Below are 143881 nucleotides of genomic sequence, written 5' to 3'. Positions count from 1 at the left end.
CATCCAGTGAAAAGAAAACACCTTGCTGCCTTTTTTAGCCTTATGACGGACAGGATACTGATAGAGCTGTGCAGAAGGAGCTCAAGGCCACCAAGGCGGGGAAACCTTCTGCTTCTGCAGCACCTACAAGTCGCTGTGGGGTTTTGCATTCATTAGCTCTCCAGAGTCCCCATGGGGCACCAGGGCTTTTCATATTCACCTGTTACCAAAGAGAAGAGGTGCTCATTTCCCTCATGTGCATTTGTGTACCATACATTTATCCCCTCTGCCTCTATTGGAGAAGATGTTAGGAAGGAAAAACCTGATAATCCTCAAGGGACAGGTCAGTAATAGATGACACACACACACTCGTTTCGAGATTCTTCCATTCTAAGCAGTATTAATAACTTTTACCCGAGTTATTTTGCCGCTCAGCATCTTTCTTTAGGCAAATGCTTGTTTCCAAAGGAGGAAAATGAGTTCTGTGAAGGGTTTTCCCTTCACAAAGCACATTTCCACCCCAGGGATTGCTCCAACAAATTCTGTCGTGCCAGTCTGTGATTTCTAACACGTTCTTCAGGAGCGAGAGGCTGCTATAGCTGCCATCCCGAAGCTGTGAGCAGAGATCACTGGTGGTCTGTAGGACCAATATGGAACTGCTAATTTTAGCCAGGAGTGGAGCCTCAAATAAAATGTTCTTACTCAATCTCATGGAAAAAAGTTTATTAAGCAGAATTATTTCACTTAAATGTGGCTGTAACTTTCTAGTCTGAGCAGTAAGATGTGTGGGTTGAAAAGCAGCCCTGAAGGCACTGCTTGCTCTATTAGGCTAGTTTTTATCTTAAGTAAACCTATAGAGAGAATTTACTCCTTCAGCGTGTGGTACATCAGTGTGAGGTTGTTTGGGCATCTCATACTCAATGTGATGAGTATGCTTAGAGAAGATGCACATTTATCTCTCCAGCAATTGCTTCATAAATCAGTTGGATCTGAGGATAACTGATGGTTGGTGTTAGCTATAGTTGGATTTGGGCATTTTAGGACTTTTAGTTTGTTAAAGTTTTTGTAAATGGGTGGTGAAAGCATTGGGATGGTGATGCTGGTGTTTGTAGTGTAGGAAAGGGAACAGATGCTTCAGCAGTGATTCAGTGAGCACTGCTATGAGGAATCACTCTGTGCCTTTGGTAGTTCGTGCTGAGCTGCTTCCCCATGCAGCAGAGGAGCCGGGGAGCTCCTCAGTTCATCTATCAAAGCACTTGCAATTCAAAGCAGGTGAAGCACTAAAAGAGTACCAAGAGCGAGAGATCATTCTCTGCTGTGTGCAGGTGCTTTCGTGCAGTCGATGGGGACAGGGGTTGAGGCTTATCTCTGCCATTACTTCTGTGCTGGCATTCCAAAGGAAGACAATTCATTTAGGGGGGTTTAAAACAACAGCTTTGGCCTTCAGTGGTGTGAGAAGGGTCATCTGAAACCACTCTGGTGTTGAATTAACCCCCAGTGGGGTCATCCCCTTTGAATCGATGATTTCCACACACCAGGAGCTCCCTGTGCTAGACCAAATTGTGGAGTAAGACCCTTTGTAACACCAGAGCAACCACAGTGGAGGAGGCAGAGCAGTAGGATTGCTGTGATGTTCATCTTAAGCCAGTGCAGGTTACAACCCGTATCGATGGCAATCCGTGTTTGTAATACCAGCATCACATGGAAAACCAAGTGATTCCCTTTATCTAGTTGTCCTAGAAATTCCTCCGTAGCTTGTTTCATCCCTTGGGAATCACATCTGAGAAGTCTTTCCTCAGCAAGAGAAACAGGTCAGTATCGAGCGCCTTGTAACCATCGTTTCATAGCACATGGCTTTTCTGCTTGGCTTGAATGTTATTTTCTCTCTTTTATCATTCATGTCTTTGTCATTAGGTACAATTGGTTTGATTTTGGTTTCCCATTTCATGGCTGGGTTTGATTTAAGGGCGCTATGAAGGGATGCTGAATGCATCTGCAGGACAAGCGCTCTCCTTCCCTCCACCCCAGCCCTGCTCTACTGTCCCTTCAGCCCTGTTTTGTTTGACTGGTTCTTGCTTTGAAGAACTTAAAATCTCTGTCTTTACGAGGCCTATCTATTGTAATGCATAAAAAAGATGTCAGGCTTTCATTTTCAGTGTTAATGCAAAGAGTAATGGGGTTGCAGCAGTGAGAATGAGGGTTTTTCTCTGTTGTAAAGTGAGGCCATGGAAATGGGGAGGGTTTTATCCCCAGCAGAGTGCAGTGGCTGTGAAGCAGCAGAGCAGCAGCAGCACTCTGAAGCTGTTTTAATTAAGTAAACGCAAATGAAGCCGGAATGATCTCACTTGTGCAACTTCCTGTCAAGATGCAGAATTACTTTTGGCTTCAGGTCAATGTGTGTTCATTGTGGTTACTCCCACAGCCCAACGCCCATGCGAGCTCTACAACCCGAGCTCCATGCACCTTGCACAAGTGAGTGCCCATCCTTTCTGCAGCCCTACGCTGCCTCCTTGCTGGTGGCTTTTCACTGGACCAGCCTCTTGACCTTACAAACAGGGATCTGTTACCAGCTCTCTGTACTTTGAAGGAAACCCCAAAGAAGCTGCTGAACTAAAAGTGTTTTTTCAAGCTTAACCTAATCCTTTCTAAAGCTTTTTTAATACTGAATTCATTTCAAGCAAATCACCCCAGTCTCTCCTTGCTGCACGCAGCCTTGCCACGTTCTTATCATAGGATCCCAGGCTGGTTTGTGTTGGAAGGGACCTTAAAGCTCCTCCAGCTCCAACCCCTGCCACAGGCAGGGACACCTTCCACTGGAGCAGCTTGCTCCAAGCCCCTGTGTCCAACCTGGCCTTGAACACTGCCAGGGATGGGGCAGCCACAGCTTCTCTGGGCACCCTGTGCCAGCGCCTCAGCACCCTCACAGGGAAGAGCTTCTGCCTAAGAGCTCATCTCAGTCTCCCCTCTGGCAGGTTCAAGCCATTCCCCTTGGCCTGTCCCTACAGGCCCTTGTCCCAAGCCCCTCTCCAGGTTTCCTGCAGCCCCTTTAGGCACTGGAGCTGCTCTAAGGTCTCCCCTTCAGGAGCCTTCTCTTCTCCAGGCTGACCCAGCCCAGCTGTCTCAGCCTCTCTGTTCATCTTTGTGGCCTCCTCTGGACTTACTCAAGCAGCTCCACATCCCTCTTGTGTTGGGATCCAGTTTGGGGAGCAAGGCCATGGAAGGGTAATTCCCCACCGTGGATGCTGAGCACTGATGGAGCATTGCAATAAAGCTGTTTGCAAAAATCCTGGATCAGCTCCATCCCTTTTCTGCACAGTTCTTTCCCCCCCCTGAGTTTTCCCTGTCGGAAAGGGGAGCAGGAGCAGGGCTAGCATTGCTTGGCCATCAGGGAATCACGAGCTTCACCTTACACCATGGACCAGGATGGGACAGTTTGTGTACTTGAGGGCAGGCATGTGTTGTAGTGTCTTGCTGAATCGGGGCCTATATTTGGAGATCAACTGCAAGAGGCTGCAAATAGCTTGCATGCTTTGAACAAGGGCTTGGGATAAGGCGCTCCTTCCCTTGGGTGACCCCAGCGCTGCTCTGTCTCGCAATTCCTGCTGCTGGAGGGGGTTCAAGGAAGATTTCTCTTTCCAAAACAAAGCCTGTGCCAGGCTCCACTACAAGAGCAGAGCAACGTGCTCATGGAGCAGGAGGAAGCAGTGCATGTTCATTCCCAGCATGGTTTTGAGAGAGTGGTTTCCAGGCAGAGCTCAAAGGGTTTGTGGGGATCATCTTCAGACAGTGGGAGAAGAAAGCCCTGCAGTGGGGAGGCGCAGGTCCAGAGGTGTCTGTGGTTCTTCATGGGAGACCTTTGGCGTGTGACAGTGAGCTGTGTCCATGGACCTCGGTTGCTCTCACAACAGATGGAGGTTGCATTGCAAACTGACTCCACTCGTACCAGGGTGAGCACCCAAATTGCACCACAGCGATGGGACTGGACAAAGGTGGTTTGTGAGCTGGGCAGAGCAGCTGCTCTCAATGTCCTGTTCATCACAGACTGTCTCAGGAGGGATGGAAAGAGCAGATATTTAGGGGCATCTCTGCATCTGCAACCCCTTTTTTATTGCACTGGCTTTGGGTTATAATTGTGCCTTTTTTCCTTTAAACCAGGAGATTTCATTTCTAAAGAAATCCCATGCAAAGGATTGGACTAGGTGATCATTATAGGGCCCTTCTAACTGGAAATATTCTATTGTAAAGAAAGGGGGAGCTTTGCCATAAGCCACTGACCAGCAGCAATCATTGCACTGCACTTTAGCAGAGCACCGCCGAGTGAAAGAGAGGCTTTAGCTTCTGGAAGAGGAGCCCAAAGACAGAGAACCCTTCATGTTCTCTGGGCAAAAAGCATAGAAACACTTTAAAGTGAATGTCCAACAGTGGCAGACTCCAGCCACACTCATGGGTTGGTTATGTACAGCAGGTCACGAATAGAACATGATTCCCTTGTGGAGGCGGCTCAGTACCCAGCCTGACAGAAGGTGCTGATGTGCATTATGACATTGCCTTTATTTCTATCTTTCTTTTGCAATGATCGCTTTTAATACTGATGAATAATTCTCAGCTGTAACTGCACAGTCATCGTGGGGGGGAACGATCAGCAAACTGTCTCTGCTGTGAATGCTCTGTGCTCTTCCCTTCCCCACAAACCCTCTCACAGGCTGACACCTGCTATTGTGCTGATGCTCTTTTTGCTCCATCAAACCTCTCCATCTACTCGTGTTCTTTAGTTAGTTACAAAAGGCACTGAGTCAAGTCTTTCAGAGTTGTCATTTCAAACACGGATTCAGCATAAGAACCATAAAACAAGTGGGTTTTGGGGCAAGGCGAGAGAACCCACGAAGTACTAAATAGGATAAAGTACTAAATAGGATGAAGCTGAGCACGAGTTTCTAGTGGTGGAGCAGATCAGGACATTTATCATCCCTTTGCTCCCTGTTTTTCAGGATGGTCCTTTCCAGCCCTGACTGTTCTATGATTCTGCTTTATGCATAGAGACCCTTGAGCAGTGTTTAGGAAGAGCTGGTGTTGACAGCCTGTACGGCAGCCTGCCCAGATGAACAGTGCACTCGATCAGTAACAGAATGACTCTGAAGATCATAGAATATTTAGTGCTGGAAAGGACCTTAAGGTCATCCAGATGATGGAGAGCTGGGATCCATGGAGAGGTCCCCAGGGAGCAGCAGGTCGGGTTCTTGCTGGGTGCTGACTCCAGAGGGTGCATGGAGCAGAGCGCGATGGCAGCCTGCCTGCTGCTGCCAGCCCGTCATCTGCAGCATCTGCCAGCTTATCTCCGGGTGACATGTAATGTGCTGTTTACCATCTGTAAAGCATTAAATGACCCAGCCCCTATTTAAATCAGAGACTGTCTTGACAACTGCTGTCTGCAGCGAGGCTTTGGCAGTCTCCCCTTGCGGGGAGGCTGGAGGAGATCTGCTGGTAAAAAATGGAGGGGGTATTCTTCATAATAGAATAGCTGAATGCTAAATAATGTTTAGAACTCCTAATGCAGGTTGGGCATACAAATCCCAGGTTTCTTTGGGGTTTTTTTAACATTTTAATGGAATCTCCAGAGCACATTTCGCTCAGTGGAACCGTCTGGGGTGAGCAGAGGAGTATTCTGAACAGCAGGGAATGGGATTTGTTCGAAGACACGGAGACTGAAGGTCGACCGCTGGCCACAGCTGGGAGAAGGTAAGGTCTCTGTGTCTCTTGATTTATGTCTATATAGATATATGCACCTTTGTTTTCAGACTTGGCAGTTTCTGGTATCATAACTAGAAGGATGAATGAGCTACCATTTCTTTGGGTGGCTTAACATAGTTAGAGCTCCTCCATGGCAGGGGATTGGAAGTGGATGAGGTCCCTTCCAACCCAAACCATTCTATGATTTCTAATGCACCCACGCCATCCCATTGCAGCTGGGCTAGATGATGGCTGTAGCTCCCTTCCAACTACTCTATTCTATCCTGACATTAGGGCTTTACTGGGACACCAAATGAGCATAGCATGAAGTGCAGTGGCTCATTTGGCATCTTGCAAAGGTCTGTACCAGCCCTGTGGGCTCCAGGGAGCTGCAGTTGTGTGCCTGGTGGGAAAGAAAGGACAGAGCATCAAGTGTGGAGCCCTATGGATGTACAGCAGGAGCAGGGCCCAGGAAGCAGCTCAAGCAAAGGACAGAGAGACCTTCAAACAGGTGAAACGCTCATGGTTGCTATTGGTAACATCTCGTGTCTGATGAGACGTGGGAAGCTGGGGAGGAGGCTGCTCCATCCATCTAACGCTCCCGTAGGATGCGAGTGTGTCTACCACCCGTTTTGAGCTGAGCTCATTATAGAACCCAAACCAGCTATTGATCATACGTCTTCTATTTAAACCCTTTGGAGATAAAAGCCTTTTTCAGCCCAAAGTGAACCTTTGCTGCCACATTTTCAGGTTAAGCAACAATTCTCACCCTTTATGAACATAACCATAACGCACATGTTCCCTCTTTTAATGCGGTTCTCTCTCATCTTGGAAAGTTTCCTCATCACTTCCCTTTTCCAAAGCAAAATAATTAAACCCAGAGGTTGATTTGCATCCCAATGTAGCTGTTTTCTCTCATGTTAACTGAAATAAATGGCACAGAGGATTTTACCATGAGAATATCATAACACATGGGTTTGGTATGGGGACATTACAGTAAAGGCCTTTCTATCTTGTAATGGGTTTGGTCAGCTTCCTATATGCTGGGGTGGTGCCACCCTCCTGGCTCTGTCTGAGGTGAGGGGTCTTCTTTAATACACTGTTGTAGTGCATCACTGTTGTGCATCTCCCTGCCACACTTTCCCCAGGCCTGGAAAAAGGATAATGATGCTGTGCCATGCAGAAGGATTAATATATTGATAAGGGTGGAGGTTAAAAGGTGTCGCATGGATCTGATCTGTGCTCTTGGAGGTCAGAGTTATAGAGTGACGCTGGGGTAATGGTACTTTAAACAATTATTATAGTTTATTCCTTTCATATGCAGTTGTTTCCTGGCAGAACAGTGAATAGTTTTAGTGTAATGGCCATGCAAACACTGCACTATCTGACCCGCAAGGCTTTCTTTAGCCCTAACGCTTTCTCTCTTTCTGCTTGCAGAATAGTTTATAGTAAGCTCTGCAATGCATAAATATTAGAACATATGATGACTCCCTGCAAACTGCTGCATGTGCAGCAGTGGCACAGCACACCATGCAGCCAAATCCAGACCGCATAACCCCAGGGCTGTTTGTCCCATGTAACCCGTGTAATGTGCTTCTGTGGCACCTCTGCTCTGGAGCCAGGCTGAGAGAGCTGGGCTGGGGCAGCCTGGAGAAGAGAAGGCTCCTGAAGGGGAGACCTGAGAGCAGCTCCAGTGCCTAAAGGGGCTGCAGGAAACCTGGAGAGGGGCTTGGGACAAGGGCCTGTAGGGACAGGCCAAGGGGAATGGCTTGAACCTGCCAGAGGGGAGACTGAGCTGAGCTCTTAGGCAGAAGCTCTTCCCTGTGAGGGTGCTGAAGTGCTGGCACAGGGTGCCCAGAGAAGCTGTGGCTGCCCCATCCCTGGCAGTGTTCAAGGCCAGGTTGGACACAGGGGCTTGGAGCAAGCTGCTCCAGTGGAAGGTGTCCCTGCCCGTGGCAGGGGTTGGAGCTGGAGGAGCTTTAAGGTCCCTTCCAACACAAACCAGGCTGGGATTCTATGCAGTAACTGAGTGCACTTTCTTCTGCTCATTGCTGTATAGCAGGTATCTGCATGATCACCTGTGTACAGTTCCATACTCAGGTCAGGCCATGCAGTCACACATGGGCACTAGATGCTAAATGTGCTGGGTGCTGTGTGTGTGCACCGAGTGCACCCGAGGGTGCAAATCCAGCTCACATTAAGTGGCTCCATCTCTGCTTTTAGTCTCTGAATGAACCAACAGCCCTGGAACCGCAGCACCACCGGTATCCGGTGTCAGTGTGCTGGAACATGCTGCCCATCGCCTCATTGAATGCACTGCATTATTCATCAGAGAGATTAAGAAATGGAGTAGCTATTGTTGGTCCCATTTAAACTCTCCGCTCCTGCAGCACTGAAAGGAGCAGTCATTACCTGTCTCCTCTTTCAGGGTAGATCCAATTTGCCAGGATGCATGTTTCCCAGGAAGCTCCGTCGGGCTCCTCAGGGCAGGGATGATTTATTTATAGGAATGACCTTACAGCCACTTTGAAGCTTTCCTGCTGCCATTTGTGCACTGCATACTATCTGTGACAAGAAAGTCTCTCTATTTCTAATTCCCTTTCAATTGGTAGAAAGGTTTTGCATCTGGTTTATGGCTGGTTAAACTGGAGTGAACCACTGGCCACAGCTACAGCTCCAACACCTCTGTGGTCACTCACACATCTTCCTTGCTTTCCATGCCCATGTTTTCGTATTCCCTTTCTGGATACAAAGCCCAGCGCTGCTGATGTACTGCACCGGGAAGCATTGCTCTGTTTTCCTGCATCAGCACCACAGCATCCCACCAGCCTCTGGAGGATACAAAGTTCCTCTGCTTTTGAGCTGCTCCTGCATGTGTTTCATGGCATCAGACTGGTTTGGGTTGGAAGGGACCCTAAAGCTCCTCCAGCTCCAACCCCTGCCACGGGCAGGGACCCCTTCCACTGGAGCAGCTTGCTCCAAGCCCCTGTGTCCAACCTGGCCTTGAACACTGCCAGGGAATTCCAGGGATGGGGACTGAAGGAATATTAAGCTGTAAATGTCTCCAGGGACACAGAGCATCACCCAGACCTGCGGTGCCTGTTCCGGCTATGACCAGGCAGATGCACAGAGAGCAGTTGCATGACTGATGGGCCTGGCCACGCAAACCTCCGGGGACGTTCTTGATGAGCAGGAGTCTCTGTGCTTATCTGGGCAATGTGACTGTCCTTTTGTGTGTGCTGTTTATCAACAGCCCAGCTGGGCTGGCCCAGAAGGGTTTTGTCTGTACCCGTGGGGCGCTGGTCTGTGAATGCTTTAAATAGCTCCTGACAGTGATTTTGGGATGTTGAACAGGGAAAGAGCCAGTAAATGTCTTTGGAAAAGTCTGATTAATGCAGTGGGAGAGAGGCCGGAGCTGGGTGAGGGAAGTGTGGATGCAGCGCGATGCACAGCTCCCCATGCGTGATGGGGTGTGCAGTCCAGTGATGTTTCTGACCACTGCTGTGTATTTGGTAGGGACAAACTTAAGGCTGAGTCTTCTGCTGAAGCTATTCATAGAATCCCAGCCTGGTTTGCGTTGGAAGGGACCTTAAAGCTCATCCAGCTCCAACCCCTGCCACAGGCAGGGACACCTTCCACTAGAGCAGCTTGCTCCAAGCCCCTGTGTCCAACCTGGCCTTGAACACTGCCAGGGATGGGGCAGCCACAGCTTCTCTGGGCACCCTGTGCCAGCGCCTCAGCACCCTCACAGGGAAGAGCTTCTGCCTAAGAGCTCACCTCAGTCTCCCCTCTGGCAGGTTCAAGCCATTCCCCTTGGCCTGTCCCTACAGGCCCTTGTCCAAAGCCCCTCTCCAGCTTTCTTGTAGCTCCCTTTAGGTGTTGGAAGGGGATCTCTGTTCGTGAACCATATATCTCCTTTATGTGCATATGAGCAGAGAGAAATAAACTCTCCTAAAGCTCCCCACCAAGTCACTGCCAGGGCAGTAATTACAACTTGGCAGCAAATGCCCACCTCTTTATCAGGGATCTCAGCAGTATTCAATGTCCCCAGGCATCTGACAGATATGTCACAGTGTCTCCTGAGACCCTGCGCCGATGTCTCCATCCCGGCTGTCTCCCAAATGCCATGGGCAGCTGCCCAAACATTCCTTGCACCATTCCTGCCTGATCAGAGACCCAGCCCACTGCTGCAGCAGCAGGGAAATGTAGCAGAAAGTACTAAAATGCCTTACAGAAGGATGGGAGAGTCAAGCAGATTGAGCACCAGGCAGGTGAAGGGGGATCCCATCAGTTCCATGTGGAAATAAATGCACTCCTGCTTGGCATAGCCAACCTCTAAACCCACAGCTGGCTTCATGCAGGGGAAAGGTTGATCTCTGCAAGGCAAAAGCCTTAAAAATGTTCCAGGAAATAACGTATTCATAGGGGGAGAAAGGGGGATGGGTGAGTGAGAGCCCCAGCATCAGAAGGGCATGGAACTGTTGGAACAAGTCCAGAGGAGGCCACGAGGATGATCAGGGGCTGGAGCAGCTCCTGTATGGAGACAGGCTGAGAAAGTTGGGGCTGTTCAGCCTGGAGAAGAGAAGGCTGCGTGAAGACCTCAGAGCAGCTTCCAGTGTCTGAAGGGGGCTACAAGGATGCTGGGGAGGGACTCTTCATCAGGGACTGTAGTGACAGGACAAGGGGTAACGGGTTCAAACTGAAACAGGGGAAGTTCAAGTTTGATACAAGGAAGCTCTTCCCTGTGAGGGTGCTGAGGCGCTGGCCCAGGGTGCCCAGAGAAGCTGTGGCTGCCCCATCCCTGGCAGTGTTCAAGGCCAGGTTGGACACAGGGGCTTGGAGCAAGCTGCTCCAGTGGAAGGTGTCCCTGCCCGTGGCAGGGGTTGGAACTGGAGGAGCTTTAAGGTCCCTTCCAACACAAACCATTCCATGGTTCTATGAGAGGGGCATTTTCCTCCTAGGAGCAAACATTCATTACCCCAGCTCCCGCTCACCACTAACACTCATCCACTCCTTTTTAATGAGTTGTGACTTTTCTGTGCCAGGCTTCCACGTTTCTTCCCCTTGCGCCGACTTTTCATGTCTACCTATGAGTCATTTAATCTCTCCCTAAAGAGTCTGGGGAATTAGATTAATGAGGCAAATTAATGAACCTTTGTAGCTGTGAGACCTCATACGCTTTACTTACCAAGCACAGTGCACCGAGTGCATCATCCTTAACACAGGGGGCCAGAAAACCTGGTTAATGGACAAATTCTGCCATCCTCGGTGCTACAGGGCTACTGCCAACCAGGATGCTGCCTGCTGGGACAGGGGCTGCGAAATGCCGTAGGGATTTGGTGGCAGTGCCCTGGATGTCGAGGTGGTGGGAGTGCTCTGCTGAGGTTCAGGCATTGAGGTACATCTGCTGCTCTGAATCTGTGCCAGGGAAATGCACCGTGTAGCTGGAGCATCATCCCAGACCATTGTAACTCAGCAGCAATAAAGCAATTGGAGTTTGGGCCTGAGCCTGCAGCACTTGGAAGGGTGACAGACATCACCTTTATGGGGACTAACAATGAGGTTTGCTTCTTCTCTTGTGGCTTCATCTGTCAGTCTCAAAATGAGACCCTCCCCCAGACTCAGGAAGGTGAGTTTGGGGTCTTCTCCATCCGAGAATCCCAGAGTAGTTTGGGTTGGAAGGGACCTGAAAGCTCATCCAGGGACAGCAAGCTCTGCCTTCAGGAGATGCATCCATGCATCTGGATCTGTGCCTCGGCGCAGCTGTGGGGGGATGCTGTGTGTGCTGCACAAGCTCATGCTCTAAGATAGGGATGGAGACCATGTATCTGGTATTGATCTTTGTTCAACGTAAGATATAAAGCAATTGAAACAGCAAGCACCTGGCAATGCTCTTTGGCAGGCAGCCCGTGTTCCTGGGAGCATCATCTGCTTCTGCTGTCTCCTGCCATCCCAAGTCTCTGCCTTCCCTCTTCCAGGACCTGCTGAGCCCAGGCTGGTTTTCTCTGAGCAAGTGAGGGCTGGAAGATTCCTTTCCTTGTAGTATTATTGCCTTTTCTGGTGAGCTTTTTCCCCTGGGATGGGTCAGAGGGGACACCAGGGACGTCCATTCTGGCAGTGACTGCTTTTGCTGCCCAAGGCAAGGAGCACTCAGAGGTAAGGGAGTGCACAAATCCTGATAAGATTCAGCTTTGACCAGTGGCCTTCTTACAGTGTTCTGTCTATGTCTGGGATGGCCGTTAAGATACACAGTTCTCTGAGCACAGGGACATGAGATAGAGTGGGGCTCTCCTCTGCCCCAGTCAGGGTGGTCTCAACAAACTGGAAGGCTCCTGACCTTGATGGCAGCGGTTCCATCCTCCTGATTCACCCCATTCCCTGCTGGCACAGATGTGGAAGTAGACTCCTCAGAAACCTGGAGATCACTGAATCACAGAATCAGCCAGGTTGGAAAAGACCTTTAAGACCATCAAATCCAGCCCTTACCCCAGCACTGCCAAGGCCACCACTAACCCATGGCACTGAGGCCTTGTCTCCACAGTGTGTGAACACTTGCAGGGACGGTGACTCCAGCCCTGCCCTGGGCAGCCTGTTCCAATGCCTGAGCACCCTTTGGGGAAGGAATTGTTCCTTATCTCCATCTAAACCTGCCATGATGACTCTTTGTCTTGGTTCTGGTGGTCGAGCCCACTGGGAAGCACTGATCCTGGCTGTGGTTCAGCCAGACCCTAAAGCTTCACCCATCCAGGTTGGAGACAGAAGTGTTTGTCTCATCAGGGAGAGGTATTTCTGAGCATCTTCTAATCTGAGGAGATCCCTATTAGATCCCTATTATATCCCTCTAATCGGGAGAAGCCTAATGGAGCCAGGCACCTAAGAACACCCTGAGAATGGGGCAGGCTGATCGCTCTCTGGGGCTCCAGCAGGTTCGGCACTGGATTCCTTCCCAAGTTCCTTTATGAGTGGAATCTTCTGCTTGCTGATGTCGGATTGGCCATGTGTTTGCTGCCTGGAGGAGCAGCAGGGCACTCATTAATTAATGATCACAGGAATGACTCACTTTCCTTGTGCCCTCCTGTAGCATTTTCTTCGTCACAGCAGGAAGCAGGAGCACAGATCCAGTTCCTGGCCTGGCTCCTTGGAAAGGAGGCCAGCAAAATATGAACACACAGTGACCACGCAGCGTTTGCCACTTGCCCACTGTCACTGCAGAAGAGCAGTGCGGGTATGAGCTTGCTCCATGAATATCCATGAATTCTCCATTCATTATTCCTGAGGAAAAGTGGAAATGGTGAGAGTTGAACAGCATAGAATCATAGAATGGTTTGGGTTGGAAAGGACCTTAAGATCATCCAGTTCCAACCTGCCATGGGCAGGGACACCTCACACTAACCCATGGCACCCAAGGCTCTGTCCAACCTGGCCTTGAACACTGGTATGAATGCTGCCTGCCTGACTGCAGAAGGCAATGGCTCTGTAGTCAGCGTGACTTCCCAAACTAAAATGGGGAAGCTGCTTACCCTGCTCCTCAGGGAAAGGGCTCAGCCTGCTCCTGGGGTAGGCTCCTACATCGGCTCTGTCTCCCCAGGATGCAAAGTCTTGTAGAAGCTCCATCGCTTGTACAAAGGGTGCTGGAGCCCGTGTGCTGGCATGGGGAATTCCTAAGGATGGGAAATCTGAGAGGGGTAAAAATCCCCTCCCCTTCCCCCAAGGTGTGGTATAGAAATCATAGAATTTACATCACGTTTAGGACAAAATAAAGTTAATCTGGTTTTAACCACCTGGTCTGGAACAGGAAAAAGCTGAGATTCATAGAATCCTGGAATGGTTTGTGTTGCTCCAAGCCCCTGTGTCCAACCTGGCCTTGAACACTGCCAGGGATGGGGCAGCCACAGCTTCTCTGGGCACCCTGGGCCAGCGCCTCAGCACCCTCACAGGGAAGAGCTTCTGCCTAAGAGCTCATCTCAGTCTCCCTTCTGGCAGGTTAAAGCCATTCCCCTTGGCCTGTCCCTACAGGCCCTTGTCCCAAGCCCCTCTCCAGCTTTCCTGCAGCCCCTTTAGGCACTGGAGCTGCTCTCAGGTCTCCCCTTCAGGAGCCTTCTCTTCTCCAGGCTGCCCCATCCCAGCTCTCTCAGCCTGGCTCCAGAGCAGAGCTGCTCCAGCCCTCGCAGCATCTCCATGGGCTCCTCTGGCCTCGCTCCAACAGCTCCACGTCCCTCTTGTGCTGCTGCCCCAGAGCTGGATCAGGGCTGCAGGGGGGGTCTCCCCTGCAGAGGGGCAGGATCCCCTCCCTAAGCTGCTGCTCACGCTCTGGGGGTGCAGCCCAGGTTGCCCCTGCAAGCATCATCCTGGCTCATGTGAGCTCCTGTGCATGGTGAGTGCAGTGGTGGAGGGATGCTGGAGGGAGAAGCCGAAACATCCCTGTGGAGGGGTCGATTGTATCTGTGAGTGGATCACCAGCCATGTGTTGTGGGCAGATTCCCTTGCCTCTGAGCGCACCTCAGCCCACAGTCATCACATGGGGCTGATTGTCCATAACCCAACCAAGGCTTGGTCATATCCTCTTGTGCCAGCTTTGAGTCTGTTATTACTGTTTACTACCAGATTGACACGGGATCGCAGGCCCCATCCTTACTGCCCTGCCTGTGGCTAGCAGGAGCGGGTGAGGGCAAGGGTTCAGGAACCCTTGCTGCCAGTAGAAACCCTATAGGAATAAAAGCCTCTGGATCCTAAGTCCATAACCATCCATGTCACTGTGCCAAATTCATCCCTGTCCCAAAACACATCCCTGGCAGTGCTCAAGGCCAGGTTGGACACAGGGGCTTGGAGCAAGCTGCTCTAGTGGAAGGTGTCCCTGCCCGTGGCAGGGGCTGGAGCTGGATGAGCTTTAAGATCCCTTCCACCACAAACCAGGCTGGGGTTCTATTCTATGATTATAAAATAAAACATCTCTATATTTCCAAGGTTTTATATTTATTTTCTTAACCAAAGGGGAAGATCTCCATGTAACTGACATTGAATAACAGGCTGAGGAGTGGGTGACCGAGCCCCTCACAGCCCCACTGTACGCTTCTTTTCCATGCTACCCTGTGCAAATGTAAGATTAAACATAGAATCATAGAATCCCAGTCTGGTTTGGGTTGGAAAGGACCTTCAGATCATCCAGTTCCAACCCCCCTGCCATGGGCAGGGACACCTCACACTAAACCATGCCACCAAAGGCTCTGTCCAACCTGGCCGTGAACACCGCCAGGGATGGAGCATTCACAACTTCCTTGGGCAACCCATTCCAGTGCCTCACCACCCTCACAGTAAGAACTTCCTCCTTATATCTAACATCACGCAGCTTGCTTTGGTGCCTGGCCAGGCAAAGGTTAGAAAAGAATGGCTTTTGTACAGGTATCTTTATCCATTTAGTGTGTATCAGTTTAGCCAAGAAGGATGTGAGCCCTGAGGAGAAACTGATGTCCAGGAGAAGGAAAAAACCCCACTCTATACTCACTTTCCTAAGGATATTGTTGAGAAACACAGATGAACTGGAACCAGATAATGTGGTACAGACCTCAGCAAGCACACCGAGGTGAAAGCTAACCTGGCTGTTTACTTTCCTCCTGCTTACATTTGTCATCTGTAGCTAGGAACGGAGCTTCAGTCCCTATTTGTTTAATGGGAGATGATGGAATATTTGAGGACATGGAAGCCTATGTTCTGCCAATTCATAGTATAAACAGGCAAGATATTTCCTGGGGCCGGTTTGTAAAGAGCAGCTGCTCTTGAAGATGCTGTAGGTGCCTTTCCCTCAAACTCATTTGATCAAGACCTAGAAACACCCCCTGCAGAATAAATACTCCCCAATTCCAGCAGATCCTGCAGCTGCTCCATGAGGAAAGCTTCAGTTATGAGCAATGGGAGATTGCTACTCCACAGGAAGGTGCGAGCTAAATATCTCCTCTGGCGTGGGAAGTGTTGTCACGGTGATGGAGTAAAACAGAGCACCCAAGGCAATGGGTACCACAAGGGAGGGTAATTAGTGAGTGGCAGGTCACAGCTGCTACCCTGTGTAAGTTGTTAGTACTAAACTCTTCAGGACAGGCTCACACAGGATAACACAGGATCAGGACTGACCTTTTAGACATATTCTATATAAGGAGAGGGAAACAATGTGCCTCAATGTAAAAAAACCTTTCTTTAACATTTTGTACCAGTTTTTTGCCTTCACCTCCTCTTAGTCATCATTTTTGTGGTGACATGGTCTACCACATCCATGGCACGGGGTTGGACCCAGGTGATCTTAAGGCCCTTTCCAACCCAAACCATTCTACGACTCTATGAATGCTTCAGTTTGTCCAGGTTTCCATCCACACCAGGTAGCCACCATTGTCTTTTCCATTTCAAATCTGGACAATGTTTTTTGAGACCATTTCTTTAAAAGAGCATTTAAAATGAAGGTGGATGTCTTACATGTAACCCCTGAGATAGCTCTGTGGAGTGCTGCATCAATTACAGCTTCTTCTACCCACCATGTAATGTAAGTAAGATGGAAAGGAAAATAGCATGCAGATGATGAAAGGCAAGAGCATCCCGCACAACTCAAGGTCTTCATGCTTATAATCAACAATTTCTTGTCTCTGTTGGAGGTGACCTTGTACAAAGCAGCTTGCCTGTGTATCTCAAAACATCAGGACTAAATTAGGTCTTCATAATGTGGCTGTAGTCTGCACTCGACTGTATTCCCCCGAGGGGTCAGCGTGCCTGGGATGTAACTTGTTCAGCCTAGTTTAGATGCAGTGTAATGCACTGAGATGTTTGCAAGTGCGGCGAGCTGCATACGCGGCTTTCTCCTTGCATTTAGAAGACAGGACAGCTCGGAGGTAGGTGGCTGTTGGAGAGATGGCTGCTAGATGATAAGCAAAAGTACTTCCTTCTCCATGGGCAATATTGCTCGTTCGACAGCTTCCCAAAATGCAGATGTTGTGGTAAGTGGCAGTTTGTTGCAGCCAAACTGCTTTGCACAAGCTAATGAGCTCCAGCACATTTATGGGCTGCGCTAACAAGTGCTGCCAGTCTGCTCATGGACCAGGAGGTAAAACACTGGCACAGGCTGCACTGTCCCTGCAGACATCCAAGGTCAAGCTGGATGTGGTTCTGAGCAACCTCCTCTAGAGGAAGATGTCCCTGCTCATTGCAGGCGGTTGGAACTGGATGAGCTTTGAAGGTTCCTTCTAACCCAAACTATTCTATGATGAGGCATCCCCATCACTTCAGAGTCTGTCTCTGAGCCAGCCATTGGCTTGGACAATGGAGACCTTAGGAGATCACACAGAGCTTTGGAAAACAAGTTCCAGAGTTCCTGATAAGTTACAAAAGCCCCACATTCCTTGGTAATTTTTTGATTTAAATAACACCCTTCTTCTTTTGGGGCAAGTTTTCAGTATTTTTTCTGCTGTAGAATGAAATATTTTGAACATGAATTTGAAATTCAAACTGAATTTGAAAATTCAAGCAGAAAAGCAATAACAGCCTTTAATCAGTTCTGCTCATCAGCACGTCTGATAAATGTCAATGAAATCATGATTTTTGGCATGGGCCCTCCAGTATTTGGCTGGAAGAAAAAGGAGCCAATGCTTTTCTTGCTGTTCTAGGTTAATGGTTTGTGTTTCTAATTTAGAATCTCTTTTGTTTCATGCAGCCTCAGCAAACGTGGGCCTTCATGATCTCTAGTCACATTCTCTCTCAATGAAAACCAACTGAATTAAACTCCATATAGGCTTTACAACACTGAGAAGAGGCTGAGTGTACATGGTTTGGCTACAACTAGTGCAAACTTACACTATGTATTAGAGCAAGATTAGATTTCAGTGTCAGTCAGATGCTGGAACAGGGCTTAGAGAAGCCCTGGAGGTACTCTCCATCCTTGGAAGGACTCAGATTCAACTGCACAATGCCCTGAGCGACATTATCTGACTTTCAAGCTGGATGACAGGACAAGGGGTAACGGGTTCAAACTTAAACAGAGGAAGTTTAGATTGGATCTAAGGAAGAAATTCTTTACTGTGAGGGTGGTGAGGCACTGGAATGGGTTGCCCAGGGAGGTTGTGAATGCTCCATCCCTGGCGGTGTTCAAGGCCAGGCTGGATGAGGCCTTGAGAGGCATGGTTTAGTGTGGGGTGTCCCTGCCCATGGCAGGGGGGTTGGAACTGTATGATCTTAAGGTCCTTTCCAACCCTGACTGTTCTATGATTCTATGATCTGACTTTCAAGTTATCCCTGTTATAGGAGGGGGTAAAGCAGAAAACCTGTGGAAGTCCCTCCCTCCCAAGTCATTCCATGATTCCATCAGCTAAACAGAGCATATCTACCCAAAATGTAACCCAGAACACAGCTGCTCCATCCCTTATTTTTCCTGGCATGTTTTAGGAAGACCATAATTACCAGTAGATGTAAGGACCTCAGCCTGAGCTCCTGATGACAGCAAAGCTACTCATTCCTCTGCACTAAGCTGGGGTATTGGTCCAGCACTGGCATTAAAAGAAATGTCCTCTGCATTGTGGAACTGGGAGTTAAAAACATTGGGGAAAAAAAAAATCCCAATTTATCATTCTTGAGAATATCTGAAATACATATTTTAAATAATGAGGTTTAGGAACCGATATTTATGCGGTTTTTTTGGTCTTAACATCTAGTTTCACAAGCCTCAGATTGCACTGAGGTTCTAGTTAGTCTGTGTTTTATGCTCTTCTCCACTGCCTTGAGGATTATAATCTGCTTTGAAAGTAAAACCTCAGAATCTCAGTGAATCATAGAATCATAGAACAGTCAGGGTTGGAAAGGACCTTAAGATCATCCAGTTCCAACCCCCCTGCCATGGGCAGGGACACCTCACACTAAACCATGGCACCCAAGGCTCTGTCCAACCTGGCCTTGAACACCGCCAGGGATGGAGCATTCACAACCTCCCTGGGCAACCCATTCCAGTGCCTCACCACCCTCACAGTAAAGAATTTCTTCCTTAGATCCAATCTAAACTTCCCCTGTTTAAGTTTGAACCCGTTACCCCTTGTCCTGTCACTACAGACCCTGATGAAGAGTCCCTCCCCAGCATCCTTGTAGGCCCCCTTCAGACACTGGAAGCTGCTCTGAGGTCTCCACGCAGCCTTCTCTTCTCCAGGCTGAACAGCCCCAACTTTCTCAGCCTGTCTCCATACTTGACTCTAGAGGCAGGAAGTCCAGGGCAGAAAGCAAATATTCCAAGAACAACATTAATACCCTGAGAGCTGACAGAGCTGTGATTTAACAGTGGTGAACTGAGACAATCTAACAGGAGCATATGCAGAGGCCATCACCAGTTCTAAAGGGAAGTCAAAGTCCAAGGGATTTTTCTCCGGGGGTTATCAAACTTCAATCAGTTGAAGCTATTTTCATTCGGAGCCATACACCAGTGAGACCTTATTTGGAATATTCTCTGATGTGAGAGGAACGCAGCCAAGAAATGGATGCGGATCGGCTTCGGAGATGTGTGCTTGGAGGGAAGAGCAGCTCCACTTGACCTCTTCATTGGGTGCCTGAGAACAACGTGGAGCCTCCCCAAGGCTGACCTATGGGGGCAGGGAGTATACTTGCAATAAGAGAGTGGCAAATGGAAAGCCAGGATGGCAACATAAGAGAAACAACGCTAAAACGAAATGGCAGAGCTTCTCTTGCTTCTAAGGAGTGGTAGGAAAGCACTAATCCAAACAGAGTTTTGCTTCATTTGAGGAATAAGCTTCCTAATCTGATGCAAGTAATCAGCCCCCTTCCATCTGAACAGCTGCCTTCTGCTTCTGACATGTGTAGCCTGGATTCTTTCTACCTTGGTTGTGTAGTAAATACTCTTAATAGACTCGGTGTAATGGGATTTTTCTACACTGATCAAATATGGCTTGTGGGCAAAGGTCCAGGTCTGAAATTTCTCATTGGGTCTTGGGTGTTTGCCCAGGCCCTTTGATGGTAGCAGCTAAATCACAGAAACACAGAATCCCAGGGTGGAAGGGACCTCAAGGATCATCTGGTCCAAGCATGACCTAGACTGGATGTCCCAGCAGCCTGTCAAGATCAATCTTAAGTGTCCAGCATTGTGGAATCCACCACTTCCCTGGGGAGATGATTCCAGTGGCTGATTGTTCTCACTGGGAAAAACTGACTTGACAGAGAGATGTACGGTGGGAAGTCTTTGGGAAACCAGGCTCCATGAAACCTCTGGCATCATAAGAAGAGCAGTGCAATGTCCAGGGAGAGCAGCATGTGAACCCTTCTGGTCAAGGATTCGGATGTTCTCGTGAGACCTCACTTGCAGCACTGTGTGCAGTTCTGGTGTTCTCGACATAAAAAGGACATGGAACTGTTGGAACAAGTCCAGAGGAGGCCACGAGGATGATCAGGGACTGGAGCAGCTCCTGTATGGAGACAGGCTGAGAAAGTTGGGGCTGTTCAGCCTGGAGAAGAGAAGCTGCATGGAGACCTCAGAGCAGCTTCCAGTATCTGAAGGGGGCCTACAAGGATGCTGGGGATGGACTCTTCATTAGGGACTGGAGTCATAAGACAAGGAGTGATGGGTTCAAACTGAAACAGGGGAAGTTTAGATTGGATATAAGGAAGAAATTCTTTACTGTGAGGGTGGTGAGGCACTGGAATGGGTTGCCCAGGGAGGCTGTGAATGCTCCATCCCTGGTGGTGTTCAAGGCCAGGTTGGACAGAGCCTTGGGTGCCATGGTTTAGTGTGAGGTGTCCCTGCCCATGGCAGGGGGGTTGGAACCGGATGATCTTAAGGTCCTTTCCAACCCAAACCATTCTGCGATTCTATGATTCAATGTCAGTAAAGGTTCAGTCTCAGCAGAGGAACGTGACCTTCCCTCCCCAGACCCCGCAGCTCCACCAGTCCCCAGCTGTTTCAGCAGGAGCTCAACATTTTGCATAACTCTGTAAAATTGCTTTTACTGATTAGCCTCAATTGCATTGGGCACCCATAAAGCCAGTGGTTCCCCCTCCCTGCTTCTGTTTGGCTTGGCCGATCATGAGATGGACAGACAAATGATGATACAGGGATCTGGCTGGCTTATGACATCAATCCTTGAGACAGGGGTTTACTCCTCAGTTACATATACTGCTGAATTCTCTAATACTCAGTCCTTACTCTGACCTCTATGGAAGATCTGCCTTGCTGGGATACTGAAGCAATTCCAGCTATGCACAATCCCAATATATACTCTAAATTGCCCTTTTGTGTTAAGCCCCTGTGAATTTCAACTGTCCGGAGCTCAGGCATAGCCCAAGACTTGCTCACAAAAAGGGTAACTCGCATGCAGTTGAGACATGTGGTTGGAATACTGAAGCAACACGTTCCTGAACCACAAATTCTCTATTTCCCAGGGTTATTTAGGAGACCACAAACCTCTTTTCTATAGGAAAGCAGAAATGTGTGCTGCAACATGACTATTTATAACACTGCTTACCTACTAGATAGCCATGTAAGAGCTATCAATGGGAAAGAGTATTGACAACAAGCTAATGACCTCCTGCTGCTCCATAAATGCCTCAGCTTTGCTCCAGCACTGGTTTGCGCAATGGGAAGGAGACAGGGATCCTACACAATGCTCCAGTGCAATGACTTTATTCTGTTTCTACTCATCATTTCAGCATAAGATACACGAAAGGGAGGCACAGCAGGTTCTGTGATGCCTGATGCAAGGAAACCATAGTTGCTCGATATATAATTCTCTTAAAATTAAGACTAAAAGCCAAGAACTTTCCTTCCAGGAAAATAATCTGCTTTGGAAATGATTTATTTTTTTCTCTTTCTCTATATGCCCCTTGTTCCATCTGTAAATAAGGCCCAGCATCAGGAGGTCTCCTGCCAAATGGCTTTCTGTAAGATTAAAAGTAGGAGTAAGATTGAAAGCTGCTTTTCATCCAGTTGTCGAAGCTGCCTATTTGTGATGAGAAATGCTGGGAGAAGGTATAGATTTTCTGCAGGGCATCTCTCTAAAGTAAGGCGATGGTATTACAGTAATAAGAATGTATGGCCCAGGTTAGGTGGGAATTCAGATCATAATCTATTCTCTTCCAAAATTCAGGACTTCCCAGAAAACCATCCTTTCCATATTCTAATTCCAGACTCCTGTATCCCTGAGCTCCCTCAGTTACCAACCTCACAAGGTGTGCACTAAGAGCATTATACTACCCTGGTGGTTCAGTATCCTGCTGAACCGGTAGTGTGGCAATTGGCACCGCTCCATTAGCTGCACTCCCACGGGGCCTCACTCTTACCTGGTCTGTTTTCTGGGCTTCAGTATGTGTTTAACCCTAGATTTGCTCATGAAAAGGGTAAATCTCAATGAACAGTAAGGGGATGGCTTCTGAGACACAGAATGAACGGAGCCAGAAGCCTTAAGCAGTCTGTCGGTGGATTACGTCAACTGGAAGATAGATTTTGCTCCCTCAGGCTCATCAAATAATCTGATTAGCTGGCACTGATTATGCTGGGCATGATGTGCTGTGTTCTGTAAACCCAACACAGAACATCCCTGGTGCCTTGGACACTCCTGGAGAGCCTTCCTTACCCTTTTCACTCTCTCCAACCACTAACTTTGGCTCGTGTTTGGGATAGATTAATCCCACCTGATGATACTGCTCACCTAAAGCAGAAAACACGAGTTGTTGCCTCTCAGCTTCACAGCCAAACCTACGACCACTGAGTTTAGTATCTATGATGTTTGGAAATGTCATCAGTGGGGCTCACAAAAGCCAGTGACAGGAGGAGGGAGCTACCTAACCTAGGTATCAGCCCAGGGGTTGTGTGATGTGGTGGCTTTATTTAGCCTCAGTGAGCAGCGTTGGAGGAGTCAGGGTTACGCTCACCCCACAGTCTTGTCCACACTCCCTCTTCTGCAGGCAGGAGCATTTTCATAGCATCACAGAATCCCAGCCTGGTTTGTGTTGGAAGGGACCTTAAAGCTCACCCAGTTCCAACCCCTGCCACGGGCAGGGACACCTTCCACTGGAGCAGCTTGCTCCAAGCCCCTGTGTCCAACCTGGCCTTGAACACTGCCAGGGATGGGGCAGCCACAGCTTCTCTGGGCACCCTGTGCCAGCGCCTCAGCACCCTCACAGGGAAGAGCTTCTGCCTAAGATCTAACCTAATTTTGTCGGGGTCCTGGTGTTTGGAAGTACTCAAATCTGTCATTGTTGAGGGCAAGAGATGCTGGCCATTGCTCAGAGGAATCCAACCTCTCTAGGCCTGACATTTCATACAGCAATGAGTTTATGGATTTTAGCCCATTTTTCTCACGGGCTTTTGTCTCCAGTCCTCACAAATGTCTTCGATGCCCCTAAAGGGACTCAGGCTGCTGGTTCCTTTTATAGCTGTATTGTTACTTGTCACTGTCCTCCCTCATGACCTTCTTTAAGAGCCCACTCAGAGCTCTTTGCGTTTTCCCATTTTATTTTCCTGTCCCCTTTGTTTTTAATACTCTGCTTCACATTTGCCTTAATTCTCCCCCTCTTCTTCTTCTCTTCTTCCTCCCCCCACATTCTTGCGCTGTGACAAACCTGCTGAAGCATGCTCAGAGCGGCAGCAGCCACGCTGTGCTCGCCATCTGGGATGGGCAGCTCCTGCAGCCTCCCCGAGTCTCCAGAACCACCCTGGACCGCAGCCACGCCATCACCTCCCAGTTTCCCATTTCATTCCATGTCTGTTGCTTTTCTGTTGGCCACCCAGCACAGACTCCTTCGCCTTCTCAGCATCTGCCCAACCAAGGGAAGATTCCAAGATTCCCAACCATATGGCTCATCCCTTCAGCTGGAAAGCCCCATCCTGATGGATTTACTCCTTCATCGCTTTCCTCTGCTCGCCGTGGAAAGCACGAAATACATGGTGCATGTTGAAGCTTTCAATGCAAGTGCTCCCCACTTTTAACAAACTTCTTTTGCTATTGAAATGCATTTCCAAGTGATTGAGTACTCAGTACGTACTTTTGTCATATTTCTGCTGAGTTTTTCCTAGCTGTATTGTTTACTCCCTACCTTTCCTACCTATTTCCTATCTCTATACTAGAGACCAGCCCTGAAGAGAAGGACCTGAGAGTGCTGGGTGAGGAGATGCTTCCCATGACCCGGCTTCAGTGTGCACTAGAGCCCAGAACCATCCCTGTGTGCTGGGCTGCACCCCCAGAGCGTGAGCAGCAGTCGAGGGAGGGGATCCTGCCCCTCTGCTGTGCTCTGGGGAGACCCCGCCTGCAGCCCTGATCCAGCTCTGCGGCAGCAGCACAAGAGGGACGTGGAGCTGCTGGAGTGAGGCCAGAGGAGCCCATGGAGATGCTGCGAGGGCTGGAGCAGCTCTGCTCTGGAGCCAGGCTGAGAGAGCTGGGCTGGGGCAGCCTGGAGAAGAGAAGGCTCCTGAAGGGGAGCCCTTAGAGCAGCTCCAGTGCCTAAAGGGGCTGCAGGAAACCTGGAGAGGGGCTTTGGACAAGGGCCTGTAGGGCCAGGCCAAGGGGAATGGCTTTAACCTGCCCGAGGGGAGACTGAGATGAGCTCTTAGGCAGAAGTTCTTCCTAAGTTACAGGTCTCAGTGTGGCAGCTTGTAGCAACACCCAACAGCTATAGCAGGGAAGAATGGATTTGGTGTGGGCATTGTGCCTTCTCTGCCTTCATCCTCATCTGGACGGGGGGGCAGTGATCTAGCTATAGTTGAACATTTTGATGTTTCAAAGTAAGATGGGGAAAAAAAGCCACAAGTGTGAGATTTACTGGGTGTGAAGCTGAGGCTGACTCAGAGAGAGGATGGAAAAATGGCAACAAATCAGTAAACCATTTAAAATATCCTGTTCTCAATAGCTTCAAAAGCTGTGCTGCCGTCGGAATTCTGTGCATTTCTATCCCATACCCTTTATCAGTTCAGTTGCAAATCTTCCTTCATCATGAAAAGCCTGAAAACACTGAATAAAGCAAAGGCAGGAGCAGGATTTGAGAAGCCGGTGCGAGGAGGGAGTTCTGCATATTCAGAGTTCAGCTAGTGAGGAATAACCATCTGGTGAGCACGTACAGCTCTGCTCCTGGATAAGCCAGGGATGAATTGCCTAATTGGAGCCAGCACTCTGCCTGAGAGCGAGTAGTTACCAGGGTAAAGGGAATTACATAAGGGTAAGATCTGCACTTACACATCACTAACTAACCAGATGTAATCTCTGCTCTCTGAGCTGAGGCAGTCCTGCTGCAGCACAGGAACACTTCATGCCAGCGCAAAATAATGTGGGCTTTGTCTTTTTGCTTACCTGAAGCACAATTTTGCTTCAGCAAGACCCCCAGGTATTGTACACAGCATCCAGGAATCTGCTACTGTGAAATGTTTTGACTCTTCCTTTCTAATTATAGCTTTTGGTATCATTCTCTTGGTTGCAAGCAGGGTGAATCAGAACAGAAACGCCAGGGAGGGTGGAGGGAAGAAACCTTTTGCTAATGGTGAGCATCAGGGTGGAAGAAACAGGGCACCTCGTGAGCGTGATGCAAAGTGCTTGTGTTTCATAGGAGAAACTGGCAATCTGCAATTGTGGGTTGCTCTGAAAAAGATCCTGAATTGTAAATTCTTTGCAGCAAAGGAAAGGAACTTCCCAGACATCTGCCTTGCTGGCTGCCAGCAGGGCTCACACCTTGGAAGCACAAAGGGCTCCTGCTTCAAGCAGCCTGTGCTCTGTCCTGGCTGCTACACAGGTGCTGGTGGTGCAGCTCTGGGCTGACAGGGAGCAGGAACCAGATGATATTTCCAAGCACAGACACATGTTGGGGGAGACTGGATGGCGCAGCCCTAGGGGAAGCACTTGGGGGTGTTGGGTGAGGAGAAGCTCCCCATGACCTGGCTTCAGTCAGGAACTGTTGGAACAAGTCCAGAGGAGGCCACGAGGATGATCAGGGACTGGAGCACCTCCTGTATGGAGACAGGCTGAGAAAGTTGGGGCTGTTGAGCCTGGAGAAGAGAAGGCTGCGTGGAGACCTCAGAGCAGCTTCCAGTATCTGAAGGGGGCCTACAAGGATGCTGGGGAGGGACTCTTCATCAGGGTCTGTAGTGACAGGACAAGGGGTAATGGGTTCAAACTGAAACAGGGGAAGTTTAGATTGGATATAAGGAAGAAATTCTTTAGTGTGAGGGTGGTGAGGCACTGGAATGGGTTGCCTAGGGAGGTTGTGAATGCTCCATCCCTGGCGGTGTTCAAGGCCAGGTTGGACAGAGCCTTGGGTGCCATGGTTTAGTGTGAGGTGTCCCTGCCCATGGCAGGGGGTCTGGAAATGGATGATCTTAAGGTCCTTTCCAACCCTAACTATTGATTCTATGATTCAGTGTGCGCTGGAGCCCAGAATCCTCCCCCTGTGTGCTGGGCTGCACCCCCAGAGCATGAACAGCAGGTCAGGGAGGGGATTCTGCCCTTCTGCTGTGCTCTGAGATGAGCTCTTAGGCAGAAGCTCTTCCCTGTGAGGGTGCTGAGGTGCTGGCAACAGAGTGCTCAGAGAAGCTGTGGCTGCCCCATCCCTGGCAGTGTTCAAGGCCAGGCTGGACACAGGGGCTTGGAGCAAGCTGCTCTAGTGGAAGGTGTCCCTGCCCGTGGCAGAGGGTTGGAACTGGATGAGCTTTAAGGTCTCTTCCAACCCCAACCCATTCCAGGATTCTATGACTCTATGATGCTGCAAAAACTCTGTGGCTTATGCCCGCCTTCTGGATTTCATCGTATCTGTGAGTTCTGACAAGGAGATTTCCAATGAGTTCTTCCCTGAGCAGGCTCTTTCTTGTTCTAGAGGAACTGGAAGGAAATCAAGTTGATCAGAGAGAGCTGGGATGGCTGAGGAAGGTGGGAAGAAAGCAGTGTTAGCAGAGCAGGGATTTATGATGTTCGAGAAGTGGGGGGAAAAGAAAGCTGGAAGACATATGTGTGCAAATGGTATTTTTAGATGTGCATGAAGGCGCATGGTTGTGCCATGGGTTTATTCTGAGTTACAGAGGGCAGTTGCACACCCTCTGTGTGAAGGCACACAATCTCCAAGGCATGAGCAAATTCAGCTCCGCGCAGCAAAGTTCCCAAAATAACGTATTAAGCTGTCAAATGAATATGACTGTTCCAAATTTCTTATAGGGAGTCGAAATTTGTCCTTAAATTGGTGGAATCAAGTTGAAATTTGGGATGGAATGTAGGAAATTAGTACTTGCCAACAGAAATAGAATTAGCTTTCTGACATTTAAAGAAGAAAATGATGATCAAATAGCAAATCTATTGAGAACTGGGCTATCAAGTCATGTAGATTTTGATTTCTCTCCAAATTACACGTCTGACAGCTATTAGTGCACAAATTATATGTGTAAATATCAGTGTTCTAAAGCACTGAAAGGTCATTGCTGTTGTATTTTATTGTTTAGGTCTAGAACAAATGGCAGTTTTTGGAGATAAAACCAAAGTTGTGGCCTTAGGAATAACGTCACCAAGGTCAAAATGTCCCGCAATTTGGAGATGCAGCCGGGATCTGCTTTGGAAGCTGACAGCTCTGGTAACAGTGTTCTAATTCAATTTTGAAATGATCATTGAATCATAGAATCCTGGAATGGTTTGGGCTGGAAAGGACCTTAAAGCCCATCCAGTTCCAACCCCTGCCACAGGCAGGGACACCTTTCACTAGAGCAGCTTGCTCCAAGCCCCTGTGTCCAACCTGGCCTTGAACACTGCCAGGGATGGGGCAGTCACAGCTTCTCTGGGCAATCGCTTATGTATGATGCGAGTTAGGTTCATTAAAGCTCTTTTCTGTTGTGAACATACATGACATGCTCCTAACGTGCTGCAGTGCTCTATGTTGGGTTTCAAATGTTTCCATGATTTCCAAATGGTTTTCTGTCAGGCTTAGGTAATATTCTGGAAGGATTATAAGTGATATTTTCCCCTAAATTACATATGCCATGTATTCTCATATCCTTTTCTGCAGTCCAATCTATAACAATTATTTCTGGACATTTCCATTGCTGTACAGTTGAGGCAGCATTTAGGAGTCACCCCAGTACTCGCTCACTTACACGACAGCTCTTCCATCACCTTTCCTAGACGTCAAGAACAAGGGATCCATTTGCTGAATTATTTCTAATCACAGAGAGTTCTCCTTAGCTCTCTTTAAGAGAACTAATATTTCTTTTGCATGACTTACCCAAGTTCATTTGGATCTTATATGTGGATGGGTGAAAGAAAATACAGTTTTCCCCATCTTTCTTATAGCTAAACATCCATAATTACGCTTCCCAAAAGAGAATTTAGTAAATAACTCATCTGGGAGAGACAAATCACATTTGCCTTCCCCCCTAAGAGTTTTTCATGTTTAGAGGGAACTAATTTAATTGCAAATGGAGACAAATTTCTCTCTCAGTCTCCATAAGTAATTGCATTTTGCTTGTCCTGGCTCTGGTTTGAGTTGTTTGTCTGCTGGACAAAGGCAGTTTCTCTACCAAAGGCATCGCTGCTCTGCTTGAACATCCTGGGTGCTTTCAGTTTATCTGATTGAGGCAGAAGGGATGGATCCACCTGGCCAGAGCAGGATGAGTTTCCCAACACAGCACCTAGCCTGAGGTATTAGCTAACAGAGTCCCCTCTATAGCCTCAGTTGGGAACAGGGAAAGAAACCACGGGAAGAAAAAGTGCTGGAATGTCTGAGAAAGCCTGAAAAGTAGGTACTGCAGTGGGAAAACAAAAAGGCAGGTATCAAATGATGTAAGGCACAGGAGGGAAAAGCAGGGAGGTGGGAATTCTGTCTGTGAGCCTACAACAAGATGCAGACTTGCAGTGCTTGAGTAGACAGCAAAACAACAATATTGCATACTCGGTACAAGTCAATTTTTAAGGGATCATAGACTTATAAAATCCCAGCCTGGTTTGTGTTGGAAGGGACCTTAAAGCTCATCCGGTTCCAACCCCTGCCACAGGCAGGGACACCTTCCACTGGAGCAGCTTGCTCCAAGCCCCTGTGTCCAACCTGGCCTTGAACACTGCCAGGGATGGGGCAGCCACAGCTTCTCTGCGCACCCTGGGCCAGCGCCTCAGCACCCTCACAGGGAAGAGCTTCTGCCTAAGAGCTCATCTCAGTCTCCCCTCGGGCAGGTTAAAGCCATTCCCCTTGGCCTGTCCCTACAGGCCCTTGTCCCAAGCCCCTCTCCAGGTTTCCTGCAGCCCCTTTAGGCACTGGAGCTGCTCTCAGGTCTCCCCTTCAGGAGCCTTCTCTTCTCCAGGCTGACCCAGCCCAGCTCTCTCAGCCTGGCTCCAGAGCAGAGCTGCTCCAGCCCTCTGATCATGGCTATGAGCCCCTCCCTCACGGTTTATCCATGATATTCGGGTATTTCCTGCCAGGGCACTGGAAGGGTCAGTTACCACTGATACATTCGACGGCTGCTGCCTATCCATGTCATCGCAAGGGGTCTTCATGCGGGGTGAGCTCCACAAGCGCTTCCCCTCGCTGTGTTACCCCCTCCGCACCGCGGTGCGAGCCGGCCGCTCGGTCCCGTCGCCCTCCGAGCTCCGCTCACCTCAGGGGGTACCCGGGGCGGGAGGGCACCCGGCGGCACCGATGACATCACCGTTCTTCCCAAAGAAGCGCGCAGCGATTGGCGGAGGGCGAGCCGCCGGCTTCGCCAATGAGCGCCAGGCATGGCGGCAGGCCGGGCTGACGTGCGGGCTGCTGGCCGTATGGGGGTTTATTTTGCTTTGGGCCGCTCCAGCCGCCGCCATTAGAGGAGCCCGGGGAGCGGGGCGAGAGGTTCACCCCCTCTCCCCCCCGCCTCCCCCCGGCCGCGCCGGAGTGGGAGCGCCCGCCGCCGCGGCAGCCCGCCGCGTTGGGAGAGACCATGTCCTGAACGGGGAGAGCAGCGCCGCAACCAGCGGGCCGGGGGGTGGGGGGGGGCGGTGGCGGCGGCGCGGGGCGCAGGCGGCTTCCAGCACCGAGCGGGTGCCTGAGGGACGGCTCCCGGCGGCCAGGTAAACCCCTGCCCCCTCCTCGGGCAGCGCTGGGGGAGGGCGGGCTGCGGGGACCCGAGCCGATCCAGCCCCGGCGGTTCCCCGGCCGGTGACCCGCCGGCGGAGCGGGGCCGGGGTGGCCCGGCTGGGCGGAGGAGCAGTATGGGGTCGGAGTCGCCTCCTCCGCGGCTCCGTGGCCCCGGTCCTGCGTGGAGGGAGGGTTGCTCCGGTGGTAGCCGCTGGCAGAATTGCAGCCGCGGGATGCGGGGTTGGTGGGTCCCAGCCGCGCTGTGTGTGCCACAGGCTTCGGGGAGCCGCGATACAGCACCGAGAGGCTCGGTACAAAGGCAGGAAACTCGGGTTTTTTTCTCCTGTGGCCGCTTCTCCAAGCGCGGGGCTGCGGTACCTCGGTGTGCTGGGGTGAGATCATGCCTCTGCTGCCTCCCCCTCCTTGTTTTTCCTCTTGGAGATGTCTGTTCTGGGCTCTGTGCTGGGGTGGGTGCTAGGAGCTGCCTCTACCTGTGAATTTGATTAGCAGAACTTCCGTAGTATTGCCTGTACTACAGCGTCACGTATTGCCGATGCTTTATCAGATGTGAAGTGCGGAGTATTGCCAAAGCGAGCTTGTTTTTGTGAACTGAAGTTTAAACAAGATGGGAAAAGTTGGATTAATGAGGGAAGCCTTGCTTGGCTCTCCCGTTACAGTCCCACACTGCGGCAGCCCGCTGCTAGGGTAAGGTAAACTTCTCTGCGGAGGTTATGGATGTGTGTTGGGAGTGCTTGGAGTGACAAAAGGCTTCCAGCTCTCCAGTGCTCTGTCCCTGGGTGGGATAACTGATGGGAGAGCATGGATCTGGGTCTCCTGCATGGCAGGCACCGCTCGGCTGTGGTGAGCTGCTGCTGCTGCCACCGTGACTTTTAGTGCTAACAGGAATGACAACTTTGTCTAGAATTCTTGGGAGCTGGTGTAGTAAACAAGTGTTGTTTGATGGGCTTTGTGCTGTGCTTGAACAGGCTCTACTGACTATACCAGCTGCGGGGTGGGACTGGTGCGTGAGTACAACGCATTGGTGAGTTTGGAGATGCAGAAAGTTGGAAGGTGAATCATAGGATGGTTTGGGTTAAGGGACCTTCAACGATCATCTAGTCCAACCCCTCCGGAATGAGCAGTGAGGTGTCTTCTGTGTAATAACCTCAGCTTCTCTAACATGTACTGCGTCAAAGCTCATCCTGGTGGGAGCAGAACCTTGTAACAGCAGCTCAGGAGAGGTTTGTTGCACTCTGTTTGCTTTTTCCTTCTGCTCATGTAGCATTTTGTCTGTGGTGGCTGCAGAAGAGAGCTCCGCAGCCATTTCTCTTTTATGTGTGTGGTTGTGTTTGTTTTTGCAGCGCTTACTCAGAGAAGGGGGAGCAGGTAAGCAGCAGGAGGTGTTCTGGAACTCTGTTTGCCTCCTGAAGGCCAAATTGGTGTCTCAGCATGAGGAATCTGGTTAAAAGATCAATTCTGAGTTAAGTTTGTCACAGCATTAAAAGCGAGTAATGCTTTTGGATGGGTTGCATTTTGTAGCATTAGTGAAACTCTAATTATGTGGTGTAGTTCTCTTGATTTAAAAAGAAATTACTGACTTTTCTTATGCTGAAGTAAAGACCGGCAGGTGGGGGTGACCGATGAGGCCATAGCCTGTTATTGCAGAGTTGTAGCCATTAGCATTTTCTCAGAAGTATAATTAAACATATTAATTTAATTGGAATGTGGAGTAGCATAAAAGCATCAATGGGATTCATCACAAAAGCATGTCTTAAATGGGAGACTGGGTAAAACACAACATTGGTCAAGACAGCATTTTAAGTCTTCCTGGTGTATGTCCATTTTAATGGTACGTCATTCAGTATGTAAATTCCTCGGGGATGGCAAATTTACCTGTCTTTGGTGTTCTTTGCGTAATGGCTCTGTAACTTAGTTGGAAGTGTAAGTAGAAAATGCTTTACTGACTGTATGGGAGGTTATTTTTAATACAGTCCCTCAAATAATCAAATGAACTCTTGGGCACTTTAATGTGAGGTTTACTGGCTCCTACCTACTGGTATTAACTTAGGTGTTAATGTTTTTCTTTCCAACTTCTCTTTGCCATATGGGGTTGAGATAGTGCAGAACTTCAGGTCAGTGCATTCTTTATCATGGTGTACCATCTACGAATTGCAGCAAAACATTTAAACTGCTACTGCAGTCCTGTTAGTACGCTCATGCCCATTCCTCCCCCTAAAATGTGAAGACTGGGTTATTTTGAGCTGTTCAGAATTTATGTCAACAAGTAATCCTCGCTTTAACTGCATGAATTATGATCAACAGTCTCCTGGTACTAAAATGGAGCTAAACTTGAGTTTGGCAGCTGAAAATGGCTGGCTTAGCTGTAACAGAGTTCTTCGTCTTTTAGTTTTTACATAGTACTACATATGAAGTGAGGCAAAGTTGAAAAGTTTTCAGCATAGCTAATGAAGAGCTTCCTACTTCACTTGTCAAATGGAGTAGCTTGGTAAAATCAGTTAAATAACAGATAATTCTATCTTTGTAGTGTTGAATGGCATTGGTTATACCTTAAAAAGAAAACGTCTGTCTTCTAATTCAGATCTCAAACATGATGAGCCTGGCCACTTTCTTGGTACTTACTCTTTTGTAGCACTTACTGTACAGCTGACATTGCTTTGACTTGCACAGAATCGCAGTGATTGTGTGACTCTGTTCGGTTTTGCATCATCAGCTGCTGAAGCACAGCTTCTCATATGTATGTAGTTAATTCTTTTGGAACTTTCTTGGCACATGAGATTAATAATAGGACTTTTATCTCTGGTGTTTAGCAGTTAACATGCTCGAAAAGATGAACTTTAACATTAATTCTGAAAACATACTAGGCTATAATAATACATGTGATTTTGTCTTTCTTCGTTTTGTGGCATGGGCAGGTTTTCAGAAGCTCTGTAGTCAAACTGGGCTTGTATGCATCTGGCATTTTTCATAGCACCTTTTTTCCTGTGCTGCTGTCCCATTTCTCCAAAAGCTCATTTTGGTGAAGACAAAGGATGCTGGAGAGGGGCTCTTCATCAGGGACTGCAGCAGTAGGACAAGGGGTGATGGGTTCAAATTGAAACAGGGGAAGTTCAAGTTAGATATAAGGAAGAAGTTCTTCCTTGTGAGGGTGCTGAGGTGCTGGCACAGGATGCCCAGAGAAGCTGTGGCTGCCCCATCCCTGGCAGTGTTCAAGGCCAGGTTGGACACAGGGGCATGGAGCAACATCCTCTAGTGGAAGGTGTCCCTGCCCATGGCAGAGGGTTGGAACTGAGTGATCTTGAGGTCTTTTCTAACCCAAACCATTCTATGATTCTAAGACGGGAGGTGGTGTGGAAGGGGGAGAAGGAAATGAGTGCAGTGATGTTTGAAGAAGGAACTGTCTTCTGAAGGGGGTGGAATGCAGAGACCTTGACTCCAGAAAGCAGAAGAGATGGTATATTTTTTTTACCAGGGAGCATGGGAGAGTAATACATTGGGAAGAGTGATAGCCGCCTATGAAGCAGACAACTTTGCAGCTCTTTTGCATCTTCTGTACAGCAGGTATAATTAAGTTGGCATTTTTCCCTTCTGTTGTTTGGATATAATCTGTTCTGCGTGTTCTTAAACCAAGGATACTGTTGCATCTTTTCTTTCTAGTAAAATGGAATTGGTTGGGTTTTTTTTCTTACGGAGAGTGGCTGCTAATTTTGCTTGCATTCTCATGTGCAGTTTAAATTAATGAAAGTTATTACAAATGCTGGAGAAGGCACAACATTTGCAGCTGTCTTGAAGGTTCAGTTCATAATTGAACTGAAAGTATTTGGAAGTGATGAGAACTAGATACAAACCAAATACCAGGAGTGCAACCTGCCATCCCGGGGAGGGGAGTCTGTGTTCCTTCCCGTGGCAGGAGGTTGGAACTAGATGATCTTAAGGTCCTTTCCAATCATAACTATTCTATGATCCTTTGTTAAGGTTTAAAAACCCTCCATGTGATTCAGTGACTTTGATTGTATTTAGTATCTAGTCTTGAGTAGCTGTTCTGACTGAAACAAAAGAAGTCCGAGTTACTGAGTAGTTTACAGACATTAAGAAACTTTTCTACCTTCTAGATGTAGAATAGAATCATCTAGGTTGGAAAAGACCTTCAATATCATCAAGTCCAACTATTACTGCCAAGTCCACCACTAAACCATGTCACTAAGGGCCTTGTTGACATGGTTTTTGAGCACCTCTAGGTGAAGACACCCATATTGCCGCTCCAGGCGTTAGCTTTCCTGAGCTAAAGAAAACTATCAGAACTGTGGTTTATGTGACTCTGGGGAAAAAAGTGAACTTGTCTGTTTGGTTTGCAGTAGATTAAAATTTTTACCATCGAGTAATGTTCTGGTGGCTCTGAAGTTTCACGCCTTCGTGTAGGTACATTCATTTGAAACCCTTGCAGCTCTTGGTCACAGTCAGTTGATTATCTGGGAAGAAAAATGACTGTGAAATTGAATAAATGTGGATAATTCTAGCAAAAAAAAGAAACGGGAAATTTGCTTTGTGAAGGTGATTGTCAGTTTGAGAAGTCTTTTTTCTTATGGTTGTGAGGACTGTAAGTGCATTGTGGAAGTGTTTGACTTCTTTTCTTTAGGGCAATGGGCTTGAAAGTATTTCTTCTGTCTCCATTCATCTTCCTCCTATCTAAGCAGGGATTCAGTAGACAGCTGAATTATTAGTTGCTGCTGCTCCCTGAAGCAGCTTCAGACTACAGGTCTGAGACTTAAGTCCTCTGCAGTTCCAAGAAGTGTTGAGTACATACTCCTTGTGCATGCCAGGCCTCTTCTTTTTTAAAGTTCACACTACCATGATAAGTCAGGAGTACTTTGTGCTCGGTGTCTTAATGTCTGCCTGTCATATGACAGATTTAGATTAGACATGAGGAAAAAGTTCTTCCCTGTGAGGGTGCTGAGGCGCTGGCACAGGGTGCCCAGAGAAGCTGTGGCTGCCCCATCCCTGGCAGTGTTCAAGGCCAGGTTGGACACAGGGGCTTGGAGCAAGCTGCTCCAGTGGAAGGGGTCCCTGCCTGTGGCAGGGGTTGGAACTGGGTGAGCTTTAAGGTCCCTTCCAACCCAAACCAGGCTGGATTCTATGATTTGTGCCTTTTGTGGGCTGTGCCTGTGGGGGTTGGGTTTTGGCTACACAAAGGCTTTCCCTTACTGTGTGCTTGTTGATAAGCTAAGTTTTATCTTGCTGAAGGATTGAGGTGGTTTGCTGGACTGTTTGCATTTTTTTGACCTCCACATTACTGTTTAGCTTGGCAGGGATAAAAATAATCGTCACCTCATGGCTTTTAAATGGTTTATTTAAAGAAGGTTCTTCAGGGTTGTCTCTAGCAAGTTATTCCCACCTCCAAAAGCAGAAGGTTTACTTAGAGCTGTTAGTCTGAAACTTTCTCGCAGCTCAGAGCACAGCCTTGCGATGGTTAAGTTGGAGTTGCTGGGTACGTATTGTGAGCAGAGCACAGATTACTAATCATAAGGTTAAAAAATAAAAGAATTTATATCACTCCTTCTCTAGAAGGAGTTAAATTTGTTTTCCTTAGGTTTGATCTTTGCATTTGATCTTTGATACTAGTTCTTTGCACTATGTTAAGCAGCAACAGAGAGTAGCGGGTTTTGTGTGCTGTGGTAACAGCATTTTACCTGTCTTTTACTTCTTTATTCCTTTTCTTTTTTTGATACTTTGCTGTCTAATGAGTATCTTAAGAAGAGCTAAATAAAATGTATGGCTTACTTGAACTAGCCTTAAATACAGCCCAATTGCAAATACATATGCCAAGGATGTCCTAAACTGTATCTCAAAGCGGCTTGCCATTAGTTAGGAGGGAACTATACAATAGTTGATGTTGAGTGTGTGTTTCCTTGTTTCATTTGATGGCAGGTGGTTTTTCTCCACCAGATGGTTGGACTTGATGATCTTAAAGGTCTTTTCCGACCTAGTTGATTCTAAATGGTGACTGTGTCTGCAGTTAGCCATGATCTGATTTATGTTGAGCCAATATTGAGGAGGCTCAGAGGATAATAACTAGAACTGAATGTCAAATGTACAAGTCTTAATAGAAAGTTCCTTGGTTGTTGGACAGGTTTAAGTGTTTTTAAGTTCTGATGTCTGACTCCACAGTGTGTTTTCAGTCAGAGCGTGACATCTGGTTTTCCTCAGCTTGTGTGAGAATGGCTGAGATCTAAACAAAACCGAGTCTTGTGTTTTAGGCATGTAGTCTAAACACAGATAAAATTTGACCTCCCTTTCTGTAAAGAATCATCTTGTTCAACTTCTGCACTTTGTCCAGTGCAAATAGGCTTAAAATGAAGTTTGAGCAATTCTGTTGTTTATTGTGTGGGTTTGTTGCTGTTGGGCATCTCGAGTCTATATTCATCTGTTGCTGCCTGTTCATAATGAGCAGATCCATTAAATGGCCCTGGCTGTACTTATGTGAATATTCCATCATTGCTCATTATTTTGAGTCACTTTGCTTGGTTTTTGATTGCAGCTGTGGGGGAGATGCTGTGTATTATGTAACTGCTGATCTGCTTACTCTGCTTTTCCCAAATTGCTTTCTAAGTACTCAGTCGTATTTAGTCCATCCTAATGGGCAGTAGCATCTCATCTAAATAGTGCACTTTTAATTGAGTTTTAAACAAATCAAACCTCTGAAAAATGGAACGCTCTTCTGAAATAAGGAAGAGGACTGAACTGCAAGCATCTCCTGTTTTTAAAGGTTGTTTTCAGCTGTTAAGGTTTTCGTAGGTTTTAGCCCCAAATTTAATAGAGCTATAGGTGGAGTTTGATCTCTTTGAGATAAGTAACAAACAAACCTGCAGGTTACACAGCAGCATTAACTGTAGTGGTTAAGAGCACAAAAATGCTTTGAGGGATAAACATCAAAATAAAGGCAGCAGAAAGACAAGGTTTAATATTCCCAAATAGCTGTTAATTCTGGGATGAGCCCTCAGCTTCTGCATGAGAGTTACTTTATAGTCAGGTCTGTGTCTTAACCTGAAGTTCACTGTGAATTCTTGTATTCCAGATACCTCCTAGGATCTTCAACCTCCTGAATGTTTGACTGCACAGAACACTTACAGAACTAGGCAGCCTCTTGCAGTTTTAATACTGCCTCTAAATTCTCTTATGAGAAGTCAGGCTTGGAGGTTCATTTGAAATAACAGTAGTTGGATTGAAAGTGAGAACAGAAGATTGAAAAGAAAGCTGAAGAAAACCAGCATAAATACCTGATAAAGTAGACTTCAGATGCTTTGCAATGAGTTCTGAATGCATAAATTGCAATGAAAGCAGTGTTGTATGTGTTGTATGTAAAGGAAGCCCATCTGAATTCCTTGGATGAACCAGCTTCTCTTCAAAAGTTAGTAGTAACTTTCTCAGGCATAGTTTTGGTGAAGGGAACTGAATTTTTGGCAGTGTTTTTCTTTGGAAAATCAAGTTTTCTCCATGTTAACTAATGGCTGACTTAGAAGAGGAAAAGTTGTATGTAATGAAGGAGGTCAGACCTAAAAACTTGTAGTACTTTGACCGCCTAGATTAGATTGTCTAGAAAACTGAAGAAAAAACTACTTTAACTTACTAGATTGTAAATAGTTACTCAGTAATAACTAAAATCTTTTCAATGTCTTTATTCCTCATGCACCATTGATGTTACAGTTTGTAGGTTGTGCTGTGATTTACACAGCAATTATTTGGTCCTTAATAGAACTGAGATTTGAACTTGGTGCCTCTCAATACAGCAGCGTTTCTCCTGTATCTATGTTACTGGGAGCAAAGAAAAAGTTCCATAGCTCAGGAGAGGTGATCCTTGTGTGCTTCTGTTAAATTGCTTGCTTCAGTCTCTCCAGGCTCATACAGAAAATGGTTACAAATTTGTGACTTGCAGTAATATTTATGTTCTTTATTGTAATGCAGAGTTCCTGCCCTTCCTGCAAAGCTTCCAGATTTAGCACTGAGCTGATTTGGTTGTGCCATTGACAAGGTCAATGCTCTTAGTTTTGTCTTTAAAAGAGACGAAAATGGAACTTAACTGTTCATTCCCTTTAAACTACGGAAGCCTGAGTTCAAGATTTATTCTTCTAATATATTATCTTTTGAGGCTTATGCTGAATTCTTGAGGAAGAATATGCAAGGAATAGTGGCTAGCTGAAGGTGGAGTAAGTAATTTGTTAACTGGAGAGTGAAATGTCAGTACAGAAAATCAGGCAAAGCAAATTTCAGGTGAAAATCAGTTCTTAATACCTGGCAATACATTGCAAATGCGTGATTTAAAGATGTTTTTGTTGAAGTGTATTGACAATGAGATACCTCATAAGGATTCTTGGACCCAGAAAACGGAAGTGAATTTGAACCAATTAAATCTCAGTGTCTTCTCTGTAAGGAATTGTTGAGGCTTTCAGGGAGTTTACAACTTTAAAAGGGACAAATAGGCCTTTTTGATTTAAGCTTGTGTACAACTCTGTTATCTTCTAGACCTTCCTACTGGCTGTAGTAAAAATGGGCAAAACTGTGCATGGCAAGTCCCTTAGTACAGCTTGTATGAGCTCTAAAAAGATGCCATGGTTTGAGGCAGCTGTTTATAAACTGATTTATGAGATGACAGTGAAATCAAACCATTGCTTTGTTTCCTGTTGTAAAGAGTTGACTCAGATTCATCTTATGGATCTTAATATTCTGCAGTTTACAGGACAAACCCACCTACAAAATTTGCCTCTCACCAGGAATCTAGGAAGCAATTTATCCCCCATGGTGATAAGAGAATATAAAGAACCGCCTCTGGAATGTGTTTAAAAACTGTGTAGATGAGGCCTTTAGTGACATGGTTTAGTGGTGGACTTGGCAATGCTGGGGTAAAGGTTGGACTTGATGATTTTAAAGGTCTTTTCCAACCTAACTGATTCTATGATTGTATATTCAGACTAGTGCCTGTTTTATCACAGCCATTGAAGGTGACAATCCAGATGTGTGATTTCAACAGGTTTTCCTGTTGCAGCTTTTATTTGTGTATAAATGAACTTCAGTTTTCGAAGTCATATGCTAATATGGGTAATATTAATGGGTAATTGGAAGAGAACATGAGGCAGTGACGCGCAAGGGGAACACTTCTGAAAATGTGTCAAAGTATATGGCAGTTCTTCCTCAGAAAGCTGTTTGTCCATCATGTGTTTATATGCCTTCACAGGGATGTTATCCAGCTGTGAGTGAGTAGTTAGGCAGCTGCCAGACCCTCTTTTGGTAGATGTACATTTAAATAGACCATGTTTCACAATACAGAAAGGATATGGGAGGTGAAAATACTACTGTTTGATCTTTCCCTTTGACTCGCAGTCCTCTGTCTCTCGCTGCTTCTTGTGGTTTGATGTGTGAACGGTGTTACTGCACTCAGAAACTGTTAATGGCTTCTGTGTTTGGTAATTGAGATGTTTCTTTCTTTCAGAAGATGTTTTTGCTTGTTTTGATCTTCCAAAAAGTTGCTTCAGTGTTTAAAATGAAAATAAAAAATCATAGAACCATGGAATGGTTTGTGTTGGAAGGGACCTTAAAGCTCATCCAGTTCCAACCCCTGCCACGGGCAGGGACACCTTCCACTGGAGCAGCTTGCTCCAAGCCCCTGTGTCCAACCTGGCCTTGAACACTGCCAGGGATGGGGCAGCCACAGCTTCTCTGAGCACCCTGTGCCAGTGCCTCAGCACCCTCACAGGGAAGAGCTTCTGCCTAAGAGCTCATCTCAGTCTCCCCTCTGGCAGGTTAAAGCCATTCCCCTTGGCCTGTCCCTACAGGCCCTTGTCCAGAGCCTCTCTCCAGATTCCTTGTAGGCCCTTTAGGCACTGGAGCTGCTCTAAGGTCTCCCCTTCAGGAGCCTTCTCTTCTCCAGGCTGAACAAAATACACTGTGGATTTTTTGCTGGTGTGGTGCTGGCATCTGTGCTGGCAGAAACCTTATTGTACTGATCAAATCAGTGCTTCAACCTTAAGTCATTTCACTCGTGAGTAAGGATGTTTGAACAAAGCAAACTGCTTCTGTGTTACAGGGAAAAGGGAGCTCAGGAATTTACTTGAATCTTCAGCGAGACTCACAAGGCAAAAGAGATCCATCTGCCTTCCCCAGGTGCAGCTGCTTCTTCAAGGTTGCTCCAAGAGAAAGCCAGGCTGGATTATTATTAGGTCAAGAGGGGATCCTGCCCCTCTGCTGTGCTCTGGGGAGACCCCCCTGCAGTCCTGATCCAGCTCTTCTATGACAACAACAGAAGAGGGACGTGGAGCTGTTGGAGCCAGGCCAGAGGAGGCCGTGGAGATGCTGCGAGGGCTGGAGCAGCTCTGCTCTGGAGCCAGGCTGAGAGAGCTGGGCTGGGTCAGCCTGGAGAAGAGAAGGCTCCTGAAGGGGAGACCTGAGAGCAGCTCCAGTGCCTAAAGGGGCTGCAGGAAACCTGGAGAGGGGCTTGGGACAAGGGCCTGTAGGGACAGGCCAAGGGGAATGGCTTTAACCTGCCAGAGGGGAGATTGAGTTGAGATCTTTAGACTGGTCTAAATCAGTGTATGGCTGTTGATGGGGAAGGGCTTGGATCACTTGGTGAACTGGAGCTCTGTATTGTTTGAGCCAAATGAAAAATAACTCCAGGACACGATGAATAATTAAATTGAGGGGTGTATAATATATCCTGTCATAAAAATGTTATTTGAGGACTTCACTGTTTCCACCCAAGTTCTTTGTGCTGTTTTGTGATTTCCCATGTACCTAAATAGAGGAGTAGTCTTAAAAGCTGAAACAAAGCAGAAGAAAAAAATCAGCTTGTTCTGGGTGACCATTTCCAATTGACTTTAGTAAAAAGGGGCTCTGGCAATGTTTTGATTTTTCTTTGATTTATCAGAATTTAGTAGATTCTCCTCTTCAATGTTGTGAGTTACTCCACTACTCTGTTTGGAAGGTATTTAGCACATACACAGATTAACTGGAGCTTCTTTGGAGTTTTGTGGTGTTTCATTTCTTGTCTGCTCATACTTTTTGGACATTAAGGCGTGAACCTGCACTTCACAGTCACTGTTGCGCTATTCCTCTGTGAGAGGAGGTTCTGTGTGATTCAGCTTTTCCTCTATGAAGAATCTAAAATAACAAGTTAACTTGAGGCCTGAGTGGCAAGGAAGTAATCATGAAGAAATGTACCTGGCTTGGAGCTGCTCAGTGACTGGTGATGATGCTGTATCACCTGCACATCAGGTGGTGCTGGTGTCACTGGGGTGTGGGGCAGCTGCAGGTCACACCGAGACCTGGAAGTAAAACAACCCCATATGTGAAAGTGCTGGATTTCCTCATCAGTCTGTGCCGCAGTGGGTGTTGGCAGAGCTATCAAAAGAGAGAAATTGCGTTGCTCCATTGAGCCTTTTCGTATTCTTCACTCGTAATAACCTGAGGCCTTGTGTTTGGAGGTAATAGTCCCTACTTGTCAAAAGCCCTTCTCCAGGTTTCTTGTAGCTGCTTTAGGTATTGGATGACTGTTATAAGGGCTTCCCTGAGCGTTCTCTTCTCCAGGGTGAACAAGCCCAGCTTAAAATCAAGTTGACTTTGTATTCTCATGTATACGTATGTATTTTTCACTTTAGTTATTACAGATCTGGGGACCTTGTATGATCTGTCTCCTTTTTTTTTATCCATTATGCATGGGCATGGACATTTATGAGGAGCAGTGAAGGGGAAGCAGTAGGAAGTCTAATTGCCTTCTCAGTACATTCCTTAGCCTGACACAGTTTTATAACATAGAGGTGGGAGTGAAGTGTTCTGCAGGCTGTTCAAACAAGTAATATTAGAACCTGAGCTTTATGAGAAAGCTCTTCTGCTTTCATGCAGCATAAATATGGATCGCTGCTGAAAAGGATAGTCCTGCCCTCTCCTCTGTCCTCGCCATGCGATAGCCCCTCATTCGTGCAGCCACCTGATCTGGGGACTAGAGCAGAGTTGAGCTGCTGGAAAAAGCCCCATGCTGCGTGCTTTTGCCCACAGAAGGGAGGTGATAGGTTTAAGGGTGATAAATGTAAGTGGACCTTTAGCTGTGCATTGGTAGGGCAAGGTGTGTATGAAGGTATTTCAGTGAAGAATGTGCTAACTCATAAATCACTTACACTACTCGGAGAACAGGTATAAACTAACTTTAGTTTAATGTGTTTAGTTACCGGCTGAATCCTGTTGTGTAACTTTTGAGTTTCTCTTTAGTAGATTCTGGGTGGTTTTGTTAGCTGATGAGAGTTGCAATATGATGAATGAGAATTGTCAGTCAATTGAGATGGCGGATTTGGGTTCTAAACAGTTTTGCATGCTTAAAAATAGCACCTTATTGTGTCTTAGGTACTGGGTAACTATTTTGTGGCAAGGAGGAAATGGACTATATACACTTGTCTATTTATCCTTTATCTACTGGCCTCACCCTTTCCCTCTATTATGCTCTTTACACAGAGCTTTATTTCCCTTCCCCATCCTGTGTTTCAGGTTGCAATAAGAACGTTTTTAGATGCTTTAGTGGGAATTTGAGGGATCTGGTTGTTTTACTTCCACAGACTGATCACTTGTGTGGCCACTGGTTCTTTGTGACTGTTGGTTTCTTTTCATCAATCTATATGTTAGTGTCAGCAGGTCATGACTGAGGTCAAACACGTAAATTGGGGTCAGAAGAGGTGTGCCATTTAATAATTAACTTTCTGGTTCCTCAGGTCCAGTAGGAAACCCATAATGAGCCTCTCTCCATTCTGTTTACAGGGATAGTTCTCTGCTTAGTCTCATCCTTCGCATTTGGCAATCTGAGGAGGAGGCCTGAGCCAGCATGAAGACAGAATCCCCTCTTCATTAGAGAAAAAGTGAGTCGGAATTGCATTGAAATCTGCATGTGTAGAATGAAAATACTCTGTCAGGTTGCCAGTGCACACAGCTTGTGCATTGCTTGCAAGTGGTATTTTAGCTTTGTAACACTGCTGTTGTGAGTAAGGCCAACCAAGGCCTAGTCATGCTTAAGCACATGTATGAGATGTTCAAATCTATGCATTTATGGAAACTCCTACACCCTGCTTTTCCAAAAGAACTGCTTACTCATTGTGTGACTGCCCACCTGCTACACTCCTGCCTTCCAAATCCTGGGAGGTCTTGCAATAGACCTCACAGGCTCTAGGCTTTGTGTTGCTTTTCTTGTACTGCTGTATTCATATTGAGTTTTATTTGAATTACTTGATATTTGTGACTTGTTTCTGTAGCTGTGCCCATCTCTTCTCCAGTATTCTCAGTGCTTAATGTGTCTCTTCTTTTTATTTCTTCTCATTCTGAAGCCTCTGTGCCAATCTAAGAAATTCCAGTAATGAAGAACTGAGTTTTCATTTCTGCAGTAAGAAATCCTGAATTCTGCATTCCAAATGCTGTCAGCTCAAGTCTTATCCTTTTCGTAGTGATTTTTGTCCCTTTAAATGTTCTATTAGAATCAAGAATAAAAGATTGTCCTTTTCCCAGCCTTTTTGTATTAGATCAACTAGGTTGTCACTCATTTACTTCTAAGCAGAGCTCCTGTGCAAGTGTTGTACTGATGATGTATTCTGTTCTTAGCTTTCCGCCTGCTGCAGTTCACTTCAAGCAGTGCACGATGACAGAGCGTGGCATTAAATGGGCTTGTGAGTATTGCACGTATGAAAACTGGCCATCTGCAATCAAATGCACCATGTGTCGTGCTCAGAGACCTAGTGGAACAATTATCACAGAAGACCCATTTAAAAGTGGTTCGAGTGATATTGGGAGAGACTGGGATCCTACGAGCACTGAAGGAGGGAGTAGTCCTTTGATATGTCCGGATTCTAGTGCAAGACCAAGGGTTAAATCATCTTACACTATGGAAAGTGCAAATAAATGGTCGTGCCACATGTGCACGTACTTGAACTGGCCGAGAGCTATAAGGTGTACTCAGTGCTTGTCTCAACGCAGGACCAGGAGTCCCACAGAGTCTCCTCAGTCATCAGGTTCTGGTTCAAGACCAGTCCCTTTGTCTGTTGATCCATGTGAGGAATATAATGACAGAAATAAACTAAACACAAGGGCTCAGCACTGGACTTGTTCTGTTTGTACATATGAAAACTGGGCGAAGGCCAGGAAATGTGTTGTATGTGATCACCCCAGACCTAACAACATAGAAGCAATAGAACTGGCAGACACAGAGGAGGCTTCTTCAATCATAAATGAGCAAGACAGAGCTCGGTGGAGAGGAAGCTGTAGTAGTGGGAATAGCCAAAGAAGATCTCCACCTACAACCAAACGGGAATCTGATGTGAAAATGGACTTCCAAAGAATTGAATTGGCCGGAGCTGTTGGCAGCAAGGAAGAACTTGAAGTTGACTTCAAAAAGCTAAAGCAAATAAAAAATAGAATGAAAAAGACTGACTGGCTCTTTCTAAATGCTTGTGTCGGTAAGTTGTTTGCTCCTCCCTTACACTGTTATACCTGTGCTTGAGTATTTGGGGAAAATGAAGAATTCAGACATCAGTGTGACATTTTTAGTTTGAAACAGCTTTTCTTTAATCTCTGCATTTTTAGTTTTAAAAGGAAACCAAATGTAGAAGTTCCTGAAATAGTATTTGCTAAGAGGGAGTGCATAATCCGAACAGGGTTGGACCTGTTTCCCTGGACTTCTTTGACCTTGTATAGAAATGGGTCCCCTTGTAAGCAAATCCTGTTGTTGTAAAGCTTTTGAAAGGTGATAAAAACCACAAACCCAGCCTACAGAACAATGTAATGCACACAGCACTGTACAGAATGCCAGGGCTGGCTAACTAAAATGACTCTTCTTTTTAGCTATGGCAAGATATCCAAGTAGAATCAGCAGCTGCAGCTTGGGAGTATTTGTAAACAGTGTGGAGCTTGCAACAGTACAAGATGCTCTGTCAGATGTTAAAAATAACACCAAAATATGTAGCTCCAAGAAACTGCATGTGTAATACTGACCTTGAAAGTAATAATGTTGTGTTAATACAGAGCCTGGCTTGTAAATGTTTACAGCCTTTCCGAAAGTAGTTTTGTAGTCAACTGCTTCAAAAAACACCAATCCCGGTTTGGGTTTGTGTTCTAGTGCTTTCCTGAGGGAATTCTGGAGAGTTTTCCCAATGCTGTTAAAGAGCAGACATGTGAGAGCAGGGTTTTCTTCACTTATTGACCTTATGAGTTAACTTTTGTGCTGTAGCTTCCCAGAAGCAGCTCTCTTGCACCCGAGCATACAAGCAGGTTTAACACTTGAAATACACAACTATATTTAAACACTTCATTTGCAACTGTGGTGCTACTCCTGTGTCTCAAATTATTCCTTAATGTTTCATGAAGTCACTCCATGGTTGTTACAATCCCAAACCTAACTTACGGAGCTGCATAATTTAATAGATTTGATCAGGGTTAAATGTTCTCTGGGTGTCGTGCGTTTGGTTTCTCTGAACTAATAAATATTCCAGTTTATTTTTGTGGTGCAGGAGTAGTTGGAAAGCACATTTGCTTTTGAAGCCCAGATAGATGCCTCAGTGTTTCCTCATACCTTCAGCTCCTTGCATGCACTGCTTTTCCCTGCTGAAAGGAAGCAGTTGCAGTTCTGTGTGGTATTAATTGTAATCAAATACCAAAGATGAATTATTGGAGGATGTTTCTGTGCCTTGCAAGAGTCTCTCTTGCATTCTGGTAGCAATTGTATTAAATGTTATGGCTTTTTCACTCTGCTTTTTGAAAAGGGAGCTGGTTTTTGGACTATTCCATGGTTACTGAAGATATTTCACACTTTCAGATGTAATCTGTGTGGGAATGGTTGTGTTTATATCTAAGGGTTTGAGTTTTGCAGGTATTTCATGTTGCCTGTGACTCTGCCAGGTGTGTGTGAAACTCCAAACTCTTGTTCATAGAAGGTTTGTTTGACTTGGGTCTTTTAAAGTGGAAATAGCTTGAAGGGATCTTGATGAGAAAGCCAGAGTACAGATGGATTTGTGGGCTCAGTTTTGCTACTGTTCTGCTGGGAGACTTCATGGATTCCTTTCTGCGACTTCAACACTTACTATACTTCAGTTTTTGACTTAAAACCCAGCAACCAAAGCTGTTCATTATCAGTCGTTCATTTCAGGGTTTCGTTTCCATTCTCACACGTGTCCTCATATTCCAAGTGTCAGGAATATCCAGGAAGCCTGATTAAAACTCCCTAGATTTGTTTGTGGTTGTGTCTGGACATTTAGCAGAGTCTGTCTGTATCAGAAGGGTACCAGTTTAACCAGTGATTTTAAAAGCAACAAGCCACGCTTGTGCTGGTTGTTTTGTTGTCTTAGTGTGACATACTTAAAGCAATTGAACTGTCAGTTGAACAATTTTGCCTGAAGCACATGTTCTTAGCATCAAAATCAAGTGAGTTATTGTACCACAGTGAGCTGGTGTTTGTAACCCAGCTGGAGCTCTTGTGAACTTGGAGCTGAGCTGAACACTTGTCAATCCTCAGCTAAACAAAGCTATGAAGTAGGGCAAGTTCATGTTAAATGTCAAGTAAGCTTGGGCAAATGGATGGGGTCAGGGCTGGTATGTGGTGTGTTCCTCCAGCCCAGCTGACAAGTGATGCTTGTTAGGATTTGGTAATGGCAGACTGGGCATCTCCAAGGTTTAGCTTGATCAGTTGTGGAGGGTCCGTTTGCTTTGAGTTTATCTTATGTGAGAGAGATGTTAAAAACTTAGTTAACTTTGAAAGGCAATTCTGAAGTTAAAGATTAGAGCAGTTCTTGGCAGACAGGTTGTGTTCTTTTCTCATAGAAGGTAATTTTCAGAACTATAAATCTATAGGATTCTATGTATACAATGGAATGGTTTGTGTTAGAAGGGAGCTTAAAGCTCACCCATTTCCACCCCCCTGCCCCGGTCAGGGACCCCTTCCACTAGAGCAGCTTGCTCCAAGCCCCTGTGTCCAACCTGGCCTTGAACACTGCCAGGGATGGGGCAGCCACAGCTTCTCTGGGCACCCTGTGCCAGTGCCTCAGCACCCTCACAGGGAAGAGCTTCTGCCTAAGAGCTCATCTCAGTCTCCCCTCTGGCAGGTTATAGCCATTCCCCTTGACCTGTCATTAGATACCCTTGAAAAGACCAGCAGATACCAAGTAAAGCATTTGGTACTTTGACAGCTGTTTAGTTGAGCCTTCTCTTCACATTTCTAAACTTTACTGGATTTTAATGATGAGGATCATTAAAAACTTATATCAGACTATTTCCTCCCCCCTCCAATGTGTTCTTTTTGGCTGAAACAAGACCGATGTGTATCTTGTGTGGATTTAGAAAAGTACCTCTGTGTGCATGTTTGTGGTTGGCCTTTTGTTTCATTTGTTCTGTCAGAGACATCCATTAATGCTCTCCCCACCTCAGTAAATAAACATGCCATGGAGGCTTCTATCCCTTGCAAATCTGGGCTGTACACAATGTGATGAGTGCAGCTCTTGCATTTCAGCATGAGTAGTTTTCCTTGATGGAGGGTATTCTTTCTGAATGCGCAGGATTAGTGGCATTCCCCCTTTCAAACTCTGCAAGTAAAAGTACTTGAATGTTATTTTTGTTCCAGACTCTTTTGTAGCAGGGGATGTATCCATCAAATGATGCTTTCTCAAAAGGGTGAGATTTTAGAACTGATTCATTAGGTTAAAATGTACTGAAATCAAAGCAGAACATCTCAAAGCATGGCTGTTAAGAACATGACTTGCTGCAAATGCCTGCTTGAATTACAGTGAGTTATCACGGGTTTCTTCTTCAAGGAGACCGGTGCTTTCTGCTATACTGACCTCATACAAGGTTAATGTGAAGCCCGAGGTTACTCATTCTGTGTGGGGTGGGGAGAAGCTAATGTGTATGTAAGCTCCTTGTCTTACGTGTAACTCATGGTATCTATGCCAAAGGAGACAGGTTTGGTGGTATGTGGGGCTTAGGGAATCTGATGTGCGAGTGCTGCTGTGGGGCCTGGTGGAGCTGCTTACAGCTGGCTATAGATTGAAGTAGTACAACTGGATAAAGATGGTCAGCACTTCCAGGGATGTGTTGTAGTTTGCCCCATCCCTGGCAGTGTTCAAGGCTAGGTTGGACACAGGGGCTTGGAGCAAGCTGCTCTAGTGGAAGGGGTCCCTGCCCATGGCAGGGGCTGGAGCTGGATGAGGTTTAAGGTCCTTTTCAGCACAAACTGTTTTATGAGTCTGTGACTTGAAAACCTCTCTCGCGTTCAGAGTTCGCTTGGGGCTTACACATCAGTACTTACTGAAGCTTTCCCTCTCCTGGTGCTTCAGGGCTGGGTTTTACACTGCTGCCAGCAATGTGTTGCTGCTGGGCACCCTTGGGTTGTGTGTTCAGCTCCTGTAGCCCACAGATGAAAAGTAAACTGCGTTTCTTCTCCTTTTTTCTTCCAACCTTGCTTATGAACTGCTGCAGGAGGGTATGCTCTTTGCTCCTGGTTCAGGTCAGTAAGCTAGCTGCTGCCATCACGGGCCAGACTTCCCTGCTATGGATGGTGGCTCCAAACCCATGTAGACACACATTCCTCTTATTGTGTGAAGGAAACAACTAGGACAATGTTTCTTAAACAAATCCAAAATATTTAGAGCAGTCTGTAATGACTTGTTTTGCAGTGCATCCTTAAAAGGACTGTTAGTTCATTCCTAGTATTCCTACATATGTGTCTGCTTAGTTTTTCCTTTGTTGACTGCTTTCTCTGTCTTCCAGGTTTTCTGTTTCTCGTTTGTCCTTTTCTCCCTTCACTCGTCTGAATTAGTGCCAGATGTGTTACCCAAGCACTCAGAAACCCTGTGGGTGAGTTGTTGTGTCCAGCTTTTGGTATGGAGTTGGCTGGGCAATGTCCCAAACTGCTTCACAGCTACAGGAGAGATGGAGCCCATCTCCTGCTCTGTGTCTTGCAGGGCCTGTGGCTCTTCACTGACTGAAGGGACTGATGTTCCAAGGTGCTTTCAGCTGGCATTGCCACCCAAAGTAGCCCTCGTGTGTGTTTGCCTTCCACCATACAGTGAAGTCCATCTGAAAACTAACCTTGATATAAATGGAACTTAATAAGCTTGATTAGGTGATACTGTTGGGGGCTGGTGTTTTGTTTGCTGGTTTTGCTGTTTTGGTAAACACTGACTGGTTTACTCATCCCATCCGTGATACAATTAAACCTTGGTGGGGCTGTTCATGCTCTAGTAAGGGAGTGGGAAGTGTGTTGGTAGGGAAGGGTCGTGCACTGACCCTTGCTGGTGTCCGTTCAGGCTAGTTTGAGCTGTTTGGGGAGGTATAGCATGCATAAGTGACCTATCTATTGCACTGGCCTTGGCTGGAGGTGACACACAGTGTCTGTTGGGATGGCTGGAAGGGAAGAGTCCCTGGTGTGAGCTGTACAGCCTGCCCTCCTTCCCTTGTTCCTCTGTGGTACTGGAAAGCATGACTGGGCATACTTGTTTGCTGTGCCAGGTGCAATGATGTCAGCTTACAGCTTTCACATGGAGAAGGAATCGTGTTGTATTGTCAGCTGTGCCCTGTACATATATTCTGTCATAAATAGATTACATCTGTGCATGTTTATCTTTCAGAGTAGGTAAAACTTGGTATGCCTTACTTCTTGGTAGGAAACCTTAACTCCTAAACCACATTTTGGTCTCTTGACTACTTTGTTTAGAAGCATTAAATACTTAATGCTAAAATGTGATACTTAATGCTAAAAATAATTGAATAAATGATCAGGTTAAACCCGGTTACTCAAATTTGCCTTGGAAGCACTGATAGTTCACTATCATCTATGCTTTTCCATTGTCCAGCCTCCCTTTAGGGTACAACCCTGCACATAACTGATGAGCTGTTAAAGCAACAAGGGGCATGGGTGCCCCTGACAAATAGGGGATTAGGATGTCTTTCAACAGTCCTTGTTACATGCTTGCTGCTTTGACTTGTAATGATGTGTTAGAAACGTACTGTATATAGGGGTGAGAGCTGTTTGTATGGAGAGCAGGTGATAGCCATACTCACATGCATTGGATGGCTTCAGGCTTAAGGTACATGTAGTCTTGCATCAGCTTAAAAATAAATAAATGACTTCCAAGTTGCTGAACTTGAAGAATTTAAGAAGCTTTAATATAGAGAAGGTTCTGTTTCAAGCTGTCATTACGTAGAGAGTGATCTGCTGTTGACTGTGTGCTAATACTAACACATGAAGAAAGGAGAATGAACAGAATGGTGTGGTTAGAGGCCCATAAAGATTGTCCAGACAACCCCTCTCTTTTGTCTGTATTGATATGTCCTATTTGCTTGCAAAGGAGTTCTTCCTCTGAGAGGAGAACTTCTGCCCAGACTGAATGTATTTGGTGCTCAAAATGCTGAAAAGGTAGAGTAGCTATTGATAACAAAACTTTCTTTATAGCCACCTGATGTGGCCCTGGTGGGGAGTTGGAAGAGGGTGAAGGCAGAGCCCTAGAGAGGGCTGGAGCTTGTGAGACCAGCCCACAGGTCCCCAGCGCTCAGTGCTGGAAGAGCAGTAAGGTTTGTAACAAGTGTCAGAATTGGGTTTTGGTGGGTCAGTTGATCAGCCCTCCACTTGCTGTGTGGGCACTAGCATGCAAACCAGTGTTAGGTTCGGTCTGTAGATGGGTAAATGAGAGCATATATAAGATGTAGACCCCTTGCAATTGCATCTGTAGCAGGAGGGAAGCAGCGCAGGGCTCTGTGTTTCTGATCTGGTGTATGTTAGAGGTGTGTGATCAGTCTTTACTTCTGACTTGCAAAATGTATAATGATTGTTGAAGAAACTCGCCTTCTCTTACCAAGCAGTTCAAGGAACAGTGATAATTAATTACAGTTGTTCCACATAGGAAGCTCAATGACCTCCTTTAGATGAAGTGTTTCCTTTTGTACTCCATTCAAGTGTGAGAACAGGTTGTTTGTGGAAGCATTGCTACCTCCTTGAATCAAAGAAATGACAAATCTGAGGGTTGTTCTTTAGATGTTTTACCTAAACAGAGGCATCTTTGCCCTCTTCCATTAATTTAGCAAAGAAAATGCTGTTTTTCTTTTAGCAGGTGTATTGAAATGAATCCTCTTTAGTTTTGCATGACACAAACACACTGATGCAGTTCTGCCTTTTATTTAAAAGAATTAGCTTATTCCATTTAGAGCTTGTGCCAACCAGAACACTCCAGGGCTGTTGCAAAGAGAGACATAAATAAAGACAGTTGCTGGAGTGTTTTCCCTGGAAGCTTTTTATATCCGGCTGCTCTGAAGTCACTGAGACTGTGCAAAACAGACAAACAGGATTTAGTTTTCTAGATATGCCCAGAGGCTCTTGCATGTTTTCCAAGTTGAGTTAACGGCACTAAATCCTATCAACATTTACATGTTCTAAAGTATCAGCTTCATAGCACCTTAGCTGAAGTGGTTTGGTTTTAGCAGCTATGCTAATTGTGGGCTTATTTAATATGAGCAAAGGCAACAGTGATAAATAGAATCATAGAATGGTTTGGGTTGGAAAGGACCTTAAGATCACTGAGTTCTAACTCCACTGCCATGGGCAGGGATGCCTCTCCCTAGACCCTGTTAGGCGAGGCTCTCTCCAGGCTGGCCTTGAACACTGAACACAATGTAATAAAGATGATAGGTGTAACAGTTGTAGCAGGAAGAATCCAGGATCAAGATGTACAAATAGTTGTCACTGGGGGATTAATATTGGTTAAATTTAGTCTTTTTAAATAACCTTCTTAATCTCTAGCACGTATCTTCTCATGTACACTGAGATTGCACCTTCCTGATCTCCAAGAGTTGGGCTTTAGTAGAAAAAGAAACCATGGGTCCTGGTGCTGTGAAAGAATATTCCAGTAAGAGGAAGTGCCTAAATTCCAGATGGGAACAGAGCTGAACCTGTAAATGCAGAATGTGAACTTGCATTTGTTCTTGCATCTTGCATTATGAATAATGATCGTGTCATCTCATGACTTGGGTGCAGCACTTGGCATTCTGTTGCTTAAGGTGTCAGGTTAAAGTCACATATTTGTGCATTAAGCAAGCACAACTTGGTGGGGACACACGCAGACTGGTCTCCAGCTGCAGCACCAAGCTGACATTTCTGGAGTCAGCTTTAAAGAAAAGCTGTTCTTCCTGTGAATTAAAAGTAGGCACAGAACCCCAGACTGGTTTGGGTTGGAAGGGACCTTAAAGCTCATCCAGTTCCAACTCCTGCCACGGGCAGGGAATCCTTCCCACTAGAGGAGCTTGCTCCAAGCCCCTGTGTCCAACCTGGCCTTGAACACTGCCAGGGATGGGGCAGCCACAGCTTCTCTGGGCACCCTGTGCCAGTGCCTCAGCACCCTCACAGGGAGGAGCTTCTGCCTAAGAGCTCATCTCAGTCTCCCCTCTGGCAGGTTCAAGCCATTCCCCTTGTCCTGTCCCTACAAGATCTGTCTGCATTTGTGTAGCTGTTGTATCTGCTCAGAGCTGTGCTCTCACAGGAGGTTTAGCTGCTGGAGCCCTCACAGCTGCTCTATGAACAATCATAAGGCAAATGCCACTCTTCCTTTCGACATTTTAACTGTCTGCGGAATGCAGTGGGAGTCAGTGGGAATAATCCAACTGGCACAGCACTGCATCACAACGCGATTCAGAGGCTGCTCGTGGCAGTAATCAGGCTCTTGTGTTAGGAAATGTAGTGAATTTTAACAGCAGTAAATATTTCTGTGATATTTCTTGTAAATAGTGTTTTGTTAAGCTTCATTTAAATAGACTTAATGAATTGGAGGCTCTCATTCATCTGACAGAAATCAAAGCCATTGTAAGAATGTGCCTCGTATTGTCGATAGAAGCATATCAACACCTCATTGTGAAGCAGTGATCCTGGATTTGGGAATTGCAGGCAGTTCTTATGGATGTTGCATGCAGGCAAGTTTACCCCACACTTTTGGGGCAAGATTTGTGTTTCCTGGTTCATATTTCTGGCAATCTGCCTGTTCCTGCTATGGTTTTGCTCAGTGTTCACTGAATTGCACTGACTGGCACTTATGAGCTGTCAGGAATTTTCCCTGTTCTTTTGAAGTAGCTAAAATGGAGCAGATATTGGGTAGAATGGGTAAAAAGAAACCTGGCGTGTCCTCACTGTGGCTGAGAGGTTTGTAATGAGCACAGAAGTAATGCTCTGGATACTGAGGGCAGAGTATTTCGATGCAGGTTAGTACCAGTTGTAGGAGCATGCAGCAGGTTTGCAAGAGGAAGTTTCTCAGAAGGAAATTACAAAACTGTAATGGGCTCAGTGCAAAAAATCATGCAGGATGAGCTCTGTATGGCTTGATTTTGTGTGTCATGTTATTGAGACTCAGTTACAAAGGGGTTAGTGCATCCAGAACTGAGTTTGTCTGGACTTGATCTAAAAGTTTCCTGATCTTTCCTCTTGTAGTACTCACTTGGCTGTTTGGATTAAGGTACAGCAGATGACATAGTGTGCACACAGTCTCATCCTCACCCCTCCATGAGCTGTAACTGCAAGTTTGATGTGTCATTTAGCACACCATCACTTCTCTTCACTTCTAGATAAAGTATTGCCAACTCTATACCTAAAATAGAATCCCAGCCTGGTTTGTGTTAGAAGGGACCTTAAAGCTCATCCGGTTCCATCCCCCTGCCATGGGCCGGGACACCTTCCACTAGAGCAGCTTGCTCCAAGCCCCGTCCATTTAGAATCTCTATTTCTGAAGTATACTTAGGAAGCATCCCGTATTTGCCTGGTTGTGTGCATTGATCTTTAGCTTGAACTTCATCGGCAAAGTTGAAAATGTACTTTTAAAATTACAGCTTACGTAACACTTTTTAGCAGTTAATTCTGGGACATGGGGCTTTTAGGAATGTCAAGTATTGCAAGACGTGGGAATACACTGCAGGAACTGGCAGTGCTGCGTGAGGCACATGTCTCTCATTTGGATCCTTACTGTAGCTTGTAGTAGCTCGTGCTTGAAGGCATTGCTAAACTTCGCATGGCCGCCTCTCAGCATCACTCTTAGACCTCAGTTGTTGCTGACGTTTGCTTAAGAGGGGGATAAGAATAAGTTGCCTTAGCACTAAAAACATAATTACAAATGGGAATTGAGCAGCCACTGCCTTAAGGCTATAAAGTAGGAGGTACCACCGTGTAGTGTGTACTTGACAGGCTGGCTGACTTGAACTGTCACAGTGATTTGGGTCCAGTCATAGAATAGTTAGGGTTGGAAAGGACCGTAAGATCATCCAGTTCCAGCCCTCTGCCATGGGCAGGGACATGTCATGCTAGACCAGGTTGCCCAAGGCTCTGTCCAGCCTGGCTTTGGTACATTTGTCATGAAGGTTGTCAGAAGGTAGAGGGGAATCTGTGCTTCTCTCAAGATTCTTCTTTCTCTGTGAATTCTTGGGTTTACTAACAGGTGATCTTGTGCCAAAGCTGTAGAATAACTTGTTTTAAGAGGTTAAGCCATGAGAAATTGCCTGACTTCGGTATCTATGTATACATACATACCTGCCCAAATAATTAGCCAAGCCCAGCAAGTCAGTTTGCTGCATTTGGTTGGATATATGAGATACGGATAACGAGCAACCTCAGTGTTGTCCTGTTGGTGTCATAAATGTGATTTTAGGGAAATAAAATGCTCCACTTGGCATTCTTGTTATGGATACAGGATGTATTGATAAAACCATACCTTTTGTTTTGATATGTTTTAGTTTCGTGCAGAAGTGGGAGTGTTGCTGCAGGAGCGTAGCTCTGTTGATCGCATCCCATATTACCTTCCTTTGAGGTGTGTTTTGGAAACAGATGGGGTTTTCAGTGTTCAGTTCCTTCACTGAGTAGCTTTTCAGCATTAGCAGCTCCTTTCTTTCAAATAAAATGTGTTTTCATCAGCAAAGTTCTAAATCTTACAGAACAAGAACTAAAACTGGGCAGCCAGAACCCTTAGTCTGACAGGTTCTTTAACTCATCTGGAGTGAATACACAGGCAGGCACTTGAGCAGAATGAGACATTAATGCTGGAGTGGAATGGGAATGGCTTCCTGTCTGGGCAGACCAGAAACATGCATCAGGAAACTAAAGTTGTTGTCCTTGTTTTCGTTCTGGCCTGGCCTGTTAGGACTTGGGAGTCCCTGGTGGTAAATGAGGTAGATGTTGTATCAGGTCTGCCTCAGGTACCCGCTGAGGTAGATGTTGTATGACTGATATTTGCAGTTGAGTTGGTATTGTGGAATTTCTCTGCTTTAGAACACCATTGGGATGAATAATGTAACTTTTATCCATAGAGACTTGCTAAGTAGGGCTGATAACTTTGCAGAGAAATGTCTTGCACTGATAATCCATTTCCCCCTGCGTTTCTTCTGAAAGCCTTCTAATCTCGGTATTGAAAGTGATAGACTCTTTGGCTGAGCTAAGAATGCTTTCCTAAATCCTGGATTAACCAGCAGCCTAGAGGTTAGTGTGCTTCTCTGGCAGCTCAGGTTGTTGGGGGGGTTTTCCTTGGTGGTTTGGGCTTATTTTGGGGGAGTCTGTTGTTTGAATCTTGGTCCTTGAACGGGAATGGGAGTGAGTGCCCTGATTGATAGTTGCCTCTGTCCCTTCTGATCCATTTTTGAGCCTTGGCAAGCAAATTGAGTGAAGGGTGAACTGAAGTCTCAGTTTCCAGCCTCATGGCCCCTGTGCAACTGCTGACTCTTGGGAGTCAGAAGGAGATTTGGCTACAGAAAATGGTGGGGATGGCACAGATGATAGACATGAGAAAACCCTTACTCTTACGTTGTTGAGCTGCTGCAAATGGGGCTGCTTCTCAGTAGAGAATTAGAAGTATTCCATTTACTTAAAGATGGCTTTAAGATCACTTTCTGTTTCCTCAATTCAGCATTTCACTGTTCTCTTATGAAGCAAGTATCTAAAATAGAATCTTTATATTTGAAGAAATTTCTAAATTTAGGAAGTCTTATATTGGAACTGATTTTGTTAACACCACATCTTGTTGATGGTGTGTTCTGGTAATTCGTAGAATGGTTTGTGTTGGAAGGGACCTTAAAGCTCCTCCAGCTCCAACCCCTGCCACGGGCAGGGACACCTTCACTGGAGCAGCTTGCTCCAAGCCCCTGTGTCCAACCTGGCCTTGAACACTGCCAGGGATGGGGCAGCCACAGCTTCTCTGGGCACCCTGGGCCAGCGCCTCAGCACCCTCACAGGGAAGAGCTTCTGCCTAATGTCTTGTCTAAATCCACTCTCAAAATCTACCCAGCTGAGGAATGCATTCAGCATGAGTGGTCTTGATATGAAGCATGATACAGAAGTTAAGAGATTTTCAGGGACTCTAGAAGACATTAGGGTGTTGTGGCCCCTACCCAGTGATTTACAAAGCACACATAGTGTGTGTGTGTAATTTCTCTTTAATTCAGTTTGAATTGAGTACCCTGAATGATAACGGCAAAGTTCAGTTAGTAGCAGTGATGGTGAACTGAAGAGAAACTTTGTGTTCTGTACCTCTTCCAACACTGTTTTAAACTATATTTTGGGGAAAAAATAATCCCAAACCCAGTATTTATTCAAAAAACCTTTTAATAGATCTATTTCTTGAGTCCAGTAGTTTGTTTTTAAGGTAAGGTAAAAAGGGAGATACAAAAGTCAAACTGGGAATGGCTGACTTTCCCTCAGTACTGCTGATCAAGTGAAACTCCAGTGGGAATGTTATGCCTGGTATTTCATCAAGGGTCCTCAGCACCACTTCAGAGCTGCCTTTTGGTCTGCTGTATCTTCCAACCAGTTTGGATAGTGGAAATGATCTAGGAGGTGAGGTAAGTGTAAGTATTTCATAGTATTATGTTTTAGTAAAGAAATAGAAGTTTGTTGGTATGCAGTTATGTCCATGCATTAGGTCTGTATCAGATTAGATAAACCGTGCTAAATAAGGTGACTCGGTCCAGAATGGCTCATTCACAGCTACAATGAATTGCATTGTGTTTTATTTCCTCTTCAGGAGTTGTAGAAGGGGATTTAGCTGCTGTTGAAGCTTACAAGTCATCAGGAGGAGACATTGCCCGGCAGCTGACTGCAGATGAAGTACGCCTCCTCAATCGCCCCTCTGCTTTCGATGTGGGCCACACGCTGGTGCATCTGGCCATACGCTTCCAGAGGCAAGACATGCTGGCAATTCTGCTCACAGAGGTGAGTTACTCTGTCCTTGTGCACGCTTAGTAGGAACCTCATGTAACTGCGCCATTGTTTGCAGCCAGTGACATGTAACTCTTTGTTAGAGGATAGAGCCTAATACTGTTAGAATACGTGAACTGCTGCTTTGTGCCTTTGTTGATGCTTCTCCTTAAGAAGCGAGTTTAAGGCTTGGAGGTATGTGGTGGTCTTGAGGCTGTTCAGTTTTCTCATCAATGAGCACTCTTGGCACATGTTCTGACCTCGCTGGTGGTGGAAGTGAGCTATTGTGAGGCTTCCTGTGCTTTGGGTGGGGGAGAGGAAATGCTCTGAGAGCAAAACGCCAACATCAATGACAGCGTAGGGCTTTCTGAGCTTGTTAATGAATAAGTCTGCCTGCTCTGTCTTCCCTGGTTTTCTTGGGAGCTTCTCTTCCAGAGAAAGGCTTTGTGAAATTGCTGCGTTTTTCCTACTCTGCCCATTTTATGGTTCCTTTCTGTGGTCTCTTGGTTCTTGCATGTTCCATTTCCTTGTATATTTTGGTATGGTCCACCTCGCTTCTGGTGGTCTTTGCCCTCTTACTGGGCCCATAAGTAATCCTGTTACCTTCTTTTTCTATGTTTTCTTCATCTTGTATTCTGATTCCTCACATCATTGGAGCCAGGTTTTTATTCTGCCTCCTTTCCTTTTTTGATGCTTAATGCAGTTCTGAAAGCATTAAGAAAAGCAACATACCCGAGAAGTGCATAAGGATGATGGAATGCAAAGGGTTGACTAATTAAAAAGGGTAAATGAAGCAAAACAAATGTAGCTAAAGCCTTGAGAAAAGTGTATATATTTATATATGGCTAATATCAGTAGTTTTGTGCTGTTTACATAGCTGTCTGGGTGGATGGAGTTCTACATTTAGAAAGAGCTTAATTTGCTTAAATACCACCTTACAGATGTTTCTGGTAGGTTTTATCTTAGTTTCTAGGAATATATCCCATATATTACATCCATAATACATACCATTTATTAGTATGTATTTTGTAGCAGCTTAGCAGTGTTTGAACCATGTGATGCTTTGCTTTGCTAGGATATTTACTAGTGAAAATGAGTGTATTAAAGGGTGTTCTAACGTATCCAGTGTCATCCTGTGTCACTTCACTGTGTCACTGAATGAATTCCTGCTGCCAGTAATGAGAAGGCTGAGTGAAGACCTCGGAGCAGCTTCCAGTATCTGAAAGGGGCCTAAAAGGATGCTGAAGAGGGACTCTTCATTAGGGACTGTAGTGACAGGACAAGGGGTGGTGGGTTTAAACTGAAACAGGGGAAGTTCAGGTTTGTTATAAGGCGGAAGTTCTTCCCTGTGAGGGCGCTGGCACAGGGTGCCCAGAGAGGCTTTGGCTGCGCCATCCCTGGCAGTGTTCAAGGCCAGGTTGGACACAGGGGCTTGGAGCAAGCTGCTCTAGTGGAAGGGGTCCCTGCCGATGGCAGGGGTTGGAGCTGGATGGTCCTTTCCAACCCAAACCATTCTATGATTAGAAGCTGGAGAAACATCAGCTACATGTTGAATGAGACATAGATTCACTGACAGTCACTAAATGTTTACTCTTTCAGGGTACCAATGTTTATCTCTCTGTTGCATTACTAACAAAATCCTGTCTGCTGCTGGTGGTGATCACCCCTAAATCTTTGCATTTAACTAGAAATAATACTGAGTGCAGTAACTGTGTTGTGTTACAGGTATCCCAACATGCAGCCAAGTGCATTCCTGCCATGGTGTGTCCAGAGGTAACAGAACAAATTCGTCGTGAAATTGCTGCATCTCTTCACCAGCGAAAGGGAGACTTTGCTTGCTATTTTTTGACTGACCTTGTAACATTTACATTACCTGCAGGTACTTACTAAATTCTTACTACTAACGGAAGATATTTCTTATCACCTAGTTGGGAATTGCTTGCTTTAGATGTATACTTCGACTGTCTGGTGGTACTTTGTGTGTATAGCTTTTATTTATTAAGTTTTAACAGTGTAGGTCAGATCTAGTAGTTGAATTTGCTTGTTAATGTACAATATTTGTACACTTCAGCTTATATCTTATTACTGTGAATATCTCTTGTTCTCTTTAGGCACAAAGAGCTTGAAGAAAAGTGGTGTATTTTATGGACAGGCTGTGTTTAAAGTTGAGATCAGAGCCCAAATCCTTCTGGACTCTAATGTGACTTTTCATGTAGCTATGTCAGCTTTCATCCTTTTGCGTTTGTACCAGGCTATAGCAATAGCACTATTTGAATACTTTTTAAGTACTCTACAATCAAGAGTCTGTTTATTAAACAAAGAGCTATTAGAAGGCTTTTCATCTTCAATAGCCATTTCCTTTAATACAGATGCTACCAGTGATAAGAAAATGTGTAAATGCTTTCTGTACTAATCAGAACATTTTGTGTTCTTTATAAAGCAGTAGCATTGTAAGAATTGTATTTGGAACCTTTTTGGTTGAGTGTTCCCTTATCTCCTCCTCCTCAAAAAGTCTGGATAATATTTACCACTTGTCTACCAACTCTCTGTCTGTGGTGCTCTATTCAGTCTTATTCTGTGGGTCATGTCTGAGAGCCAGACAGTGTGGGTGTACAAAGTGTTTAGAAACTTAACACTTCATTGCTGTTCGGGGGAGAGAAGAGAAAGGGGCAGAAGGATTATTTTGTAGCACTCAGGAGAAATGTTGTGTTCACCACAACGGAGGAATTTTAGTGTTTAAGAGACACATCTTAAAGCACTGTGCAGCTTTTTGATGCGTGTAATAACATTTAAATAAGAGGAATAAGAATGTTCAATGGCTTCTGTGCATCAAGACACTCAATGTATTTTCACTTCCATCACACTTAATTACCTGAACATCTTTTGTAGTCAGCAGTTAGTTGGTCTTAAGACAGCATTTCCATGGATGGGGGTACAAATCCCACAATCCTGTTCATATACTACCTATATGATGTAGTTAAGAACCAGTTTCCTCTTGATCTTTCAAATAAATGGATTGGATCCTCCCAAAGAGCCAGTGCATGGGTGTTAGAGTGCAAAACTTCTAAATTCATTGCTGGCCACTGTAAGCCAGTTTCAGTTTAAAACCCCCAAATCAATCATCTAAAGAAACCCACCCCACAAAGACCCTGCCTGCACCAAATAGCGTGTGTCAGTAGCAACTCATGTGCCTAAATGTGGGCTTTGCTTCTACAAGCCCGTGGGTATTGGACATCTGAGCAGAACTGGCAGGTAGGACATTGGAATTGAGAGCTCTGTGTGCCCTTGAAATACCACTTAGAGCCCAGGTATTATCCCCTAGACTGCCCAAAGGGACACTAGATGTCCCTATTTAACTATGTAATACATGTATTTCATGTATTCATGTATTTAAGTTTCATAATTGTGCTGAAGCTGGCAAAGTTTCTGTAGGTGCTGATCCTAGCAAGCTTTTACTACTTAACCTGCATTGAAATGCAGGCCGTGAGCAAACTTTCAGGTGTTTGTGTTTTAGGATGTGTGACTGTGTGGTGTGTTACATGCTACAGGAATCGCAAAGGAGTTTTGCCTATTATACAGTTTTCAGAGGTAGATCCATAGTTGCAGTTTCTCCCTGTAAGCGTCTTGCAACAGTTGTCAGAAGTGGCATTTTCCATGTCATACCTCAATAGTTTCCCCATTCCTTGTTTTCTAACCTGCAAACTGTGGCCTGCAAACCATTGGGGTTCTCTGAAGTGATCCATTGAAGTCTGCATAAAGTGCCTGAGGAAGTGAATGTTCTGTCCAAGAACAGGGCTCTTGGCAAGCTCTGCCTGTCCTCCTCTTCCCAGGGAGGGGAAGCCATTCAGATGGGTGGAAAACTATTGCTTAGGATTGAAGCTGTCCTAAATATAGTAGGGTTGAAAATGCTTCCTTTTCTTTTTCCACCTCCAAGTGGTTCTCTACTTCCTCCTTCAGGGAACTCCATTCTTGTCCTGCGTGTGCTGTGCCCATCCTTTCTGCATAAAAGGTATGACAGTCAGTCTGAGGTACAGCTCTACTTCAGTGTGCTCTATGAAGCCTGTGTTCACAAGTGACAGGTCTGAAATAATAGCAGCTTTTCAGAGGAGACATTAGGGATGATAGGGTGCAAGCTGTTGCGTAAGTTCCACTGAACATCAGCTGATAATGTGTCTCTTTTATAGTAACATGAAGTGACTTTTGTATGTGCTTTCTATTTTCCAGACATTGAAGACTTGCCACCCACAGTCCAAGAAAAGCTATTTGACGAAGTACTTGATAGAGATGTTCAGAAAGGTAAATGCTCTGAGAACAGCTTGAAGCCCTCCTTGCTTTGCAGTAGAGATCTCTGTTACTAAAAAAACCTCAGTGTGTGTGTGTGTGGCTTTGTTGCCTCAATTTGTTTTAAATATAGATTCAATGCTTTCAAGTTAATCTTCACCCTGGACTTATTTTAACACTTACAGGCTATTTATGAGGCAGAGAGAGAATGGAGCCTGTGTAAATCATGCTTGTAGTATATCTTTGAATTGGAAAGATCTTTAAAACTTTAGTTTTAAGTCACAAGCTCTTTGAAGACAACTGAACAGATCTTTCTAGTTCAGTAACAGCCCTCAAACAAAAGATGTGATGCTTTGCTTCAGGTTTTGGAGCTTTTGCCTTCTTTTCTTGACGGTATTTTGCCCAAGGAATGCCTTTAGCCATTGTAGTATTTTTATAGTATGAAGGAAAATTTCATGACTGTAAATGGGTAATTTGTTGAGATTGTCATTACTCATATTCTCTGAGACTTCAAATGAGTATAGGTTTTAAGAGAGGTTCTTGTCACGTTGCAGAGCTAGAAGAGGAATCTCCCATTATTAACTGGTCGCTGGAGCTGGGTACGCGCTTGGACAGCCGGTTATATGCACTTTGGAACCGCACTGCAGGGGACTGCCTGCTTGATTCAGTGCTGCAGGCCACGTGGGGCATCTACGACAAGGACTCAGTGCTGCGGAAGGCTCTTCACGACAGTTTACATGACTGTTCACATTGGTGAGTGGTGATGTGTCAGCTTTAAAGGCAGCTTCCTGTGTAGCATAGGAGTTGGTAGTACAAAGGAACACCACCACCACTGCCCAGTTTACCTCAGATGTTGAGTCACAGTGTGAGTCATGTAGTAATGTAGATGTAGCTTGTTTCTAAATGAGGGCACTGGAAACTTGGACTTTCTGAACTTTGTGACAACAGTGTGTGATATAAGGAAGAAGTTGAATGGGGCTTGGAGCAACCTGGTCTAGTGGAAGGCGTCCCTGCCCATGGTAGGGGACTGGAACTGGGTGATCTTAAGGTCCTTTCCAAACCAAACCATTCTATGATTCAGCAAATAGAATTTAAACCAGAGTAAAACGTTTTGTGTTGTGTGCTTGTCAGGAGTGCACTAACCACAATTATTAAGACTGGAATTTCCTTATACTTGCAATGTAAATCATGCACATGTCATGCCCTGGGGGAAGCTTTGCAGAAGACTGTTAATAGTAGGTAGCCTTTTATTCCTGTCTAAACTTTTCCAGTATTTTCATTCCATCTGCTTAGTTACAGCTTTATTTGGCATTACTCTTTTTGTTCCTCTTCTGTCTGCTATAATAATGGCAGCAAAGCACAGAGCATTGACATTTAACTGCTGCTGTCATGTGCCCATAGAATTAAATTATTGTTCTGTAAAACAACTGTTGTCAGTGACCTTCTTGAGTCCAGTGCTGTGATTTGCCTCTGCTGGAGGAAAAATTCCTGGAGTTGGACCCCCAAAGGTATCCAGCAGTTCTCAAGTGTGTAATGGGACTAAAGGAAGAGTTTTATAAGAACTAATAATGTGAGAGACAGGTGGTGTAGTTTTCTTACATTCTTATGCTCAAGTGAGTCCAGAGAAGGCCGTGGAGATGCTGCGAGGGCTGGAGCAGCTCTGCTCTGGAGCCAGGCTGAGAGAGCTGGGCTGGGGCAGCCTGGAGAAGAGAAGGCTCCTGAAGGGGAGACCTGAGAGCAGCTCCAGTGCCTAAAGGGGCTGCAGGAAACCTGGAGAGGGGCTTGGGACAAGGGCCTGTAGGGCCAGGCCAAGGGGAATGGCTTGAACCTGCCAGAGGGGAGACTGAGATGAGCTCTTAGGCAGAAGCTCTTCCCTGTGAGGGTGCGGAGGCGCTGGCCCAGGGTGTCCAGAGAAGCTGTGGCTGCCCCATCCCTGGCAGTGTTCAAGGCCAGGTTGGACACAGGGGCTTGGAGCAAGCTGCTCCAGTGGAAGGGGTCCCTGACTGGGGCAGGGGTTGGAGCTGGAGGAGCTTTAAGGTCCCTTCCAACCCAAAATACTCTGTGGTTATAGTTGAAGACTAGAGAAACACTATCAGCAGATATACTAGAGAAAGAGCAAGAGAACTGGCTCTATGTGTAGTGCAGGAGTAGCTTTTGTGATTGCTGTTCTCAACTACCTGCTGTTTGGAGAAAACTCCCCAAATTAGCACCCAGAGCTGGATTCAACGAAGTGGTGCTTTAGTAACAATTCTCCTGAGAATTCAAATGAATCTGTCACTACTTCAGAGCTGTTTATAGTGGAGCACGCATCTTAACCAGGCAGGAATGTCCCTGGCATCACAAGCAGTTCCTCTGCAGCCAGAACAAAAATTTATGATAGATCAGGTTTTGTTCTTTATGGTAACAGAAACCAAGTGCTGCGAACTATGGAGATTTAAACCAATCTTTCAAATTGTTAGTGTTAACTGTTGTTGGTTTACTGCTGTATCTAACATAACGCTCATGATTTAGAGTGTATTAAATCTAGGTAAGCTTTTTAGTTCATGGTCTAGACAAAATTTGCATTTTACTCTGAATTTACTTAATCTTCCTCCTTGTCGGTAGCACAGGTTTTTTTTTAACAGATTAATTTGTTCCCGTATAGTTGTTTGGATCCAGTTGCCTACCTCCTGTCTGGATAAGCTTATTTGTGGGTTTGCTATTGGAAGTATTAGTGCAGGTTTTAATACAGATGTCTATAGAACTACATCCTTTATAACATCTGCTCTGTCTGCAGAGGCTGTTAGTGATGGGAATACTTGAAGAATCAGCTGACATGTTGGTGGTGATACCAGGATCAGACTCGAGTCAATTCCTTTCAAAAAGTCCAGATTGAGGGTGTGAGAAATCTTTAAGTTCTGTTGTAAGTTCATAGAATCACAGAACCCCAGCCTGGTTTGTGTTGGAAAGGACCTTAAAGCTCATCCAGTTCCAGCCCCTGCCACGGGCAGGGACACCTTCCTTTAGAGCAGCTTGCTCCAAGTGCCTGTGTCCAGCCTGGCCTTGAGCACTGCCAGGGATGGGGCATTGATCATCCTGTGCATCCTGTACTTGCTGTATAGTTTCTATGTGGGATGATCCATTTACTTCTAATTTTGTGGGCTTGGACATGTAGCAGATAGGAAGTGATATTATCATCACTGGCTTGAATCATAGGTGTTGAAGCAATAGGCTCTTAAATGCAGTCACTAGTCTCAACAACATTATGCTCTGACTTTCATCTTGTGGAGTTGATCTTCAAAGCTTTCACAAGACACTTAAAAATGGGTATTTGTATAGTCAGACACAGAATGTTCATATACCTCGTTTGGCTGCTTTTTGTTATCTTTGTTTAGATGCTGAATGAAGGAGAATCTGTTTTCTAGAGACATTCCAGTGTCTGGTACCCAGAGAAAGCTCAGTAGTGCAGTTCCCAGGGGCTGTGGCCTGTGGAGCCTTTTCCACTCACCTTTGAAATCACTACACTACTTTAGTTTATGCATAAGTGTGTTCTTTGTCCCTTTTTGTATTCCACCGTTAGCTTCTGGTGGAGAACAGGCACATGTCCCAAGCTGGCTTTCAGATTTTACATTTCCTTCATTACAGATGCATTCAGTTCACTTGTGTTGAACTGAAAGCTCTGTTTTAAATGAGATTGAAACCTGGAGCTGTGACTTGTGCCTGCAAGGCTGTGAACATCTGTAGATAACTGTGTCTGTGGCTGACTAACTCAAAGAAGAAACTTCTTTAGGATAACATTTTCACAGTAGTTCTTTTGGGCTTTTTCTTCAGTTCTTCCATTGTCTTTTCCTTTTTCCCTTGTGTGCTCTTGCTCTCTGTGTCCTCCTTTCAGGAGACCTGACATTTGATTCATTTAGCACAAGGTGTTTGCTTAGAGATTTCTTGGGGGAAACAGGTAGGATAACTCTCAGCTGCAAAGAGGGAAGCAGTTGATGTATTTGGCTAGGAACTGGAATGTGGATCCAGAAGATTCCCTGTGGATGAATTACAGTGAGTGAGCACACATAGACCTGTCAAAATGTCTTACTAATGGGTCTTTTAAGCCGTGCAGAGGTTTGAGTTCTACTTGGGAAAGCCAACCTGGTTGGTGATGGCTGTTCCATGCGCCAGGGTTTTAGGATGATAGCATCTTTACTGAAAGGAGAGGAAAGGTTTTTTCCACACACACTCCCTGCTTGTTAATTTTGTCAGATTTTAATTAAATGAGTTCATTTCAATGACTTTTTTAATAAGCTGAACTTCAGAATGGTTTCTTTGTGTTCACAGTAAAGGCCATTGTTTCCGAGCTGGCTTAGCACTCTTCACTAAATCCATGTTCCCAACGTGAAGTTGTGGCCTTTCCATAGTGCGGTGATCAGCCTTGAGTTTAAAACTCCAGAAAGCCAGAAGCTGCTTTTTAATGTGTAGGTTATTTTTCTTTGGAATTGATTAAGAAATATAAAACACTGGGACTAAGCTAGTGTACAGAAATGATAATTTTAACTGAAATATAGAAATCCTGTGACTTTAATCAGTGTAAACCTGATCAATCCCATTTGCTATATCGATTCTTATCTATGCTGCTTCATAACTATTCCATTTGATGTGAAATGACCATACTCTTTGCTCCAAAACCTGATATAAACCAGCTTCTACCTCTAATCCATGTTTGAAGTTGATAGAATCCTAGAATGGTTTGGGTTGGAGAGGACCTTAAGATCATTCAGTTCCAAACCCCTGCCATGGGCAGGGATGCCTCATGCTAGACCATGTCACCCAGGGCTCTGTCCAGCCTGGCCTTGAGCACTGCCAGGAATGGAGCATTTACATGAGTACTTTGGAGTTGACTGGCTCATGATACGGTCAGCAATAGAAAGTACTTGCACTGTTTGTGTGAGCAGAATAAGCAGTTCCTCTTATGTGAAATAGAACATTTGAGTTATGTTCCCTGTACATCAACACTTACATAAGCCTAAATAAGGCTTCAAAAGACCTATTACAAGGAGTATCAAACTAGCCAGAAGCCTGTTAGGAGCTGGCATCTATTGCAGTTTGTTTGCTGTAGGCATTGTGATCCCCAGTGATTTCTTCAATGAGAATTACCAAGTGGAGTCTCCTGAAGGTTAAAAACAAATCAACATCCAGTTTTCCTGACATATAAGCTTTCTCACCTCTTATTTATAGACTTGGGATAAAGGATTACAAGGGTTGAGTATTGCTGTCGCATGTATATGGTGACAGTAAATATTTTTCTTTACCATTTTTCTCTCTCCCAAACATTGCAGGTTCTACACACGCTGGAAAGAGTGGGAATCGTGGTATTCCCAAAGCTTTGGTTTACATTTCTCATTGCGAGAGGAACAGTGGCAGGAAGATTGGGCATTTATACTCTCTCTTGCGAGTCAGGTAAGAAAACTGCTTCAGAAGATAGCTGTTAGATGGGCTATTTTAATCTCTGAAGAGAAATTCCAACAACTTGAATTGTTCTTTATGTAATAAGAAAGGAAAGCATTCCTCTTAAGCCAGCAATGTTAAAGCATGACTGGGTAGACTCTCCTGCCCAGATGGAAAGCTTCATTTAAAATCCTGATTTTGGAGCTTACAGTAGCAGTAAGTAAGTAAGCAGTAAGTAAGTAAGCAGTACAGTACAAAGTATGGGTCTTCTGGTGTCAGTATAGAATAAACAGATACACAGTTGTCTGTTTTGTGTCCTGATCCTAGTTCCTACTACACTTACTCCTAGAACATTCCTCCAAATCTAAGCTTACACTGCTTAAACTTCAGCAAGCTGCTATATTACAGTTCCCCTCCAAAAGGAGATTTATGTTCCTAGAAGCTTCCAAATGTTGGAATATTTTTAGTCCTTTTTTTAAGTATAACCATGATTTTAGTGCTTTTTTTCTTGTGCTTGGTTTTGAATGTGCTCTTTTCCTGTCATCAAAAGGTTATTTCCCTTAACCTGTCCTCAGATGAGTGAATTACTGTTATCTTTACTATTGCATTAGGTAGAATTTCACGTCTAACTGGGGAATTAAATATGTTAGATTGAATCTGGGCAATGGGACAAATAATTACTATTGACAGATCAAGTTCCTGTGCAAGCTGCAATGGTTTTGCTTATTTCCAACTGATATGTAATAGTCTTCCAGTCTTTCATTTTCCCTGTCAAAGCTGCATCACTCTTGGAAGCATTTTCTATCTCAAATTGGAGCCTGTATTTCAAGGTAGAAGATAAGTTCTGTTTCAATTCATGCCTTTTCTTTGTGTTTGCTTCAGCCTGGAGCGAGTTTGGAGCAGACACACATTTTTGTACTTGCACATATTCTTAGAAGACCAATTATAGTTTATGGAGTAAAATACTATAAGAGTTTCCGAGGAGAAACATTAGGATATACCCGCTTTCAAGGTAAGCCTTTTGGTTTCAAATTCCGCTTTAAAAAAGCTATAAATCATAAAGGAAGTTGAAAGGAGAGTGGCATTAAGCAACTGAGTGGAACAGGATGGGATTCTGTTGCAGATAATGTTCATTAGCTATTAAAAAGAGCAAAACAGTCCCTTCAGACTTGCAGGTTTCAATTGTATAATGGGAATGCTGCCTGTAGGCAGAGTGAAAATGTGTTTTGACTTCCACTCAACATGCCATTAGTCTATAATTTAAATAAAATGCTGTGATTGTGGAAACATATCAAAAGTTGTCTGCTGTAAGACACAAGAGCTTTGAATGGAATTTCAAATTCTGTTGTGGTACTAATGGCTGTAAATGTTCCTGACAGGGGGTTGGAACGGGATGATCTTAAGGCCCTTTCCAACACAAACTATGCTATGATTGTATGATTCTGGAAAATACACTGCATGAAGGAGGCTCATAAAGCTGGGGGTGAGGCAGGAGAAGGAGTTTGCACTGCCAGCTTTCTCACCAGAGGGATGGTGGTGCCTGCTGGGTGTCATTTCCAGGGTGAAGGGCTATGTCTCATCACTCTGGGATGCGCTGTGGGAGGTGGTGAAGTGGCCCTTGAGAGCAATGAAAAGTAGCCACCCTTAAAACGAGGGGTGAGAAGGTAAAGTAGGGTAGAGAATGATAAAGATGAAGGGGTTTTTGGTAGTTGATTAAAGTAAGAGATGGCAAATTGAATGTATGCCATAGAGGCTGAGGAGGGAATTCTCTTCATAAATGCTCTAGCAACAGTTACATGAGGTAAAATAATAGGTAATTTAGTTAGGAGAGACTTTTGACAAAGGCATGTAGTGGTAGAACAAGGGAGCAGCTTTAACCTGCCAGAGGGCAGACTGAGATGAGCTCTTAGGCAGAAGCTCTTCCCTGTGAGGGTGCTGAGGCGCTGGCACAGGGTGCCCAGAGAAGCTGTGGCTGCCCCATCCCTGGCAGTGTTCAAGGCCAGGTTGGACACAGGGGCTTGGAGCAAGCTGCTCTAGTGGAAGGTGTCCCTGCCCGTGGCAGGGGTTGGAGCTGGAGGAGCTTTAAGGTCCCTTCCAACACAAACCATCGTAGGGTTCTACATAAGTCTCACTTTCTGCAAAAAAGGTGAATTCCATGATGTAGTTAAAGTGAAGTCTTAAAAATTTATGTGTTCCAGTAGTTCACACTTTACATGAGAAATACTGACCTGTTTCTGAAGTAGTACTATAATTTTGCTTAGCTTGATCAGGTTCTTTCTGACCATTTCTCTTCCTAGTTTTCTGGGCAAGCAGCCCAACTATCTGTAACATGAATATGAAGATGTTTGGTTGACTCAGTCCAGCTTTCCTTAAATGTATGTTTGTAGATTTCTGAAGATGTGTGTTCTATTTTGCATGTTAAATACATGTTTGGGTGACTTTACTCTGTATTAGATGCTTGAAGCCCACCTGTGTGCTGGGCTGCAGCCCCAAAGTGTGAGCAGCAGCTCAGGGAGGGGATCCTGCCCCTCTGCTGTGCTCTGGGGAGACCCCCCTGCAGTCCTGATCCAGCTCTGGGGCAGCAGCACAAGAGGGACGTGGAGCTGCTGGAGCGAGGGCAGAGGAGGCCACGGAGATGCTGCGAGGGCTGGAGCAGCTCTGCTCTGGAGCCAGGCTGAGAGAGCTGGGCTGGGGCAGCCTGGAGAAGAGAAGGCTCCTGAAGGGGAGACCTTAGAGCAGCTCCAGTGCCTAAAGGGGCTACCGCTGTGTTACAGGGTGTTTGGATGCTTGCTTTGCCCATGGCTTGTCTTCCTGGCTTCGAGTATTATCTGTTTGATGACTGTCCTACAGGTGTTTTCACCAGTACATCACTGTTGATTTACACATTAGTAGAGGACTTGATGAAACATCTATTTTTCTGGTGTTAAAAAAGCATGCTGACTTTGGAAGGAGGCAAACCCATAATGTACAGAGGAATTCCAAGCTGTGGAGTTAATATCAAATGTGTAACCTATTACAACCTGAGAAACAGTTAGACTTCAAGTTTTGTCACTGCCCCAAACTTACATGTGAGGGAATGAAATACTTTGTTGAAGAGTGTGAGAATTTGGTAGGTTTTGTAGTTAACACATGACAGTTTTCTTCTGTTTGAGCTGATGAAGGGATAGGCTGGGAAGGAACAGTTATTCATGTGATACAGATCTGACACTTCAAGTTTGCGTTGCTTGTAATTCAAAGGCTGAGTGGTTGTGAAATGCTTTTATTTCATAGATTGGGCTTTGAGGCAGACAAGCATTACATGGCCTAAATACACTGGGGTTGTTTCCTTGCTCTGCGAACCAGAAGGTAACCGGGTGTCTGGAACAACCTTTTCCTAGATGTGGGTTTCCAGGAATTCAGCCTGACAAGTATTTGACTTGTGATTGCTTGTCACAGGCTGCATCCATCCATCCCTGGGAACACACATCACCATGAGCAGGTGAACCAAGGAGTCCTGTGTCACATTACCTGGAGTTCTATCCCTGTCCAGCCACGTTTTTGTGGTTGATGTTGTGCTAATTATATGGTAGCAGCACAGCTGAAACCAGACAGCCACCAGCCTCGGAGTAGTGTGTGCTGCCAAGACAAGTCTACTGTAAATAGTCCAAGGCTTGCTTGTGTGTGAGCTTTGCTTAGCACGTGCCCCTTAGTGAAGCTTGGAGGAGTGCTCTGGGTTCTTTGGCTTGCACCCTGCCACTGTTTAAGGTCATACTGACCAAGAAAAAAAGAGGAAAGAGAGACTGTGGGTTCTTGGGCTTGTTCAGCCTTTAAAAGAGAGGGCTCAAGGAAGCCTTTGTCACAGTCACCCAGTGCCTGAAGGGGCTACAAGAAACCTGGAGAGGGGCTTGGGACAAAGGCCTGTAGGGACAGGCCAAGGGGAATGGCTTTAACCTGCCAGAGGGGAGACTGAGATGAGCTCTTAGGCAGAAGCTCTTCCCTGTGAGGGTGCTGAGGCGCTGGCCCAGGGTGCCCAGAGAAGCTGTGGCTGCCCCATCCCTGGCAGTGTTCAAGGCCAGGTTGGACACAGGGGCTTGGAGCAAGCTGCTCCAGTGGAAGGTGTCCCTGCCCGTGGCAGGGGTTGGAGCTGGATGGGCTTTAAGGTCCCTTCCAACACAAACCAGGCTGGGATTCTGTGATTGTAACTTTCTGAAGAGGAGGGATAAGTGGTCGTCTTCAGAGTGCTGATGCCTTCGGTTCTGAAAGGCCTCAGTAAGCTAACAAGCATGTATATAGAAAGCACAGTCATATTTAAATGAGTCATATAGTATAAATGAATTCGTTTCCAACCCTTGCTGCTTGATTGTTTTGCTGATGTTTGATGCTAAAGATGGGAAAAACGTTTATGAAGTTGCTTTTCTGACTGTGCCTGCAGAATAAATTGCCAGGAATTGAGACGGTTTTCAGTACATTTGACTGTTAGTAGTTATTTTCAGTGTAACTTTGGATTTTGACCAGGTGTTTGGTCCTTTCCTTAAATGTAAAGGCTTGAAATGTTCTAGTTAACACTTTTGCATCTTGTGTTTAGCACTGGATTACAGTGAGATGCCACTGTAATGGGAACAGGAGGAAGGAAGCACTGAGAAGGTATTAAACGGGTTTGTTCTTAGATCTGGATGGTGTAAAAACTTGTGTGAACCTTAATCTAAAAGAAATAGACTTTTAGGTGTTTCTTGATTACCAGTTCAAGAATAGGGGAAAACAGGGACAAATTCTCATCAGTAGCCCCCACTAATTTTTGTTGCAGCAAAAAAAGACGAGTTCTAAACTTAAATAAAACCCCAAACCAACCCCCCTGCTTGAGATTTACATTTTAGCTCTGCCCTTCCATCTCCATGGATGCTGGAGGAGAAGTGAAGTGCCTTGTTTTGCTGCAGTGCCTGTTCCCAACTTACTGGCAGCAGCTGTACGAGGAGAGGTTGCTATGCTACATGTGCACTGAAGTTTATGCGTGGCTATTTTTAAGCTGTCACAAGGTAAGGACTGCTCCTGCTGAAGTTGTCTTGCAGCAGAACACACCAAGAACTAGTTCTGTTCCTAGAAGAAAGGATTGTGAGTTTTGAGACTTTATGGGAATTACTGTCTTCACTGTTGAAAATGAGGAGGAAAAGTGCAGTTTCTTCCACAGTCAGTGACATCAATGATCTGAGTAAAATAGTCTCAGCTTTTGGTGTGTTCCTCAGTTATTTATGGAGGCTAGAGATGAGAATTGATGTGGCTTAATTTAATCTGTGAATACAACGTTTGTAAGAAGTCCTGTTGTCTCTGGGATGAGCTACATGCTTAGAGGCTGAATAGCATTCAGTGCAGTAACTTATTTTAATAATAAGTTTTGTAAGCAGATGGTGGAATTTGTGTTCTGGTAAAAATAGACATCTGCCTGAGCTTTCATTTCTGTGATCCACAATCTCATTCCTTTTTCATTATACATCTTTCTGTCTAAGAAGAGTTGCCAAATATAAGACTGCTTTTCTAACCTTGTGTTTTGTTCATCACTATACTACAGACCAGATTTTAGGGGAATGGGGTATTGGTTGGGATTGCAGTGGCTTTGATGTCTATACTTGTACAGTTGTGGAGATACTTTGCTAATCTCATGTCAACCTCATAATAATGAGCTGTGCTGTAAAGTGTGACCTGTATGAGTGTTGACCAAACCGAGTATGTTTTAAATCCCAGATTGGTTTGGGTTGGAAGGGACCTTAAAGCTCCTCCAGTTCCAACCCCTGCCACGGGCAGGGACCCCTTCCACTGGAGCAGCTTGCTCCAAGCCCCTGTGTCCAACCTGGCCTTGAACACTGCCAGGGATGGGGCAGCCACAGCTTCTCTGGGCACCCTGGGCCAGCGCCTCAGCACCCTCACAGGGAAGAGCTTCTGCCTAAGAGCTCATCTCAGTCTCCCCTCGGGCAGGTTAAAGCCATTCCCCTTGGCCTGTCCCTACAGGCCCTTGTCCCAAGCCCCTCTCCAGCTTTCCTGCAGCCCCTTTAGGCACTGGAGCTGCTCTCAGGTCTCCCCTTCAGGAGCCTTCTCTTCTCCAGGCTGCCCCATCCCAGCTCTCTCAGCCTGGCTCCAGAGCAGAGCTGCTCCAGCCCTCGCAGCACCTCTGTGGCCTCCTCTGGACTCACTCGAGCAGGTCCATGTCCCTCTTGTGTTAGGGCCCCCCAAGTGTTTGTAACTTGCTGCCTTTAGCCAAAAGCAAAAGTTCTGTATAAAAATTACTCACTGTTGAATGCTGCAGTTCTGAATCTCACCCTTTCTTTTAATTTCTCATAGGTGTGTATTTGCCTTTGTTATGGGAACAGAGTTTTTGTTGGAAAAGTCCTATTGCTCTGGGCTACACAAGGGGCCATTTCTCTGCTCTGGTTGCCATGGAGAACGATGGTTATGGCAATCGTGGTGCTGGTGCTAACTTGAACACTGACGATGACATTACTGTTACTTTTCTACCCTTGGTGGACAGCGAGAGGAAATTATTGCACATTCACTTCCTTTCTGCTCAAGAGGTAAGAAGTAACCTTAAAAGTACCACAAGAAGTACTACAGGGGCTGGTGTCCTTTGTCATGGGTTCTTATGAAGCTGTGGTCTTAGCAATGTCTGTAGCCCCATAGGGCTCTGCAGTACAGAGAACTACAGGGAGTGTGTGGTTCTGTTTGTCTGATACTGCCCCATCATTTGAGGGGATTCTGAAAGATATTTCCCACCAATTTGCTTATTTATAGCTCTGTAAATTGAGTGTAACTTCGCTGCATGTGAATACAAGTGAAGAGGACCCAGAAATAAGGATTCTCTCACTAATGTGAGACTAAAATAGACTTTTTTTCCTTAAAAGGATGCAGCACAAATATAGGCCAGTAGTTACAGCCTGTTCTGCCTCTTTCTACTGCAGCTCAACTCATTTCTTCTTTAATAACTATAAAGACAGTGAACCACTTCAGTAAAGTGTGTGCGTGGGGTAGGGGAGGGTTTGAAAACATGAAGTTATTGCGCTATCCTGTAGTTAAAGGAGAAAAAATACGGAGTTTATGTCTAGAGAGGGGTATTTTTTAGCAATTCCCAGATTTACTATGTCTTACAAGAGGGAGGCTTTCATGTCAAGAACTGTTAGGCTCCCAAAAACTGCTTTCTAAAGCCAGAAGGCTTTTAGGACTTACCCTCCTATGGTGCCTACCATAAATAATCAGCTGAAATATAGGAAGGCTGTATTGGAAACACACTGTGAAGGCTTTAGAAGGGAAAAAAAGCTGGAGAACATGTGCAGAACCTTCACGTTTTGGTTAAAACACAGTGTGCATCAGTGTTTGGCTCTCAGTCTTGTCTGCAGTGGTTTGCTAAGCCTTGAAAAGGAGCCACGTTGCTCCCCTTGGCCTGAGTATACCAGAGTATTGCAGGTGGCTCGCTTGAAGTTGGTTTTGATGTTTCAAGCCTCAATCTGTTTTCTCTCCCCCAAAGATAGGGAATGAGGAGCAGCAGGAAAAGCTGCTTCGGGAATGGCTGGACTGCTGTGTGACAGAAGGAGGGGTCCTCGTGGCAATGCAGAAAAGCTCTCGCAGGCGCAATCATCCACTGGTCACCCAGATGGTAGAGAAGTGGCTCGATCGCTACCGACAGATCCGCCCGTGTACATCCCTTTCCGATGGTGAGGAAGATGAGGATGATGATGATGAATGAAGAAATGGAACAGAAAACGACCAGCACAGGGTGTCTGAGCCGGAGTTAGCATTATGCTCTAGCAGTTCGTTGTGGAACGACCCCATTCTAGGGGAAAGAGTGCTGGAAAGGATTTTTCTAACCAGCATGGAGAGAATCTAAAGCTCATCTGCTGCGTGAAGAGAGTGAAATGGGCTGGACTACAGTTTGTATAGAAACAAAAGGAAACAAAACCCACCTAATTTTATTATCAAGATGGAAAAGAAAGAAACCTTTTTCTTTCTGATTGTAAATCTGTCTATAAATGTCCCGCATGTGGTTGTGTAAGAGGTTGTGTAATAGGAAGAGTATACCAGCATCTTAATTATTGCGACGAAATCTTGCAAAGAAGGGCACTTAGGAAAGCACATGGTATAGATGGATCTCTTCCTTCCGAGGTTCTTTTGCAGTAGAACTTGGTATTCTGCATCACCTTTTAGCTACTCTGACCCATTTCCTTTGCCAGCCCCTTTGATGTGAAATCTCACCCATGCCCAGGTCAGATGGTGAGGTTTTCTCTTTTTGGTTTGCACAAAATCTCCACAGCAAGGCATCAGCAAAAATCCATTTGTTACTTTACTAATCCTTTAGTTACTCCTGTGCCCATATAATAAAACTCTACAGAGCAAACTGGAAGAGAAGTTAAATTTTCCCTTGAGTGAAATGATTTGTCTCCCAAAAAAGGTTTTGTTTTGGGTTTCTCTTTTCTTTGCTTTTATTTTTAACTTCTAATAGTGAATAGGTTCCTTTCAGTATACATAAGAATATTTATTCAGAGAAGTGACCTAAAATATGGGGATTTGATTCCAGTGAGCATACACTAAACATAAATATGTGAAATTGGAGAACTCGGACACGATTTGAGTTTCATGTTGCCAGAACTCCATCTTGCTGTGATACAAACTCTTTCTCATGTAATCATTTCTTCATTCACCAACGTAGACATTGCTGCAAATGAAAGAACACCTTTCTAAAGGGTTACTCCTTGGTCAGGAAATGTAGTGATGAGAACACACTTGGCAGTTCTGATTAAAAAGAAGAATCTATGCTAAAAAGTTGTTTTTAAAAGCACTGTGTTATATATTTCTCAGCCTGTAAACCTGGGAATTTCTTGCATGTTGATTGATGTGGCCATACTTAAACTTCTGTAAGTTCCTAAGACTGTAAGTTCAGAGTATATTCTCCAAGTAGAAATTTTATTATATTCGATAACTTTAGCCATGTAACCTGCAATGGATAAAGTTGATCTAAAAATCTCACTTCCAACACTAAAGGTTAATGCCAGTTTTTACATAGTGCAATTCAGGTTGGCTTGAAAAGCACTTTGGATGGTGTGGGGGTTGACTAAGGAATTTTGCCGTAGCTGAGATTTGTTTTCATTTAGAATTTGGAAAGAAGCCCCATAGCACCTATTTTTATGTAGTTCAGAGCTATGGAAACCCTGAGGAACTTGCTGCTTTTTCTTCCAAATGCTGCTTAGATGGTGTTGAAATGTGCACAACTCTGACAGAAACTTGGTGATGACACCAAAAGTATAGAGAGAATGAAGTACTGTATTAACTTAGCAATTGTCCCATCACAGATTCCCTTTTGGTTTATGATGAAATGTCTTCACCTCTTTTATTTTTGGCCATTAGATCTCCTCTGATGGGTGCATGCACGAGTTTTCAGGTCGAAGAATGTATGCTTATCTGCGATGTACATGTGATCTACCCGAGCTGAACAGAACCACAGATACTAAAGAGGTCCCTCACCAGCTTATGGGCCTCTTTGAAGTTTGCTTTCTAAATTGGTATATTTTTATTTCATCCCTTTTCTTCCCTTGCACTGAACTCCCTTTACACCTTATCTAGCTGAGGATGCAGAGTTTCTCTCAGGGGAGCTGAACATGGAGTAAGCTGGGATGAGAATTCCCGTGATCTGAGCTGATGGTGTTGTGGCACAACCCAGTGCGAGGCTGGGAGGTCCTTCTAGGTCAGGACTTAAGCACGTCGGCTTTAGTTCTTACTCAGCAACCAGATCACTGTGAATTCAGATCTGAGCTTACCCAGGAGCAGCTTCCCTGGGCAGACCATTTGAATGGACAACAGGAGCAGCTCCTGCCTTCAGTAGGCTCCTTTGAGGGGTGTGCAAAACACTGTGTGGAGTGTTAACACCCCACCCACCCTTTGCTTTCTGTAGTACTGTTGTGTTGAAGGAAGTGAAGCTTCCTTGTAACATGGGGAGAACAACCAATGTGAAAGCCTACCTTGAGCCAATTCGATGAGCACACCTCTCCTTACCTCCCGTTGCTGTGTGTGGGCACCTGTGTTGTGGCCCAACTGTCCCCGTCCCCATCCAACGCCGCACCAAGCAGAAGTTCACCATGCAGCCAGTCCAGCTCTATCTGAAAGCATGCACCACGCTTGCCTAGTTCTGGTCTGAGAGGACAAGTCCTGGTACTTCAGAGCTTCCTTGATCACTATTGTTTTGTTCTGATGTGCTGTAAAATGGTATGTTCAGGTTTAACACGCTTCACAGGCCATTTCGGAACTGGTGAAGTGTCTTTTACAGAATCAAAGTAATCCAAACCTCATGTACCTGTAGATTAAAGAGATGCAAACCCCTGCTTTGTGCTAGCACAGTCTTCGGTGTACATTAATGGGTTCTCTCCTTGAATTACAGACTTGAGGGGTAATGGATACCAAGATTAATTTGCAGATGCTACCTTGCACCTTGCTGGCAAGTTCTGCTCTCTCGGCCAAGTAGATAACACATCAAATTGGGTTTCTCAGTGGTACTTTCCTCATACTATTGCACATGCTTCCCTAGCACAGAACTTGGCTTTTCATTGCTACCTCCTTTACAGCTGGTTGATTTTCTTTTCCCTGGTTTTATTTACGAATTCCTCAGTGGAAATCCCTGTATTTCTTTTGGTTTTAATCTATTAAAATTTAGTAATTCTGATTCTTCCACAGTGCTGCTGCATGGCTTATGGCAAATGTTACTAGATCGCCTTTACTCCATTAACAAAATGGGTTTGTGTGCATGTGGAGACCCTTAGTAAGTGCTGCTTTTCCTTTTTGCCACTTTTCACAAAATCCCAGTCTGGTTTGTGTTGGAAGGGACCTTAAAGCCCATCCAGCTCCAACCCCTGCCACGGGCAGGGACACCTTCCACTAGAGCAGCTTGCTCCAAGCCCCTGTGTCCAACCTGGCCTTGAACACTGCCAGGGATGGGGCAGCCACAGCTTCTCTGGGCACCCTGTGCCAGCGCCTCAGCACCCTCACAGGGAAGAGCTTCTGCCTAAGAGCTCATCTCAGTCTCCCCTCTGGCAGGTTAAACCTAAATCAAAGTACCAGAGCTGGTTTAAAACAACCCTAAAACTTAACATCAGTTAAACTTTGTCCTCTTGGTTTTCACCATCATTTCAGCATTTCCCAAACCCTTTCTCTGTAACTAACCTGTTGTGTCCTCGGCATGTCTTGTAGTGTTCATGGATCATCCCTGATGTGCTGTTTCTCACTGACACAAAGTAGTCACTCATCTGTAGAAGGTGACCTCATTTTTAGTGTGTGAAGCTGGTACCTAGTTTTCAGTTTAAAGCAAACAGAATACCCAGTTTTGTACCCTGGACCACTCCTTGGTTTCAGTATTTTTTCAGTCTCATCTAGCTCCATGTGTGCTGGCACTGCTTCAAAGTGGAATCAAAAGAGCAGGTATTTCTATAGCAAGGCTCAAAGCCTCGGCCCCTCTTGGGCATGTTTTCACCTTGGTTCCTGTGCGCTTTCTTAATGCTTCATTTCTTGAGTTACACGCACAAAATGCTGTTTGAGGCATAGCTGCTTTTGTACCTTAAGAGAAACCATCTGAGCTGTTTTCCACTGAGGCTGTGTGTGATTAATGTCAAGTATTCACAGATTAGAACTTTTCAGCTTATAAACAGCACCACCTGAATGTCAAGATAAGAAACTGAAGGCCCTCAGTAGCAGTTTTACAACCAACCTGCACCCACAAGCTTGACCGAAGTCCTCATGGCACTTCTGGAAGCCAAGGACCATCATCGCCTTCTGTTGCCCATGCTTGTGAGCACTGAAGTTACTTAAGGAGGACTTACCTGCTCTCTATGTGGCTCCAGAGGAGGGCATAGCACAACCAGAGCTCCGACCTCTCGGAAATGATAGGAATTTTATCACTTTTTTTTATTGAAAACTGCACTGACCGCTAAATGTCCACCTTTACAAGAAACAAATACAGGACCGGTAACACACTAAAACAAAACATACTGCTGATAGCCATCGGGTTGTGTGGTTTCTTTTCTGGTTGCTTGGGACAGCGTCAGGTATTTTGTTATGTCACAGAAACAGGAATGTACCCATACAAAGGCTCAACATCGGCCATCTCTTAAAAACAAAAAGGCGATGCTTCACAAAAGACTATGAGTATAACATGTAACTAAGCTGATACAAATCTAAGAGGATTTGTTAAAATCAGTCACATCTAATAGCACGTGGTCCAAGTGTCCTTGTATAAAATAGCACGTGAAGAAAAGAAGACTTTTTTTTACCCATGTCTAAAAAAGGGGGGGTTTGTTCAGAGACAGTCTGACAAGTTCCCATAAAAAGTGTTTCCTGAGACATAAGGAAATGCAACATTATTCTTGAGCCCTTTCCAGCTCAAGACTTCATTTTTTTTCTTTCCACTTGATAAAATAGCTGCAGATTTAAAACTGAGAAAATATATTTGAGTACAAATAGTGTGAAACTTAATACTTCTCTCTTTTTTTTTTCCTTTTTTTTTACTCTTTTTTTTTTTTTGTCTTGCATCATTGCAGGGCAGAGGTGGATGCACAGCTACTTTATTCAGTGTATGGGGCAGTTGTTGGGTTCTTCCTTTAGCTTAGCAGGGCAGTGGCCATTCCCTTTCTGCCCTCCTCATCCCATGGATCCCAGCTTAAGCCTGGCAGGAGAACTTCCATTACTGGCCCTATGATTATTAGGATGGTTTTCCTCTAAGCCAGGCCTAATGCCTCCTGTTGGAAGAGGTGACCAGATCCAGGAGTAAGGAAAGGGCTGAAGCCGCATCCGTGTTAACTCCGTAGTGGTGGTTGAACGCAGCGGTTTGAACACTGGTGCAGAAGCTCTGCCCTTCCCAATGAATTAAAGGTGGGGGGGGAAAGAATCTCTCTTTATTCATGTGGTTGATGCACAGATGAAGGAAACTGAACACACAAGAACAGAAGTTGCTCATTCATGGATCACATCCGAGTTTTCAGCGCTTCAGTTGAGGTGACTTCTTCAGGCCTTCTCCCCATTGACCGCTGTCACTTTGTGGGGATCATCAATGATGCGTCTGTCCAAAAGGAACGTTACAAATCTCGTATCAAATGCTTCCTTTAGTCCGTGGATAACTTCTTTTCCAACGTCTCTTGGTCCTAAGTTTATGGAGTGCTTTTTAAATTAGCTGCTATTGCTCGTTGGGATGTTCCCTGTTGTCCCCGTGTTTTGTGGGCTGGTTCGGAGATGGCGCTTGGGAAGGATGTGCCACTGTGGGGAGGTTGTGAGTGACAGGGATGCCGCCGGGAATGATGCCCTCCATAGCTGCTGGTATTCCTCCCGGTGCCACACTGACCATCCCAGGTGGATACCTGGGAGAGGGGACACAGAGAGGCAGGTTGGGCATCCCAGAGACTATAGAGGAAACAGGCAGAGATCCCATTCCCGGTTTCCTTTTTAATTACAAGGGGTAGCTCAGTGTTAAACCCGTTCCACTGTGTTCTGTGTGAGTGTCCTCCACTCTGACAACAGGACTGCACCTTGTTCTCCACCTCCTAACAGGTTCTAGAACCATAAAGAAGCCTCTCTCTTATAAAACTGGGTAAGGGGTGCCCCTGCATGCTCTTTGAAGCACCACACGCTAGCATGCTCTTACTCACTCATCCCTGTGAGTACCTTTGGACATGTACACCTGGTTGTAAGTTATCCCTCTATGGAAAGTGAGCTGCATCTTCCTCATGTAACCAGAGAGCACAGCTGAAAAGCAGGGTTGGATCTAGTCCATCTTCCTTCCTAAGAGCGGGGTGAGTTATGTGTGGTCCAAACCATGACACTAAATGAGAATCTCTTCAGCTGTGAGCAGGGAAAATGTGACATGGGGGCAACGAGGCCAAAACCCTCTGAGGGCCCCAGCCACAGGCAGCTCCCTCCAGCCACCATCTCCTTAGGGAAGAAGAGGGGAAGGAAGGTTCTACCTGCCCATGGATGTGAGCTGATCCCAGGTACCAGCTCACAGGGACACCAGGGCCATGGCTCTGGGGGAGCTGAGCCTGGATGAAGCACCTGGCAGAGGCAGAGATTAAGGCTGTAAAGGCATCACAGGATAAGGGCATCATCACCCTTGTGCTTTGGAGCAGGACCATGGGGTATGCTTTCACCAGATGTGGATGTTCTGGTCTACCCATTCTGCTGGTCAAAGTGAGCAATTGCTCCAGTGAATTGCAGGGTTTTTTGGTATCTCAGAGTATTTTTGGCAATGGTGATCTGCTGAAGGGTGCCCGTGCTCCAGCTGACTCCTCATACCTCATATCTCCTATCAGCATCCCTTGAGCTATACAAACTGGAGCAGTAAGTAACCCTAATTCCTGGGATTTAGATGGGAATGAGGCCACCTGACTATGGGCCTATAGTTGGAGATATCCCCCTGGCTCATTACAGCACAAGCTGGGCTGGGCTCACAGTGAATTCAGTTTAGAAGTTCCATCTACCTGCTCATGGGCCTGGGGAGGGTCCCAGCACTAACAGTGGTGCTGTACAAGCGGCTGCTGGCCCAGCAGAATAGAGGCTTTACCCCGTGGTTACATCAAGCATCTCTTGTAACCCCCGTGCTGCGACTGTGGTCCCCAGGGAGGGGGATCTCAGCCACCAGCTGAGCCAGCACAGAGGGTGTTTGTTACAGCGCTTTCAGGCTCACTTTATAGCCGGCACCCCAAATCCATCCCCTGCCCAGCCAAGGGAGCGGCGGGGCTCCTGTTCCCCGCTTTACCTGTACGTGGCACCATTGAGCTCCGGATGAATCGCTTGCTGATCTATTACTGACCACGGAGCCGTTGTGACAAAGAATTCCTTATTGACGCAGTTCCTTAGGCTTTCTGGGATGCGCCCTGGAGTTGGCAATAAAGGGAAGTGTGTGTCAGGAGGGTCCCAGCTTTAGCACCCCCTCGTAAGCTACAATTTCTTCGTTTATATGTGTGTATATATATATACACACACGCTAACTATATATATATATATAACTGTATACAATACAATAACTATATATATACACACACACTAACTATATATATATAACTATGTGTGTGTATATATACTTATTGTAATATATATAGTTATTGTATATATACTACATACACTATATATATGTTACACTATTAGTGTGTGTATATATATATGTGTATATATATATAATCATAGAATAGTTAGGGTTGGAAAGGACCTTAAGATCATCCAGTTCCAACCCCCCTGCCATGGGCAGGGACACCTCACACTAAACCATGGCACCCAAGGCCTCATCCAACCTGGCCTTGAACACCGCCAGGGATGGAGCATTCACAACGTCCCTGGGCAACCCATTCCAGTGCCTCACCACCCTCTCAGTAAAGAATTTCTTCCTTAGATCCAATCTAAACTTCCCCTGTTTCAGTTTGAACCCGTTACCCCTTGTCCTGTCACTACAGTCCCTGATGAAGAGTCCCTCCCCAGCATCCTTGTAGGCCCCCTTCAGATACTGGAAGCTGCTCTGAGGTCTCCACGCAGCCTTCTCTTCTCCAGGCTGAACAGCCCCAACTTTCTCAGCCTGTCTTCATACAGGAGGTGCTCCAGTCCCCTGATCAATATATATATATATAAAATCATATATATATATATATATAGTTACTGCAAAGGATGGGGATAAAAATCCCATATCCCTTGTTTCAGGAGGAGGTTTTGGCCATCCCAAGGTGCAGGGTTGGAGACCGGTTTCCCACCCCATCCCAACTCTCTGCTTTAGGAAACGTTGCTCCCTTGACCCACTGCTTTCAAAGCAGCGGCCGGCCCGACATGAAGCTGTGCCTTCCACGTTAACATGAATCCTTCCATGGGGCTGGTTTTGGGTTTTCACATGGCGTCTGTGATGCTCTGCAGCATCTTTTGGGTTAACACCATTCAAAGGGGCAGCAATTATTGCTGCAGTGAGTGTTTCACCGTCATTTCCCAGTCGCAGACATCAGTCTTTGCCACGCTGCACATGCGCCCCACTGATGTAAAGAACCAAACCCAAACCCCACAAACCCCCCTCAGCAACCACCAACACACCCAAAGGACAGAAAGGTAAAGTTTGGTTTCTCAGCTCTTGTACTGGGAGGAAACGGGATTCAAACCCTTTCCCCAGTCTCCTGCAGGGACATGGCCATGGTGCAGCCCCATCCCTGCCCCTCCTGCTCCCGTCCCAGCACCCACACGGGCTGGGTACCTGTGATGGCACGCCGGATTTCAGTAGCAGCAGCTTCTCTCATCTCCAGGGACGCCTGCTCGCTGTACCAGGCCGTGTGCGGGGTGCAGATTAAGTTAGGAGCATCTTTCAACGGGCCTTGAGCAAAACTGAGAGTGGGGGGGGGAAGAAACAGACATTAATCCGTGTTTAAAGAGAGAGTAAAGGATGTCAGCATCAGCAAATGGCCTGCCCTACGTGTATGCAAGCCTCCTTCCCCAGCCCCTCACCCGTGGCCCCTGGGCTGGGGGGCAGCCTGGCAGGGTCCTGCCAGTCCCAAACGGCCACAGAAGGAAAGGGAGCAGCTTCCAATATGAAAATGCATGAAGCAAGAGCCAACAGGGCTGAAACCCAACCTGCTGCGGGTAGGTCTTAGTGCTCCCATGGGAATCACTGCTTGGGGTGCCTCTGCGTCTGTGACCCCGGTGCCAGCCCAGCACACCAGTGTTACAGGGTGTTGGCTTTCCCAGCCCCACGGTGTGGCCAGGCTCAGGGTGTTGTGTGTTGATGGTACCCCAAGGAACAGCCTCAGGAGCAGCAGCGGTACCTGAACGGTTCAGACTCGTGCACGTCGAGCGCAGCCCCTCGTATCCGTCCCTCCTTCAGGGCTTGGGTTAAGGCCTTCTCGTCCACCAGCCCCCCGCGTGCTGTGTTCACCAGGAACGCTCCCTGCCTCATCTGGCAGAGAGAGGAGAGTCAGCTCCATGCCGGGACCTGGTCCTACCCTATCCCGATGCAGCAGCGGGTGCCCCGGGGTGCTTCCAGCCAGGCCTTCCCATGCTGTGCTGCTGCGCTCCAGCCCCAAGCAATCCCCATCCTGGTGTATGTGGTTTGATAGAATCCCAGCCTGGTTTGTGTTGGAAGGGACCTTAAAGCTCCTCCAGTCCCAACCCCTGCCACGGGCAGGGACCCCTTCCACTGGAGCAGCTTGCTCCAAGCCCCTGTGTCCAACCTGGCCTCGAACACTGCCAGGGATGGGGCAGCCACAGCTTCTCTGGGCACCCTGGGCCAGCGCCTCAGCACCCTCACAGGGAAGAGCTTCTGCCTTAGATTTAACCTGACCTTCCCCTGTTTCAGTTTGAACCCGTTACCCCTTGTCCTGTCACTACAGTCCCTGATGAAGAGTCCATCCCCAGCATCCTTGTAGCCCCCCTTCAGACACTGGAAGGCTGCTCTGAGGTCTCCACGCAGCCTTCTCTTCTCCAGGCTGAACAGCCCCAACTTTCTCAGCCTGTCTCCATACGGGAGGTGCTCCAGCCCCTGATCATCCTCGTGGCCTCCTCTGGTTTTCTACAGGAAGTCCAGCTCTGGGTGGTATTGCCAAACAAAACCTGCTCCTGCCATTGCCACTACACCATGGGCACAGGGCTCACTTACCTGGCAGCACGCTACACCCCAGCAAACACAGTGGGGAGGCACACGGGCTGTTGGGTGCAAGCAGGAAATGTGGAGGTAACTGATAGGCACCAAGGCAGTGGCCATGACCAGAGGGAACCCCGCTGAAGAGCAGAACATCTCCTTGATCATGAGCAACCTGCTCTAGTGGAAGGTGTCCCTGCCCATGGCAGGGGCTGGAACTGGATGAGCTTTGAGGTCCTTTCCAACCCCAACCATTCCGTGATTCTATGATCCTATGCACACAAGGTGAATTACCTGCTTGATCGTGAAGTCGTTGATAAGGTGGTGGTTGTGTTCATTAAGGTTACAGTGCAACGAGACACAGTCGCTCTGGTAGAGCAGGTCCTGCAGCGTGTAGACCCGCTGGACCCCCAGGGACCTCTCAATCCCGTCCTGCAGGTACGGGTCGTAGAAGATCACGTTGAAGCCGAACGCCTTGGCTCGGACCGCGACCGCCTGCGCAGTGCGACCTGTGTGCGAAGGCAGCAGAGACAGGGGCTCGTTTAACCCATTCCCACCTTCCCATTGAGCTCCTGACACCCCAGCGTGGCCCCAGGGCTGCTGTGGGACCCCCTGGGCTCCCCATAGGAACAATCCTCTGTGGTGCTGCGTCTAGCAAGGAGTGATGAAAAGGGAAGGCAAAAAGCACCACCTTCTCTTTCAGGCAGCTTCTTTGGGATGGGAGGTTTCCAGCCTCTGGCTGGTTAATCGGGCATGACAGAGACAACTGTCGTGGCTTGGAAGCAAAGGGCTGTGTGGATGCTGTGCTGGGCGACGGCTGCAGCATCGCTGGAGGCCTCCTGCCTGCCCCTGCACAGGCTGGGCAGGCTCCGTGTGCCCTGCGTGCCGAGCCTCAATGGTTTGAATGTCTGTTGTTCCAGCTGGGAGCAGTGCAGGGGCCCAGCATGTGCCTGGTTTGGGTGCACAGTGATGTCCCCCCATGCACACACACACACACACACTTAATGCTGTACCGGCGCCCCAGAGCTGCGCGGTTGACAAGGGGACATCAGCTGGGTGCCTGCGTGGGCAGCCAGATGTGAGCGCACAGCTGGGCACGTGCTGCCATCCTCACCCTGACCCTGCCAGACTGACCCCAATCTCCTGCCCCAGCCTCACCAAATCTCTGCTCTGTTTTGTGTGTGCCTGGCCACCAAGTGCTGGGTGAGCTGCTGCTGCCTCAATGCACCTCCTGACCCATCGTGTCATGGTTGGGCTTGGCTACCAACAGGGATACCCAGGAGGGCTGTCAGCAGAGGTGCTGGTGCTACCTCTGATGCTGAAACTCTCTATAGCTATGGGTGAACTGAAGACAAACCTTGCTCAGGAGGAGCTGGGCTGGTGGTGCTGTGACTTAGGAATGGGTTTTGTAGGAGAGGATGGCAGCATTAGCAGGTGTGGTCCTTCTTGGACTCAGTGAAGGCTGACAAAATGCATCTCCTTCCCCCCCCAGTCCAATGTAAGACGTTCTCTCTATGTCACATGAATAGTTCTGGTTTGGAAAATGCTCATTTTAGGTCCTTCCAAGGGCAGTGAATTGGTGCTGAGCCCTCCTCAGCCGATGAGCCCTGTGCCAGCATCACACCACATACATCCCTTTGCCAACGTACCGAAGCCGATGAGGCCGAGCGTCTCCCCCCGGATGCGGGCAGCTCCGGAGGCCACCTCCCGGATCTGCTCCACGCTCTGCACCCTCGTGCCTTCCCGCAGCGCCTGGTAGAGCCACGTGTTGCGGCGGTACAGGTTGAGGACGTGGCAGATGGTGGAGTCGGCCGTCTCCTCCACTGCGGCCGAGGGGATGTTGCAGACGGCGATCCCTGCGGAAGCAATGCCCCAGAGCACAGCCATGGATCAGGGCGCAAAGCGGATGGGGGGATCCAGCCCTTCACCCTCATGTCACCCAAATGCATCATTGCTTAAAGCATTGGAGTGATGGTTACTAAGGATGTGCATGGTTTAGGTGCGCCAGCCTGAAATCTCTGCAAAACACACCATGACCGGTAACACTGAGGGGTCCCCTGTATCCTCAAGGAGGAAGGACAAGCTACACAAGAGTAACTGCAGCAGCAAAGGTCTTACTGCAGTTTAATCTATCATCAAAGGGACTTAAATTTCACAGGCAGAAGTCACTCCTTTTCCAGAACAAGACTCTTGAAGCATGAAGTTAGTTAGGGACCAAGGTTTGGTGCACTCAGGCAGGATGGTGCACCAGGTCGGTGGCAGGGCCAGATTCGCCTTCCAATAACAAGCACTAGAACAGTCAAAACACCCCATTGCAAGGCATGGGGTGAGCACCACCACCACAGCGTGTTCATCATCATTTGTTCCTTAGCCACAAAAGGTTTATCTTAAACTGATGGGAGCTGTAAGTGTTAAGTTCACTGAAAATGCCTCCCTGTCCGGGCTCTGGCTTAGGTAACATGGGTAAGGATGTGCTTAATGTCATGTCTATTCAGCAGAGCAGTTAAGCACATGCTGATATCCCACCAGATTCAATGTGATTTGCACACACACTTAAAGGTGGATGTGTATTGAGGAGCTTTACTGGACTGGGGCCTTTGAGTAGAAACCATGGGTAAAAAAAGCAGGAGATACAGAAAGAGTAAGAAAATCCCTTTCCACTGTGAGGGGCACTGATTCAAAATCCCATCCCCTGCCAATATCCCTGCTCTCAGGAGCTGCTCTGCTCTTTCTCACAGCCTGGTTTGTGTTGGAAGGGACCTTAAAGCTCATCCAGTTCCAACCCCTGCCACGGGCAGGGACACCTTCCACTAGAGCAGCTTGCTCCAAGCCCCTGTGTCCAACCTGGCCTTGAACACTGCCAGGGATGGGGCAGCCACAGCTTCTCTGGGCACCCTGTGCCAGCGCCTCAGCACCCTCACAGGGAAGAGCTTCTGCCTAAGAGCTCATCTCAGTCTCCCCTCTGGCAGGTTAAAGCCATTCCCCTTGGCCTGTCCCTCCATTCCTTTGTAAAACTGTTTTCCACCCTGTGGCTATTTGACAGACTTATGGGAACTGGGAGAAAAACTGACCCTGCAGGGAGAAAAGACCCACCACCAACCAACACTGCTCACCTCCTCTCCCTTTCAGGTGACAGGGACACGAGGCTCTGGTCCCCACAAGCTCTTAAAGCTGATGTTGTCTCGTTTTACATTCCCCATTGCCTCCACAGAGGGGACCTTTTGATTTACCTCAGAGATGTGGGTGCAGCCCAGAAGCCATCCAACCGCCTGCCCAAGTCCCTAATGAAAGGGAATGGAGAGCTTCCCAAGAAGAAAACACATTGAAGCGTCAGACAACTGCTCCTGCCCATTTGTAGGCAGAGGCTGTGGCTGCTCATGGCGGAAGAGACCAGAAGGTGATGGGTAGCTCTCCATCAGCCTGCAGCTCTGCCAAGGGTCCCCATCACCAACCCTGCCAGCACTCGCCCCTTTCTGATGGACCACTTGCTACAGAGCTGGATGACACCAGGCTGCCCTTCCATCAGCTTCTTACACCCTTATTTACTCTTGTACCTACAGGAGCTGCTGGTACCAGGGATTAAACACCCACAGTGGATGGTTCAACACCAGCATCTTGCTCTGGGGGGTTTTATGGTGGGTCAAACCCAGCCCCACCAGCAGCGTTTAGACCCTCGTCATTTACTGCCTGCACAGTCTAAAAACTACCTTATGGAAAGCAAACCCAATTAAACTTTACGCTACATTTGTGGGTAGTCATTACATTTTCTACTTGAAACCACATCATTTGGCCACTCAATTTGCCAGGTATAAAAAGAAGGATTATACTGCAGCATCCCATTACCTTATTCGTTATATTTGTCCTTTCTCGGTGTTCAAAGCCTCAGAATATTGTTATAATGGATAATAACAAGAAGAGCTTAAAACATGAAGAAACCATTATGTTGGGAAGATACTGTTCTCCTCTCGAAAAAGAGAATAATTCAGTGTATTAAGAATTGCTTTTTATAGGAATGGCTATTTGAAACTCTCTTATCACAATTATCTCTGTAAAACGGCTCACGTGAGATGGTTGTTATTCCTCACTTCCCCAGAGATAACCTTTAATACAAGATATCCAAAACACTATTGTGCTTGATGATAGACTGAATCTTGGGATGATCAAAACCAGTCAGAACCCAGCTGTTAAAATCAGGCTACAGCTGAGCCCTTGTAGCTGGAGGTGTGCAACCAAAGGTCTCTGTGACCAACCAAACCAGTATGGAAACTGGGTGACCCCAGCACTGTCTGAGCATGTACCCCTCAAACCAAGGCATGCTGAACTATCCCATAGCTAGATGTAGGGTCTCCTTCCTGACAACGTGACCCTCTCTATTTTGGCATCCCATGGAACATGTGCCCACAGTAAAGCTCTTTTTCAGGTTCCAGAGGCACCTTTGATGAGATTGCAAAGGAAGCAGCAACAACCCAATGCACAATTCCTGCTCCACCATCCGACACGTTGCCTTCCCAGTGGTGTGGGCATGACAAGAAACCTGGAGAGGGGCTTTGGACAAGGGCCTGTAGGGACAGGCCAAGGGGAATGGCTTGAACCTGCCCGAGGGGAGACTGAGATGAGCTCTTAGGCAGAAGCTCTTCCCTGTGAGGGTGCTGAGGCGCTGGCACAGGGTGCCCAGAGAAGCTGTGGCTGCCCCATCTCTGGCAGTGTTCAAGGCCAGGTTGGACACAGGGGCTTGGAGCAAGCTGCTCTAGTGGAAGGTGTCCCTGCCCATGGCAGGGGTTGGAACTGGATGAGCTTTAAGCATCCTTCTGAGCCAAACCTTTCCAAGATTCTATCACTTCAAGAACGAGATCAGATCAGATCAGGAGACTGATCTCACTTAAGAAAACACACTAACCCACCCTTCCTCCAATGTTTCTAAAGCTAAATCAACTCAGAAATAGAACAGGCATACAAATATCTGTTAGCACAAGCAGGCACGTGGAACTAGGGACAGCACAGGAACAAGGGACTGAGATGGAACAGTTTTGACACAGTATGAGTCTAAAAGCTGCCTTCTAATGCTGCACCGTTCTGTTCAGCTCATGATCAAGTTTTCTCATCATAATCTCTGCATGCAGAAGAATTTAAACCGCACCTGTAATTTCAGGGCCTGAGTCGACCCCCTTTGGGAGGTCCTGCCTGTACCTCTGCTTCACCAACACGCTCCCATGGGAAGCAGCAGGAACCTGTACTGATTCTAAACACTCAGAAGGACATAGAGGGAACTGGGTGCAGAGCTGAGACCTACCAAGCTCCCCCGCAGCTTTGATGTCAATGTTGTCGTAGCCGCTGCCTATTCGAACAATGACCCGTAAGGCCTTGAACTTCTCTAGGTCTTCTCGAGTCAGCGTGATGGTGTGGTACATCATCGCCCCAACGGCTTCGTTTAATACCTGCAACAGAACAGAGGGCTCAGGAGCCACCAGGACGGGACATCTGCGGCTCCTGAATCAGGGGTGTTACACAATAAAGGGTCTATTTTTACTGCTGAGTTACTACTGTCTGACCCAGGCTGCCACCAAAGCCATCAGGGGTGTGACGCACCGATACTGTGACCATTCCCTTTGGGAACAGACTAAACGGGCATCTGAAAATGATGTTATTACATCTGAGGAGCCAAGGCAGCGGAAAACTGAGCCTGTCACTCACCCGGACCCTTTTCAGGTTGTTATCCCTCTGCTCCCAACAGCAGGAATTCTGCCTTTAAAAAGGAATTAGGTTTCACAGCGGTATCAGCTGGTTTTGAACATGACCGTGTGTCACTCATGACTCCTCAACCTACTTCTGCATGCTGTTCGTTCAAGTCCCTGTCACACTGTTCACATTAACCTTTTCTGTGGGTTTTCAAGAGTACCTAAAAAGATCCACATGAGGCTGTGCCATCACATAAGGCTGCACTTCATCCCCTTCAGCGAAGATTCAAACCATCATTAGCGCTCACCATAAGCTATCTCAGAGCTCCGTAACCTCAAGACCTATCCAAATTCTCCAGGACTGGCTCATCTATCATCTGTCAGAGCCTCACAACCCCCCCCCTCCTCCTTCCCCCTCATTTAATATCTGAAGCACTGCAAAGATCAGCACTGCTGCTATTTGTAGTTCTCGTTCCCAGATCCTGAAAGTGATTTCTGATCACTTCAGACCTCGTTGGAGTTCTCTAAACATGCACTACCAATATGCTTTAAAGAAATATTTACACGTGGTTGAGCTTCCAAGCAGAAACACCCATAACACCCATCCACACCGCAGAGATCTGCCTGCGTGATGCCCAAACCTCACCCATTGCCCGAGGGGGAGAAATGACCCGAGGAGACCCATCGGCTGCAGTGTGGGATGGTGTTAGCAAAGCCAGAGCAACCATGCTGCACCCTGGAGAGGTGCAGAGTGTTAGTGCTGCACTGAGCAAGTGGACTTTAAACAACATGAGAAACATTTGCGTTATTGATGTAAAGAGCCTGATGCAAAGAGATAAGGTGACTATTTTTCCCCAAATAACATCTGGCTTCTAAAACAGCCTCGATGAACTTTAACCTGCAGTGATTTCTGCTGATGGACTCAGAGAGCAGCTTTGTACCCTTTCTGCTCAAGAAGAGCAGGGAGAGGACGACCAGAGCACACCACCCGCAGCTACCATTGTAGCTCCCGTTACCTTCTCATGAATCTCCTGAGTTGATTGTGCGTCACAGAAAGCAACCGTGGCCAGGTCCTTCAGAATGGGCATCTCCACCGTGCAGTCCCTGCCGTCCAGCAGTGCCACCAGCGGCCGTGGGTGCATGGGGCCGTTCATGATTTGGGGGCGAATACCTGCAAGCAGAAGGAGCATGGTTTGTACAGCGAGCGGTACCTGTGTGTGGTCCCTGTGGTGGGTGAGGAGCAGCAGCACATGGTTTCAGGTTGAACAGTGAATATCAAGGGATGATGGCAATGCAGTGCAAAGTCAGCACATGGTCCAGGTTTCGCTCTGGGGTATAAACACAGGGAGGCCTGCTGACAGGACAGCGATGAACATTGGGACTCAATGGGGATGTATCTTCACTGTGCTGATCCTCCCCAACACAGGCCACATTTCAACCAAACCACATAAGCCAGAGCTGCCACCTCTTCAACTCCTTTATTTCACATCTTAGGAGTGAAACCCAAGCCAGCAGTGAGTTTTTCCCTGCCTGCAGGAGGGCTGGGATTTCTTTCCACTGGCACTTGGTCTGTTTTTGTAAGGAATGACTTTACCATTTTGAGCACCTCTGAAGGACAAATCCAAGCAGACATCTGCTAAAAAAAAGGGGTTACTGGAAAATAACAGAAAAAGCAGGATAACAGAGACCTCTTTATCATTCAGGCCTATATTCTGTTCTATTACCAACTACCAAAAGGCTGGGAACAGCAAAGCTCAGCTTACTTCATAAAATCAAACCCGGTCTATACCTGTATCCCACAGGATGCTCCAGGAGCCAGCACGAAGGACCTGCCCATACAGGATGAAATGGCTGCTGTGGCACCGAGTGCACACACAGAACACTGCTCTTGTCACACTGACACACCCCTCAATGGGCTGCTCCCTTCAAACAGTTTGTATTGAGGGCTCTGTTCAGCTGTGCTGTGGTTTTCCCATTTCACCCCAAGATGTTCTCCAGACAGAGGTGAGGAAAGAAACAATCACCACCAGTGGCTGCAGAAGGCTGATTTTATACCCTATGTATTGCTTTGCCTGGAATTAACCAGTTCAGTTTTGGACAAGTCACTCAAATTTCTGTGCCTCCTTTGACCACTCAGTGAGGGCATGGATTACATTGGATCTGTACAACGTATCTTATCTGCCTTTTTTGGCTACCCAGGTGGGTTTTGAAAGAACACAGGAAGGGGAAGTAAGTGCTCAGGGCACAAAGTGGTGTTTTATTACTGCTACTGTACCATGAGATAGCCAGGACTGAAGGGTTTGGGTTTGAACCTCCAAATCCCCACAAAGCCCCTTTCCTAACTGACCCCTCTACTTCAGCACAAGAAGCTTCCAGGGCTACCAGCCAACATCTGGCTCACCTTTATGCCCAGTGGTTGTGAGATCCGTTTCATTGAGGGGCTGATAGACAGAGTGAATGCCTTCACTCCTCCTGGATCAGCACCTTTTCCCCTGCCACATCACTGGTATCTCTACTTACTCGCAGTGAAACTGCTGGTCCAAGCACAGGGCTTGGCTGAGGGAACTCCATGGAGTTGTTCTGGGGTATTCTGGCAGGTCAAACATCTCACACAGGGCATTACAGAACAAATGCTACTGTCTGTGGCACTGTTGGAGTGAGTCAGACTAAAGCCAAGAACTGGAGGCTCCTCCACCAGCTGGTACTAGAGTGAGGGACAAAAGCTAATGAGAAGAGCAACTAATTTGTTTCTTTTTAAAGGGAAAATTAAATGTGCCTTTTTGCCCACATTGCTGCCAGGTAAAGTATTAGTAAGATATCCACCAGCTGATGTGTATGTGACAGACAGGCACTATGGGCCAGGGTGATGCTGGCACCAAGAGCATCTCCCCAGGGAGAAGCCACCCTGCTGCGCATGAAAATGGGGTACCATGAAGCTACTTTAGTTTTACATGGGCAAAAAAGAACTCCATGGAAACAGGCAGGTTCAACGGAGTGGGTTTAATGGCTCTCTGCTCCTGTTTTGTTGAATCTGCTTTAAGACATGATGAACCAGCCAACCCAGCAGACCTGACTGGAGATACCCAGCATTACACATGAAAGTCTTTGGAACAGGTCCTCCTGTCTTTCCTGCTGAGCTTTCCATTAGCATGTACTGGAAGTAATACATGATGTTTGCCCTCGTTTCATCCAGATGGAAGTGCAAGTGTATCAGTAGGCAGGGTAGAGTGCCGGGATGATTTGGATAACGGAAAGAAGCTTGCCATAAGCAGATAAGCAAGAATAAAAACATGTACAAATCTCAGAGCGCTTACACAATCCTTACGTGAAGCCCTACACCACAGCTAGATTATTTTCTCAGGTTAACAAGCCACTGAATTACAACGCTGACTTAAACACTAATGTGTACGATCTCCAAGGCTTAGAGCATCACGTAGCAGCCTCACACCACAACTGTAAATACAAAGGAAGCTGAAGCAAGGTGGCCGTGGTGGTCCTAGCCCTGGTGGCTACCACTTCCATCCATACACATCCTCTATCTGGACAAACTGAGCTCAGTGCCAACTGAGGACCAGGATCATTCTCAAGGCAGAGCAATGGGCACATGGAAGCTTGTGGTGGCTTCCTTGAGCGTAGCACATAGAAGATGAAACCGTGGGTTATCTGAAACTCTCACCTTTAATCTGAGCCCTAAAACATTACGGTTTATTATGCTGCCGTTGCATAAGCTTCTTTGAAAGTCAAACAAAACACAGCTTTTTCCTTTTTTTTTTTTGGAGCAGCATCTGTGTCTTTGCTCAGGATTAGGGCTGTAATTGTGCACGATGACACAGGCTTGTGAGGCACGTCACCCTCGCCCGCACACAGAAGTGCAGTCACCGAGGGTGAATGCTGGCTGGGAACTGCGAGGTTGTCAGAGGCAGGTCTCTCATTTCCTTATCTTCAACAAGGGAATTTACTTCAGCCCGACAAGGAAAGTTTTGGAGCAAATCAATACGAGATGAAGTGCACAATGTATGGAAATGACACCTTAACAAAAACCAGTGGCAGGTTTGCTGCTGAACCCACAGCGTATTTTCCTCGCCAGCCTCTCTCCTTGCCTCTCCACCACCCTGCATCTGCTCTTCACCATCCTGGTTCCTACCTCCTGCACGAGCACATTCAACCCCAAACCATTTCAGTTGACAAAACCAAGCTGTGCTCAGTCCGCTTTCCTTTTCACCCCTGCTCATACAGCACGTTTGCTCTGCATGCGCCTGCTTCATTAAGAACGAGGTATGCCACGGATCGGAAAGTAATGAAACACCACACGCTCCCCCCCTTAAATTCTGATCAAACATCACAGCATTAACCCATTCATTCTCCAGCACCACCGGGTTCACTCCACTGAGCGATACAACGCCATGGACCAGCTCTCCTTGGAGCTGGAGTGGGATCAGCCTCCCAAATCCAGCATCTCCCCCACCATCTGAAGCTGATTTTGCACGCAAACCCCCAGCCGTGCTCCCAGAGTTGTAACAAGTATTGTTGTCTATTTTTCTGTAGGCATTTCCAGCCCGAGGACCCTCGCCAGCATTGCAAGGAGAGCTCGTAAGGAGGAGGGAGAGGAGGAAGGGTTTATGGAAAGAAGGAGAGGGGGGGAAAGAAACCCCAGGAAAGGTTCTGCAGTCACACTGAGAACTCAAACTCCACCCCGGCTTGTTGCACGCAGCCCCGCCGTATAAAGTGCTTTTGTTTCATTTTTAATACACAAAGCCTGCTTGTCCTTTCCTGCCGCTCCTCCCCTTTGCCACCCACTTGTATCCGATCCCAATGGCACCCCTGCCAAGAGAATTAGGGAGTGCTCCCTGCTAAATGGCAGCCTTTGTGTGACCGCAAGACGGCTGGTACTATCTCACAGCAACAAAAGCAGAAGCCATTTGCCTAATTCTTATTAATCTCAGTTGCCTCCGCCACGCAGCATTAAGGAAATAGATGAAATAAGGAAAAAGAAAGGGGGGAAAAAAAGGCTTTAAACATGTTCACTTGCAGTATATAAAAGTGCATCGAGAAGCGATCCTGACGCTCGCCTGAATTACCCGCTCACGACAAAGTAGCTACAGTTTTACAGTCAACTACACACTTTATTAACCAAACAGAAAAGAAACAGGAAATTTCCCCTTGCCTGGAAAATGTTGCCTCCACATTCTTCTTCTTATTAAAAACCACACATGGCAGTGGAGGAGGAGAGAGGGAGGAGGAAGGGGGGGAACCCACACACGAGAAAATACTACCACTTTTCAGTGCGTTGCCTCTCCTTTCGTCTACGAGGGGGTATCTTCAAACAGGCAATCCCGTGGCCCACAGCTGCAACATCTCAAGACAAATGTCTCTTTGAACACGCAGGGAAAAGAAAAGGCTTTTGTCCTGAGCCACAGAAGAATAGCCTGGAATTGCGAGAGGAGTTACGGTCACCTCTGCGCGGCTCCCAACTCTTCAGAGCACTCCCTCCAGACTTTGCCGAAGCTTTTAACTAATCGTAGCTCTTTCCCAGCCCTTGAATAAAATCATGTGAGTGCCAGCCAAAAAATCTTTTGCTATGCACACTAAAGGGTTTGTATATGTCACAGTTGCTTTTTCCCCCCTTCCACCACTCCCCTCCTCCTATTGACTTGCACATACGGCGGGGTGGTTTTTTTCCCCCTCTTCGAGTTGTCTCGAATGGATTTAATCTGTGCCACGCTGCGTTTTATGTTTGTTTGGGTTTTTTTTTTGTGTGTGTGTGTGGTTTGTTGGTTTTTTTTTCCCCCCCTTCAACTTAAAAATGAAACATGCCTTTCCATGCAGAGCATATTGAACGAGGCTCCAGAAACAGGCTGATAGCCTTTAGCAGCAGCACCATGAAAACAAACACAAAGCACTGCAGGAGAGCAAGGCTGGGCTGATCAATCTCATCTAGCACCCTGAAATGAGGGGCCACATTCCTTCTTGCTGTGTAAATCAACTGGGTTTTAGCATCAGAAACAACACTCCCTTACGGGCAGGGCTCACATCATCTTGGGGGTATCCATCCAGTTTATCCATCCTGCCCGGTTTGTCCCAGATAGGTGAAAGCAGCCCCAAATCACCGTCATCCCAATCGTGCCACTGCAGGACACAGTGATGAGGGCAGGTCGTCCTTGTGCGATGCCCCAGCTCCAGAGCGTGCAGCAGCTCACAGCTTGGAGCAGTTGGGTTTTATTCTTTCCAGTTGCCATCATCATTGCCAGAGGCAGCAACAGCAGAGACAACACTCATCCAAGAAATGAGGAAAAAAAATCTCTGCATCTCACTCCTATTTAATGCTGTTAGTGTTGCATCTTACTATTTGTCATTAGAGAGTGGAGTAAGTCCATTAGCAGAGCGATTTCGGTGGCATTTCCACAAACTGCCTTGGAGCTCTCAAACTGATTTTCAGCCATGGAAGCCAAAACTGGTGCATGGTGCAGGCTGCAATGCTTCACCTTCTAATAGAAACATCAAAAGACCTGTCAGCCTCCCTAAAATCCAGTGTCCAAGTAGAGGACAAGGGGATCTAGGCACATCTTTCTCTTGAACTTACACTGCCATTGCTTGAGCACTCTAAATTTTCCACAGAGTTCCTGTCCCAGCCATCATCCCTGCATTACAAGCCAGGGTCCTGCAGTGCCCTTCCAAGGTTGCTCAGTGGTCCCTATTCCTTAGTGGCCTCATACCACCCTTTCCGTGGCTGTAAAACAGAGCTGATCCTGCTTTAGGGATGCACGGAGGGGAAGCTCCTCTGTGGGTCACCAATAACACAGCAGGTGTTTTCAAGCTGTAGCAGCATCATTGGCAAGCAGAAAGGTGCAAGTTGTGAAGGTGCCATTGAAAAAGTGCTGAAGGAAGGTTTCTGTGAGGATGGGATGTTTTTTGGAAAGCACTGATTTCCACCCCCCTCTTCTGCACAAGTGATGCTCTTTCTTTCGCTTAACTTTTCCTATTAATAAATGCTTCTCATAATAAATGCGTATGCAAAAGTGCAGTCTTATCATACAGTCAGGGGAAAAAAAACAAACCCAAACAAACAGACATTTACTGTTATTTCTAATTGCAAATACTCTGGAGACACTTGGTACTGCACGGAGAGAAGCCAGTATAGAAAGTGACAACAAATACAGTGTTTTATAACTAATCATGGTATGATTATTTTTATAGAAGCAAAGCATCTTTAAGACTGCCAGGATCCTACCAGGGAAAGAGTGTGAAATCCTCTCATTCACAGGAGACCTGGTGTTTGGACCAATGTCCATATGGCAGCTGGAGCTGATGGGGCTCCACACTCACAAACGGAAGGGGGACAATGGCAAAGCAGAGGTGATTTCCAACCACTGGGAAAACCCCCAGGTCCATGTGGAAAATCACACTTGAGAGAAACCCCAGAGCTCCAGGAAGATGGGCAAAGAGGCAGCAAGGCCCATCCTGCCCTGCTGGGAAGGAAAAGACTCGTACCTGCCATTGGGGAGAGCCTGTGCAAACTCCTGACCCCTCCAGCACGTTTCCTCCCGTCAGCACATGAGAGCTGGCTTTCTGCCATTTCCCTTTCCAGATAACTTCTCAGGGCTTCCTTTAGGGATGTGTTTTTAAAAATGAATGGGAAATTCCCATATAAAACAATATCCTTGTTAGCAGATGCAAACACCGTGATTGCAGTCCTCAGCTGAGCTGCACAAGAGACAGCAACCACAAAGAAATGCTCAGAAGAAATACACGGAGTATATACATGTAGTATTTTCTTACTCTTACTTGAATTCCTGTAGATACACACACCAGAAACAGGTACACCTCTTCACGTCCTTTTGTATACCCCTATTAAAGCACTGAGATACATGTAACCCACTGCCGATACCACAAGGATGAAGTCTCTGGGCAGGAAAGCCAAGCAGAAGCTTTGTAAAACTCTGGAGCACTCTTCTTCTATGATATAATCTGTGGACTGAATTAAATCTCATCCAGGAGCACTCTAGATACAGCCACAAGTATATAAACTGCTATAATACAATAAACCAGTAATAGAATAGTACTATGTAATCTCTGCTGTATACCTGCCATGTCAAATCACTGGTGTGTTCATAGAAACATAGAATCCCAGAGTGGTTTGTGTTGGAAGGGACATTAAAGCTCATCCAATTCCAATCCCCTGCCATGGGCAGGGACACCTTCCACTTGTTCTCACCAAAAGCCCCTCTCCAGGTTTCCTGCAGCCCCTTCAGGCACTGGAGCTGCTCTAAGGTCTCCCCTTCAGGAGCCTTCTCTTCTCCAGGCTGACCCAGCCCAGCTCTCTCAGCCTGGCTCCAGAGCAGAGCTGCTCCAGCCCTCGCAACATCTCCATGGCCTCCTCTGCCCTCGCTCCAACAGCTCCACGTCCCTCATGCCCTAGGATTTTGGTTATTCCCCGGCTGCCAGGGCAGTAAATCTGTGCCTACGAACACCAACCTGTGACTTTCCACCCCAGCTCACAGCTGGGTTAACAGGAGTGACTTCAAGAGGAGCAAGGCAAGGCCTTGGGGTGAAACTTCTAATGGCAATGTAAGGGAGATGGGGGGCCTGAGGATGTGCTGAACTCAGGGCTGGGCAGGGACCTTGAGAGGCAGGAGTGGGGAGCAGGGGATGGATGGATGCGATGGTGACTGGGGAGGCAATGGGAGCTGCCAGGGCACATGAGAGAGACAGCAGAGCAGATGGGAGAGGCCATATGGGATGGTGAGGGATGCTACCAAGACGCTAAAAGAAGCACCTGGGGGAAATAATGCTCAGAGGAGCTCAGTGTCTTGTATTATTTTTCATTTAAAGAGAGGGATAGAGGAAAAGGGGAAAAAACCCATTAGGGGGTTGTGTTGTGGTTGTGATTCAGACTCCATATGGGCTCTGGAACTGTCCCACCTCCTAGGGCTGAGCTTTGCAGCTCCTACTAAAAATAACAGGGAGAAGGTAGCAAAAACCCCAATAAATTCTCCTTGAACGTGCTCCATTACCAAGCCCAGTGCTGAAAACCAACTCTATTCGTTGTGCTCAGCAGATGGCTTTCTTGATATTATCCAGAACCCAGAGAACATGCTTTCTCTCCAGTGTTGCCACTTCAGCTGCAGTATATATTCCTTATATTTCATGATGTTCACCACTGAGACACACATTCCAGCCATACGGCACCATGCAGGAAGGATGACATCCCACACCAGCTCTCCTTCGGGTCCCTCCCTATTCTCTTTATCCATTTATCTTTTTCCTTGTATCCAAGTGGAAACAAAGTAGAGCAGTAAAATCCAAATGAGCTGCTCCAGGAAAAGGACAGCTTTCCTTGTTTCTTTTTGGTTCAAAAAGAACTAAAAGAAGATCAAATAAATAAACCCAAGGAGAACGATGCTGATGCTTTACACAAGGGCGCAGGGGAGAGCTGCTGATATCAGCCATCTGGGCAGGAGGCTGCTTGGGCTTCAAATCACCCCGAGGGATTCAGAGGCTATAAAGATGCTTTGGAAGATGAGATGTACAAATCAAGGCTAAAAGATGAGCCTGCTGACGGGCAGGACAACCCTGGCATGGGGACAGCCTAAGCACCACCCAAGACCACCACGAGACCAGCAGCGGGGCTGCCAACAATGTACCAGTGTTGTGGGGTGCAGACTTGGTTTCATCACACACACAACTGGCAGCCTTATGGTTTAGAGTGGAAATTCCCCATGAACGAAGACAAAAGCTCATCCATCAAAGCAGGCACTTGGATCCATCTTCTGGGAAGCGAGGGCTTCAGTCACACCGGCTGTCTGTGTGCCACTGGCACCTTTTAAACTTGTGTTTGCACATTGATAATGAGTGATTGCGAGTGGGAAACAAAGAAAACTCCATGTTGGGAAGTACTGTAGGAATTCAGTTATGCTTGCGTTAACCGCTGGCATTAGTCCTTCCCATTATGCTGGACAGAAAGTGCTATCAATCTTTCAAGCAAGATATACACAGTTTCCTATGTGCTGCTCTGCTTTGCTGCTGGCATTCTGAGATCTGCTGGAGGCTTTCTATAGGTCCCAGAGGAGGGCTGGGATGGTGTCAGAGGATTTTCTGTGCTGGGGAGGACAGTGGTTGCTGTTCCCTGTTGGCTTAAAGCATTCCCTGTATGGTGATGCTCCTCCTGCACAAATGAGCAAGCTGGAGAGACAGGACCGCATTGCTGAGGTGGGAGCCTCTGGAAGAGAAATCCTCATCTTTATGTCTACCTGTAGCTGTTGTCATCTCCAGTCATTCATTTACAGCAAGAAGGGAGAACAGCCCACGGAGGATCCAGCCCAGGCTTTAACTAATGCTCTTTCCATAAGAGCAATGTGTGAGCCTTCAGTGAGAACCCAGCTTGAGTTTAAGAGCCTCCCAAAGCAACCTTTGGCCAAGTATGAAGTGCCAAAGAGGGGTGGCAGCTGCCTCGGTTCCTCCTGCAAACACCACAGATGGGCTGTGGGCTGAGGTGGGAGCTGCGACCACCCAGATTGCACCCAATGGTTTCAATCCTTTAAATCCACCTGGATCATAGAATCCTGGAATGGTTTGTGTTGGAAAGCACCTTAAAGCTCACCCAGTTCCAACCCCTTGCCATAGGCCGGGAATCCTTGTCCAGCATCTTCATTCAAAGTGATAAATGGTACAAAACCTTCACGCCACGAGCAGCAAGTGATGCCCTTTGTGTGCACCAACAGAAAGAGAAGCACACGGGTTGTCCCTGAGCCCTGTGAGCCACACCATGTGTGTGCTCCCGGGGGCTTTTCCATAGCCTGAGTGACCCTTGCTAGCTACTAAAGGAAAAGAGATGGGCAGCTCACTCCAAACCCCACAGGTCTTGCCAAGGCCTCGTCCCTTGTAAGACCCATTAAAATAGCTCCTGGGCACTTGCCAAGCACACAAACCCAGCTGGAACCGTCTGTTCAGCGACCCTGTTGCAAGGTCATCCCTTCTGGAGATCAAACCAGGCACTGTTTGACCTATGAATGTGAAACGTTGCTGCTGAGGGTGCTGGAGCTTTGGGAACTTTCTCCCTGTCGCTGCTCCTGGCCACATCGCTGCTCTCAGATCCCTACTCTTCTTCCATGGTCAAATGAAGGAAACCTTGGCATGGAGAAGCCCAACCACTGCCATGCTTCCAGCTTTTCCTGCAGCACTTTCACAGCCTTTACAAGGCTCCTGCTTTTGTCTTCCTAGTTCCTTGCTTCCCCTTCCTTTTCAATTTCTTTCCCCTTCAGAGTCTCTCCCATCACTCTTTGAGGAATCTGAGACCACAGAATCACAGAACCCCAGCCTGGTTTGGGTTGGAAGGGACCTTAAAGCTCATCCAGCTCCAACCCCTGCCACGGGCAGGGACACCTTCCACTGGAGCAGCTTGCTCCAAGCCCCTGTGTCCAACCTGGCCTTGAACACTGCCAGGGATGGGGCAGCCACAGCTTCTCTGGGCACCCTGTGCCAGCGCCTCAGCACCCTCACAGGGAAGAGCTTCTGCCTAAGAGCTCATCTCAGTCTCCCCTCTGCCAGGTTCAAGCCATTCCCCTTGGCCTGTGCAGAAAAGGATGCAAAGTGGAAATATATGAGTGAGGCAATAACCCTGGAAAGTCCTGGGAGGTGCTGAATGCTTGCAAATCCCACTCATTTCCCTAAGATAAACACCCTCACTTCCCTGTAGCACAAGATCATAGCTAAGTGAGAAAAAAACCCCTAAATACTAACACTCAAAAGCACTTAACTACAAGCTTCTTGCCATTAAAGTTGATTCACTTTTTACAACTAATGCTTCACAAGTGCATTGTAGGATAAGGGCACAAGTTGAATTTGTTAACGTTTAATAGCAACCTAGAACCATAAAAACACAGCAAACAAGGCTCAGCAACCACCAAAGCTCACCTGCTCTTCCAGGGGTAGCAAACACACTGCACTCCACTACTTCTGTGGCCCTGAGTACTCCACAAAGGCAGGGTGACCATTCCCAAACTCATCAGCTCCTGGCCCTTCTGCTCTCATACCAAGGAAGTCACCAGGAAACCCACCACGGTTGAGGACAACCCTCAAGCACGTACTTCAGCTTGGCACATACTTCAGCGTGTGCTGTCCTTAATGGAAATGCTTTCTTGGATCAGGCTGATATTCCCTCAGGGCACATCATCAGTTTATTTGCTAGGCAAGAAGGTGCACTGTTGTGGGAGATAAAGATGATGATTGCACCACACAGCACAGGAAAGATGGGCATGAGAATTGACTTTACCCTTTGTAGGAACAGTTTATGGAGGGAGGCTGCTCATTTTGTGGGTTTTCCCAGCTATAGAGGGCAATAAGCAAAGGAGAGCATCCAGGAGCATCATCCCCTGGACACTCTGGACCAGCAGCTCTGCTTGGGCATGGGCCTGCAGGCAATGGCAGTGCTGGGGAGCAACCAGCTGGCTTCAACCTTCCCCTTGGGTTGTACTTACTGAATCCTACAGAACCCAAATATCTGGGAATCTTATTGGAAAAGACTGGTTCTACCTCAGGCAGGATTTACTGGTCAAGACTGCATTAAGAAGATGTAATGCTCAAGGAAAAGTTTGGAAAAGAAACTCCTGCTTCAACCCATGTTCCTTAGCTAATATATTGTATTATTGTTAATGTTGTTGTAGAGCTGTCTCCCCACATACATCAGTAAAATGAAGAAGGATCCCACACTGTGCCTGCAGCCACCTTCCCAGAGGAGCATGCTCTGCTGGAGGCTTCAATGGGAATGGGGTGATGTGGGGATCACCAGCATCTCCTGCCCTGACATCTTTTGAGCCATTCAGCTGGGAAAAAAACCCCTACCCATAACCCCCCAAAACACCTCAATCTTTATCCAACTGCTCTGGAAACAGATTTGAGAGATGCCACATAATACAACCCTTTTTAGCTGTTTGTGCCCTGCAGCCATGCATTAATACAGCTGAGGCTAAGCTGGATTGAGGGACTTTTAAATGGGTGCACTGGATGATGCAGAAGGCTATCAAAAACTGAAATAAAGAGGGCAAAAAAAGCACTCTGAAAAGAAGAAAAGGAAACACTCAACACAAAACTGGAAAGATTCCATGAGGTCAGGGTGAGCGTACAAAACCTCCCACTGGAAATGTGATTAACAATAGCATCTTATCTCCTACAGCATAGGAAGTACACGGATTAATAACAATACACTGATGGGTTACAAACTCCCAAATCTTAGAATATTATCATTTAATCATGGGGGTTTTTTAGACTAAGGGAGAAGGGAGGTAGGGAGGGCAGAGAACGCTCTATTTCCAACTCACTCTTTTAAAACCTCCTGACTTTGTAGCTCTGTAGAACCTTACTAACTGCTTACTAATAGTTACTGTATGCTAAGAGCATCTTGGAATTGCAAAAGGGCATGTAGGTGTAAGTAAGAAGTAAGAGTGTGTCCATACACTTACACAGACTTACACAGAACATGCTCTTGAGGCTGCATGTAGAAACTGCTACTCCATGTATAGAGCTGTGGGGTTTCTACCAGTAAACTTCAACCCAGAATTAAACCTTATTGTAATTCAGGGGTATGAAATCTTTCTTCACATGTCCAAATCAAATTAAACCACGGGAGATTTGTTTTTTGTGAGTTGCTTTTAAATTCAGTTCTTTCAAATAGCCATTAAACCTTTTGAAAATTAAATGAGTTTTGTTTTTAATGTAATGTGCAATTGTGAAGATCTGAAGCAAAGCACATGGTCTCCAAAGCACGTGTGTTTTCCTAACTATACAAGTTGGTCTAATAGAAGATGCTATCTCTCCCTGCAAACCTTGCCTAGCTTCAGTTTTCCTGGTTGAATAAAGATAACAGGTAAATTTGAATGATTAACTTTCATGTTCTCTCTTTTCCCCATTTATCAGGCTTTTCCTGGCTGCTGGCATTCCTGCCTTGCTGCAAAACATGGGCTGCAGGTCTGGGGGCTCTCTGCCTCCATGCACCTCCTTTGATACATCACCACCTTGACAGCCTCTATACATGAATGATGCTGGAACAACCCAGAGCACTGGAACAACCCAACCCAAAACAAACCCAAGATCTCAAATCACAGAATCCCAGCCTGGTTTGGGTTGGAAGGGGCCTTAAAGCCCATCCAGCTCCAACCCCTGCCACGGGCAGGGACACCTTCCACTGGAGCAGCTTGATCCAAGCCCCTGTGTCCAACCTGGCCTTGAACACTGCCAGGGATGGGGCAGCCACAGCTTCTCTGGGCACCCTGGGCCAGCGCCTCAGCACCCTCACAGGGAAGAACTTCTGCCTAAGAGCTCATCTCAGTCTCCCCTCTGGCAGGTTCAAGCCATTCCCCTTGGCCTGTCCCTACAGGCCCTTGTCCCAAGCCCCTCTCCAGGTTTCCTGCAGCCCCTTCAGGCACTGGAGCTGCTCTAAGGTCTCCCCAGACCCTCTCTCCTCCAGGCTAAACAAACCTGGAACATACAACATTAGAGACATGGTTACCTTTGCTACAGTGAAAGTAACCTCTGAATATGAACAGGGCTGGAAGTGCCTGCAGACACTCCATCTCACATCCTTGGTCTTCTCAAGGGGTTTTGGAAGATTGAAAGAAACCCTTCCAGAGCTTTCCAGCTGTTCTTGAGCCCTGGATGAGTAATACGTACTAGGAACAGGAAAGAACATACTTAACATTTATTCTCATCCCTGAACCCAGAAACATTCTGCTCTGATAATCCACAGCCACACATTTCACATCTTAAACTAAGACAGCAGACCAAGCAACACCAACTGAACACCATCACTAACTTTTTGGTACCAGAAATGCCTCTACTCACCCTGAGACACTGAATGTGTCAGCACAAGTGATGATCAGCCCGTTGAGGGTTTCTCCCTGGGTTTTTCTGTGTGTCCAGGGTGGGCTCGAGTCATGGTTGGGTTAAACTCACATAGTTTTGCAAATCCTACCCTTGTAGCTGCTTCATCTCCACCTCTCCCACACCAGCTGGAGGGCACTCAGCCCAGTCAGCCGCACGCAAGAGCCTTCTGGTTTATGGAAACCACGCTCAATGTCCAAATATCACACAGTTCCTTGAATAATAGAGCTTAGAACTCCCCTAATTTATCATCAGTGTTTGAAATAGTACTGCTACCCCTCACAAATAATGATAGATGAAAAACTTATCTTAAACCAGGGCTATTTGAGCTAAATCAAGAAAAATCTTTGCTAATCTGCTACTTCTTTGAGCAAAGCAAATACGCACGCCCTGGGTTTCGTACTACAACAAAAATGAACATTGGCAGTGCAAGCAAAATCATCTACAAATACAAATCAACCTTTTCTCCTTGCGAGCCAGAGTAGCCCAAGGGTTAACGGGATAACGGCACGATCACGCTGCTGATGTATTTATACAGCACTTTTCATCTTCATTAATCTAGATAACGCCCTGGCAGATTCTTGCTTCTCAGTCCAAGAACAACAAGCTATTCCCATGCTACAGCAGTTCAACACCAACCTCTCCCCAATCACACAGGGCCCCACAGAGGTCTCTGATCACCACCCTGGTGCCTCTTTTCTACCCTCCTACTGCTTTGAGAAGGGACTGAAGCACTGCAACCCCAGCTTGTCCTGGCTCCAGGATGCACTCCAGCAACTCCCAAAGTTCACCACATCTCCATTTGGTCACAATGTATAGCATGAAGGACCTTACCAAAGCATTGGGCTGCCCTGCCCTTGCCTTTCCCAGCTCTGATGCATGGCTTTTCTCATAGGGGCACCATCAGCACTGCAACATGAGCTGAAGGAGGGAGATCAGGGTGCTGAAATCATAAAATCCTAGAATGGTTTGGGTTGGAAGAGACCTTAACGTCCATGTAGTTCCAATCCCCCTGCCATAGAAATAAAGTGCTCCTTCAAGGATCCATATTTTCTATCTGTTTTTCATGAGCTGGTATTTTGGCCAGTAACCTTCATATTTTAGGTGTCTTATTTTCTTGTGCATGCAAAGGATAGCTACAGTGAAACTCCAATGGCTGGTGGGAGGCATTTCCTACAGACATCCTCAGCACATCAAGAGACAAAATCCAAATTGTAGAGAAAGTGACTGCTCTTGAAACCACGTTAACTATAATGGGTGAAATTGCCTTCATTTTTATGTCTCTTCACTATCACAGAAAACAAAATCAGTGCTGATGTAGGTAACACAGGCCATAGGTTTATCTAATAATGTATACTGAAGGGAGTGAAGGATATTTCAGATTTGCCTAGTTATAAAGCTGTAAATCACACTGGATGGTATCACTGCAGTAAGCTGTTTTCCCCTACCAGTTTTCTCAATTTTATCAGTTCCATAAATCCCATCACTTATCAACCTAAAACCTATAGTCGTGTACCCTATGATTATTCTCAATTAATGACTATTTTAGCTTTAAAACTGTGCCACAAACCCACTGAGGAGTGAGGTATGGCAGAATGAATCAATCAGATTTCATTTCTTTCTTGGGAATGAGGTAGGAAAGGGAAAGGGAAAGGGAGAGATTTGCACTGGAGTTTCAGAAAGTTGACAAAGTTTCCAGCCTTGCAGTAGAAAGCTGTTACAAAGAGGGAGGCTGACACACCAAACCCCTGCCTACTTGTTTATACACTTGGTTACATCATACAGATTACACAACATATCATAGAATCACAGAATAGAATATCAAATAAACCAAGTGCACTGAGAAAACCGGCTGGGATCTTGAAGAACAAGGTTCCTGCAGCAACACCGATCCTACACAAAGCCTGTGTCCCAGGGGACCCCAAAGCCTCTCGCGCATTAGATACCACTGTCATGAAACCACCCCGCTGGCTCTAATCAAGAAGTACAGGCTTACGTGGCAGACAGGTGAAGTAAGACATGGTTCTCATCTAGAAACCCAGTTAAATGAGCATTTTGCAGTTTCACATACAAATATGTCTGTGTTTTCATGGTTCATTCCACAAATACCCAAGAGGTAAACTGTGCAGTACTCAGTGTAATCTATTCCTCTAATTAATGCCTTTGATAGCACAAAGAAAAATCAATATTATGAAAGAATCCATAACATTTGGCCAGCTGACTTCCTTAAGAATATAGAGGTGGGTTCATAAATAATCCCCAACCTCCTTTCCATTTCGTGGCAATACTTTCAGCAAGACTTTTCCCAAATCTGTCCTTCATTCTCAGCCCAACAAATGGGTCAGATTCCTTGTCCTCTCCTCTCTCTGCAAGCAGACATATCCTGTGACCATTTGTTTCCCTGAAATGCTCTTCCTTCAGAAGGAAGAAGAGATTCTTCTGCAGAAACTTGGTAGAAGTTGCTGTCAACAGAGAGGTGACCTACAAGAAGGACAAAGCTCAGTCACAGGGTCTGGAAATGGTTTCCTGAGTTTTCTAAAACAAGCTATTTCATTGCTCCTTGGAAGAAGCAGACCTTGAGAAAGGTGCTGATCCCTCTCAATGCCTTGTTCAAGGTCCAGCCAAGTGACATTGATGGGTTTCAGGATTTTTTTGCTTACTTGTTTTGTATGTAATGCAAGGGTCACCATTCTTGAAGGACTCCTCTTCAAGCTCTCATTGAATGAACACGATGGATCTTCTGTAACAAACCATGCTGCTGTGCTCTCCATGGGCCTTGCAGGAAGCATTGAAGGGGACGTTGCACAGACACCCACAACAGAAACACATCACCTTCTTCTGCCTCCTTCCTTTGGACTGAGCTGGTGAACCACTCTTTGGTCCAGAGGCTGCACCAGGATCCCTTGCCCTGTGCCTGGATTGAAGAATTCTGCTGACTTGAGGCTCCTTCACTGTTTCTGCCCCTCTTGGGCACATAAACAAGAAACCAGTTGCTGCTTCCTCGCGATTCACATGAGGAGTCAATGGGTTCAGTGTGGGGATCATTCAAACCAGCTGTGGCCAGTGAAAAGAATCCATTCTTCATTCCTGCAACCAGGCTTGCTAGAAAGTAGGGAGCAAATGTTCCACCCAAAATAGTTTTGGTCTGAGCACAAGAGAAGCTCTTGGCAACAACAACGTTGAAAGAAAGAATGTCTCAGCATCAGGCTCAGATGCCTTGCAAATGTATTTTGTATCCTCTACTCCAAACTGTATTTCATTCTGCCTATAACAGACTACATGCTTTAACCGGCTCTGGCAGATTGCTGAGTGTCTTTATTTTGGCTAGTAGAGAGCTCCCTTCCATATGGGCCCTATCTAGGATGTAAAGCAGATCTACCGGGATGGAGAGCCCAACTCCAGCTGAACACCAGGCCACAGTGGCCCTCCACAGTGAAACCACATTGTGCAGGAATGCTGGGCAAAGGGTGCAAACTGGGCAGCGTCTTGGCTGCTTACCTTTCTATGGAGCCATCTGGCCAGGCAGGGCTGCGGGTGTGCTCCCACAAGTCCCAACCCCACGTGCGCATCTGCTGGGTGTGCTCTCACAGACTCATGGGATCCTAGAACAGTCTGGATTGGAAAGGACCTCAAAGATATCTGGTTCCACCCCCTGCCATGGGTTTCCACTAGACCAGGTTGCTCCAAGCCCCGTCCAACTTGGCCTTGGAACGGCCCTACCCCAGCAGCACAGCTGAGCTCCAGGATGCTGCTGCCCAGCATCCTGGTCCACCCTGGACTGATGGTGATGAGCAGGCTCTGGGCAAATACTCCCCTATGTTAGGCACTCCCATCACCATCCTTCCATGCACCCAGTTTTATCAATGCAAGGACTTTCCAATAGTACTGCAACAAATGCTGCTTTTCTCAAAGAGCTGTGAACCACCACAGTGACCAGATGTAAATGGGTAGGTCTTTGCAGTCCATTTTAACCTACAACAAAGGCAGAAGGTGCTGCTGTTACTAGGGATGCAAAGGTAGAGTAGGAGACATGAAGACTTCCTACTGGATGAGTGACCAGGCCTGATCCAAGCGTTTCCTCTGGGATGACTGGCAAGAGCAATGAATCCTGATGTGGTGCATATGTTCTGAATTTTGTGTACTTCAGAAACGAAACCAGAAAAAAAAAAAGTCATTGTGCTTCTCTGTGAAGTATCGAAAGCACTGAACTGTGATGCATTAACATGGCATTGTCTTCTGGACCCTCGTCCAGCTCAAGGCTGACAGGAGGAGCTGGCACACAGACATTGGGAAGTGCCCATATTCTTTCCTTGCACACCCAGGTACTTTTGCACAGCACAATCATGCATGCGAATGTCTCCATCCTCCTCCTGCAGTTATCAGTGCAGGCTGAGCTAAGGACAATGCCTATTAGCAAAAGATACAAGAGAGGATAACAACTCAGATAAAAAAAGGTTTGCATTTATTAGTGCCACAATATAAAGGAAATGATAAACCACTGCAAGCAGGGTTTCTAGTTTGGACTTAATCTCACTGGGTGTAGCTGTGCTGGTGCTGGCTGCCTCCCTGTCTCAGTCCTGGTCTCTTTCCCATTGGTCAGGACAAGGCTTTTCCCAAATCACAACAGCTGGCTGGAGCAAGCCTCCACCTCCTCTTTCTCACTACAACTTTCCCTTGGAGCATGATGACTTTTAAATCCTTCCAGGCTCAAAGCCCAGTAAGCAGTAAAGCCCAGCACAGAGTGATATTTATTTCTCATAACTTTTTTTTCTCCGTAGAAGAATCCAATAGGAAAACAACCTCAGCTGTATTTGTCATAGCCAGGGGTGCATTCGAGGCTCTTACAAAGTGAATACGCTGCGCACAGAGGTGCTTAATGCAGCGCGCCTGCTTCTTAACCAAGTTAAAGGAAGAGCCTGCCCTAAGCCAAAGCTCTTATCTTCTTTCAGCTGTAGTAAAGAATGACTTAAAAATCTTTTGGGGAGATGGAAACTTTGGTATGGACAAAGGACTCAAATGAACAGCCACAATGGCTGCAGAGTGGTTTCCTTAATTAGAAAGTTGGCTGCGTTTATAAGGGGGAGGAAAACAATGCTGCAGACAGCCAAAGCAAAGAGCAAGTAATAACTGTAGCACATGCAGCTCTGGAGGAAACAGCAACCGGCTCTATCAGCCCCCCAGATCCTCCACAATCGCTTGTAAGTATTAGGCTGCAAATCAAGTGTGGTCTTGCTGCTGAATCAGAGCAGTACAAGCTTGTAAATATGACTTGGCCTTAATTAATTCATTTTGACAAGGCTCAAAACACTCTCCAGGCGATTTAAGACACCATAAAAAATCAAGGAACTGACAGTTTTTGACCTCAAGATGTCAAATATAGAACTGCTATCTGGTTTTGACAAGCTGTCACTCTATCTCCCAGAAATCCCTAACACAGCTAAGCATTTAACATCATGGGCTGCAGCTACACAACGTGGTCTGTGAGAGCATCAGTTAACCCAGAGAATGTGACTGCCCCATCCCTGGCAGTGTTCAAGGCCAGGTTGGACACAGGGGCTTGGAGCAAGCTGCTCTAGTGGAAGGTGTCCCTGCCCGTGGCAGGGGGTTGGAACTGGATAAGGTTAAGGTCCTTTCCAACCTGAACCATTCTATGATTCTATGATGATTCTATGATTCAACAGCATCCTAGAGTCCCCATCAATATAGCAGCAGTGTTGTTCTCAGCCCCCTGCCCTGCTCTGGCACCTGGGAGAACAGAGATGTTTGTGTGACCAACTGTAAGGAAGCCTGAGAAACCATCATCTTGACGCTCACTTGCTGTCCAGATTTGCCCAGCTGTCCTCGTGGAGAGCCAGTGTGCTGCTGTAGAACTAGCAAGCTACATGGCAAACAGAAAACACCAACCAGGAAGGTTGTGCTTTCTTAAACAGCAGACCAGATCCCATCCTGAAAGCATAACCTCTAAGAAGAGACACTCAGCCCATGCATAACTCTCAAGTCAGCACATCACAGAATCAAGGAATGGTTTGTGTTGGAAGGGACCTTACAGCTCATCCAGTTTCAACTACCTGCTATGTGCAGGGACACCTTCCACTAGAGCAGCTTGCTCCACCCCAACATCCTGAACAGAGAGATGGATAACTGTACAGAAAAGGGAAGAAAACAACAGGTAAACTACAGCTTTCCCCCATGCTGGTTGCATGCAGGCCTGTCAATCCAAGCAGCACCTGATGCCTGTGATTAGAAAGAAGCTGATACCTGTTTGTGCCAAGTTGATTGAGCATCCCAGTATGGAAACTCAAACAGCCAGTGCCAAAACAGCATTCCCAGGGGAGAGCCAGCTGTGCCATGCATCTGGGGAGATCAGGAAGGCAGCAAGAGAAAACACCTCCTGGCTGCAGCAGCAAACCAGCATAGCCTCTGCTATGCACAAGACTGACCAAGGAGAAACATGGGTCATGGACCGTTTCAATGGTACACGAGATGCATTTACTGTACCTGAACATGAAGCTGTGGCCTCTCAAGGCTGCACACGCTGCTCACTGTGATGGGCTGCCACGCTGTGTGACTGAGCACTGGGTGTTTGTGCTCTGCTTCAAGCCAGCTGCCAGAATGAAATGAACCACTGGTGTCTGACGTTAGGGAGGCTCAGGAGCATGGCTCCAAGTGATGGAGATGGATGGCAGCAGCAAGGCTGAGATTTTGGAGCGTGGCTCCAAAAAACAGATCTCAGAAGGCACCCTCACAACCCTACTCCATTCAGGAGATGAAAAAGCATCATCCCAAAGTGGACACGGAAGTGTGCTGCCCCAAATGTCTCCACAACAGGAGTATTGTCATCACCCCAGGAGACCTGGAAAATTGCCTTGCTGCTGACACCCAGGAGCTCCGTGTGGCTTGATACAAAGCAGCAAAGCACAGGTTACACACTCTGCTTACAAGAAAATGAAATCTTAAACGATGTGAAGTGAAATCCTGGATCTGGGAATCAGGTTCTTCTAAAACCCCACAATTTAAACTCACTCTTTTGCCAAACTGTGATTGAAAACCAGTGCTCAGACCCCAAGGGTTCACAACCCACTTCCCAGACACGGCACTGCGGTATTTGGATGGTGTCAGAGCATTTCTAACATGACGAAGGGTAGAGGCTAGAGGCAAACAAACAAAGCACGTAACTACACCGACTTGAGAGGAGGAGTGCACCAAAAATTCAAAGCACAAATGTTTTGTGACTGTTACCAGCAGTGTCCTTACCAAGCGTGGAATGCTTTCCTAGAAACTGGCTACCTTTAGGGCACTGGCTGTCCCACTGCGGTATGTTGGTTGGCTCACTGTTGCTGATTTCAGTATTTTCCCCTTTCTTCTGCTCTCCTACCTCCTTCTTTCCTCTCCCACTTCTCCAGATGTTTTTGCACTGAAGGAAAGCTGTCCCCTTTGACTCTGCAGGGCAGCTTCCAGCCCTGCCTACGCTCAGCAGTGCTTGCAGCCCGGCATTTCTTAGCCCGTACTTCTTGTTCAGTACCGCGGGGCTTTGGCTACGTGCCTTATGAGAGGATTAAACAAATAGGTAAGAGGCATTTTAACACAGTGTGCTTAATAACTTCCCAGAGTAGGAGTAAAGGAAATTGGAGATTCCCCAGGAAACTGTCCCCTTATTCTTATGCAGAATATGGCCAGATTCTCCCCATGACATCGCGGAGAGGAATCGTGCGCTCTTTGCACCTTGGCACAGGCGATCTGTGACCAACCCACAAAACCACCACAGCAGGACAGGAATTGCATTGCAAACTGCTTATCTTCTTGAGTCCAGCTGCTGCCCCGGAGCCTGAGAGGCTTTTTCAGGAGTTAAAGCAGCATTCTTCCTTACTGGCATCTGACGCCTCTTCCTTCCTGGAGCAAGAGCAGCTCACTGTTCCCCTGGGAGAGTGGTGGAGCACCTCCTTTGGCTCTCACTAAGTGCTCTGCAACTTCCCGTACCATAAACCGGTTGTGTAACATGAATCTGCTCTGCGCAAAACCTCTCGAGCCCCGAGCTTCAGAGGAGCCAATGTTGTTTCTCCCCATCCTTCTGTGAGATCTGCTTTCCATATGTCTCTGCCGATGCGTTTGCCTTCTTCACGACTGTGAAAGACCAGTCTTCCTCTCTGCTGATCCTCTCCCTGCCTCAGCCCCCCTGCCAGCTGCAATGGATGGGTACTAAATCATCAAGTTTGCTTTCTCAGCACCTCTCTTTCCTAGCAAGGATATAACACCGTGGCTACGTGTTGTCTCCAGCCTCTGCTTGGCCATTCCCACCACTGTACCAAAGACAGAAACCACGGTAGGATGGGAATTCCCTTTGTATTTCCCAGGCCTGAGCTCATCTACTACCATGAAACAACTACCAAGACAGAAAAGCTCAGTTTCAGAACTAAGGTACAAGTCATATTTACTACCAACTTCCTAAACTCCCTCTTTACCATGTACCACATTAGAAGAACCAAACAGTAGAGCGCATCTGCTCTGGATTTCTCTTACAAACCTCTCACAGCTGCAAATCCTTTACAGCGTGATTTTTACTTAGCAAAGCACCTGCTTGGGGTACCCTCTGACAAATATCTTTTTGCAGTCTGGAACTTCATATCATTGAGCCATGAGCAAATTCATTATCTCCAGACAGTCTAGTCACGTCAATATTGCATGATTGCCATTTCTCTTTCTCCTCCTCAACCTGCTGTCGTGATCCACATTGCCACTAGCTTTAACAAGCGACCTCCATCACTTTATGTAGCCCATAGAGTCACTAATCTTAAAATTATCCCAAAATATAGATAGAAAGATGATATCTGACATCTTCTGCAACTTCAAACCTCCCTGTAAAACAACCAGCTCTGCCCTTCCCACAGGACACTATTCCTTCACCTCCAGGGAAGAGCCATTGGTCCGTGCCCACTATTCATGCTTTTGCATTGGAGCAGCCAAGTGAGCACCTTCCCTGCCTCCTGCTCTGCAGGCCTTGCAAATCCAGCTCTTCTGCCATAGCAGCATGTTCCCCCTCCAGCTGCTGCAGCATGTCCCATCCCATCCCCTTGCCTGGGGTCCTTTTCTCCATGGCACCTGGAGACTCTCCCATGACTTTTCACCACTTCCAGCTAGAAGTCCCCTCCTCTTTCATTCTCAGAGATGCAAAAGCCTCTGCTTATTTCCCTTTCTGCTTTAATCACTTCTAACTCTGAAGCACTTTTTCTGTTTCAGGAGACCTGTATGGTCTTTCCAGCCACCTTCCAGCTCTCTGAACACTTTCAGATTTCATGCTAATACTCCAGATTGTGTGTAGGTCACGGAATAGAAGGGAATGGAATGGCTTGGGCTGGAAGAGACTTTAAAGCTCATGCAGTTCCAACCTGGGCAGGGACACCTTCCGCTAGAGCAGCTTGCTCCAAGCCCCGTCCAGCCTGGCCTTGAGCACTGCCAGGGATGGGGCAGCCACAGCTTCTCTGGGCACCCTGTGTCAGTGTCTCACCACCTCTTTTACATCAGAACACAGTGGGTCCATATCTATGGATAATTTCCATTTCCTGAGTTATTACTTTTCTAAGGAGCATCTCAGTGAGCTATTCAGAGCAGCTCATTGATAGAGCACAGCCCAGCCTGACATACCACAGTTTAAGGCTGAGTAAAGCAAAAATGTTGTAAGATGCCTGATCAGAACGAGAATGGGAATATTATGATTTCACATAAAACTGAAACATCGAGAATGAAGAAAATGGAAACATTCAACACCACATGCAGAAGGAAACCACTCTGAAATGGCAAACCTCCAAACCAGAACAATAGTTCCTAACACACAGTCAGGACTGCAGCTCAAAACCAGGCTGACCATGAAAAACTAGCAGAAAACTAAGCAGTCAACATCAATGCTGATCAGTAATATGTTTAAAAGCAGTTTGAGCTTTAATAATTCAAGAGGATTTAATTTGCTGGTAGTAACAAAGGTGGATTTTCTCTCTTTTTTTCCAAAGCATGACATGGATGGATATCCTATCTCTGTAAAGTATACCCCAATTGGTAGCAAGTGCCGGGCATGACTCCAAACACACACAAGATCTAACACGCAACATCTGAAACCAAGCTGCGCTCATGGTGTTTGTTTTACCCCTAAGCCCTCCATTAGAATTCTCCTTCAGATATTTCCAGTTGCAAACTTGCAAGTGTTTGGTGGAATCCGTTTATAAGGCTTGCTTCAGCCTGTTCATAACAGTCCCAGTGCTAATGACCCAACTCGTGACCATACAGAGGGAAAACAGCACTTCATGAAATATTGATACACACTTGGAGATTCGACAATTATCTCCAGAGCTCCTTGGTAAAATCTGAAAGCAAATAAGTAGCAAACATTGCCTGTACCCATTAAAATACTGAGAACCAGAAAGAAACCCACTCATTATCCATTTGACAAATACAAACTATTATTTTTAATAATGCACAGGCATTTAACGTATGATATTTACAGCTTCTCTTGCTTAAAGTAACCATTGGGTTTGGAGATCTGATTTTAAGACGTGTAATAAAAGTAAGTTATGTGGAGCTGGGTGCTTTTGCAGGAGAGGGTAAAACCCTTCTTTTACTGAAATCAATGACAAAACTACTATTTTCCTGATGGAGGCAAAACTCCTCTGTTTTGGAAGCTGCTTGTCCAGAAAGATATTCCCGAAAAATTACAAATATGAATTTAATTGGCTTTTTCGTGCAAGCTTCAGAAGCAGAAAACCAGAGTAAAAAAGAACATGGGGCTGCTAGGCCACAAGACATGTCACAGAATCCCAGACTGGTTTGGGTTGGAAAGGACCTTAAAGCTCCTCCAGCTCCAACCCCTGCCACGGGCAGGGACACCTTCCACTGGAGCAGCTTGCTCCAAGCCCCTGTGTCCAACCTGGCCTTGAACACTGCCACGGATGGGGCAGCAGTATATATCTCTGTATCTTGCTTATCATACATCAGTGAGATGATACACCAGCACTCATCTCTGGCCAGAGCACGGCATGGGAGATGCCACACTGCTACTCAAGAGCTTTTAGGATAACAGCAAACACAGAGAACACCTTCCCCTGCTGAATAAATATGAACCATAAGGGGAAATCTTTCAATACAGAACATGACAGGTTGCTTGGCATTGAATTACATTGCAATCATGGGCGTTATTATAGTAATTCTGGTTTCTGGACCTTTTAGCCCTGACTGTGGCTGAAACAGAACCACAACAGCTGCAAATAAAAATGAAATGGAAATGTAAGATTCTTAAGCCAAAATATTTCAGCTGTAAGATAACAACTTCCAGTCTCATGCAGGTCCACTCAACACGAGCAGGAATTCTAAGACATGAAAGCTGGGGATCAACAGGAATTGGGACTGCTGGCAAGGTGGGATAAATGGAGCTACATTTTGGCTTTCCTGATTACTTCAGTTTCCCAACAGAATGGTCTAAACACTGAGAAGCTCTCTGCTGTCCACACTGAATACGCTCTTTTATCTTTCATAATAAATACTAATCAGGATTCCTTTTATTGACAAAGCAAAATGCATGCACTTGCATGAACTACTGTGCTTTCTGAATATTCATTTTAAACTTTATAATAAAGCATTCAGAGGAAGGCAGAGAACACAGCAAATGACTGCGTGTGACATTTCCATTCCTGTTTTTATTCACTCTGAGAGTGACAGAGTCCAGTAAGAGGCTGTTCCATCATAACCAAAGGCTGATAATCTATAGGGGCAGCAAAGGAGTGTGTAGGAGGCAGCTTGAAACCGCTCAGGGATTTGCAGTGTTAGAACAAGCGTCAGAAAACGTGTTAGGGTTAAGAAGACCAGGGAGGAAGTCAAGGAGGCATCATCAGGTTCTTGCATCCCACAACCCTATGACTCCCAATGCGGTTCCTTGTCATGGAGGGAACCCACTCATGAACACCACCTCCACAGCAGCAAAGTATTTCAATTTTTATCAGTTTTTATCCTCTTTTTCTACCTTTCTTCACTGAGAGTATGTCCCAAGTCATTTCTTATCATTGGGTTTGCTGTCTAAGCAAAGTCCCGTTTGCTTATTTACTTGTCAAGTCAATAAAACTACTTAGGAAATAATAAATTGCTTGATAATCAAAACAAGTCACTACTGGCACACACTGAAGACTCTGCAGAAGTACTGATCCAAACAGGTAATGGCAGATACATTGATTATATTTTTGAGAGTTTTTCTCCTTGTTTTCATGTGTATATATAACTACATATATAAATCAACCATGAGAATGCCCTCTTGGCTGTTGATACCAGTATTGACCAAGAGTCTCCGCAGGCTCCAACTGTTCAGGTGAGCCCTGCTGGTTTCCTTCTTACAGTGACAACCTGCATCTCTGCAATTACAGAGACTAAAACACCCTAACACTTTTGGGAACTGCAGGAAGAGCACTATACCCTCACTCTTCTCCCAGCCCCTTCTTGGCTGTCTCTGCTTCCATGTGCAAGATGTGGCAAGAGGCCCGTTACCTTCTGACACCCTATGTTTGGTGGTTGAGATGCACCATCCCCAGGGCCTAGGGTGCTCCCAGGAGGGAATACCATAGGAGGGAATGGATGACAAGCCTCTACCACTGATCCCAGTGTTACCACTGGTTGGTCAAATGAGGAGCACCCTGCTCATGCAGCTGGCAGTGGGGTCTGCAGACACTCCTTGCAAATAGAAAATGAAATCTATGCCTGCAGAAGGTCTTCCCAACTACCTGAGACCTGGAAAGCCTTCCACCTGGAAAGGGACATAGGGTGGCCCCACACACGCCGTGTTACGTTGTGCCATGGGACCCACGTTTAAGCCGATTGTGGCCTCGACACCCTTTACACTGGGGGAGAGGGTGGAGGAAGGAGAGCCGGGCACTAATCCGCTCCATCTGCTCTGTAGCAGCTAATTGGATTGTGAGTGCAGAAGGCAAGACCATGGATACAGTGGTGACAGTCACACCGGCCAGGAACAGGCACTCAGAAACCTCCCATTTGGCTAAACAAATCTGCTCTAGTGCACAGGGTGAGGGTCCCACCACGCTGCCAAACACTGCTCTGCCCAAACTCTTCCTGAGACCTCTGCTGCAGAGGTGCAACTAAACACTGGAAAAATAACACACGTAAATCCCATCCCTAGAAGTTACATTTCATCTTTAACAAAACACTGGGACGAGCAGACAGAAGAGATTAAAACTGAGTTTTCTCTACCTAAAGCCAGCGGAATGCTGGTAATGTCAGGTTTTATTTAGGTGCAAAAGTCAAAAGCTCGCCTGCCAGTTGCTATATATAAACCTCACTAACATACATCCTACATCTGCAACACTTATTCTACATCGGTGGCTTAATGATGTTGGTCTTGTGCTTTTTAAGGATTCAGCTCAGCACCTACCTAGAAATAACAGACAATTCAGTTGTGCAGAGTTTCCATTAAACTGCTCGGGAGTGTAATGCTATGAGAAAGACAAGGAGGAGGAACATAAAAAATGCTTAATACAACAATGATCAGAAACCCTGAATTCCTTTTCCCCCCTCTGCGAACACCAAGTTTGTAGCTATGGAAACTACTTATGAGAAAGCTAAAAAAACCCGTTAGCAAATATAGTCAGAGAATGATCAGGATATATGAAAGTCCTAACAATGATAGAGAACTACAGGCACAGGGTAAAAGGGAAGTGTAAATTGAAGATGACAACACTTGTGCCTCTGACAACTTGTTCTTCTCCGACAGGCCAAATTAAATTTTATTGCCACGGCACTAAAGTCAATGAATTGCAACTGGAATGAGTTTGACACTTTATATTGCTTTTGATAAAGCCATTATAAAAGGCGTATTTCAACCTTTAAAAAGGTATTTTAAAAGCTTATTCTCTGCAGCCAATGAATGCTGTGGGCATATTGGCCAAGATAGTCGATATTTTATTGAGGTGGTTTTCAGCATCTCTCTCTCGTGCTCTGTTTCTCATCCATTTACTCTACTAATGCAAGTAGTTCTGATTACTTCAGCTCTAAGATCCACGCAGGATACACATCCATAAATTAATCTGCTTCACTGAGGTTGGTGAGTCCTTGTGAGCCTTCCAAATGCTTTCCCAATTTCCCTGTATTTCCAGCTAGCACCCTTATTATTTTGGATACTAATCTACATCTTGCAGACAATACTGTGACCATCAGGACAGCAGACAATATAAAGACACATTAGCTTATTTCCAATCAAGTATTTTTGTATGGAAGTTGCAATCCCACTGAAAATCCTTAATCTGGGGTTTTGCCAGTGCACGCAGGGAAGACTTACTTTACCTGGAGCTGGGAATTGCTCCCAGGACTTGCTATGGTCTGTCAGGTCAATGTGCAAATTAGATCAGATTTATTCAGTACACAGAGCCTCCTTTGGTGCTGTTTCATTCTGGATTGTTAATTGAGCTGCCTTACATGTATATACATTGTGATTACATGCTGCAGTTGGGACAGAAAACATAGTGAAGAAATCCTGAAGTTGATTTCTGAACTGTCTGCTACATGGTACATTGGGCAAAGAATAAACCAGCCTCAACAAACGCTCATGAAATTTATACTGTGTTTGAAATATCACCGCTAAACTCTCTCTGCCCATAGAAAGTAATGACAGTTTCAATGCAGTACTCGTAGAATAATGGGCATATGCTGCAATTTTAACCAACCTTGATGGGCTCTTTTAACTATCCTTGAACAACCATCAAAGCTCTTGCTCTTACTACACTCTCTACTCCTTGGGGATTGCCCACATGAAGAGCCTCAGCCTGCAACTGATGTGCAGTTAACACAATTGTTATCAGTCACCGGGTGGAAAATAGCTATAAACAGAATCACAATCAAGTGTTAAACAGCATAAGCAGAGCTGAGCTAATCACAGTGAGAGGCATTTCTAGCTGGGCTCTAAGCTCACAAAAGAGAGGATGAGTCTCCTTCACACTGGTGAGAACTACTTGTCCAAGGAAGGCAGCTACCTTCAGCCTGGCTTTCCCTGGTCAGGAAAAGGTTGGGCTTTTAACCAAACCTTACAATGAAGTAATTAGTCTCCTCCTTCCTTATGACACCTATCCAACTGTACTGGACAGCCCTGTTCCTCATCCCCAGTGGGAAGCATCTCCCCTTTTGTGATCATTTGCTTTGATACCTTCATAAGTAAACTACAGTTTGAAAAGCCATACAAGACATATATATTGCAACGAACCACCACTCCTCACTGGAGTTCCTAAAGTCCATCATTGGAAACAAAAGACCTGTCAAACCCCCTGTTTGGGATAAGTCTAGGCTAGCTATGAATACATAAGGCTTCTAATCAGCCAACTGCTTTAAGATCGAAACACTGGATTAAAAACATATAAATCAAGTAATCTGATTAAATACTAGCAAATATAATTTGAAGATGCAACATTTTGTTTTGGAGGTGGAGTTCCTGTAATCTGCTCAGTGACCATTAGATGCAGTTTGCCCTCACCGGCTTTGCTGACCCGCACTATTTATTTCCCTGCATTACCTCCCACTGCAGCACGAGGCTGGCCACAAACCCGCTCTGGCAGCAGCTGACATGGTTTTGTCACGCAGAATTCACAGGGGTTCTTGCCTGCTTGCCACTACTATGACTCAGTGCATTCACTACCTGTGATGCTACGAAAGGCAAGGCTGCAGGAGCAGCCAGCTCTGAGGACTTTTCTCCTTAGGAAGCCCTTCCTGACAGCTTCACGGGCAAGGTCTTGATGATGCAGGGACAGGCAGCTTTGCCAGAGCTGTGGCAGAGTTCCCAGGATGGGAAGCTGGCTTGGCTGTGGAGACGTCACTCTTGGCTACTATACCCCACTCACTCTGCCATCACAGCAATGGGGTTAGGGTGCTCATTCACCACCTTCTCTTCATACAACTCTGTGATTCCCAGGAAAGACAATTTATCCAATTCATTCTTTATCCTTATTTTATGGAAAGAAAAGAAGTTGCAGCAATAAATCTCGTTGCTGATTTTCCCTTCTCGAACCATACCGAAGTGAGAGGCCCACAACATGTGGCACATTCCTGTGTATCTAGCATCAGGAATACCAGGCAGGAGGAGACACCTTCCTCCTGAGAGTCCTCTCCCCAGACTCCAAAGTAAAGAGCAGCAGTGCAGAATCCACAAGAAGCATCAAAGCTCAGCACAAAATCACAAATCAGAAACAACTCCCTGTAGAAAGACTGCAATACACCATCCAACAAGACTTTCAAAGTAACCAAAATGATTTATTTCCTACCCCTATCCATGTAACAAGCTTCAGAACATCACTGGCCTGTAATATCCGTTTTATCACCCTCTGCTGACGGCAAGACATTAACCTAGACCGACAGAAAATATCTGCAGCCATTTAGAGACTGAGTTTAATACTGAACTTACTTTGACTCAAGTAGCCATAGCCAAAGCTACAGCCAACAGAAGGCTCGTCGCTCCTAATAACGCATCCTGCCTCTTCCTCACAGCAAATACTGTTTTCCAGGATTTAGTCAAGTTTCTGTCACCTGCTCAATGTTTTAAAAACATCTTAGCATATTTGTAATATCCCCTTATCACCTTCCCTGTGAGCGTGAACACTCCTTACCAATGGTGCTCCTTAAAGAGCAATTCCTCAACACAGCTTGAACATCTAAAAGCTGCCACACCTTCCGTTTTCAATACATATCCTTCCATCTGCCTTGTGTCTTACACCTTGGCTTCTACTTCTAAACTACAGTTTAACAGGAAGAAAACCTCTCAGGCAATTTGGAAAACAAAAAAAGGGGAAATAAATAAAAATGGAGACAATTTTACAGGTCCTACTTCAGCTAAACCTTTCAGGGACTTCAATGAGAAGATAATCTTTCTGTGATTATGGCCAAACCCTCCCGTTGCTTAGCAACACATAATTAAGGAATATGTTTTCAGATCCGCTTTGCAAGCTGGCCATTATCAGATGAAATTACTGGAGCAACAAATGTCATCCTCATGCAAATGAGTTGGTCGTAGGCAAGAAAAGAAAGGAGAGGGTTGAGGAGCAAGAAAGAGCTCAACAGCACGGAAACGCTGCTGGCTTCCTCTTGTTGAGCGCTGGTGATTCTTTTAAAGGGAAGGGGTAATATCTGGGTGTTTAGACAATAGGGTCTGCAGTTTATAGGGGAGACATACAGAAAGAGGGGTCTGTTTTTCACGGTGGAAGAGACTGATCCCAGAACATGATCCCTCACCCCAGGGCTTTCACTCATGGGTCCTGACTGGCTCTATCAGACATACTGTGAACAAATGGACGTATTTCTCTTCCCCAAATTATGCCAGTTCATTTTTTCCAGGCTTCGGGAAATTGCTTATTTGAAAACACTGCCTGGATGTACTAATTTTGCATCTAATCCATGTCAACACAGAATGTGTTGCCTAATATTTAAGCAGTTTTAAGAAATCAATACATTACACCAGCTACATAAAGGACACACATAAGCATGAAAGAGACGGCATCTACTTCCTAGCTGTGTGATCATGCTGAGCCACGGAAAGGCGTCTGCATTTTGACAACTTTATCATTTCCACTCACAAAATCATGCTTTATTTAGATTCCTCTGGAATGGCATCACCAGTTTGGCACTGTCTCTATGCCTATAAATGGTATCCTTTTATTAAAGCTTTGTGCGTGTGCGCTGGTATGGCACATTGTTCGGGATGTGCATGCATGGGAGTTAAGCTGAACTGCACAGGGAGAAAATTCCCTGCTCACAGAGTCACTACCAGGAAAAGCATTTCAAGGGGTTTCTTTCCACGTTTTTCCAAACAAGTCAAGCCACAAATGAATGGATTTGCCACATTTCCTTATACTTAGCAGTGTTTCCGGGGGTTAGTTTCTGCCAGGGTCCGAGTTATCATCAATGGGCATAGCCAAAGTGGAGGAGCACAGCCTGCTCAGCTTATCCAGCTTTACATCTGAGCAGCCAAGTGCCTGAGCTCTTCTAGAAGAGGAAGGGAAGAGTAGGAGCCACCACTCATTTTTATTATTCCAGTGCTTAATGACAGGCTTTTAGTTTTAAGCACAGGCCTATTACTTTAACAGCAATATCACTTCACTTACAGGCATCTCCAGAAGGAAATCAAGGCTTTTATTTCGTATGCCTGATAAAACAGCAAATTAATAATAAGAAGAAAAGGCTTAGGTAATGGCCAAAGGTAAGTCGATTCTCAAATAACACTGTTAGCTATCTGATGAATTTAGTCAAAACAATGCTAACCATTTCCTCGGAGGAACACATTTGTGCCTGATAACAGCGGTAAAAAGTCAATCTGCAGCAAACCCTGTAGTCCTAATTGCTCAGCCAGAGCAGTATCTAATCTCCTGCTCTCTACAAACAATGGCAATGGCAAGATTAACCCTGGAAGCATTATCTGAGGTACCGCTCGCTTTTAATTCAAATTGGCTAAACAAAATATTTGGAATTCAACCACAGCATCCTTAGCTCCACAAAGCCAGTGTGGGCCTGTGAAGAAATCCCATTCACCTCCTTTTCTATATAGGAATGTGTCTTAGGCATGAAACCCCAATATATTCAACTGCCTTTTAGAGGGGGTTAAAGTAAGCAACAACAACACAGTTCTAAACTACTCTATGGGCTAAGACCCTTTGGAAATTACTTGGTTCAGGCGTTGCCATGGTGGAGACGATGACGGGAGGCCCCGTCCGCCTGCTGAGCTTCGGATATGGGGAGAGCTGGGCAGGGAAAGCAGGTCCAGTGGGTGCCAGGTTGTTGTCTCCCGCTGGTCCCGGCCGGCGGAGAAGCTGTGGGCTTCCATGAGGGCTGGGTGCTGGCGACGCTGCCACTGTCCGCTCCCTCTTCATCAGCTCCATGGGCACAGTGTACGTGGTGGGATAGGCTGTTTTGGGGCTGGCGTGCGGGTTGCCCGTGGTCATGGGCATGCTGCCTGGAGCAGAGTAGGTGGAAGCTGGACGTGGGTGCGTGTTGCAAGGCAGGGGGGTATTGTATCCAGAACCAGGGAGGAAGTGTGGCCCCTGAGGAGCCCCTGTTGAGGCAGCATAGGTGGAGGTCTCCAGTAGGTGCTGTGTCGGGGCACTGGATGGCCGGCGGTGCATCTCTCCTGCTCTTGGTGAGAGCGGCTGCAGCGGAGGTGGGTGCTGCAGGGTGGCAGGACCATCAAGGGTGGGCCCAGAGCCGAGGGGCACCCCATAGTCCCCCGGCAGCTCACTGCGGTGGCTGAAGCTGTTGGAACGGGTCCTGGGGCGCAGCACCCCGCTCCTGCGCTCCTGACGCTGCATTTCTGCCTTGTAGTTGTGGGCGATGCGGGACAGCACACGAGCCTGCCCTAGGTTGGGAGCCACCGACTTGATGTCGTTCTCCTCCATCATGGCCAGGAGGCTCGGCGAGTCGAAGCCCTGCTGCAGCAGGGCAGCAAAGGTGCTCTCCGAGACGCCTTCCGCACGAAGCAATGCCACGAACTCGGGATCGAAGCTCCTCTTCCCTTCTGGCCCAGGAAAAGCGGGAGGCACGGGTGGGTGCGAAGGGGTCGCTGCTGCTGCCTCATAGCTGTCATAGGTCCCTTTGGCACCAGTGCTCTCCCTGCCTGGCCCATAGCTGCTGCCAGTGCTGCCAGCAGGATCCACCACAAGGCATGTTGGGGCAGCCTGCCTGTTCCCCGCCGGCTCGGGTGGCCTCTCCGCCCCATCACCATAAACCTGCCTGCCAGGGAAGGCAGGGGGTTCTGCTGCGTACCGCGGTCCATGGGGCTCCGTGCCGTACCAAGCAGGAGAGGCATCTCTGCTACGCATTCGCTGCCCATCCAGACCCAGCTTGGGGTCCCGGTATAGGCGGGCAGCCTCCGGTGGGGCAGGCAGGCGCCCCGGCGGCTGCTCCCAGGACATCCGTGTGCCGGGTGCCCCATAGCTTGCCAATGGCCTGGTCACCATGTGGTCACGATAGCAGCGGGGGTCCTTGGGTGATCTAGCTGCCAGGGACGGGTCGCTGTAGTAATCCTGGGGTGGCAGGGAGCCCCGGCCTGCCATGGCCGCCTGCCGGTCGCAGTAGGCGAAGTCGGGGACGGAGCCTTTCCTTAGGGGCCCCGGGGGGAAAGTGTTCTCCTGGTACGGGTACGCCTCTTGCTTCAGCTCCGCGCCGCCCTGCAAGGTGATATCGTTGGCTCTTGGCGGCTCATACCAGCCACCCTCACTGCCATAGGTCAGTGAGCTCCTCCGGCCCGGCAGGCGTTGGTACTCGAAGGCGTTCTCACTCTCCCAGTTGCCTTCGTACCATCCGGCAGCATCCCAGCTCTGCGAGCGGCCGATGTTGGGGTGCTTGTTGGGGATGGGCATCGCCACGAGGCTGCTGGATCCCCCCGAAATGAAGAGATCCCCCCTTCCTTCTCAGCGCGCCTCCAGCGCGCATCAAAAGCGGACTGTGCTTTGCCCGAGCTCTCCCGGGACTTCACGAGCCACCCACCGGCAGTTTTGCCTTTCAAAGCGTTGCCTGAATTATTTATCCTTGGAAACCTTAGCAGGCAAAGCCCTCGCTCCAGGTCGGAGGAGGCACAGACCCTTCCCGTGCAGTGTGGCTGATGAAGAGGGTGGCCGCGCTCAGCCCAGATGCTTTATCCTGTGCCGCTGGGGACGGCACGCACATGGACAACTGGCCGAGCAGTGTGCGCGGATTAGGAGCTAAATAAAACTGCTAAAGCCCTTGCTCCATGTGACATCATTTTAGCCTGATGAAATCTCCCGGCCAGCAACCTCAATGCAATTTCTCCCCTGGGGAATGGCTCCTTTTGTTATCATTTTACATGTTGTTTTGTTAACGTTTCGGTTGGCGCTGTCCTCATGGGCTCGGGGCTCCCAGCTGCGCCAGCGCCCACCAGGAATTGTCAGTGGGATAAGGAAATGTCCTTGTATCTGCTCGTCCCCACACATGTAAAAATAAAAAGGAAAGCTTCAGTGTCAGCTCAATCTTAATCCACCCTGATGAAATGCTAATCCACTGCACACGGCTAAGGACAAATTGAACGGGAGCAAGCAGGCAGGCCTAAAAAGAGGCCGGTGCAAGGCACTCAAGAACACAAGAATGATCAGAAGTTAGTTAGGGGTCTCTTTAATGCTTTTACATTGGAATTTGCTTCGGAAATGACTTCTTTTTTGTTGTAGTTTCAAATTAGCCATACTGACTGCGCTCCGGAAGGATTCTTTACAGAAGTATCATAATACATAAATCCTTTCATCATCCCAGGACTGCAAATTGTGGAGGTGTAATCTGGAATGTATAATTTTAAGACCCTAGCAGAGGTCACAGAAGAGGAGGGGAGGATCAAGGGATCTGAAGCTTGGTCTTACAAAGCAAAAAGGAACTGTAGACTTTAGTTCATTATCTCCGGCTTTCTTTGGAGAAACTTCATGTTTGTGAGATGTGAAACCACTCAGAAACAGAGACAAAACTCAATTTGTACCTAGCAGTATTTCAATATTCATGCGGATTAAGCCCTTTTTTTTTCTTTTTTACACTTAGAGCAGGCAACAGGATTTAGACGGAATCACACCACAGAAAATTGTTATCTGGGCATGTAATGAAAATTTCCATAGATAGCCACCGTTTTCAGAGGTGATATTAAAACGGTCGCTAAAACATGTATCTAAATTATCACATGCTGCTCACGCTCAGATATTCCTTTCCAAAGAACAGGTCAAACGTTACTCGGTTTGCTAACCACTGCTGGGGAAGCAACGCTTTCCTTTTACATTAAAAATAGTCAGATGGAAATGAGTTTGCTTTTATTTGCTGTGATCACAGATTTCTTCACCTCCAACACACCCCTTCCAGGATGGACCCAGTCAAAGGAATAACAGTCACCTGCCCTGCTCTGTCTGCAAGACAGCCTGTGCATGTTTCCTGGCTAATCCACAATAAATGTTTAGTGCAGTAGCCATCACATGGTAGACTATTGTGCTATTATGATAGCTAAATCACTAATACAGTCTAATGCTTCTACTTGCCTATCATACTAATACCTCCGGGCTGTATTTCTGACCCAAATACTGTCAGGATCTTTGAGTAATCCCTAAATTTCTTTATTGCAGTAAATATTATAAATCCTCTTCAAACATTCTCTCCTCCAATTCCACCCCCAAGACCCACAGTCTTTAAAATGATGTTGGATATTGCACAGCCATGCAAAACAGGGGCCCCCAAAGATTATTTATGCCGTTCTCAGGGAATATCTGATTGGCATTATATGGAATTAACTGAAAAACTGAAGGCGCATTGGAAAATTTCTTCTTTTATGAGAGTCAAAATGGCAAGACACATTTGTGGCTTATAAATAAAGCAGAGAACATTTTAACAAACAGACCCGTTTTATTACAACAACATTTTGCTAAAGAATAAACTGTATTCCCAAGTGGATGCAACAAGATCTGTGCCATTTGCTTGTTCTGAAGCAGCAGAAGAAAGCTACCAAAAATGTATATGAAAAAGAACAGTAAAATCCTGGTCTATAGATCAAGGGCATCTTTAACCATTGCCTTCAAAAGAAATCACTAATGAACATAGCTGCCATGTTAAAGCACTGCTTGACAATGGAAAAATACCACACCATAGAGGAATTCAAATCAAAAAGTGCTGATCTTGAACAACTGCAAGGGAAGTCAGAAGGGAGCTTTGAGCATTTCCTACCTCTGAAAACAGCACAAAGCCTGTAATAAGCCCTTGGGCTGCATGATGGACAACACAGAAGAATCCTCACCCAAACCAACAGACCTGTAACTGATTGCTGTGCCCTGCCCAGCTCCAGTGCACACATGGGTAACAACAAGACCTGAGGACCCTCCTCCAAACTCCCTTCCATCCAAGCGCAGGAGCACGCCTGGGCTCCGAGGACCACCTTGCACTGTTGCATGGATGCAACCTTGCAGCCCTTGGGCAGGATGTGCTCCTCTCACACCTCCTTCACAGGAACCAGGAAACTTTAACTTCAGACCCGACTCGGAACACTCATGCATATGGATGATTGATTCCATACACTGACCTCAATGGAACAGATTAACTGTTCCTATGCTCCACGCCAAGCAGAGGTAACTGCTTGCAGGACCAGGGGCTGTAGGACATGTACTTTTCCCTGCAGTCATGGGGCAGATGTCCTCTTTGGAGGGCTCTGCTGGCCCCTGTTCTTGCTGATCAACCCCAAAGCCAGGGGGGAACCACGGAGCTGTGCAGCCTCCCATGCCACCACATAGCAAGGTTATGTTACACCCCCAGAGAATGAATAAGAAATGATCGGACTGAAATATTTATGGATGGGTAGTAAGGGTCTTTCATTTCTCTTTTTGGTTTTTGGCACTTTTAAAAGCTTTGCCTATGCAAATTCCAGGAACTCCGCAGCTATTCCTGAATTCATATCCAGGCAGCAATGGCCAGGAGGGGACACGGAGGCACCAGGGCATAACCCAACAGAGCTCATCTCATCATTTTCAGGAGCGGAGGAGGCTCCGGTGCTCGTGCTCTCAACGTGAGGGGGAGACGAAGGACTGTGGGACAGGAAAATTTATTCTCCTCCATTTATCTTTTAATTCTAAAGGTATTTGGGGGGAAAAAAAAACACACACACGCACAAAAGAAGAGGGGAAAAAAGCTGATCAAGAGATTAAATGCTCTGGTATTTCAGATCACATGAAAAATGCACAGTGCTGTCTTAATACCCTGAGTTTCAGTTTAGCGGTGATCTAACACACAGCAAGTTTTGCTGTGTTATGACTACAGGAGAAGTCTGCTCTGGAATAAAGGTAATGACAGGGTAGAAGGAAGGTGGGCCCAGCGTTTAAACACCGCACTCAAAACCAAATGGCATGAAATCGGATTCTGGAAACCACTCACAGTGGATATGAAAGAAGTATCCTACACAGTGCTGAAAAGCTCAATTTTCTTCCCACAAGGAGAGTCTGTTTTACACATAATACCTATGATAAGAAATCAGGACGCTAAATCTGCAACACAACTGTGTAAACAGCGCTCCTTGGTGTCTGCCGCACTGACAGAGGGCAGGTTGGATGTGAAATTTCATTCGCATCGATGTAAAATCTTTTATTACAGATTCTGAAAGCAACTTGCTGGAAAAATTGCCCTGTAGCAAAACGGTACAGATTGGGTTTAGATTTGCTGTTTGTTATTGTAAAATACTTTTCAATTGCAAATTTAAATCTTGTTTCTATTGGGGCAACAAAAAGGATTCTTTAGCGTGGTAAAATGTTGTTTTTTTTTTCCTCCCAAATTATTTCCTTCTGGGAGAGAGTGGAACTGAAACAATGTAGTGAACATGCCAAATGTAATTTCTGGCACAGACTGTAAGGTGCATCAATATTGGAAAGGCTATTTCTCTTTCAAAGGCAAAGCAGTTCTATCCCTAGTAGTGAAGAACTCTTTAGAGAACAAGTACATCTTGTGTTAATAGGGAGAGCAGGTATCAGGACACCCACCCAGGCTTTACACCTCCCTCTGCCACTGTCAGAGAGTAAATTACTTCATTCCTTACTCACTCATTCCCCTTCCATCAAGAGGGATATAACAATATACACCCATCACATTCAGATGGTGTTAAGATTAATCAGTGTTTGTCATATGTTTTCAAGTGACAAGGGACAAAGCTACCAGCAGGATAAATGCTTCTGCCCTCACTGCCTGGGCTTCCAAGGCCCACACGTTATTATGCCTGATGACCCCTAAAGCCTTTTCTGAATATTGTCCTCCTACGTTCAGCTTGCAGGATGCTGTGGAAGCAGAAATGAGCTGGTGCTGAGCTATACTGTGGTATACCATGGATACTACGGAGAAGGAAAGGAATAGCATTCACTGCGAATAATGCACACACACACAAATTAACAAAAAATATAAATTGGGAGAAGAAAAGCAGGAAGGAAATGTTCCAAATCCTTGGAAATTAGTGCATTTGCTAAAATTAGGCTCTGCAAAAATCTCACAGTGGCAATAAGCACTCTGCCTAGATGGACTTTCTAACAGTCTCCTGAAATTAGAGGAGTATAAAGAGAAAATTAGCAGGATTGTGCTGGAATCATTTTCAATAATCAAAGGAACAGAACAGCATCTGAAAGCACTCAGCGCTTGAAGCCATGCCACATGCTTTTACCAATTTCCAAACCAAAAGCATAGATGCTTTGTAACTTTAACAAAACACTCTCGAATACCAACTTGGTGTGCTACAGCAAAACACTCTTAAGATCAGCCGATTATTAAACAATCACTGCCTCATGTAACTCCGTGTTTTGATGACTTTAAAGCAAAAAACAAAAGCTTTTGTCCATTTGCAGCTCAACCCCCCTGGCGCTGGGATAGAAATGTGCCATAACCATGGCTCACATGCGTGACAAGCTACAGGAATGCACGAGCACATGCTGCCTCTAAATGTTATGCACAAACTGGAATCTGTAACTGGGTTTGGTTGCTGCTCCTCCTGGCTATGTAAGAATGGGCCCGTGCATATGGAAAATGAAAGGTCGATATTGTACCTAAATAAATGCAGAGGCACAAAGGAGCCTACCTCCCATGGAAAAACAAAGCAGACGTTGACTCTCAAACCTGATGACACAATATTGCAGTGCTGTTCTGAGTAATTTCCCAAGAATCCCCTGAAATCCCACATATCGACGTGACAAGAGAGGATGCAAAGCCTCTTCACTCACACCAGCTGGTGTCATGCTGAGAAGACACACAGAAGCATTTCACATCATGAAACTGCAGTGACCTTTCGTTTTATCACTGCAGACCCAAATGCATGCCTCTCCGTTTCTTTATTGTGCTTATCTCTGCTTGGAAGGAGCTTGGTGTAGGAGACAGGCTCCTTCCCACCCTCCTGGCCAGCCTGTGCTATATTTCCAAGCACTGCCACATGCCAACAACTCTGGCTAGAGGTATTTCACTCATCTTTCACCAAATGGTACCCTACCTCCAATTACCTTACATTTATCACTGAATAAGGTATGCACAGAAGCATCCTGATGAGCACGCAGTAACTCATCACCTCATGCTATCCTGCTCGCCTGGCAAAGCCCTGGTGATTTGCCATCTGGGATGAAAATCAAATTGCAGGTAACAAATGCAGGAAGCTAGCAATCATCTAAAATACACTCGCAGCTAAAGACAAGAAGCCCAGCTCGAAAACACACTTTGAAGCCTTGGAATGAATCCTACAAGCTCTTGACACTTCATTCAGAAACAATTTTCCCTTCAAGTATGGGGAGACTCCAGTAAAAGTTATCAGAAACAGCATTGTCACATTCCTGCATCAACAAAGGGATAATAATATCACCACATGTATCCCTACACCACAAAACTGCACACTTTCAAGGGCTACAAAATAAAACCCAATCTGGATGCTGAACATCAGTCTAAAAGCCAGCAGCTGAGGTTCATTGGGCACATCCCATAACCATTCCCAAAGATCTAATCTACGAATGCTCTTAGAAATAATCCTCTAGAAATCACATCAAGCACCTTGTCTCCAAAACTGGGTATTAGAATTGAGGTCAAATCTCATAATTTTTAATAAGAATTCAGGATCAAGATTTAAACGGCATGTGTAATGAAAAGCACGGGAATTATATCTGTCCCAGAAAGCAGTAGAGAAATCCATTGTTAAATGAATATATATTGTAATTCTGAACTCTGTCATGCATGTCTGGGCTTTGCATAAGAAATAATTAATTGCTAGATGGTAACACAGTCCTGAGGAGATAAACAGGCTGGGATTCAGGGTGTCTCTGCCTTACTTTCCCTATTGATGCCAAGGGCTTGACACAGGTACTTCCCTTGCAAACCCAATGCTGATAAAAACCAAAACCAAACAGCAGGAAATATTACTTTAGCTAAAACACTTTAATGCATTGCTTTTTTAAAAGACTGGCATTTTGTATTATTGTACTGCAATAAGCAAATCAAAATATTACAGGTGGAGAGACATCTGCAGTCTTACTGTGGTCCCTCACCATCCCTGAGGAGCACTGCTCCCCACTGGGGATGACGCCAAAGCCATCAGCATCCTATACTTAAGTTTGCCGATTCAATCAAATCCCTGTTATCAACAGCAGGCAGAGAAACTGTTTTCTCCCCGAAATGGATGTCCAACTAAAACTAGAGGCTATTTTGTGAACAGAACCTGTTTATTAGTAAGTTTTGAGGTGCTAGATGGCAGCAGAGAGTGTTTTGTTTTAACAAAACCCTAAAAAGACAATCTGAAAACAATCCCAAAGCAAATTAATAGTGTCAAGCTAACAGGCCATATAAAAGTGTCAGTAAGAAATGATCAATGTCGTGTAATTTTTAAGGCAACAAAAATGCACAAGCAACTCCAGAAACTTGCTCTTTGAAGAAAGCTGTCCGATATAAAAGGCATAATGAAAACCTTCACTGTTTTGGCACTTCGATCTGTTACATCTGTTTGTGGATACCAAAAAAGTATGAAAGAAGAGTTGTGTAATGTGTTTCTCTGCAGCTTTAGTTTAATATAGCCAGATGTCCTAATCCTGTCAAAATATTTACTAGTAAATATTCAGGAGAATCAGAATCACACCTAAAAGTCTGGTCCAGATCCAAACATCATCAGTCCTCGAAAGATTCTAACTTAGGAGTTAGAGATGAGATTTTGCTGGCATTTTGAAGGAAAATTCATCCTGTTTCTCATCTATCCCTAGGGACTGATCATTTCCCATCACATACTTGGAAGAGGTAAAGCAGTCAAATTCTACCCCCTGGATGCTGGCTTCTGCAGCACTCCCACACTCCAGAGCCTGGGAATACTCAACAGGGCTGCCCTAAGGCTGCTGCTCCTATGATCCTTCACGTGGCTTCTCCTTGCATATTCTGGGGATGTTTTCTGAGTAATCTTTAAATGCTGGGGAGGATTTAGAGTAAGGAGGAAAAACCCAGATACGATGACAACATGCTAATCCCTAAACCAGTTAATTAAAATGGGAAATGTGGTAAGGATGAATACTAAGTTGATGGCATTGAAGTCATCAGCTGTAATTGTTTCTTAATTAATGACATGAAGTTGTAAAGCCTGTTACACAGAACCTTGTCTTAAGGCTGGGGGAAAATGGAAAAATACAAGGCAGAATTAAGAGTTAGACGCATATTAAGTTACCATAAATGTGGCCTAAACCACAAAGAGAACACAACAGAAGTATGTTTCTCCATTTGTGTGCACAGAGCACTCAAGCCTCAGGGGAAGGGGAACTCTGCTTTCTGCAATAGTTTGAGTCACGTATCGATTACAACAAAGTCGCATACCAAATTAATGACATTTTTTGTCTGTAACCTTATCTAAATATGTCTTATTGTTTGGCTGGGGGATTTTGTCAGGCTGGCTTCATACCTGGCTCAAGTCCTACGTCTTGTCGTGCATATACCGCTATGGCACGTCACAGGAGACACACAGCATACCACTGGGTGTAGAGAAAAACTAGAAGACTACTTGAGCAGCCTATGCCTTCATGCTGTAGGACAACAGCGTACCTGTAGGTATGAGCTACACACTACAAAGCAAATGTTCAACTAACAAATACAGGGAGTTCTTGATTCAACACAGCAAAGGGTTGAAAATCATGGAATCATATTATCATGGAATCCCAGACTGGTTTGTGTAGGAAGGGACCTTAAAGCTCCCAGTCTGGACTTAAAGTCCAGTTCCAACCCCTGCCACGGGCAGGGACCCCTTCCACTAGAGCAGCTTGCTCCAAGCCCCTGTGTCCAACCTGGCCTTGAACACTGCCAGGGATGGGGCAGCCACAGCTTCTCTGGGCACCCTGTGCCAGCGCCTCAGCACCCTCACAGGGAAGAGCTTCTGCCTAAGCGCTCATCTCAGTCTCCCCTCTGGCAGGATAAGGTCTTATAATAAGGTAATTATTAGCCTGAATAATGTCTTTGAACCCACTGAGGTTGCTTGAACTTTCTTCTTCCACAGGATTCTGTCCAATTAAAAAACAGCCTTAAAAATCTAACAAAACATATTAATGACAAGTAATCCCCAAACCTGACATAAAGGAGGCTTCAAATAACTAAATACGGACTCTCAGAAGAACAAGACATCAAAAGCAGCCAGACAGATTGTCAGTCAGCATAAATCAGCACAGGGTGCAATGGCAGAGGATCTGACAAGCTAACTCTGCCTTTTCTCTAGGCAAAATGTGGTAAGCAAGCCTTCCTTAAAAGCCTGATGGTTAATGTGCTTTGAGGTGGAAACTATAAAAAGGCTTTATTGTGGGAGGGAAATCCTTGTACTGTGCTTTATATTTATGGAACAAAGAAACCCAAATCCACTAGGAAAAAAAAAGTCTATATTTATTCTAAGTCAGTCACTTTTACCCGGGACAAGCAGTTTCTTCCAGACTCGATATCATCTTTAACACATTGTTTCTCATCAAATGACTAGTGGTGATAAGAATTTCCTGAGATAAGAAGATTCTATTTCTAAGCAGTAAAAATAAGGACTATCAGATGCTACTTGGCATGCATATCTGCAAGAATGGAAGAAAATCCCTCCACCCAAGTGTCTAACATACTCATTTTGGCCTGTTATACAATATATATATATATTATATATATATACTATATATATATATAATATATATTTGGCCATGTTACCTTGTACAAAGGAGCAAGCCACTTTCCAGAGTTGCCCAGTCACTCCTGGGACCCTCAGACATGTAATGCTCCAGAAGAAAGATGCTGAGCATTGAAACAATTCATTTTCTGGTATTCCGTGTGCCACAGGATCTTATAACTGATTATTTTCTACACAATACCACATTGACAAAACACTACAGCTCAGAAAATGAGAGGACACCAGAATTTACGTTGCTTTTACAACTTGCAATTTGACGGCTTTTCAGTTTCTAAGTACATTTTCCCATCTGCTTCCACAAGCAAGGTTCCTCTATTAATGTGAATGGACTGCAGTTGTTGAATGAGAACCTATTGCTTATTCCGCTGCTAGTGGCGTGTGACCCCAGACACCATGCTCTGTTCAAATACTGCTGAAAAGCCAAAACCATTACAGCCGTCCTGTATCCTGGATGTGCCACCACTACTGCCTTGTCCCTTAGGTTTCTATGTCTCATGAGGAAGTGACAACACAACCCTGGGCGCTTCCATAGCACCTCCTCCTCTGGCTTCCCAGCCAGACTGTTCCCAAAGACACCACAAGCAACTGTGGAGGGCTGCTCCTCACTCCCTGTCTAGCTCACAGTATTATTCAGTATCTTCTTAACCATATTCACAGAAGTACAGGATAAAGAACAGCTAAGCAAGCAGCAACCTGCGGAGAAGTGATGCTCCAAGTTATTTCCTTGCAGGGGAATGCCTTATATGAGCACTGGATCCATGATGGATATCATGTGCCTGAAATGCCACTGTCTTCTGAGCTTGGGTTTCTTGGAAGCACTGATCAACCCCTTGTTCTGCCACAGGTAGCACAGAAACCATGACACCTAATGTCACTCTGCTGTTGTTTCCTAAACGAAAGGCAGTCAAGCTGCTGCCCTGAGGGTTATTGCTGCTGATGGCTTGAAATTGCTGCTGTGAGCGTCCCACACGGCAACGACTCGCCTTGACCAGAGACACAACTGCCTGTGGCTGGATTCTGCAGCTGAACCTTCCCTTCAGCAAAGCAGCAAGGAAAACAGGGTAGCAGAAATACTGCACATCTTGCCCACATTCTGTCATCTTAGCGGAGCCTCCCACAGTTTATCCTCAACCTGGAGCTTTACTCACTTTCTGCTGCCCAGAGGGAGGCAGAGGAGGCTGGAAAGAGCTGGAGGAAACTGCCAGGCTTACAAGACAAGGGGAAATAACACATATATCTACAGTATCATGCAATTGGAGACCATTGCAACAAACTAAAATGAGGGTGGTCATGAAAGATAGAAGGGTAACCTTATTTCTTGCGGCACCTAAGTCTGAGGTCCGTCTGTCTGAACTCCTGCTCTCACCTTCATCACACAGGCTCTGTCCTCCCTCCTTTATCCAATTGACTGCTCTCATTTCCCGTAACCCCACTTCTCCCCCTGTACTCTGGCAGAGGTCCCCACCTTTCCCCCACCACCCCTGCCCTGGGAAGAACATTACAGAGCACAAGGCATCACCGCCAGCTGTGTTAGCTGATCTTTCACTTCATTTCCTTCAAATACTGAGATATTGCCCCAAATTTGGGAACAACAACATCACACTCTGGGCACCACAGCAAGATTCAGACCCCTTTTAGCCAAAACCAGAGCAGGCGGGTACCGCTTCACGGCTGCAGGAGTGCGGCTCTGCTTTGTTTCAGGCACAGCAAAACACCCGTCTCCATGTCCCGCTCAGACAAGGCTCCACACGTTTTGCTGCAACTTCCATTTATTTTTGAATCCACCCTGAGGTAAAAAACTCATCGGGGAATGGAAAATTTCAGCTCAAACGAATTTCCAATGTGGCAAAATTACAAGCTAATGGGAACAGGATCTGAACTAGGGGGTGCAGGACAAGCCTAACTAAACCCAGCACCAGGGACTCCACCTCCAATGCGTAGTTTGACCCGCTATGTAATTAGACACAATTCCACAAACAGGAATTATATAAACCACTCTGCATATATTAGTTTCAAAAGCCCCAGCCGTTCACTGGGTACATCTTTCCATTCACATGGATCCAATTACAGAATAGGCACCCAAAATCTCTGGGACAACCAGAAAAGAAAGAAACGGGTGAGCCAAGATGACTGCGAGCACACTCCGGCATTGCTGCACTCGGACAAGCATCACAAACCCACTTAATTCTTAACAGATTGCTCTAAATGTCTTCACTGCAGGCTGTTGCTCTAAAATTCCTTTATTCCCTCAAGCTTGCACGCTTATCCCACCTCTGTTTTTATATAGAGTTACCTGGTGCAAAAAGGTCACCTTCTAAAGAGCCTGCTTGGAACAAAAAGGAACGCCATCATACAAACATGTCATTACTACATGTTAAAACAACACAGAGGAGCCGGTCAAGCTAAGTAATGCAGGGAGGCTGAACTGCTTTTCTCTTCCTGGAAAACTCATAAACCTGCCTATAAAGGCCATGAACCAGCGTTTTCAAAGATTCCACCTCCTTGTATGGCTTGGATTATTTTTTCCATGCCAGATGCACGTTTAACAGAGTAACACAAACAGTGCAGCTTCTTAATGTACTCTTTTAACACCACGACAGTTTGTAAGCTATTTCCCCAAACATATGACTAGTTATGTTTTTACTGAGCCCGTATGAAGAACAACCCATTTGGCAGGATGAGTAGTGATTCCAATATGTAGCCCGAGGGTATTTAACCTCCAGACCTGCCGCCATCCTGCTGCAGGGAATAAAGTCCATTCCTAGAAAACTCCCCAAGGGCTTGTGTTGTGAATAGTAAAAGGCATGGTACTGTATGTGCAGCTCCATAAAAAGCACAGAAATCCACCTGCACACAGTATCACAGTATGTTAGAGATTGGAAGGGACCTCAAAAGATCATCTAGTCCAATCCCCCTGCCAGAGCAGGAAACATACAGCTGTTCATCAGGTAAATAGAGCTCTGTATCACAGTCACTTTTTAAAGAGGAAAGTTGCACAAGTGCTTCAGCAAGACTGATAGCAAAGACGCCTCTTCTCAGTCTTGTTGAAGCAGTTCCCTAATTTCTCACCAACTTTCACTGATTATTCCATATACCTTTAAGGTACAAGCACAAGAAATGTTGGGGTTTTTTTACAAAGTGTGTTTTCCCAGTAGCTGGAATGGCGGCTCTTCAGTGCTTCACTATGCTGTAATCTTCCAATAACTAAAGAGGGCTGCAGGAAATCCGAAGAGGGGCTTTGGCCAAGGGATATAGGGACAGGCCAAGGGGAATGGCTTTAACCTGCCAGAGGAGAGACTGAGATGAGCTCTTAGGCAGAAGCTCTTCCCTGTGAGGGTGCTGAGGCGCTGGCCCAGGGTGCCCAGAGAAGCTGTGGCTGCCCCATCCCTGGCAGTGTTCAAGGCCAGGTTGGACACAGGGGCTTGGAGCAAGCTGCTCCAGTGGAAGGGGTCCCTGCCCGTGGCAGGGGTTGGAGCTGGATGAGCCCTTCCAAATAGTTCTGTGATTCTATGATAATCCAAAATTAGGAATCTATAGTAGAAAATAGCCATCAGAGATGCCACCATAGTACACTGCTGTCCTATGAGCCAAGTATTTTGGCAAATCCTAAGCTTTTTGCATTTTTCAAGGCAATTTTTGTAACGTTGCTTACCCTCAGTCCTAATCTGCTGCTTATAAATACCACACAACAGCATCTTACAACAGTAAATCCCAACATTTCAATCAAATTACAGAAGAAGTGGCAAATGACAAAGTATACTTTAAAAAGTTGTCTTCTACACATTTACACATTAGAAAAAGAATATCTTTTGACCAAGAAAGAAGAAAAACGCCCGTATATCAGAGGAAAATAATCTCAACTTCAATCACATCTAAAGCTCCGTTAGCAGGTTTGTCGCACGAGCCTTTTGAATTTCTTGTACACTCAGCAAGTAGATCTGATAGTAAACATCAAACCAGGCAGGCAGCTTTTGAAAACCCAGGCTCAGCTGACACAACTCTTTTAAGTCAAGTTCAAAGTAAAATCTGAAGATGAGATAGCAAACTACACCTGAGTGTTCGTGACATTCAATAGGAGAAATCGGCAGCTCCACACTGCAGCGGACCCTGGGTACTCCTTCCTAACTTTCATCTTCTCTGCTTTGCCTCACCCTTCCCAAAATAACAGAGCAAAATTAAAGGGGCTAAGTAACTCCTGACACATTTAAAGCAACAGTAATGGAGAGTAAGTAATACATAACACACAAAATCAAGGCAAAAAACACCCAGTCCTGCTGATCAGTGTTTTATACTCATTGGAATCTCCACAAAGCCCCACACCTTCTGCTGTAACGGACATGGTGCATCTCCCCTGTGAGCTCTGCACTTTCATCCCCGAGCAGAACCTATTTCACCTCATTGGCATTCAATACTGCAAATTGCTACACTGCAGGCCACTATCCATCTCCTTCAGAGCAGATGAACACCAAAACCCTAAAAAGAGGCATAATTTAAGATGTTCAGTCTAAAATATCTCTGTTCTGCCTTTGCTGCCAATGGTAAAACTTGCACGAGTGTTGGTCTGCACAGGAGAATTATCAGTGCACATAGAATCATAGAATCATAGAATAGTCAGGGTTGGAAAGGACCTTAAGATCATCCAGTTCCAACCCCCCTACCATGGGCAGGGACACCTCGCACTAAACCATGGCACCCAAGGCTCTGTCCAACCTGGCCTTGAACATTGCATCTATATCTTCACCTTGTTCCCAGTGGATGATTACTGCAAGGGTCTCTTTGCCAGCCCCATGACATCGTGTCCTCCATGAAAGCATCAAAAAGTCAAAGCTTATTTGCCATCACCTGATGTAGAGTAGCTTACATTATGTGAGCTAAAATACAAAACATTACCTAAAACCTTTTTCTGCTGCTAAACTGAAGTAAAAGGTACAAGTCACCTGTGCTGTGGCAGGGTAACACGCTATTAATAAAGAACGATTCACAGCAGATTGGTTTACAGCACATCTGTCCTATCAGCACACACCAACGGAAGAAAAGCTGTTCCAATGATATGCCCAAATCCATAAGAAAGACTCTAACAACTTCTTTTAAATTCTCCATCATTTCTCATAGGATGACAGTTGATATTACAGGATTATCTACTTTCACAACCCCTGAGGGACGCTTCTCTTGGATACCGCAACTGGAGTGGGAAGGAAGAATTACAGAACCAGGGGCTGCATCCCAGCTCTTTCTCTAGCCAGAGGAGACATCCAGAAAGCAGCACATCTAACTGAGCACAACCCTTTCCTAAAGACAGGATAAGTTTAAGGTATGCTTCAAACTGGGACTGACTATATCATTTCCATACAAATCAGGATAAAAGGAGAAGACATGGTACCTAAACAAAAACCCTGATCACAGGACTGCAGAAGATTTTCAAACGAGTAACCAGAACATCCTTTCCCAATGTTTCAACAACCGTATGACTGCATTTTGAGCCAGCAGAGAGGATGGGGGATCTAGTCCTGTATCTGCACTTCTTTATGTCTAAGTGCTGTGAAAACCAAGGCAAAATTAGGTGTTCTACCTTAACCGTGTGCCAGCTTCTACAGAGAGACTGGAGCATGTTCTTACCTTCACAGATTCTGTCCAGTCGCTGCCGCTTGACTTTGTGTTTATCCACAAGTGCCATTCTTGAGAGTGTTTTGCAACTTCCTGATTCAAAAAGCAAAGCAGTCCCCCAGGAACTTAGGAATATTCACAGGAATCGGCGTGCATACCGCCACTGTCGATCCTGCAGAGGAACAAAAGGGTTCATGAGGATTTCCAGCATGCCAGGTGAAACCTCTCCATCTCCAGCCCTGGTATCCCATCAGTCCCACATCTTATACTGCAAATCAAGCTTGCAGCCCCTTTATCTTCCCTGCAATCAGAAAGTACGGCATTGTACACAAGAGCTACTGAAGCGTTGTATGGCCTTCCTGGTTTTATTTCTGTCTTAAAACCTTATTCCTAGCAGATAAAATCCATTCAGCTATTTTGTAGGCTCACAGACACTGCAAGATTATTAGAGAGTACATAAAAAAGGGAAAGCAGCTTTTGCTCTTCCAGTACACATACAGACACAAACCACTTGTATGCCTTATTTAAGCCTTGCTCTGTAAAGGTAATCAATGGAACTTGAATTTACAATGAGACCTTGATACATATTCCAGCAGTCACCATAGCCTGTCCTTACCTTGATACATGAAAGGTTAACTTTAAGCTCTGGATGCCAGAGCTGCCGTTTCTAGTGTACACACTTTTAAATGCCAGTGAAATAGAGCGGCCCATAAAGCAGTATGCGCTGCTGATTTACAACAAATGCCCTACAAAGGGACAAGAGCTGCAGGCTTCTCTGCATGTTGGTGACACAGAGGAAGACCCTAAATGGATCCTCTCAGATCTTTTGTTCCTACAGAGAGCCAAAGGTTTGTTTAATCCCTGAATGACCGACCTGAGCTCAAGCTGCAGACCCTGAATGTGCCATGGTGGCACTTTTACCCAACAGCTATGAGTCTTTCAAAGCAAGTTCCGCAACAGCATTCATGAATCAAGACATGCAAGAGAAGACCTCATGCTGACAGTGGAATTCAAACCATTCAATACTACACGCGTTAGTTGTTTTACCGAGTTGTATTACCAGCAATTCAATATCCGCTTTCATATTTTAAAGGTGAAGACAGATGACCCTGATAAGAGCTGCAAACCTTCCAGGGTTGCCTCCTGCTTAAGAGACTCCTGCCCCCCCCCAGCGATCCACCACCTTTTAAGCTCACTTAAAGGCAATAAAAAAGAGCAGAATTAGTGGAAAGCTGAGATTTCTAGATACAAAGCAAAATGCCACCACGATTTTTGTGGGAAGAGGGAAGAAGGAAGAGAAAGAAGAAGACAGGCATAAGCCCAGCAAGAAACCCTCTCCTGCGTGGCCACCTGTACCATGCTGTGCAATGCAATAGACTCAGCCTACATAGGTTGAGTGTGCGATACACTCAACCACTCTGCCTACAAAGTACTAGAAAGGGTTAAAAAACCAAATAGGTTCTGGAAAGCCAGCAATAACCACAAACTTGGTACCACTCATTCAAACTGGCCCCCAAACAGCTCCTCTGCAACGGGTGAACTTTCACGCTGCCTTATTTGCAAGCAAAGTTTCACATAAAATATAGAAAGCACAAGAAGAAGATGCTGAAAACCAGGAAAATCCAGGTTGATGCCCAAAAGCTGACCCTGGGCAATGCCTGTAACCTCAGCTTTTCCTTCCCCTTATGTAGAGCTGCAATAGCAATGCTTAATCCATCCTCTGGAAACACTTCAGCTTCATCAGATTCACACAGTCCAGTCAGGCATTTCTACCTTGTGTTTTATGCCTCTGCAACAGCGCCCAGCTCTCCTAAAATCACACCAGCAAAAGCAATAACTTCCCAGTAAACACAGTTAACAAACGTGACAGCCCAGGCTGAGCACGCCAGGGGTAAATGCTCTAACAAAGCTGCCGCATACCGAGATGACAATTTCATGGATATTATTGTTATTATTATAAATGGTTATCAATTATGCATCACACTGATAGTTAGTTTCGAAAAGGAAAAGGGTTGTGTTGGTACAACTGAGTTCTGACTAAGGGAAGATGGGTGATTTCCTGGTAGTTAATGGCCAATTTCCCAGCAGCGCGACTGCAGCGTAATCTCTGAGATTTATAGCAATAATTAATTGATTTCTTTTTAAGCATAGGGATGCTAAAGAGCACGATTCCCACTCACATTAATAATTAATGCAACGTTCTAAAAGAAGCTGAAAACTTCAATTCCAGAGGCAGGAGCTTGTTACAGTCAAAATATTTCTTACAACAAGGATCAAACTGTTAGTGTAGCTAAAGCCAGAGCAGGGAATAGCATTTCCAGAATGAATATTTAAAAGTATACACATGAATTTTTACCTCTATTTCAGGGAGAAATACCAGGCTATAGAAAAGTCATGGCAGGGGAGAAAAACTTAGTATTTTGTACTGAAAATGCTCAAATGGTTCATTATGTTGGGGTTGCAACTCTTTCTCCCATTTTCCCCCAAACAAAAAAATCAATATCCAAACTGTATTTGATTTTGACAGATGCATCTTCTGGACAAATGCTTCTGTTATGTTCTTTTCCCTCTTGTCATCTCAATTCCCTGCATTATTCCCTGGAGGAAAGTTTTCTACAAAAGAAACTAATAATAATCAGAGAAATCATTGCTCATATTAGCAGAATCCTGCATAGCTTAACCTGATGCCTGTAACTGAACTCCTTCCTAATGATGTTAACTGTTCCATCTTGGTCTGACAGGTACTCATGATGGTATCAACCAGCAGTAAAAGCCCAAATTGGAAGATCTATTAAATATGTGGCAGGAACTTCCAAGCAGGATTTGGCAGGGGTGGATAAAATGAAGAAAAGCAGATATGAGGGGCACAGGAACAAGGAGATATTCCCCAGTCTGCATGAAGCTGCAATTAAAAAACTAGTTCTTCCATTCATGGGATGGAGGATGCAATTAGATGCACATCCAACTTCAATCCATCCTCAATGATTTCTACATCCAACCCCATCTCAAAGGCTAAATGTCCTCTTACAATAAAATAAATACAATCAGGCTCAGCAGAACAAAACTCATGGTCAGCAATTAAAATACGAGGAAACCTCATTGTGTAAGGAAACTTGAGGGAGGCAGGCACATGCACAAAAACTAATTCATCTTCAGCAAGATTAGGAAACAAGTGAAGTGATTTACATACAGTAATTGCATGGCCGTGTTAGCCTCCAACAGTGTCTTTCAAAATGTAAATTTCTTTGAAAACCCTCGGACATGATGATAGCCCAGCAGTTATTTATTTATTTAAAAGAAGGAATGTACTTAAATATGATGTTTTAGGGGAAAAAAAATACCCAATCCTGACATAACGCATTTAAAAAGCTTAATACTGCTCGTTAAATACCACAATCTATGAGCCAGAAAATGAGAGGAGAGAAAGCTGCATTAGGGCTTATTTTTTCAGCTTTCAATGGAAAATGTGTAGAAAGAAAAGGTGATTTTCCAAAACAGGAGGCACTATTAGCTAAAAGTAAGACAAAGGGGACTTGGCAAAGAATGTGTTGTTTGCTGAGCTCTCTCTCAATTAGCACTGTTCTATCATCTTTTCACTGCCTAAGTAGGTAGCACAGGAGCACACACATACAATGGTTTGTGTTGGAAAGAACCTTAAAGCTCCTCCAGTTCCAACCCTGCCACGGGCAGGGACCCCTTCCACTAGAGCAGCTTGCTCCAAGCCCCTGTGTCCAACCTGGCCTTGAACACTGCCAGGGATGGGGCAGCCACAGCTTCTCTGGGCACCCTGGGCCAGCGCCTCAGCACCCTCGCAGGGAAGAACTTCT

The 143881-nt window shown here is 46.1% G+C and overlaps 2 protein-coding genes across 3 annotated transcripts; one reads left to right on the top strand and one right to left on the bottom strand.

Moving 5' to 3' along the window:
* Positions 1-29425: 29425 nt before the first annotated feature.
* ZRANB1 (zinc finger RANBP2-type containing 1) lies at positions 29426-74650 on the top strand. 2 transcript variants are annotated; one of them, XM_080621622.1, is made up of 11 exons: positions 29426-29726; positions 42541-42638; positions 43372-44222; positions 56787-56974; positions 58685-58838; positions 61184-61255; positions 61795-61993; positions 66544-66664; positions 67535-67664; positions 72962-73191; positions 74139-74650. In XM_080621622.1, the coding sequence occupies exons 3-11, from the start codon at positions 43409-43411 to the stop codon at positions 74355-74357; spliced, it is 2127 nt and encodes a 708-aa protein (XP_080477748.1). In that variant the 5' UTR covers positions 29426-29726; positions 42541-42638; positions 43372-43408; the 3' UTR covers positions 74358-74650. The 2 variants fall into 2 exon arrangements, with proteins under 2 accessions (XP_080477748.1, XP_080477749.1); XM_080621623.1 differs by lacking the exon at positions 29426-29726 and adding an exon at positions 39883-39903.
* A 5170-nt stretch (positions 74651-79820) lies between these two features.
* On the bottom strand, positions 79821-125151 carry CTBP2 (C-terminal binding protein 2; the record flags this gene model as incomplete). Its single annotated transcript, XM_080621116.1, has 9 exons — positions 79821-80001; positions 81396-81513; positions 82863-82990; positions 83428-83558; positions 84534-84748; positions 85889-86095; positions 89530-89674; positions 90931-91085; positions 123462-125151. The coding sequence occupies 9 exons, from the start codon at positions 125149-125151 to the stop codon at positions 79821-79823; spliced, it is 2970 nt and encodes a 989-aa protein (XP_080477242.1).
* Positions 125152-143881: the final 18730 nt, after the last annotated feature.

The sequence above is a fragment of the Psittacula echo genome, assembly GCF_963264785.1.
Source record: "Psittacula echo genome assembly, chromosome: 6".
NCBI classification, from domain to species: Eukaryota; Metazoa; Chordata; class Aves; order Psittaciformes; family Psittacidae; genus Psittacula; species Psittacula echo.
The sequence above is the reverse complement of the archived record's forward strand: the minus strand, read 5'-3'. Positions and strand labels throughout refer to the sequence as shown.

Excerpts from the sequence above, each read along its gene's own strand:
- ZRANB1 (XM_080621622.1), top strand. The coding sequence starts at position 43,409 with ATGACAGAGCGTGGCATTAAATGGGCTTGTGAGTATTGCACGTATGAA. Across the intron at positions 56,975-58,684 it reads TGGCAATTCTGCTCACAGAG|GTATCCCAACATGCAGCCAA; the intron begins GTGAGTTACTCT and ends GTTGTGTTACAG. Across the intron at positions 67,665-72,961 it reads AGGATATACCCGCTTTCAAG|GTGTGTATTTGCCTTTGTTA; the intron begins GTAAGCCTTTTG and ends AATTTCTCATAG.